Raw genomic sequence first — 144,179 nt, 5'->3', positions numbered from 1 at the left:
GCCCTCATCTGGGCTCCTGCCCAGAAGAGCAGGTGATGAATTCCCGAGCACACTTAAAGTGCCGGCAGAGAGAAAGAGAGCGGATGGATAGATGGATGGATAGAAGGATGGATGGATGGTGTGTTTAGCAGCCAAATCTATTGCATAGTGTCCACCATAGTCTCACCAAGGCAGGTTGAAAAAGTAGCGCTGTTATGTGCCGGGCTTCTTTTCCCCCCTTTTCATCTGTTGTACCGTTTACATAAATGATTATTGGATATCTTATTATAATAAACTTTATTTAACAATAGTTTAGCCTGTAAAGCATTGTTAAACCAAACTCTAGGGCAAAGGGGTGGATCTTGTCGCAAAATGAACAGATTTAATCGGTTCTTCTATTTCACTCTTGCTTTATCACTTTTCATCTCCTTCCCATACCCCCCCCTTCTCTCTTTCACTCTCTCGCTCTCTCTCTGACCTCCATGTTGAGAACTGAGGATTAGAAAACAGGAACAGTGACAATTAAATAACAGTAACAATCGTAAAGAAGTAAAATAACACCAGTGAGATAACAAACAGCATTGTGTGTGCATGATTTTAGGTGAGTGTTGTACACTTCTCCTAATTTTGTGGCGGAGTTTGCATGTTTTCAAATGTTCTCCGTGCTTGGTGGGTTTCCTCCAGGTACTCCGGTTTCCTCCCACAGTCCAAAGACATGCAGATTAGGCTAATGGGTGTTCCCAAATTGCCTCGTGTGTAAATGAGTGTATGTACTGTATGTGTGCCGGTCTCCTGGGTGCAGCTCCAGGCCCTCCGCGACCCTGTATACAGGATTAAGCGATATAGAGCCATGAATGAGTGTAATATTGTGGCATGCTGTCCTTCAACATGCTGTATAGTACTGTGCAAAAGGTTTTAAGTCACCTTTGATTTCTTCATACTGTAGACAGAGTTCAAAGAGCCAGATTTTCTTGAATTTCTTTTTTTTTATGTAACCCTGACTTATAGTTCTCCAGGCTTTCTGAAGGACTTTTTTGATTTTAAGTCCAGTCCCTGACCACTTTCTTAAGATTTTTTTTTTTTTTGCTTTTTAAGCCATACAGTGAATTATGAATCAATCGAGCATAAAGCCATCTAACTTAAGGCATAAATTGCAAGGATGGAAATCACCAGTCACCTTTTGATTCTATACTATCACAATATTTACAGTAGGTGCCGATTCGATTAAAATTGTGATTATACAAGTATCACATTTTTTAAACTATATTTTTCCCTGATTTTGTTATAATTTTAAAGCTATAAAAATTTAAATGATTAATTAAATGTAGCCCATTACTTACAGCATTAGGTTTCTCATTTAAAAAAAAAAACCATGTATTTAAACAATACAAATTTCAAATACAAGAGGTTAACATTAAGCTTTACATTAAACAAAAATGTTCAATTTTTACTGAGTATCTCTGACCCCCACCACAATTATTATTTCTAAACAAACTTTGCCAATAATTCACCCCATCACACTGGATAAAAATGTGTACATAGTTCAGAGTGTTACTCCTGTGGGATTATAAAGAAATGGTGACATTTTACTGCCTCACATGCCTCTAAAGTCTCAAAGCTTAACTTAATAGTAAGCATGCGGGTCAAGAGGCTTCTAATGTGGGGCTTTTAACGCAAGCGATTTTCAACTAATTTGCACTTGTGTAAGTGAGTGTAATGAGTGACTAATTCGCTCACAGAGAAAAATGCAGATTGGAGGCTTTTAATGGACAGCATTTTTGATAATATAACGTGTTTCTGTTGCGCCACTTAGAAGCTTCTGCGCCCTGTACAAAATCGTTTATGCCTGAGGCTGATCATCCGATTACCGGTCATGGCCTGATAAGAAGACCGTTCTGGCTACTGGCCTATCAGCGGTTTATCTCTATTATAAATGTAAAAATAGTTTTTAAAAAATATTTTAAAATCAGAAAGAATCGCGATACATAACTGAATCTGATTAGTATACTGGTGATGCTGAGTGGATGGAACAGACGAGAGGGGAAATGAGGCTGCTGTAAGGTTGTTTGTTACATAAACCACCAGTTTTTAAGTTGTATCTTTAGGCACTTTGTAGTCCGATGCAGGAAAATATTAGTTCTGAAGCACAGTACTGTATATGTCATGCAAGCTTTGGAATCTGGTATACTCTGCCCTCTCTATCTCTCTCTAACTGGATTTCCACTGTGCTTACAATAAAGAGGCGCACTGGGATTTCCGTCTCTGATTTGGCATTGACAGCTTTGTCATTAAACATTATGTGGTTCATATCTAATTAGGATGGGACAGGGAAAAATGTTGAGTGCTGCCACAATGGCTTCAGCTTTTTTATTATTATTTAGCAGAATTTTTTTTACGTTAAACTGAATCCAAACCGGGTTTTTTTTCTCCTTTTATATATAAATTGTTCTTTTTTAAGGCAAGTGATCACTTTATAGTAATGTAGTACATGCTCCCTGAATAAAATGATTGAATCGAGAGTGTGTCCTTGTCCCTTTTTTTTAACAGAGCGATTAGCTTCCATAGATGGATGTAGAACACTCTTTAGAAGCTAAGAACACTTTATCCAAAAAAAAAAAAAACTCCAAATAACCATTTTCCTCTAAAAGTGCAGTGTTTTAAATTATGTAAATGAATTTTTAGTGTTGCCAAAAGTACTACAGCGCACCATAGTGGATTCATTGGTTTTTAAGAAAAGGATTTCTTATCTGTGTGCGTGTGTTTTATTTTGCTTAGATATCTTGGTTTTCTTATTACCCTTGGTTAAAGCATATCCACTTGAGCACACAAACAGGTCAGCAATAAATTGCTGTCCCTATACAGTAAGTACTTGCAAGTTTGAACAAACACACAGCAATTTAACATAGTGATTATTCTATTCGAGGTCAGACACTCCTGAGTTTTTGTGTCTGATTTGTTTATTTATTTTTTATTTTTTTGCCGTGCAGGAGTTACAGTTTGAGAGACTGACCAGAGAGCTGGAAGCCGAGCGGCAGATTGTGGCAACCCAGTTGGAGCGATGCAAACTGGGATCTGAGACTGGGAGCGTCAGCAGCATCAGGTGGGTGAACTGGAGCATGCTAAATTTATTTGCTGCTACAACTCTAACCTCGGCGCATAACCTCCTGAACCATGTCTCAAAGCCTGACTCACACACTTTTTGTCTTACAACAAATAGTCCTATCTAAACACTATGACGCTGTTAAATATAATACCATTCAAAAATTTTGGACACATCTATTAATTCAGTGTTTCTTGCTTTGTGGTTTATTTTTTTTACATTTAAAAGCAATACTGGAAATAAACTATAACTACTGTATAAAACAACACATGTGGCATTGGGTAATTCAATCAGTTGTTGTTGTTTTAAGACATGAAGGTCAGCTGTTCTGGGCATGTGCGAGTGTCATTACAGAGATTCCTTTTTAAAAAAGTTTCCAGACAGGATAGTGTTTGCATTAGTGCGTGTGTGTGAAATTAGTCCTATACAGTAGCCCCCTCCCTCCTCCTCTCCATACACATACTAATGGAAACACTCCTCTGTCGGAATTCTTTTCAAAGGTAAACTGCAGGTTATTTCTCTTTATTTTTACTTTATATTCTGTATTTATTCTTTTTATATGACTATTTCTAGGTTGTGGAACGAATCATCCGAGTTTCCAATATTTTTTATAGGGAAAAATTTGCTTTAATATTTGTTATACAAGCACGCTTCCGGAACAAATTATGCTCGCAATCCAAGGTTTAAATGTACCTGACACATCTCAATATCAAAAAGGAAATGATTGCATATTTTGGACGCCTTCAGCGATGTTTAACGATGAAGAAAGAGATAAAAATCAGGACCGACTGTGGAATTAGAAGGTGTGTCCAAACGTTTGCCTGGTGTTGTGACTTGTTTTTTGCGTTTATAGTTTAAAACAATGTTTCAGTGACACTGAAAACACTTTTACAAAAGAAGGGCTTCTATTCAAAAAACTAATTAGTAAGTGTTTCCTAGTAATCTCTGCTTCTTCCGCATTGTAGGCATCCAGTTATAATGTTCAACATCTTCCAAAAAAAGATGCTGACAAGATCTGATTCAGCACGTGAATGAGATTTAGTTCGGAGGAAATGTTAATCTGGCGCTCGCCATGCAAGTCATTAATTGTATTTTAGCCCAAGTCACAAGTAATCATCGTGATAAAGCGAAAAAGAATGACTCAGTCTTTTGGCCTATTTATAAAAGGCAGATTTGCTTTGTGTGTGTGTGTGTGTGTGTGTGTGTGTGTGTGTGTGTGTGTGTGTGTGTGCGCGCCAAGTTTCATAATATAACACTTCATTTCTGTAGGAGAAGGAATCTAAGTCAAATCTGGCCTGTTATTTGGAGTTCAGTTGCACTTCTTCTTTAAATGACAGCTTTGATAAAGCCGACTCATCATTCCAGTTACTGTATGAACCCCACGGTTTTTACATTGACACTGAACCGCCTTCTGGCTTAGCGGGTCATGCAAGATTACTTGACGAACAGCTCAGAACCACAAGCAAGCTGGCTTTATGCAAATATATTCACTCCACATTTACAAGATCCAGTGGTTTCAAATTCCCATTAGCTTTTACTAGTGACACTGTATTACACTTGTGTTACACTTTCATATCCTTTGCTTTCAGGGTCAGCAACATATCTGAAGTGATGAAATGACATCTAATGGTCTTATTAGACAGCATATAGTGGCCTGCATAAAAATCGAGAAAGGTTGACTTTAATTTTTTAAGCTTAAAAGGCTTTTTAGAATAAATATTTTTAAAAATCTGGGTTGGTAAACATCTTTTAAAAAATGATAAAATATTATGCTGGGAAAATATTTATGATGCCTTTGCCTCACTTTACCTCTCGTTCTATTAGGAAGAATGTCGTTTATGGAAGCATCTGTTGTAGTACTATTTCTTTTTAGCTTGAGGGCAAACTACCTGGCATCAGATCATAAATTCCACAAGGGGTTTAAGCTGAGAAATGGAGAAACTGGCACCGTAAAGAAGTCACATAGCTGCTTTTTGCGCTATATTGCTCGGATTGATTTTTTGAAATAGTTAACCACTTGAGAGCCGGACTCTACTGTATTTTGGCTGTACTGTTTGTCTTCATCAGCACCTGACAACTGTGGACTCATTCAATGTCCTTTGGCCAAAGTATTACACCTAGCAGTCTTCATATAAGGATCATGCACAGGATATACTGTATACAGTAGACAGGGGAAGATTTCATGTCCTTTATATGAGAATGTGTAAGTTGCAAGAGGTTGGTCCAATACAGAAGTGGTCAAAAAATCTATACACACTTTAAAATGCCCTTTTTTAAAAACTCGACCTGAATTATGGCAGCAGTGTGTAGTATCATGTACTGTAGTCAGCAGTACAGCAGTCGCACCATGGTAGATGCTGTCATGTGACCATTAGAAGACTTTCATGTTGATGTGTACAAGTTCCGTATAGTTTTTGTTTAGTAATTTCTGAATTTCGGACTCCGCGACTCCCAGAGCCAACGCCCCAAACATCCGCTCGTACGAGTTTTCTGTTGAGCTTCATCCTACTGTGTGGAGCTGTCTCACCTAAACAGTGTCTGCCCAGCCCAGCTCAGTTCAGCTCAGAGAGGGTGTATTAAGCCAAAGCTGTTAGACTGCTTTGCTGCCAGATAAAGTCCAACAGACTCCCGCACTGTATACCGACTCTCAGCACTCAGACAGCATTGCGGATGCTGTGGTTGACAGGAACAAGATGATTACGGTATACAGTTTCTAATGAGGTATCTGCACCTTCAGGACTTTCAAAGAATGAAGATTTAACTTCATATGTGTTTTGGCTTGCTTCCTATTACTAAAAGTTGAAATTAGAGAGACTAGATAGGTGGCGTTTGGAAAGTTCTCAGAGTGATGGCTGATGTAATTAACATTTTCCACTCTGAGCAAGCTGATGTGCTTAAGTTCATTTGTGCATACAGTAAGCTGGGCTATTTGTTTAGGGCTCTGCAAAGGGTAAGTTTGCAATGGCTCAAGGTTGATGTCCAGTACATGTACTGAAATGTAAAACTTCAAATTCGAATGCAGATTGTTAAAATAGTTCTTAGTCTACAGTGCTAGCCAAAAGTTTGGAGTCGCTCATCGTCTATACCACTTCATCCTGTATACAGGGTCATGGGGGCCTGGAGTCTATCCCAGGAGACTCAGGGCATGAGGCGGGGTAAATTCTGGATGGGGTGCCAATCCATCGCAGAGCACACACATGCACACACTCACATGCTTATTTACACAGTAGGGAACGTGGTAATGCCAATTAGCCGAGTCTGCATGTCTTTGGACTGTGGGAGGAAACCTGGAGCACCCAGAGGAAACCCAAGCACAGGGAAAACATGCAAACTCCATGCATAGAGGGGCGGGAATCGAACCTGGATCCTGGAGGTGCAAGACGAAAGTGCTAACCACTATTTTCTACTGTACATTCAAGAAGAATACTAGAGATTTTAAAACTATTAAATAACACATATTATTAGGGCTGAAACGATTCCTCGAGTAAATCGAGTAATTCGATTACAAAAAATTATTGAGGCAAAGTCTTCTGGTCCGAAGCTTCGTTAAATTAATTTTAGAAGCTTGCAGTATGTTTTTGCGCAATTATTTGTCGACAGCGCGTTTTTGACAAAGTGCGCTCCCGGATGCAAGCCGCCAGTAAACACCAACGAAGAAGAAGCGCTTACGTCACCCAAAAGGCGGAAGAAGACTCAAACAGTTACCTGTGAATTGATTTAATAAAGCACTCTGTTACGGGCTGCAAAATGAATGGGAGCGATACAAATATCAGCGAGCCAAGAGATGAAAAAAACAGCAAGAGAAAATGACAGAAATTGTCAGTAAAGGCTTATGTTATGTCTGAGCTGTAGATTTTGAAGCTTTAAGTTCTAAAGGTTTAGTTGCATACCTCAGTGTTTTTCTATAATAATTTATTTAAATGTGTGCCTTAGTTTTTTTTATCCTTAAAGTTATATGAAATACCTTTTTTTTTTTTTTTTAGTTTTTGCATCCGAAAAAGGCTTTAAAATAGGAATGTATGGCCCTGTAATGCACTTAATTTATCACAGTCAACTTTAATACCCCTATCTCACCTACGCGGCCCGGATGTAGGGCTGGATGTAGGGCTCATCATGATTCAACTTGAGTTTTGGCGCTGCGATTACGTTTCCATCTTACCTCGCAAAAAATTAAACATGTTTAAGCTGCCTTAAAAACATGTTTAAACCTTCCGGACCTTGCAGAACTTCGCGGAACGTCTGCGGGCAATCGGTGGCAACGGTGCCTAACACTGCATCTCACTGCGAGTCAAACCGCATAGGTGAGATGGGGGTATAAGCTATTCCTTGTATCGTGAATAATGACAATGTTTATTTTTGATAAAAGTAGATTTTTCTTAAAATAAAACTAATTAATAACTAATTAATTAATCTTTGCTTCTCTTATATATTTAACATTGCTGTTTAATTAAGCAAAATGACATTTTACCCGATTGCTCGATTAATCGATGAAATTTTTGGTAGAATACTCGATTAGATTAGATTAGATTAGATTAGATTACTAAACTATTCGATAGCTACAGCCCTACATATGATATTAAATAATTAACTCAGATAAATAACAGCCAGATGTTTTTTTAAGACATTTTTTTTATTCCAGAACAGTCAGTTGACTGTTCTGGAATAGTTCTTGCAAGAACGGTATTGTGAAGTGTATTTCCAAAACCCATCAAGCACCATGATGAAACGTACCTCTGCTGCAGAGGAGAGGTTAATTTAGAGTTACCAGCCTGAAAAATCACCAATTTACAGCAACGTTATGAAAGCTTTACAGAGGAGAAGTAGCAGACACATCTCAGTATCAACCGTTCAAAGGAGATTATTGAATATTTTTGGACGCATTACAACGTAGAAAGAAGTAAACATCAGGAACGACCATGAGATTAGAAGGTGTGTCCAAACCTTTGACTGTTAGCGTATATTAATAATGTATGGCCTTGTTAGTCTCCTAAGCTGCTAAAATGTAAAAAGCTAAAATATACCACTGACATCTTTATGCATGTCCTGGATGATGCATTTATCTGCCAAGTTGATGTATAGATAGCATCAGATCCCAACGATGTTTGACAGTAGAGGTCAGCTCTATATCACACCGCAGGATATAAATCCTTATAATTTTGTATGCAGTCTATATAAAATAAATGTCTATCGAGCAGACACATGGCCACAAACATAAACTAGCACACTGTAGTTTTTATCCTCCTTGTCACTCAGATGCCACAGTCCAGGCTTTTTGCTATTGATCCGAGGACGTGACAGGTTTGAAGGGTGCTGCGTTTGAAGTCCAAAAGTACTGTAGGTGCTGAGAGCAATAAAAGCTCCGCGAAATCCTCCCCTGTCTGCTCGCGTACCCCGGGGTGTCTGCATTCTGGATATTAGTCTTATTAAGACTGTCTGCCACTCTGCCTGACTCATACTAAGTGCCAGGCGTACAGTAAGAGGGGAGACAGAGCATATTGATTTGGCAGCCATTCGGTGTTGTTTAAGAGGAGATGAAAGCCTGGCTCTGCCCAGGCTGAGTGACTTCAGCTTAACATGGCTGATTTAAGCCCAGTCTGTCTGCAAGGCAGTGTAAGAGACAAGAGTTCTCCAGCGTCCCTGCTACAGGGGGCAGCCAGAATAGTGAAAAGGGTTGAACAGCAGGGTTTCACAGACAGAAAGGTGCGAGACGCATTCATTAAAATATTGTTAGTAGGCTACAATATTAAACTTGGTGACAAGGAATAAAAGCAGAACAGATAGCATAATTTGGATTATAATAAAATAAAAACTGTCAGTAAATAGGAACAGCGTCTTCTTAAATATTTGATTCTCAAACTGATTAAAAAAATAAAACTTAATAATGGAATATGTCTGCAAGTTCTAGATCTAGGTTTTTATGACTGTGCACAAATTGCATGATGCTCAAATGTTATACCAGAAAAAAAAAAACAAGCCTTCTAACATTAGGCTGCTTTAACAGCTCATTATCACATCTGAAGCTGAGCCTTCAGTGGCATGTGAGATTTGCAGAGCGTGAGTCGGCAGCACACACAGGGAGGAGTGGGTTGTGTGGTTGTTTGATAGCTTTACATAGCGAGAGCGTGCCAGCTGGAACATCACTGCAGGGTGATGGCATGTGCCCTGCTTACCATGTGACAGCCAGCGAGAAGGATTTTTGCGGCGTGAGACAGAGCTGCGGTAGAGTGCCACGGTTTCGAACGATGCCCGGAGAAGCCGTGAGACAAACCCGCATGGACCAACTGTTCGAACCAACTGTTCCTGTCCTGCATATAGGACGGTATGACATGAAACTGTTTCGCACCAGTAAATGGTACGTCCTTCAGATCGCACAATCGGAAAAACTGTTTTGCTTTCATCGAACCATAATTTGTTCATACAGTGCCTTGAACATGTACTGTATTCGTACCTCTTGGAATTTTTTCAGGTTGCAACCACAAACTTTAATGTATTTTATTGGGCACATAATTGTGAAGTGGGGGGAAAATGATAAACAGTTTACAAATAAAAATCATTGTGTGCATTTGTGTTCAGCCCCCTTTACTCTCAAACCCCAGTGGAACCCATTGCCTTCAGAAGTCACCTCTCCAAATCCCAATAAAATACATTGACGTTTGTGGTTGTAACAAACGTGACAAAATGTGAAAAAGTTCAAGGGGTGTGAATACTTTTTCAATGCACTGTATATTCATTTATTTCCAGTAGCCATTTTAGACTGGTCAGGGTCGCAGTGGATCTGGATACATGGGGCGCTGGCAGTAAAAGTACATATTATCTTTATAAAGATAATTATTAACAAGTCCTTAAAAGAAGTTTAATTAATTACAGATATTATCCTTGAAAAAGTTGTTTTGCTCTCAGTTTTCATGATCGTTTACTGTTTCCTTTCGCATGAGCTCTAATTCCAAGATTTCACGCATCATATAAAATCTAGTTTATACAGTGGAGAAAAAGAGCATCCCACACAAAAGACACAGATAGTTGTTGAGCTGCAAAGGCCATGCAACAGTTAAAAAGATGAACTACATAAGCAGTTAAAAATACCATTAAGCACAATCAAGGCCATGATAAAAGGTTTCAAAAGTAGGATGGTGAGTTAAAGTAAACCTTTTTTTAACACGTTTGAAAATGCACAGTTCATTCGTTCATCTATCTAATAGATGCCAGCCCTCCATAAAAAAAATGTTTGGTTGAAGGCTGCAAACCCCAGTGTAAAAAAAAAAATGGAGGTGATTCTTTGATGCTGTGGTCCAGTAACTCTTGTGAAGATTGTTGGTATCATGAATCTTTCCAACAATCAATGAAATCAATTAGTGCTGTTTTTCACCTAATGTTCATGGTCAGGTTGCATGAAATTTGCAGACTGTTGTACTTTTGTAGTACCATGAACCGGTGGGTTGGAACTAATATTGGGTTGTTTTCAGTTATTGGGCTCGGCCCTTTATTTCCAGTGCAAGGAACTCTTAATGCTTCAGCATAACAAGGCATTTTGGACAGTTTCATGCCCCCAACTTAGTGGGAACAGTTTGGGGACGGCCCTTTCCTGGTCCAACATGATTGTGCACAAAGCAAGGTCCATAAAGACACGGTTGAGTGAGTTTGGTGTGGAATAACTTGACTGGCCTGACCTCAACCCCATAGAACACCTTTGGGATGAATTAGAGTGGAGACTGCGAGCCAGACCTTCTCGTCCAACATCAGTGTCTGACCTCACAGATGCGCTTCTGGTAAAATGGTCCAAAATTCCCATCAACACCCCCCTAAGCCTTGTGGAAAGGCTTCACAGAAGAGCTGAAGCTGTAATAGCTGCAAAGAAAAATATGTTTTACAGGCGAAAGCACCCTGTTAATGAGAAGAATAATGAGAATCTTTACTAACATGGTGAGCAGAAAGGCATCAGGACACACAACATGTTGAGCCTTGAGGTAGATCGGCTACCACAACAGAAGATCACACAGGGTTCCACTCAACTGATGGAATATTTTGTGAGATGGAGTGTCCATGGCAAAAGACTTCTACTGTTTCTACATCTAGTTATGACCCCCTCTGCCCTCTGGCCCTGTCTAACCCATCCTGGTGTCCCGCTTCTGGCTGGAGATCTCGTCGCATGAACGCCCCGTGTGGTCTGCTTGGGATGTGTGTGGTGACTGGGGACGGTTCCAGTTTTCCACAAAGACAGTCCTGGACTCGGCCGATGCTGACAGCTGTTCTCTAAGGACTTGTGACTTTAGTCGCTTGATAGTTCAGGACGGGAATTTCTCACAGTCTACCTGAGCCGCCAATAATGAACTGGACTCCATATTCTTAAAGACTTAGACTGAACTTCCAGCCTCTCATCACCCAAATGAGGATGGGTATTGAGTCTGGTTCTTCTCAAGGTATCTTCCTACTGCCATCTCAGGGAGTTTTTTCTTGCCACTGTCACCTTTATCCCCAGCTTGCTCATCAGGGTCAATCTTATCAATTTGATTCATACACATTCACATTTTATACAAACTTTAATAATTCTTTTGATTGTGTAAAGCTGCTTTGCGACAATGTCAATTATTAAAAGCGCTATACAAATAAAATTGAATTGAATTGAATTATGACAGTCAGGTAGAAATCTTTTGCAGAACACAACAGACATGTCTTTTTTGGAAGTGTGGTCAGTACAGCCTGTTGCTCGAGCTAGCTCTGATTCCCTTTTACTGCCAAAAGGAAGCAGTGATGAAGTTATAACGTGATGTGGTGCTTTCTCCGACTATGAGCCAGACAGCATGACTCAGGAATCTCTGCTTTATTCACGCTTTTATCACTCGCGCTCTCTTTTTTTCTTTTTTTTTTTTCTTTTTTTTGTTGACCTCTGTCAGCATCTTTCTTTTTCCATATTTTTCCTCTTATCTTTTTGTTGTATCTTAATCATTAAACAAGACAGAATTTACTACACACACACACCACTGCGCTCTCAAATGTCTCGACTTCTTGCTCTCTGTTGTCTTAGTTCTTAAGAAGAAAATGTTCACACTGCTGACCCTGCGACTCCCTTGTCCAGGAAACTCGAGCCTTATTCTCAGAATGCAAATTATTAAATGGATTAAATATCCGGATTTATCCGCAACGCCGGCACGCTTTCTTGTAAGCCAGTGTCTGAATTTAGGTCTCTGTTTCATACAGCAGCAAAAGCTGGAACTTGTGTGTCCGTTTGCTCCAGTGCTGGCTGATGGGTGGCCTGGCTTTGTTTTTCATGGATGAGTGCTTCTGATCGGCACTCATTACTGCCATTATAGGAATCCCTTTCACATGCTGTATTAGGCACCAGCTTCTGCTGTGTCTGGAGCTTCAGGGTGGTTCAGTCAGAAGAGACATGACAAGAAGACTTTACCTCCCGTGGTATATTTTTTAAAGATCGTTTTCTACATGCCGATTATATGGCTGGGACATGAGTGGGCCATTCTCAAGGTTTTTTTTTTGTTTTGCATTAGCACTCAGAAACCCTCTCTGCAGCTGGCCAACTATTAGATTCCACCTCCCTCCATTCTTGTTCCTCTCTTTCTCCTTTTGTGTTAAAAGACCTAGTGACCCTCACCAGTGCTGGGCCTGACTCTCTCAATCTCCCTTTCCCTCACCCTCCCTCTCTCTTCCTTTTCAAATGCAATAAGAGCTTTGCTGTGACCTGTCATAGCATACTCTTCTCTCTTTTAGTCTTCATTCTTGTCTTTCTGTCCTTTCACTCTCTAGGGCACTCATGCACAGTCTTTGATTCAGCTTTAACTATATAATCGATAGCAACAAAAAAAATAAACAATTAACCTTTAAGATTTATTAATTGAAACAGAATGTATCATTATATGGAATTATTTTAAATTAGAGAAGGGTTTTTGGTTATACTGGTTTGGACATGAACACCACCAGCAAATAGCACTCTCTCACTCATTCATCGTTTTATATCGCTTTATATACAGTAGCTTTATTATAATCCTGTATACATAGTTGCTGGGGGCCTGGAACCTATCCCAGGAGACTTACTGTAGGGCATGAGATGGGATACACCCCGGACAGTGCCAATCCATCGCAGGGCACACACACATACACAGCAATTTGAGAACATTAGTTAGACTAATCTGCATGTCTCTGGACTGTGGGAAGAAACCCGAAAGGAAACCCACCAAGCACGGGGAGAATATGCAAACTCCATGCACACAGACCTAAGGATCCTGGAGGTGCAAGGCGACAGTGCTAAAGACTGTGCCACCAAGTATCCTAGTAAGCCCTTTAGTTTTTAATCAGTGTTAAATAATATATTTTTAAAAGCATGCATGTGATTGGGGCAAGGGTTGCTCTATTGTTAATGTGTTGGATTAATGACCGGAAGGTCATCGGTTCAACCTCCACCACCACCATGTTGCCACTATTAGGCACTATGGATAAGGGCGTCTGCTAAATGTTGTAATTGATTGAAAGTTTAGTATTAACTATCAAAAGAGTCGACAGAATCTTTTACAATTGAAGTGTTCTCGTCTAAATCACAGTTGTGTAACTGAGTGACTTTTGTCTTTATGGAAATGGGATCAGTAAATAAGACTGATTAACTGCTGACCACATGCTGACCCTCAACATTCCGGTGCTCTTAGCTTAACAATAGTGACATTATTGATAATGATGATAATTATCCATTCCTCTATCCAGTCTTACCAAACGTGATTCCCGCGCACGCAGCTGTATTTAGAACCGCTGACCTGCTGTCCCAGATGCGATATTGATTGCTAGCGTAAATTATTACGGTTCATCTATTTGTGTTCCGAACCATTCCGAACAGTCAATTCCGAGCAATTGTTTAACATCTTTTATTGGCCACCAAAAAGCGACTTTCTCATTAAGCCCAGCGCTTAAGCGTTTAGTGAAATTGCTTGTAGCTCATCTCTTTTCATGCAGGCAGTCTGTGTGGGAATTGTTCACGGCGTAATTGCTGATAAATGGCTGAACTTTGGTGAGGAACACGCCACAGACTTATTAACATGTTTTGTTTTCTCCTGTGAATCAGAACCGTTGCACAATTCTGGTCGCGCTTGCGTTGTAAATTTGCACACACACACACACACACGCACACAGGAGGAGAAAATCAATACAATGATTTAGCATCCGCAGCGTGGCTGAGGGACAATGAGCAAGTATTTAACCTCTCAATGGCTCCAGGGCCCAAGCAGAGTCCTGTTTACTGTACACCCTTATTCCAGATCATTGATCAGCGGAATGCTGGTCCTCAACCCCACTTTTTTTTTTCCTTCTCTTTCTAATCTATATTCATGATTAACTCTCTTTGAGCTTTTAGCATCCTTCATTGATTGTCACATGGTTTCTGTTTCAAAAAGTGTTACGCACTAAAACAGCCCTATTTTCAGAGTCACAAATATATACATACTTAATCAATTTAGTCAAGCATTTATTTTTTTTCTGCCGTATTTAAATTGAATTTGTGCAGCGTCCTTAATGATCCATATATTATTACAAACCTAATTTGATTTGTTCGTTCTCTTTCTGCAGTTCTGCTGATGAGAAGTTTCGCTGGAACAATCAAGGTAAACTAGACATGTTCTTTGCTTCCTTTAAATAACATCCAACTTTTTGTATCCTGATATGCCGTAATGGAATTCTGTACCCTTTTAGTAGTCGAACATTGTGTCTTACTAATGATTTGAGACGTATTGAATGGCGTTGTGTTAGACGAGGAAGTGGTTAGCATACTGCTTGGAGCTGAGAGCTGACAGCTGTCACCATCTGTCAGGGTCACGTTTCAAGCCGAACCGCACACATCAAACCAAAATACAGTCCTTTCAGAATGAATTGATTGGATTATGACAGAAACCTTAGCCAAAGACATGGCCTCCACCTTAGAGCCAAACAAGCACACGGTTGATGTATGGACTATGCCAAGTGTGTGCATTATTTATGAGAGCAAGTGGGTGGTCAACTCCACAGTTTTGAACTCTGAGCCAGGTACAGTGAAAGGGGCCGCATTAATCAGTGCAGTTAATCAAGAAAAATAACATGACGGATGGGAGCTAGTGTAGAGAATGTAATTAGTGGAACAGGATCCTGTAATGTCTCTTCCTAGCAGGTAGGTAATTGTACATAGGAAAGTCAAAGGAGCGAAAGATTCGAGTAACAAATGACATCAGTGTTCTCCTAAAAAAAAATGCTTTTTCGATTGAATTTTCTCAACTTGATAGTTGTAAGAACAATCTAAATATCTAAACAATTCTAAATAAACTCAATCTAAGGGACATAATTGAAGTTTCATTTAAGGTTAAAGTGATAGTTATAAACAGTGAGTCCCCTACATACGAACATTCGAGTTACGAACATGTGGCACAGCGGTAAACAACCTCGCCTATCATCCGGAGATCTCAAGTTCGAATCCCGGGTGATGCAGCCAGGTTCTCGAGAGATCTGTTTGGTCGAGCTCTCTGAGAGGGGAGGGATGGGAGGCACTTACTGTAGCTTTCACATTAATCACGACTCTACAGCCAATCATGGGCATCTATGAACAAGCGCAAAGAATGGATAGCCACATGTCATTTAAAAAACACTGTACTGTAATATACTGTACACTCTAGCTAATAGTGTTAGTTAGTATCCTACTACCTAGGCAATGCTAATTGGAATTAGTAAAAAAGCTCTCGGAACGGATCTCGTTCTTATGTTGGGGACTTATTGTCATCATCACATTCATGATTCATGAGGCCAGTGTGTAAAAATAAAATATTGGCCGATTTGATCACGCAGTATATCGTATGCAGCAAAGTCTGAAATCAGGGGGAAAAAAGTTTGACTTTGCTGGCATATATTCCTCTGTGACAGTCTTGGCTGTTTTTTTTCCTCCCTCTCTTGCAGTTCTGTAGATGAGAAATTAAATTGCATGAGATCGAGTGCTGGCTTTTTCGGCCGCTTTTGCATTTTGTTGTTGTTCAGTCCTAAAACCAGAACCAATGTAATTCCTTTCTCATGACCTCTGCCTTTGTGTGTAGACGGACAAAAGGACATAGAAGAAGAGCTCACCACTGGGCTGGAGCTGGTGGACTCCTGCATCAGATCTCTGCAAGAATCTGGCATTCTGGATTCCCAGGAGTTTGCAGCAGGTGAAAGTAAGAACTGTAGTGATGGTTGAAATAAGGAATGGCAATAGTAGTAAGTATACTTGCACAGGGATCCTATGGGACCCAATAAAAAGCAGCAGGAGAAGGTGTTTTTTATTTTCGTTGTGGACTGGGACAGACAGTCACATATGAAGTTTGTGCGAGAAAGAAAATCCATGTTTATTAACGGGAGAGTGTATTTGGTGCTCTTGCAGGCCTGTGTAATACGTTTTATTGCTTTCTTTCACACATCATTAGTAACTGCTTTATCCTGGCCAAGGTCATGGTGGTTTAAATGACTAAATTTTATATATTTGGAAAAATACCGAGATCAGGTGCAAACAATAATAATGGTAGGAGCAAGCAGTGTTGTTCAAGACTCTTGGGGAATTGCGCAGTATTGGCAAAAGTCCTTCAGAAGTGGCTGTAGGTTGATAGGGGTTGAGCCACATAGAAATAATGAGGTAAAGGATGAGTAGCAGTAGTTAGGTAGTGGTTAAGTGGCGAAGGTGTAGTATCACATAGTAATGAGGTAGACGTTGATAAGCATTAGTTCGGAAGGTTTTAAGTGGTTTAGCAGTAATGCAGTCATGTTTGAATGGCAGGGGTTATCTATCTATGCATAACAGAAATGAGGTAGAAGTTAGATATCACTATTACGTATTACTATTAAGGTAGAGAGGGAATAGCAGCGGTGACATAAGTAAAGTGGCTGTAGTGGAGTAAAGGATAGAAGCAGTAGTAAGGTAGATCTGTGGCAGTAATGACATAGAGCTAGAATGGCCGTGTTAAGGTAACTATTAAGTGACAGTGGTAAGGAAAGGGTAGTAATGCAGCAGTGAGGTCAAATAGCAGTAAAGAGATAGGAATACCATGACAGTAGTGAAGTAGACGTAGTATGGCAGTAGTGAGGTAGAGGTGTAGAGTGAAAGTAGTGAAGGTTGTGGTAGAGTGAGTTACTCAAGAGTTGAGTAAAAGTAGCAAAGAGGTAGAGTGGCAGTAGTTGAGGTAAAGTGGGGGCGGAAGTTGTGGTAGCAGTTGAATAAAATTACCAAGGTAGAAGTAAAGTGGCTGTAGTTGAGGTCGAGTGGCTGTAGTTGAGGTCGAGTGGCTGTAGTTGAGGTCGAGTGGCTGTAGTTGAGGTCGAGTGGCTGTAGTTGAGGCTGAGTGGCTGTAGTTGAGGCTGAGTGGCTGTAGTTGAGGCTGAGTGGCTGTAGTTGAGGCTGAGTGGCTGTAGTTGAGGTCGAGTGGCTGTAGTTGAGGTCGAGTGGCTGTAGTTGAGGTCGAGTGGCTGTAGTTGAGGTCGAGTGGCTGTAGTTGAGGTCGAGTGGCTGTAGTTGAGGTCGAGTGGCTGTAGTTGAGGCTGAGTGGCTGTAGTTGCGGCTGAGTGGCTGTAGTTGAGGCTGAGTGGCTGTAGCTGAGGCTGAGTGGCTGTAGCTGAGGTTGAGTGGCTGTAGCTGAGGTTGAGTGGCTGTAGCTAAGGTTGAGTGGCTGTAGCTGAGGTTGAGTGGTTGTAGCTGAGGTTGAGATTGAGTGGCTGTAGCTGAGGTAGAAGTTAAAGTAAAAGTACAAGGTAGGGGTAGAGATAGCTCAGTAGTTGAGCTAGCAGTTGTGTAAAATTAGCGATGTTAAGGTAGAGTGGCAGTTCAGGTAGCGGTTAAGTCAACGTCATAAGATAGAGGTAGAGTCTCAGTAGTGAGATAAAGGTAGAGCAGCAGGAGTTAAGGTAGCACTTGAGATACAGTTGTAGTTGAGTGAAGGTATCAAAGTAAAACGTCAGAAGGGTAGTAATTGAGTTGCCTAGGAAAGGCAGCATGCAGGATCAGTATCCATGTGCACTTACCTGAAGAGCTCTGTTCTAAATGATATAACATATATGAGATGTGTACTTACAGATAGATGTGCTGACAGAATACTATTCGGAGTAGGAACTGAATCTGAGTGATGGGTATGAGGATTGAATCTGCCAGATGCAGGCACAGATAATGGAGGCTTGCAGGTGTTTGCCGCTCAGGGCCTGCTCTCTCTGTGGTTGCTATTCAACTCCTTTCACTAAGAGAATCCTCTGCCCTCTGCTGTATTCAGAGCATGTGGCACAGAGCGCTACCTGTTATGCCACATTATGAATGTCAATAGCTGCATGTGTGAATTGCAGCTCTTGACCATAAGTGGGCTATGACATTGCTCTCGGTTTGTGGCTTTTTCTTCACGCCTACAAATTGGGGCACAAATAATATCATTCCGAAGTAATCACATGTGTATTCACTGCACTGAAAAGATCAGGCTGATCTCATGTAAAACAGGCAGATGCATACAGCATTAGGGATAGACAAATTCGGGAAGGTTCAGAAAAGCTTTCAAATGGTATTTGCTCGATAAATAAAAAAATGGTTGAGGAATATATTTATGTATATATTTTTGGATAACTTTTATACCTAAATTACCTTTAACATCTTGTAGTTTAAGTTGTTTTGCATGAGAATAAAAAAAAATTGTCCAGATGGTCATAATAGAATCTTGATGTTTGTAAATGTGAAATTAGGTCAAGCAGAAAATAAATAACTTGGAGTGACTCTTGCAAGACGGACAACTCTATCCCAACCTCTATGTCTTGATGGAGTCATTTTGTATCTCTACATCCCTGTAAAACAGATAGCCCTTCGTGGCACTGACTGGCACCTATCGTTTGTGAAGCATGTATTTCGTTAGAGCAGAAGCTTTTGTGTCAGAGCTTGTGCCTCCGGATCAGCATGAGCTCTCAGAACCAGCCGAGCAGCTCAGCCTCCTTCTGTGTCTAAGAGGAAGAGGCGGATTGGCAAACGTGATTTCTGCTCCTGCTGGCCCCATTCTTCATGACATGAGCTCACTGACTTCTCCAGTCCTGATTAATTATACATGCCCACTACATCCATCTCCATTCTCAAACCTGGGAGGGAGACAGCCAAAAGAGGGAAAGAGAGAATACATAAAGAGGAGCAGCGTGGATAATAGCGATGGAGGGCGAGAAGGGAAAGACATGCAAGAAAAACGTTGTGTTAGTTGAGAGACGGATGGTGAGAAAACAGGGCAATATGTGATGAGGGAGCCTGAAAATCTGTTGGGGGAAAACAAGCAAGGAAGGAAAGAAATTTGAGGTGGTGTAGGTGGAGTATTGCATTATACTTTACACTTTTTTTTTTTGTCGAGGAAAAAAAAAAAAAAAGAATAAAGGAACAGTAAAGGATCCTTATTTCAAACATGTTTTGTCTTCCCCCGCCCAGGAGCCGGCATCCTGTCCCAAAGTGCTTTACAGCTCAATAACCAGGAGGGTACCTTCCCCTATGCTGCTGGTTACCATAGCAGCCAGACCCTGGCCCTGGGAGACCCGGCGACCTCCCAACCCCTAGCACGCGGTGCTCAGGTGGGAGGAGCCGTGCACAGCTACAATCAGGTAGGACTCGGTTACTATTCCCTTTGGAAATCCAATACTACAATGCTAGATTACACTCCTAGTCACGGGACTCAGCTCTCAGTGGGGTTGCCTCTTTAGGGTTCCTTTGAAAAGTTCATTCAAATTGTAATGTTTCAGCAAATTCATTTGAATATTAATGGACCCAATGTTTAATGTCATTTTATTTGAATTGCCCATGGGATTATTAATTGTAATTGTATGGATAGTCCAGGTTATGGTTGTTTATGTTTAGTCAACAATTTATAGACCCTAAACTTCTTTCTTTTTGCTTGAACCTTATTCTTATGTTTGTTAAAGTAAGTGGTACCTGTACTTTTATGCTGTTAAAATAAAACAAGCATTTGCAGTAGTGTTACACTGTGCATTTGAATTGCATAGATCAGTGATTCTCAGCATGGGATCTGGTCATCCCCAGGGGTCTGTTAAGCATAGCTAGTGGGTCCCTGGTTTATTCATGGAAAGCACAACTCACCATTATTAAGGTTTTACATTCATTTTTGACTGTATATAATGATAAGATTATTGGATTGGTCACTTGGTTTTAAATGCGCTTAATCCAAAGCAATGTAGCAAAAAAGGGGCAAAAATAACTTCAAATCAGATCTAGAGAGTTTTGGTTGTTTTGGAATAAAAAAGGGATAGATACAGTATATAAATACATACATGCATAGATTCATGACACCATTTGCACATTACAGGAACTCCGCTGGGAGTTATTGCTACGTCCCCTGTAATGTGAACAGTTACTGGTCAGTTATAGTCCTGACTTCACTGCGAGCCATTGCCACATGCTTGGGGCTTTAAAGGAGTTCCTGGGAGGCCAGCGTTTCAGATGTTAAGCAGGAGCCGATCATGGCTCCGGCATACTAAGAAAACTTTTTACCTTGATGGTATCCAAGCAGTTGTAAAACGCTGGGATAAGTGCATTAGTGTAGCAGGGGATTATATGGAGAAATAAAGGGAGTTTTTATTCTCAAATTCGAATTTTATTCGTCACATACACAGTCATACACAGTACGATATGCAGTAAAATGCTTGGAGAAATGCTCTCATAACTGTGTTCTGTTATTCTGCACAATCAAAAGTCCTGATTTGACTCGAACACATCTTGTATACTTAATGTATCATGAGATTTTATATTTTATATTTTTTGCAGTAATGTTTTTGATGGTTTTATGTCTGTGGCATCTGCTACTACTGAATTTACAAATAAAATAAAAAAAGCTCCTTAAAAACACATGATTGATCACAAGAGTGACAAGCAACACATCTGCTCACAGTAACTGGGTCTAAAGTCAGACACAACTTCTTTAACACAACTTATTCCTCACCTCATCGTTCTTGCTCCCTTTTGCTGTCATGTCATTGATGCTATTAAACTTTGTATTCTTATGTCTTGCCATTTCTTTGCTGATTTCTGCGTATTCTAGTTATTTACATTTGTAGATTGCCTGCTTTATTGTTTCGATTAGTTATTGCCTAATTAGCTAAATTGTCAAATTGCCTGCATGCAGGGATTATTTGTATTCATGCTCAATTAACACAGGCTGAATGCCATATTCCTGTTTATTATATATGCTTATTTTATGCTGTAGAAAGTATAGCTTTATAGCATTAGTAAACTGGCATGTTACAGTATAGTGGCATACGAATTTAATCCGTTCCGGAGGTGAGTTCTTAAGTTAAAATTTCTTATTGTGAAACACATTTTCCCATAGGAAATAATGTAAATCCAGATAATCCGTTCCAACCATTTAAAAATATTACCAACATTACAACATTATAATCATACTTTTGCGCATAAAAACAATTAAAACATTGAGAAAAGACATGTAAATGAAGGAAAATATAAAACAAATAGACATTAAACTTCACTTAACCTTAATGTATGATTTCTCTTGGCACCAGCTGTTTTAAAAACCAAACTGAAAGTGGCTCCATTTTTTTGCAACCATCCCTGATAACATTCTTGGAACCCATAGTGCTATGTCTTTACCTAATCTTGCACAAAAGCCAAAAAAACGCTATTTGCTTTCCACCGAGATTTAAACAGCTAACAGACATGCACGCAACTTGCGTATGCACAGCTAAGACGCAAATCGGACGCATGCAACATGGAGGGGCAAGTCAGGCAGTTCTGTTTGGCTCAGTTTGGTCGCTTGCATCCTGAAAAAGCTTTGCATGCCGAGGTAAATTTCTTGCAGAATTTCAGTTTTTTAGAGCAAAAATGTGTGTGTATGCGGGAAAACACTGTATATGCTCAAGTAGAGGCTGTACTTTTCTCAGTCAAGTGACACTAATCATTTATGTAAAAAATTTATTATGGTCCTAGAGACTTAGTTTTTCATCCTACTGTGTACATCTTAAACTTTATTAAACTTTGATACTTTATTGTCTAAAAATGACCTCGATGAGTGCAAACTTTATTTCCTAAACAACAATGTTCCTGCATTTTTATCGAATCATTATATTTCTTAAAAAATAGAAATGCTGCTTCAGTGTGTTAAAGGCCTATTCCTTAAGCAATGCTAATGAAGCTCATTAAATAACTGATTTAGATAGGCTGGTTAGCTTATAGTGTGGCTTGGTGTTATATAATGCAAGAAAAAAAAAACAATGCGGTGCTTGTTTGGCACTCTTAGCTCCTTCAGCTTGGCCGACTGTGCTGGGCATTAACTTGAAATGGACAACCACAGAGCTCTTAACAGTTTCATACCTTGGACTTCACTCATTTTGGCTTCAGGCGCAAGAGCAGCTAAGTGCTAGAAAAGCTGGTAAAGCAAAGGCTTGTATGAACATAGTACTGTACATATGCATTGTGCAGCTTTATTTAACTCCTGTGTGTACAACATGTAAAAATGTCCTTTTTTTTTTTCTTTTTTCGCTTAAGTTTTTTTTTTTATTTAATGAAACATGAATCATCGCCATGCATAATTCAATGTAACCCTTTTGTTACTGTTCACTCTGCTAGGTGACATCTAACCGTACAGCCCAGCTGGTGGGCAATGACCCGGGTGCACATGCCCAGTCCCGAGACTCATTGGCACAGAGCCATGGCAGCGCTTTCCACTTGCCTGACACTCAGCCCTCGGTCTATTACTCATGTGCCACCCTGCCAGCCCAACGTGTGAGCTCTCCGCTTACCATGCAGGCCCTGGGATCACCCTCCAAACTCCAAAGGCTTGGCTCAGCCTCGGATATGCCCAGCTACGCCACCCTGCAGCGGGTATCCTCACCCAAGCAGTCACCCAGTCGCCTGGCCAAATCCTACAGCACCAGCTCGCCTATTAACATGGCGGCCGGAGGGGCAGCATCCGCGTCACCTGGGCAGGCCATTACCACCGGCTCCTCCCCCTTGCACCAGCTCAGCTCAGCTGTGGGCAGCTACGCCACACTTTCACCTGCCAAACGGTTGCTGCATTCCTCCGACCAATACAAGATCTCCCACGAGCTCTATGCCAACGCCACCCTGCAGAGGCCGGGCAGTCTTGCAGGTGCGCATTATAGTACAACTTTGCACACAAATATACACTTCTACAAATTCTATATTGATTTTCCGTGTGCATTGTGACATCCAGTGTAAATATAATTAACTTCTTTACCTACAGCCTGTGTTGTGAACAGATCAGATGATGGTGTTAATATTTAATTTAAAAATGATACCTGCTGACTCCTTATTATATTTATGCAGCACTGAAAAAACACAGTGCCTATGGTTAGCTTTCAATTTCTATGCATATCATCGTGTTGTTCTTCTTGCCTGTGATTTTACGGCGCGCGCTGATTTACACGTACTGTATGTTGCGTCCAGGCTCCCGGGGCTCCTACAGCAGTCAGCACAGCCACATGGGCACCGAGCTGCGCCCCCTGCAGTCTCCCGAGCACCACATCGATCCCATCTACGAGGACAGGGTCTATCAGAAAGCACCACTGCGGAACTTCACCCAGGGTCAGGGTAAGACAGTTCACGACCGTCTTCGACTTTTCAGTTTCGCTTCCTTTTATGCAAATGCGGTAGTTTTGAGGCTGTCAAATGAATTCCATGCTGGGTTTTAGATTCTTTTATTTTTTTTTTTTAAATAGAAATCCTTTTCACACCACAGGTAGTGACAGTAGTGTTTGAAGCTGCCTGAGCAACAACTACAAACAAACTGACTTTATTACTTGAGCATCAACATATTGTGCAAGATGTTTTCACTCACACTTTAGATTGAGCTGTTGCATATAAATTTATCACCTGTAACGATTCAGCATAATCTTCATTTAGGTTTTTTTTTTTTCAGTCCAATTTTGACATACTGTCAAGCGGAACCTTCACGGTATCACTTTGATTGTTTTTTTTCCGCTCAGGATAATTTTAACACTAGCAGCTGTCAGCTGAGGATTTTTTTTGCGTTTTATTTTTTTTTTTCTTGTGAATTTAATAAACGGTGGCTTAGTGGTTAGCACTATCTACTTTCACGTCCAAGGTCCGGGTTCGTTCCCCTCCTCAGGGTCTGTTCCCCTCCTCAGGGTCTGTGTGCATGGAGTTTGCATCTTCTTATTGTGCTTGGTGGGTTTCCTCCACGTATTCCAGTTTCCACCCACAGTCCAGAGACATGCAGATTAGGCTAACAGGCTATAATCCCATAATGTTTAAATGAGCGTGTGAGTGTATGTGTGTGTGTGCCATTAGCAACTCATCCAGGGTCGCGGAGGGCATGGAACCTATCCCAGGACACTTAGTCCCCCCGCCTCGTCTCCTAAGTCTCCTGGGACAGGCTCGAGGCCCTCCGCGACCCTGTATACATGATTAAGCAGTACAGGAAATGAGTGCATTTAAAAAGCAACATCAATTTTAAAACAGCAATTTAATGTTTACGCGCATTTTTTATTTACTTGCTCACAGTAATATGAGTATCCCAAAAAAAAGAAAACAAAGTATTCACTGTTTGGCTTGATTTTTCATTTCCTGTCTGTCATCCAAGTTAAACAGCCTGCTGTTCACTATTTGACGCCCTACATAAGTTATAACATAATGGAGTTGACGGGAAGTCCATAGCTGCAAATAAGAGACTGCTCCTTAATGGAGAACACAATTTGAGCTCTTACAAGCCTGTGTGAAATTCCAGCAGGCTGACAGCAGAATAGGACGAGTCAGTGCTCCAGACACGCCCCAGATGTGTTCCGCTTGTTTTTTTTAGGTTGTGATGAGACCTGCCATGCCTACACACCAGCACACACTCACTACTATACCCAGAGGGCATTGCTTAATTAGCCAAATAATATTTCTTTTTGTTGCACTACAATGAACTACAAAAATGTTGTTGTTGTCGTTTTTTTTTTTTCCATTTTGTTATATGCTGCTTTGAGTCTTAATGGATCTTCATGCAAACAGCAGCCGATAACGAAATAAAAAGCCGTGCAGCCTCTACACAGCAAACACTGTCATTAGCCAATATCAATTATTGTACTTTGTTTTAATCAATTAAAAAATGGATACCTTAGGCGCATTTTCAGGCAGTGTATTATTTTTCCGTATTGGAAATGTTTATTGTATTGTATTGAAGTCGAATTTTGTGCATCGTTACGCCCTTGTACAGTTTTTAACGGAAATTGGAGATTCAGCGACAGACGCAGAGCATCTTGTGTATTTGGCTTTTTCTTTTCTTTTTTTTTTTAAGCTTCCAAACTTTGTATTTTCACTAAGCTAAATGTGCCACTCTGTTTTTTGCACCTATTCTTCTGCTCTAGCTCCGTCCTCCCCTGGCGTCGAGCCCATCCCCCTGCAGCGCACAGGCAGCCAGAACGCCACAGGCACCTTTCCCCGCTCCAATTATGCCGCCGCACCCGACTACGCCAACCCATATCGCACGCTGCAGTTCTGCCCCTCAACCGACTCACCCTACAGCAAATCAGGCCCTGCACTGCCACCAGAGGCCACGCTGGTCAGGTCACCTTCTGTGGACAGCATCCAAAAGGACCCCAGGTGAGCAGAAGCCTCTACTCCGACAACAAAAAATTCATGAACAGCACAAGTTAGAGAGAGCACTTCTCACTTGTTAATTCACTTTCTCCCTGCCTTGAGGTCACCCTGTCAGCAAATGTCATAACCGCACTATGCATCATACATGCTCTCTTTGGTGGTACAGTACGCATGATTTGAGATGAAACCCAGTCAGTTAGCAAACATGATTGTTTTTGTCCGCCTAATTCGCTCGGACGTTTGTTAACGGATTGTAAGAGCTACTGCGGAACACTTCATGAAGTGCAAGCTATACAGGGTTTCTTTCACTTGTTTCGCCTTGACCTTATTGTTTCTGTTGATTTCTTGTCATCTCTTTGGTTTATTCTTCATGTTTTCAAGTTTCTCTTAAGTTTTTCGTGTGCACACTGCCAGGGAAGCCGAATGGCGTGTGATGGATGCATTGCATTTATTGACTGCAGCCAGAGCCGCAACATGCACATTTAATTTGATACTTTTGGAAACTTTCATCAAGACTTTCAGGGAACAATGTTTGGAATGCTCTGTACATAGCAAGGTTTGCACATACCGCACGTCTGTGTCGATATAGGAAAGGTAGATGCCGCATTATCACCTAACACTTCTGCTTTCTAAGCAAGCGTGACAAACAATCATGCATCATGTCAAATCTACGGAGAGCCTACAACTGTAACTGAAACGCTTAACTTTCAGTTTAAGTCTAAAAAAAATCTTATATTCCGCATGATGCATGTAGCGTCAATGTAACCCAGTAGCAGCCCTAACATTGGATGAGCATCATAATCTAGCGGTAATGACGTTGTGATAACATTCACCTTTGAGATAACGTTGCTTTCAGAGGTTTTCAATTTTGATTTTAAGAATGATTTTGATAAAAAGATCAAACAAATACAATATTGTATTTGATTAACATCTATTTGCGCAACATGCTCTCTTAAGTTTCTAACAGGGTTTAGAATTCTAAGCAGAGGTTGGGACGAACCCAACAGCTTCCCACACACAGCGTGTTATCGTGTTCTGTACTGTAATATGATGTTTGTTAAGTCTTTTATTATTATTATTGTTTTTATTATGGCAGCACTGTGGCTTATTGGTTACCACTGCCACCTTGCATCTCCAGGGTCCGGGTTCATTTCCCGTCTCTGTGCTTGGTTTTCTCCTTGGTTTCTGGCTGGGTTTCCTCCGGGTACTCCGGTTTCCTCCCATAGTCCATAGACATGCAGATTAGGTTAATTGTTGTTCCAAATTGCCCGTAGTGTGTGAATAAGTTGTGAGTGTGTATATAGTACAGTATGTGTGTGTCCTGCGATGGTTTAGTTTCCTTCCTTGTGCCATAAGCCTCCTAGGATAGGCTGTATAGACGATGAGTGAGTGAGTGTTTATTATTATGATTGTTTTAACCCTTGTCATGTTCCCTAGTGGACTAGAGGTAAACACGCATTGCCCCAACCGCAGTTACTAAAGTTCAAGTACCGGTCAAGCATTGGTTTGGTATTCCAGCGGTTAGACTCCTATTACTGGGAGTGCAGATATACTGTATGTCCCAGGAGGATTTTTAGTTGTTAATATGTTGTCTTGATGTTACTTTGGCAACTTTACGCTGTGACAATATTGGTATCAGGTCATTTTCTTTAAAGAAATGATGTCAGAACAATGTTGACTACACGAAGATGGGATAACGTTGACCGAATGACCCTAACGCAATCTTGAAGAAATGACATCAAAACAGTATCTAACCCGACCCGATGGCCTGAGTGAGACCCGAACTCCATTTGCTGTAGTAAGACAGCGATCCAATATTAAATTGGAAAGCGGCATAAACCATAAAAACGCTTAGCGTGTGAGATCTGCCCTGTGAAATGAGACATGACACAGTTGGAAGGCCGTCCAAAAACCATATTACAGTGCAGTAATTTGGAAGGTGGGGTGCACCTCCTGGTAAATGAAACAGAGCATTAACATTAAACACTTATAGGGTTGGATTTATGACATTTATACAGAGATACACACTCTGTGTGCCGGAAGCGGTGTCCTAATCAGAATTCTAAACCCTGTTAGAAACATAAGGAACCACAAATGTGGTGGGATATTTCGTGCAGGTGGATGTTAATCGGCTTTAAGGCTACAGATAAAGGTTCAAATTTAGTTGTTTTGGGCTTTGGCTCATTCATTTATTCAGGGGTGTTTGAACATCTTTTTATCAAAGTCATTCTAACTTCATTGTTCCAATGGACGTCATCGTAATGTCGTTACAGCTGTTGTACAGCAGCCATTCAGCGTTAAGGTTCCTACTGGGTACGGTATGTTTTTTTTTTTTTTTTTTTTTTACAAGAACACTAGAAAGCAATGAGTGACACTGCAGTGATTGTGGACTGGATTGCTCAATATCTCACCAAAACTTTGGAACATTACTACTTACATGTTATTAGCAAGGAAGTATGGAAAAGGTCTATGGTACACCAAATATTCTTTTTTTTAATTATGAATAAAATGAAAATATCTTCTTCGTGTTACCATTTATGTTCCAGCTGCATACTGTAATAATTACCTTTTTGTTGTTGTTGTTGTTTTTTCCTGACTTACCTTGAGGCCCCCATACTGAGTGCCTCTTCACTACACCACTGGAAAAAACAAATTGCTTTGAGGTGTTAGTGATTAAAAAACTGTGAATAAAATTCAGCTTGATGGAGTTGCGGCATCTAGGTTTCCTGTATCTTAAAAAGTTTAGGGGTCTTCCAGGATGGCCCGAAAGTCGGGATCCATCGACAAACAAACAAATGCTGTCAAATTTCAGCAACACCTTTCCTGTTTGAAGAATCCTGTCTTGTGTATATGAAAACAAGTTATTTGATTGTTCTAAGGGTTAGCTTCAAAGCCAAGTTTGACCTGAAATATATCCAATTTTATGTTGAAATTGTTCATGGATCCAGACATTTTACAGTTACCCCGTGGATTCAGTTGAGCACATACTGTACACCAATCAGCCATGATGTTAAAACCACCTGCATAATATTGTGTAGTTTCCAATCTTACCACCAAAACAGCTCTGACTTATCGAGGCATGGACTCCACAAGACTTCTGAAGGTGTGCTGTGGTATCTGCCACCCAAGCCATTACAGTAGCAGCAAGTCCTGCAGGTTTGCACGGTGCAGCTTTGTTAGTCCAGCACATCCCCAAAGATCAGATTAAGATCTGGGGAATTTGGGAGTCAAGCCACCACCTTGAACTCTCTTCTCTTCAGGTAGGTCAAAGTGACACTCATAAGTGCCAGAACCCAAATTTTCCCAAAGCTTCACAATACCTTTGTCTTCTCTTCCCCCAGCAACACATTCCCAGCCGTCCACTTGATTTAATATAAAACGTGATTCCTCAGACAAGGCCACCTTCTTCCATTTCTCCATGGTCCAGCTCTGATGCTTAAATGCCCATTGTTCGCCTCAATGAGTCTTGATCGCCCATTACCTTGTCCCAGGTTCACCATTTGTCCTTTCTCGGACTGCTTTAGGAACACAATCCACAAGGCCTGCTGTTTTGGAGTTGGTCTAACCCAGTGGTGGTCAAGCCAGCATGATTTGTCCCTTGTCAAAGTCACTCAGATTCTCACGCTTGCTTATTTTTCCTGCTTTCAACACATCAACCTTGAGAATCGATTGGTCACTTGCTTACCCAAGGTGCTTCTCTAACGAGATAATCAATGTTATTCACTTCAGTGGTTTTAATGTTATGGCTGATCAAATGTACATTTAATTAGAACACATCTCTGTAGGTCTATTTGGTGTAGGTACTGCCCGTAGTCCGTCTCTTGCTATACTACATATTGCAGAAGTTCTTAGAAAGGAACCACCATAGGAGCCTTAGGTCTTACGGGGGTATTGGATTGTTCCCAGCAGTGATATGACGCTGATGTATCATGTATAGCGGAACCATAGCGGATATCTGTACCCCCGTCATCTTTACCTCAATCAAGCATGCTGTAAGGGTTCCCATGTAGCATCACCCAGAACTACAAATCACCGTCCACTGTACTAATGAGATCTTCAATGTACTGTTTGAGAGCGCTTTTTAAACACGATACCTGATGCATGTCCAAAACCAAATGTAACAAAAATCATTTTTATTAAAAAGTGTGTAATGTGTTTCCGCTACGGGGGAAAAGTAAGAAAGTTAAAATCAATACTTTTTCTTTCTTTCTTTTTTTTTTTTTTTTTTTTTTCTAAATGTCAAACCCCTTTGTGCTAGCCACCTACCCTTTCTCTTTTTTTTCTCTCTCTTTGCCTGTCTCCTGATAGGTACGACCCTGAATTCCTTGTCTGGAATCAAAATCAAGCCGAACAAAGAATGACAAAGTAATGCAGCTTTTATTTTACATTCTCCTTTTCATCTCTTTTCTCTTCTCTACTCTAACCTGTTATGCAACCGACACACTGTTAGTTCGCACCACTGCATGTGAAGAAAAAGACGAAGCAGGATTTTAGGCTAAAACCTTTAGATTTTTTTTTTTTTTTGAGAAGTATTAAACACGCGAGATAGATAAGAATTCCTCCAGTTTGTTTGTAACAATTTTTAATGAGGTTTAATAGATTGTTTCTATTGCATCTAATCTTTTTGTTAATAATTAAGATCAGACTCAGTAGAATGAAGTAAGGAGGGTTTTTGGATTGTCTTGGATCATGTGAGGAGTTTGCCTTTTTTTTCTTTTACCACAGAACATCACATTGCAATCGTGTCATCCTGTTCTCCATTGTTTCTTACCATTTCATATTTTAGCATTTTTTTTATTATTAATTATTTTAATTAAACTATAATTAAGGACCCGGTTCTAATGTTGGAATTTTAATTGTTCTATTCAATCATGAAGAGCAGAAGGAATATAAGTAGTCACTTGGTTGAGGGTTGGATTTTACATTGTATATTGGAGGTTGTTCAGGTCTCTTTACGATTTTTAAATGTAAAGTATATATAACATTTAAACCGACCTTTATTGTTTGTGAGTAAGGCTTGTAAATGAAGCGCAGTTGTACACTGTAATTCCAAGTTCTATTAGTACGTCTCTAAACATATTGCTGCATCATGTCTGAACATTAGTTTTAAAGGTCAAATGACAGATAATGCATGAACGTTTAATAGAAAAAAAAACATGTTCCATGGAAGAAATGACGCTCTACTCATCCATCATTGCATGTACTGTATGTTGTGGGTTCAGAGCAACGTGCCATTGAAAGCCATGCACTCAGAGCTGGGGCCGGATGGGAGCAATGCCTGATCACTGCCCTGTGGCGCTCTTCACACAAGTGTACTAAATTGCCCATGGTGTGAATGTCTCCATCTCCTAAAGAGGGTTCAGGAGTGGGTCAGACCTTCAGAAACCATCAGAAACACTTCCTCTTCTGCCAGCTGTCGCAGTCACAGTCATTCAGCCTAATATAGCTTTACCTCTGGGGGAATTACAGTACTATAAAAAAAAGAAAAAGCCATGCAATTTGTGGTACGGTATGGAGACATGGTATGGTGCACATTAATTTACTGACTGTTTATTGCAATTATGGCATGCAGCTGTCAGTACTGAACTGACAGTTAGGAAGTGAGTTTGTGGAACCCCGTAATATCTAAATTTACTGTACATAAAATCAAAAAAAATCTTCGGCACTAAATAGTGTAGGAAGGTTGTGCAGTTAACTGGCAGAGTCACCAGAGAAGAGCAGCCACACGCTCATTAGCGTGCTTATTTCAACACTGTGCTCACTTCAGCGGGTAAACCACTAGGCACAGCTTCAGCAATTACATAGCCTGATAAGCTCTCTCCTGTTTACCATGTTAAGTGTATTCGGCGTGTCGCTCAGCGTGACAGATCACCCCGAGCTAGTTGTACATTTGTACAACATACAAATATTTTGTTTCCGTCAATCCGCCGTCAAGTGCGTAGTAAATTTCCAGTACATGTACTCATGGCTCGGAGTGAAATGACAAACCAGATGTCAGCACTATTTACCGAGAGAGAGAAAAGAGGGGGGAAAAAAAATCCACAAATCATTGCCTCAGTGATTCAGCTGTCTATATGCCTTTTATATCCCAAAAAAAAGGCATGTCTGAGTGGGACGGTGATTCATCGAAACATTATTTATTTATTTATTTTTTTTTTTAGTCTTTTCTTTACCCATCTCGGTGTCATTTTCAGCTTTTTTTCCATCATCGCAGCTTTTGCACCCCCCCCCCCCCCATGAGTCCTCCCATCCAGGCTGCCTCTGATATACATAGACGGTGTCCTTTGCAAAATATCGCTCCATTAGCTCCATTTCTAATCATCATATTCAGTCAGGCATCTTCCAGGCATGCATAATTTATGATGCTTTTATTTGTCTGTTTTTTTTTTTTCTTTTCTTTTCTTTTTTGCGTTCCCTCATGCAACACAACAGTCAGTGGTCCATAAGAAGCTCAGCCGCACCCTTTTGGAGCCCCGCGGGGCTGTTTAGGATGACAGGATGCAGTTTGGCAGTGGGTATTGTGGTGTTAATGGTTTGGCCATGGGGCTTAAAACTAGGCTCACCTGACTGAACCAGAACAAAGGACTGAAACAAAGGGCCGCCACAAGCAGGAGAGTTAGCCTCAGCCCAGTGGCTATCCAAATGTTTCATTAGTTTATGCTGTGGGATTTCAGCCTTCGGGCCTGCCTGGTCTACTGTTACACAGGTCCTCCCCCTCTCGCTCTCTCTCTTTCTCTCTCTCTCTGTATCTAATCAGCTGCTTCAATAAGAAGCTGTGCTTAATTCAAAATATGCTGATAAGAAGACTTCTTTGTAATTTGGTCATAATTCAGCCGAGGCCAGGATAATTGTAGTCTCAGTCTGGGAGGCTCAAAGGATGTGACGCACGTCTTCTGCTACCTTATCTTTTGGGAGGTGAGGTAATGGGAGTAGCTTCTAGCCTCACACTGAGCACTTACAAATCTGACCGCAAGAGAATGAAATCAGCCAGCCTGTAATGAAAAAGTGCTGCGTCCTCTGTAGCGTGAAGACGCCATTTCTCAGCCAAAGTGGTCCCTGGCCTCCGAAGGGGAATGCCATGATGGTGGCGGGGCCCGCGTTCCCGTATGACACTGGATGATTCATGCATGGTTCATCTTTCCTTCCTGGCAGAGCCAGGATTGGTGCTGCTGTGAATCGAGGAGTAGCTTGATTTCGGGCATTAAATGGTTAAAGAAGTTATTTCAGGAATTTATGGTTGAGAGGGAGATTAAGAGTGTACAACAGTGAGTAGTCTTGCATCACCCTTCTGGTCATGTTATGCGTGTCTCTCTATTTGGCTCCTCTGCTTGAGAATGACTCAGCAGTCTGCTGTATAATATCAGTCAGTGAATACAGCTGGGGAGGCACAATGGCTCAGTTGTTAGCACTAGCACCTCCAGGTTCCGGGTTCTATTCCCGGTTGGGGATGAGTGCATGGAGTTTGTATGTTCTTCCTGTTCTTGGTGAGTTTTCTCCCACAGTCCATGCAAGACATGCATATTAGACTAGTTGGCGTTCCTAAATCGCACGTAGTGTCGATATATTATATGGACGATAAATTAAAAGCAAGGTGTATTGAGTAATGGATAGCACTGTCGCCTTGCACCTCCAGGGTCCGGGTTCGATTCCCGTCTCTGTGTGCATGGAGTTTGCATGTTCTCCCTGTGCTTGGTACTCCGGTTTCCTGCCACAGTCTAAAGATATGCAGGTTAGGCTAACTGGCGTTCCCAAATTGCCCATAGTGTGTGAATGGGTGTGTGAGTGTGTGGATTGGCACCCTGTCCAGGGTGTACCCTGCCTTGTGCCCTAAGCCTGCTGGGATAGGCTCCAGGTCCCCGCGACCCTGAATACAGGATAAAGTGGTATAGAAGATAAGTGAGTGAGTGATAAGTGTATTGATTTACACTGTGGCCTCGCACCTCCAAGGTCAAGGGTTGGATTTCTGGCTCAGGTCTGTGTGTTTGGAGTTTGCATGTTCTCCTCGTGCTTGGTGGGTTTCCTTCAGGTACCCCGGTTTCCTCCCATAGACATGCAGATTAGACTAATTGGCATTACCAAGTTGCCCGTAGTGTGTGTGTGTGTGTGTGCGCCCTGCAACGGATTGACACCCTGTCCCCCGCTTCATGCCTGAAGTCTCCCGGGATTAAAAAAATGATGAATGATAAGGATTAAAAACATGTGCTCAAATTGGCGACTAGGTCTAGTTCTATGTTGGTAGTTTTGAGTGTGAGATTTGGGAAGACACTGTATGTTTGAACTAGTTACAATCATGTCAATGGGTAGGAATTGATCAATTAGGATGATGATGATGGTGGAGATTTTTGGCCTCCTATCATTTCTATTATACAATCAGACGTCAAAGTGAGGGTGTGTAGATTCACATCGCTGCTTTTCAGAGCATTTGATGAGGCCGTAATTAATAACAAAATCATATTGCAAGGACACGGTTTGATTGGATATTTTATCATCTGGTCAATTGCTAATACAGCATAAGCAAAAAAGTATTTATTTAATTTAACATTTCCTTTTTTTCTTTTTTCTTTTTTTTGAACTATTGACCCCATTTTAAGGGTTCAAAATTTCGGTAGTCCCCTCCAGCTGTCAAATAATACCAGGCGGCAATTAGAGGAATTGTAAGCCGACTACTTTACACCGATTTTATACATTAAAAGTAGTACATAAACTTTTATTTACACATATAACAATGACTTTATGAGCCACGGTAAGAGCTCACAACTCAGACACTTAGTGCATTTACAGTACAGAGAGGACTGGGCTTCTGGGCCAGGTTGCAGCATAAAAATGTTAGAAGATTTATTTAAACCCATGCATTGCATCTCAGCAGTTACATCCAACCTGTGATTTGATGCACACAGGTGCACTGAAACCCTGCATCCCATAAATACGTACAGTATCATTTGCACGCTCTGTTGCTGTTGAACTTTTAAACGGTTTGAAATTTACCTGGCGCCAGAACGCTAAAGGCTGATATATTGCCCATGCGCTGATTCGATTATGGATATACACAACAAAATATAGCATAAATCTTGTGGTTTGTAGCTGGAAACTATTACCATACAGTATTATTGCCAGTGTCTAGTGTAAAAAGACTGCAAGTGTCTGGTGTTAAATGAGCTTAAAATAAACTCCTAGCTAAATGAAGCTTAATGAAATGATAATAATATTCTGACAGGTTTTTTAATTATTCATTTCAAATATTCTATATGACAGAACAGTGGCTTAATGGTTAGCACAGTCACCTCATACCCTCCAGGGTTAGGGGTTTGAATCTCGTCTCCGGTCCTTGTGCTTGGAGTCTGCGAGTGTGTATCGGGTTTCTTCAGGGTGCTTCCAGTTTCCTCCCCGAAGACATATTTTGTTATTCTGTGATCAAGGCCCCCTCGTGACACTTTGACGGGAAAGCTGTATAGACAATGATTAAATTAATATTCTGGACTTTTGATTTGGTGCAGAATAACAGAACACAGTTATGAGAGTAAAAACTACACTAATGCACTTATCCCAGTGTTTCACTAGTGCCTGGATCCCATTAGGGTAGAAAGTTTTCTCAGTATGCTGAAGCCATAATCGGACCCGAGGCGTCAGTAAAGTTTTATGCCTTCGTCCATACATTCCGTGCAACCATTTAAACAACCTTTAAATTAAGGTGTCACCTACTCTACTACCCCAATCAGGTTGCGTGCAATGCCTTTTACCTATAACTAATGAGAACATGCAGTACTCCTCTCACTCAGTTCAGACTACGAGCTGTGTGATTCCGTGTGCATGACTCAGACCCAACACCGCAGGGTCACGGCCCTGATTTACATCACTCTTCATAACCCAAGGGTAAAGTATATACAGAGTACAGAAGGAAAGAGAAGTTAATCTTACATGGATTTTATTTTTTTTTTCGCTCGTTCCCAGTGGTTCATTTGTCCTTTATGGCTGCAGTGGAGCACTCCGAGGTATTTCATCAGATGGCAATGAAGTGGGATGTACTCCACCAGTGCTCTCCCGGGGGCTCCTGTTAGCTGTTGGTCCATCTTAGGGCTTTCCTGCAACCTTGCCTGGTTTAAATCAAACCTGGCGCCATTCTTTATTTCCCTGTGATCTGTCCACCAGTTTCTGCTCCCCGGTGTTTCATTTTAGTGGACAATTCTCATGCTCTCGTCCTACCGGTACTGTTCATACAGTATTTCTGCATTTTCCTTCCTATTATTTAAACCTAACACCTTTAGTGTTGGGGAAAAAAAGACTTTTTTTTATTTTGTTTATGACCAGGGCAGTAGGAAAGGGCCAGAGAGGGGATGAACAAACAGGAAAGGAAAGACGCCTTGGCCTGTTGGTGTACAGCATGTGTGTTTCTCTCAGCAGATGTCAGAATAGCATGCTGCCTTTGTCTTTGCAGCTTGCATGTGTTCCCGTTAGAGACGGTACAGCATAAGCAGCATTCTGTGCTGCATCGTTAGTGCCCTGTGCATGAAGCACCAGGCAGAGGCTGAGCCACCTCCAGGTTGCTGCGGGATATTAATAAGACGAGCAATGGCATGGAGCAATCATACAGGCTGGAGCAATCACCGATGATGGAGGCTGTCAGCGTTGGCAGGATGTTATACCGTGAATTTTTTATTTCTTTTTTTTTTTTTTCTCAAAAGAGAATAAAAAAAAATGTGATTGATCCATTACTGATGTCTGGCATATTTCAGTTGCTCATGTCTTATTTCCGTCTTTGATTGTGTTACCCAAAACCATTCTACTTCATACTGTATTTCACAGCTTAATTGGTTTTGTTGCTTAAAAACCATTCCCTTATCAGTTTGTTTGGCATTTCATAAAAAAAAAAAAAAAAAGCTGTCCAATTCACAAAGAAAAGCTAGATTCTGATGCAGACGTCTAGTTAGCGGCGAAAGCTACCGTCAGACGGGGAAGATTATTCTTGCCGTACGTTCTTTAAAACACAACTGTCGCAGTAAAGTTTTGGTACAAAGCTTTTGATATTAGTGCTTTAATGATGTGGGATTCCTCGGCATGGTGTAGACTGTGTGTTTGTCTCTGTCTGTGTGTGTGTGTGTGTGTGTGTGTGTGTGTGTGTGTGTGTGTGTTCCTGTCCAGAGAGTTTGGTTGGAGGGATCCTGAGTTGCCTGAAGTGATCCAAATGCTACAGCACCAGTTCCCATCTGTGCAGTCTAACGCTGCAGCCTACCTGCAGCATCTGTGCTTCGGAGACAACAAGATCAAATCAGAGGTAAAGCACACGCCCACATATGCCCAGACAGCACGCTATGATTTCATTTTAGTTTCAGAAATTTTACCGTATTATATAGTCGATTTGAGTTTTATTTGATAAGGAAGCTGCTGCAGCCAGAAGAGGCTCGGAAACGCACACATTACATGGACTGGTGTGTCTGCTTCTGGTTAGCAATGCCCTTTGCCTCTCATTTGGGCTTTATTTAAATTGCTAATTACCAGTTAATTAGCTATGTAGCAGTTACATTCACGGGCCATTTTATCAGCGCGAGCTACCCTACAGTAGGCCATTCCGTGCGTAGACAGTCACTGATTGGTGCCCATCTGTTTCTATGCGGTTCCGTTTCTCGCCCATTTATCACTGGAAAGGACCACCAAGGGAGATTTAATTTGGGTGGTGCATCATTCTCACAACAGCAGCAACACTGATATGGTAGTGTCAGTACACGTATATCACTCACAGCAGTCGGTAAAAAAAAAAAAATACACATGTAGCGGAATGCTCGGAGGATATAAAACACTCCCGCAGATAAACAGACCCAGATTGAATTAGATATCGAAACGGGCAGGTAGGAGTAGTATAGTAGTTTATTTTGTCGCGCTGTTCGCTCCAGATACGTCGACAGGGCGGCATCCAGCTACTGGTAGACCTGTTGGATCACCGGATGAGTGACGTGCACCGCAGCGCTTGTGGCGCCCTGAGGAACCTGGTCTACGGCAAAGCCAACGACGATAACAAGATCGCACTGAAGAACTGCGGGGGCATCTCGGCCCTGGTGCGCCTCCTCCGCAAAACCACAGATGTGGAGATCAGAGAGCTGCTCACAGGTATGTCTTAGTGTCCTCCGATCTCTAGATCACCTTGTATAGTATTTCTCTCACTATCCTTTATTGTATTGCATTTTAAAGGCAATGCCTGATTCGTTCATTAGCTCTTATTGAATTGAATTATTTTCTGCCTGCAGCTGAGCACAGCAACTTTTAGATGCATAGTTAATGATCTGCTAATTGGTGACGATTATAGTAATTACTGACAGACAATGCAGGTACTTAACATCACACTGTGTAAAACTTTTTTTTTTTTTCCTAAGGTTTGTGAGATATAGAGACTTTCTTTAACGCTTTGTTCAAGGTTTTGAGTAAAAGGTCAGTCCTCATTAGCCCTTCTTTAGACACGAGAGAAAGCGGGGCTTTATTTTTTCCAGCACAGACATTTCATAAATGTCAAACAGAAAATTTAGGAAATGCTTTCATAAGAGGACATCATTCACCAGGGTTTAACACGGGCATTAATCAACACATCCATCAACATAATAATCAAGTTCAGAGCAACAGTCTAGGCACTTAAAATTTATAGAAGCAAAATGCATTCGAGCCAAAGGGCGTGTTTCATTAAAAATCCCTGCACGGTGTAACCGCTGCCTTAGACACGGCACAGGAAAGTCTTTTTATATAGAATTTCAGCTGATTGAGGTCTTGGGCTTTTCACGCAATCAGTGCTTTGAACAGCAAACATAGTTTTAGGTAAAGAGTTGTACTGCCATTTTCAGTTCCCTCCCAAAAGTACCGGAATGGCGCGTTCTTTTTGTTTTTGCTCCACTATGAAGATATTTGGGTTCATGATCGGAAGATGAATATGAGAGATTCAGGTATATAGTGGTACATCGGGATATCAATTTTATCTATTCCGGAGGTGAGTTCTTAAGGCGAAAGTTCCATTCCAGCCACCTAAAGATATTACCAATATTATAATCATATTTTTGCATATAAGAACTATTAAAACATAAAAAAAGACATGTAGATCAAGTAAAATATGGAATAAATAGACAATAAACCTTACTTAACTTTAATTTATGATTTCTCTATGATCTGAAACGAAATTGGAAGTTGCTCTATTTTACTCTTGCTGTGGTGCTTGCTAACATTCTTGTTTGTTGAAAATGCTGCGAGGCCGAGGCAAATTTCCTCCGAGTTCTTAATGCGAAAATTCTTATGGCGGGTTGTTCATACAGTATGTCGAGGTACCACTACTGTATAGTTACATCTTGATGCGTTAAACAACCTAGAACGTTGCACCTTTGTTGAGAGACCACCCAATTTTTTTGTTGTGCAAAAGTATCGGAACAAATAGTCTGAAAGTAAATTAAAGTAAATAATGGTTCATGTTTAGTTGCGTATCGCTTGCTTGGATCAAGCATCAACCAAGACATCATTCATCTTGTTGTTGTTCTTTTGTGATGCCTTTTCAGTCTTCTTTCAGTTGTTGTTTGTTTTATGGGTTTCTCTCCTCAATCCCCGCTTCAAAAAATTTAATTGCATGCTCAGTTGAGTTAAGCTCTGGTGATTGACTTGGCAACTCCAAAATCTTCCACCTTCCCCCCCGATGAAGTGCTTTGTTGTGTTGGCACTGTGTTTTGGGTCATTGTCTCGGTGTGAAATGAAGTTCTTGTTAATTAAATTAGATTTTTCTACATGTTGTTGATGTCCCTGGCTGTTGCTTTTGAAGGTTTCCTTCACATATCCCACAATGCATCTGCTACTGTTGTTTTCCCTGGCCAACCTTCTGGTTGTTTGTACATCTGTGGTTCGTTTTGTTTTTCCTATAGATGGCTTCTCTGGTCTTTATAGTGGTTTATTCTTTTCAGGTGGAGCCCAGAGCTTAGACCCGGAACAAACATTCAGAGCTATTAATTGTGTAAACAGTCTAACAGGAGACACGTAGGCAACAAGAAACACCTGTCAGATACGTGTTCCAGTTTTTTTGATCATAGGTGGTTTCAAACAAAAGATGCCATGTTTGCAGTTGTTTAGCACATACAGATATAAATATTCAAGAAAAATCAGACCTGACATTTAGATGAATCGTCCCTTCTTCTGATCTCCAACCAGAATGTCTTTAATAACTATCAAAAACAAACTAATTGTTCTTGCCGTTCCAATACTTTAGGAGGGAATTGTCTGTTGCTATGCTAAAGCAGTAAGTTTGTGACATTTCTCTGCTGAAGACATGCTTGATTGATGGGTATTTTGGGGCGTGGCTATGCATGTGCAGGGGTGCTATGGAACTTGTCCTCATGCGACGGGTTGAAGATGCCTATAATCCAGGATGCTCTGGCTGTGCTCACCAACACCGTGATCATTCCGCACTCTGGCTGGGATTCCTCACCTCTCCAGGACGAGCGCAAACTGCACCTCCATTCATCTCAAGTGCTCCGTAATGCCACCGGATGCCTCAGGTAGCGTGTCGAATATACACACACACACACACATACATGCACTAACACATACAAACACAGACACGCACAACAAAAATTGAGGTTTTAATTTTAATATCCATACACTTGCGAAACCAACTAGTACTTGGTATGAAATCGTATTGCTAATTAAGCAATATCACATTAGAGGGAGTGCTGTTGTGCTGGAATATCATCACGGCTTTGACAGCACAACCTTGAGTCTGATATTGCATTAATACAACATTGTTTATTATCAACAGATTATGATTAATTTCTTTATTTAACCAGTTATTTTGCTTGGACAACACGTATCCTGACAGTTAGTGTAATATTAGGGGTAAAAGTTGTTTCCACTTCTTACCGTTATTACGTAGCCAAAAAGTGAGAAGAATAAAACATGGAGGTGGTGGACAGTCCTGAGTACAATCTTCTACTGTAAGTTTGTTTGTGTTCCTATTTATTTCCCTTTAGAATATCAATGGAACACTAGTGCGCTAGGGTTCACCACCCAATGTCACACACACACACACACACACACACACACACACACCAAGTAGTGCCCTTGATCAGGGGTTGAAGAGCAATTTGAAATTCAGCCTCGTGTTAGAATCTAGTTGTAGCTGTAAAATAAAAGAACGCAGTTGGTATAGAGGCATTACGGAATGACGTGGAAGCAATTATTAATTATTAATTATTATTACAGACCTACTTTCACCCATGCTGCAACCAACATTTAGTGTAATTGAGAGTTCTTAGAACAGTTATTAGGGATGGGAAGTGATCCATACAGTTTGGTTAAACGTCCCAGTCACAGATCAGAATAGAGGATTTTTGTTCTATCACTTGTTCAGGTGGGTCTTTTATTCTTATGCTTTATTTATATTTATATTACCCTGTGTGTATACGTAAGAAATTCAGTGCAATCACATCTTTTTTTTACTGTCTCTATTCCTGCTGGATATCTGGAATTAAAATAATCTATCTATCTACAGTATCTACAGTATCTGTCTCTCTGTCTGTCTGTCTGTCTGTCAGTATGTGAATTTTGATTTCCCCTAAGAATTAAACAGCCACACGAACAGGACATTATACACATAGTGTGATACAGGCAAGCAAAAGATTTTTTTTAAATCTGTAGCTTCTCGACAAAAGACTAATATATGCTGAGCACTAACACGAGATTTATGAAGGTAGCGTGTAATTAGAAATCTCCTTATGTAGCTTTGTATTACTGCTTAGCCATTGGCTTATAGGCTTAGCCATTGTTGTTCTATTAGGTGCGTGTATTTGTGTGTGTGTGTGTGTGTGTGTGTGTGTGTGTGTTTGGGCACTGTGTACAAGAAGCCCCTTTTGAAAAGTTAGTGGCTAAACAATATTATGCCTGATTGAAATGAATTTTCACATCCTGGAAATGTCACCGCGTATTGAGTTCTCATTGTACATATTACAGTCGCTCGATAGTTCCTCTAATTTGCTAATGAGCTTGGTGGCCTTTAGGAAACACCACTGCTAAATGTAATTGGTTTGGGTAAGTAGGTTTCAGACCTGTTTTGATAAATTGTCTCAGCTTCGATTACTGTGACAAACCATTTTAGTTTTTTGGTTTACAACATGTTCAGGTATGACTAGAAGTGATTAGCGCTTTGGTGGATTAGGTTAGATTAGATTAGATTAGATTAGATTAGATTAGATTAGATTAGTAGTGTATCAACCATATTCTTTTTGATCCGTGTCACCAGTTGTATTTCTTTGTTTTGTCCATCCGTAGGGAGGAAACAAGTATTTAACACTTAAAAAAGCAATGCAACTTAAAAAAAAAGGACAGTGTGGTTTTCAATTGGTTGAAAGCCATTATTAGTGCGATGTCACTCAGCATCTGAAAATAGCTCACTGCGTCTTTGTTTCAACCACTTTGCACTTATCAGTTCTTAACATCAAGGCACCGTAATAAACGAATGAATAATTAGAGTCATATAGAGATAGTCAAAATGATATTTATGATAGGCTGCACGGTGGTGTAGTGGTTAGCACTGTTGCCTTGCACCTCCAGGGTGCGGGTTCGATTCCCAGCTAGACTCGATTCCCGTCTCTGTGTGTATGGAGTTTGCATGTTCTCCCCGTGCTTGGTGGGTTTACTCCGGTACTCCGGTTTCCTCTCACAGTCCAAAGATATGCAGGTTAGGCTAATTGGCATTCCCAAATTGCCCATAGTGTGTGAATGTGTGAGTGTGTATATGTGTGTGTTCCCTGCGATAGATTGGCACCCTGTCCAGGGCGTACCCTGCCTCGTGCCTCCTGGGATAGGCTCCAGGTCCCCGTGACCCTGAATACAGAATAAAGCAGTATAGACAATGAGTGGGTGAGATATTTATAATGATTAAAAAAGCTGTGTAGTAGCAATGGCAGTAAGATCACTAGAGTAAATAAACGCGCTTTGACAGTTATCAAAGGAAGTGATGTTTAAATCCACATAATAATAGGTATACCTCTGCTATTCACAGCTGACACCTGGGTCACATCAGACAGCATGAAGACCATTTACTTCAAACAGCAGTGTGAATAAGTCTGTATGTCTGCTAATGGACTGGGTGCTTAGTTATGCTAGAAGGAGTGAGGTTTTAGGTTTGACTACACTGCCTGGCAAAAAGAAATCAGTATCAGAAAGGTCAAATTGTTGGCCTGCATCAATCATAGTAAACCCTGACGAAAATGACTGGGATTGGATTCCATTTATTACTGGAACCCAGAGGAATAGTGCTGAACTGAAAAAATCATGAATGATTGAAATTATTAAAAATCACTTAAACACTTGGTGAAGTTTCATCATTAAAAAACATCTGTGGTAGAAATCACCTGCGATGGATTGGTACCCTGTTCAGTGTGTACCCCGCCTCATGCCCTGTATACAGGATGAAGCGGTTATAGACAACGAGTGAGAGGGTAGAAATTACAGCTATGTTTATTAGTGAAAGAGGCTTGGGACTGAACAGCTGTGTGGCCCTAAAAAGAACAATTATTATTGAAGCCAGACGTACAAAAGACAATTTGCAAGAAAACATTTGCTCCCACATCAATCACGGCTCTACAGCCAATCAGGGGCGTCTGTGAGCTCAAACAAGCGGAAGGAGCGGGTAGCGCTGTCCTCCGAGTGTGTTACGCCGCCCCCGATGGTTCGTGATAGAGCAGTTCGAAAAGATGCGGTCAGCTGGAATCACATGATTTGGTGGAAACACGGGATAGTCTTCAACCCTCCCGCCTTAATGTGGGAGCCCCCTAGTGACGGGGAGGAATTGAACGCGACTAAATAACTGGACTTTGGAGCAATGGAGAAGGGTCATGTGGTATGATAAGTCCAGATTAATGTTATGCCAGAGTGACAGGGACATGAGAGTAAGAAGGAGAAGAAGATAACCCCTTATGCAAAGTGCCCCCAATGTCTTATGATCTGGAGTTGCTCCAGTTGCTCAGCTCCAGACTCGGCAACGTTATTTGGCAATAATTGAATGACCTGAATATACTGAAGGACGAGGTTATCAAATCTGTGGAGTTTTCCTTCCCTGGGAGCACAAGGACTCACACATGAGTTAGCCACCACATTGTGCACCATAATGAAAGCTAAAGGTGGTCGAAAGAAATATTACTGAGTGTGACTGTTTTTCTCAGTCCAGACATTGTATATGATATCATTTAATTCATGTGGAGAGGGGACGTGTGGGATGTGCTTATAGGCATCGAAGGTCGCCAGACACCAGTGCAGTGTTTATATTTCCAGGCTGATAGAATAAAAGGAAGGCAGACAGACAGCGTGCCTCACGTCGTTCATATTCCAATGTTTTTGGCTTTAAAATCTGCTTTTATAAACATGACATTGTAAAAATGTATGTTTATTCAAGTTATTTGAAATTTATTTGACGAGGCGCTTTAAATAAATCAATCGAAATGATTTATTCAAAATAGTAAAACGGATTATTCTGTTTGCTTAAATACAGCTGACAGACAAGGTTTTTGTGTGTGTGTGTGTGTGTGTGTGTGTTCTGCCTGATGGTGGCCATTAATAGTTTTTTATATAAAATAGCACACTTCAAAACCTGTTTCTTTATTTTTTCCCTGCAGAAACCTCAAGCAAAAAGACCTTTAACTTCACTTTAATAAATTTTTCTTTTTTGCCTTCTCAGTGTTTCTTTTTCCCAGACCTTCGATGGCGCCGTCTCTCCTTAGAGATCTTCTTCAGATATTGGAGAGCTTGCTGAATGCTTATCTTTAATTTGCTCATTATTGCAGCGCCTGTGTAAATTAGGATGTGTTTTATGTATATTGGTGTACAATATGGAGGCACAGTTGCTTAGTGGTTAGCACTGTGGTCTTGCACCTCCAGGGTCCGGGTTCGATGGTCGATTCTGCAGTGTGTGAATGTTAACCGGACTGGTCCTACCACGGTTGTAAAAATGGGAATAAATACACGGGTCGCCATTGGCCTGCACGGTCCCTAGTTGGACTACAGATTTGAGGTTTCCATATGCATGCATATAAACATATATATAGGTGACTAGTGAGCCTGGGCCCCTTCATTATTTGCACTCAAATCACAGTTTTGTCACAATTTCACGAACCAGACACGGGTTCCTTTGATCGTCGTTCAACGTGGGCAAATCTGCACTTGTTTCTATGCTTCGGCTTTGATGAATAAAGGCCAACGTGATTATGGAGCTGGCGTTGGGAATCATTTGGCACTTAGTCAGACATTTTGCTTCTGATATATGTGGGCCGTTCTTGTATATGTGGCCAGAATATCCCGTCTACAAAGAATAATGAGATCACAGGTAGTGCATTTGCCTGCTTCGGCATTTTTGGGGAGGGTTTTTATTAGTTTAAGCCATATGGGCCATGTCTGCATTTCGATGCATCATCATTATCATCTATAATCTAGTAGGCGTGCATAGTTTTTACATTCTGGAGTGTGTGTGTGTGTGTGTTACTTCCACTTATATTGATATTTCTTCCCACTGCTCAGGTTACAGATCAGATACTTTTACACATACTTTTACCTTGTGCTTTCCTTAGCCTTATTAACTATTCAAACCCATCAATAACTCTAGCACAGACAGCTCCCACTCAAGTTCAAGGCAGCTGGACAGCGGCGGAGGAAATGCAGAGTCACGCTGGAAGCGAGCTGGCTGGCCCGAGCTCTCCCCAAAGCCTCGTGTGCTAATTAATCTGTTTCACGGTTGACCGAGGCTCTGGGAAACCAATTGAATATTTAACGGTCGAGTGCCGCTGCCACAGCACCTGCAGGAATGGGGGGACTTTTCTAGCGCCAGAGGAATGATGATGTAGCCTTTGATTTGGCACGTGGTAGGCCGCGCTCTAATGAGCCCTCCACGACCATGCATGCTTGCGGGTAATAAAATATTCCAATAGCAGTAGATACCTCGCGTCATATCGATGACAGATTCCATAGAAGGATTTTTTTTTTATGTGCATTCATCATTTCTGTTTTGTTGTTGAACACTTGTCAGAATAAAGTACAAAAAGATTTCACAAAGATGCACAAAACCTCAGGTTACCTGTGCTCGACAGGAATGTGAGCTCGGCGGGAGAGGAAGCACGACGCAGGATGAGAGAGTGCGAGGGGCTGACGGACGCGCTGCTCTACGTCATTCAGACCGCACTGGGGAGCAGTGAGATTGACAGCAAGGTCTGAATCTTGGTGCTTTTTTTTTTGTTTTAACATGCACAACATTCTGAGCAATCTGGTACTCTTGGTGTGCTCTGCAGCCGAAGCACTTAACATTAGTCTTTCCTTTAATGCAATTGTAAAGTACAGTCAGATCAAAAGAAAGTAAGGGTGAAGCACAGATATAATTACGCGTGTAAGGGAAAACAGTGGATTCGGGCTCGACTTGAGGCATACAGCAGCAGTTAGCACTGAGAGTGATTGTGCATTCCATTCTCACCATTGTATTAGCAGTAACAGTATTAAGAGCAGAGGCTTGTAATTGCACAGATTAACTTCGACACGTCTTATAATTCAGTCTCCACTTTTCTCGCATCTTAAGAGCTCTTTCATCCCCGTCAAGGTTTCTGAAATACATGAGAACCAGTCAAAGAATTAGAAAAAACAAACTTAAATCCCCTGAAACAAAGCAAGGACTCCGCCTTACTGCTCAGCGGAATAGGATTAGAGCCCTACACTGGACTCCATCCAGAGCACCAGTCTAGTACCTATTAACGACATCATTGCAGTAATGCTAAGGTTTTTTACATTTCAAAAGTTTATTATTATTATTATTCTTATCATGCATTAAAAAAATTTAAGATTAACAATCATCAATGTACAGTATATAGAAGTAGCTTGATTGCAAGCTGTTAATTAAAGCTCCAGCCTGGCACGTCATCTTTCTCTTGGATTTCTTTTTCCCTTGTGCGTTCTTTATTTTTATTAAAGACCGTAGAGAACTGCGTGTGCATCTTGAGGAACCTGTCGTACCGGCTAGCGGCAGAGACGTCTCAGGGGCAGCAGCTGGGCACAGACGAGCTGGATGGGGTGCTGTGCACTGACGCCAGCGGGAAAGACGCCGAGAGCTCCGGCTGCTGGGGCAAGAAGAAGAAGAAAAAGAAGAGCCACGATCAGGTGGGCCACAGGCACGAGTACCGCAGCTGCTAGCAATTAGCACCACTTAGCAGCGCTGCCATTCAGGCAGCCTGCGTCGCCAATCAGCCCTCTTCCAGCAGATAATTACTTACTTTAGAGAGCTGATTTCATTTAGGCTCTGAAAACAGTAGGAATAGAAAGGCCATTGGCCACATTCTCCCCGCAGCCACATGGGTTCAACAGGAAGCTCCAGGGCTGTCTTATCTCCCACCCACGTGACTTTTAAATTAAATTCCCAGAAAATGCATTTCAGGTGACAGGTCATTGCATATCTGACAGGGTGACGACGGAGCAGCTGCTTCATCAGCACACCTGGATTTCTCAGCTTGTCGCACAACAGATTAGCACCTCGCTTAAAACATTTGCATGTATTTTGTCAGCCTCCAGATTACGACTTTCCCTTTAACAAGACGCCGAAGTCAATGGACTTCTCTAACGCAGCCCTATAAACCGAGTGTGTTAATGAGGTTCGCTCTTCCTGTGCTCTCAGTGGGACGGCGTCGGTCCTTTTCCAGACTCCGGCGATCCTCCGAAGGGGCTGCAGATGCTCTGGCACCCGTCCATCGTGAAGCCGTACCTCACGCTGCTGTCAGAATGCTCCAACCCGGACACGCTCGAGGGCGCTGCAGGGGCTTTACAGAATCTGGCGGCAGGCAGCTGGAAGGTAGGCCCCACCCCGAAGCCAGTGAGTAACTCCACCCTCTCAAAACCACAGCCCAACTGGGTCAACCTGCACTCCTAGTGACACAGACATCGAACATTCGCACAGCATGAGCCATGCCTTCATGATGCTCCAACACAAATCCTAACCAGGCGGAGTTCTAGCTCTTCATTCATCACACAGCTGTCTCTGGCATACATTTAGTACTAGCTTCTTAATATATATGTACTTATATATACTCAAGTCCAAATTTCTGTCTCTCACCTATATTTGCTGGCCACTTTATTAGGAATGGCTGGGCAGGTCCTCATTCAAGCGAAGATCCGATCAGCCAATCATGTCGCAGTAGCATGGTGTGTAAATTAAACAGGTGCAGGACAACAGGGATTTTCACAATGCACAACGATTTCTCGAGGTTAACACAGAATTTCCGTGCTGCAGCTGTAAACGCTTTGTTTGTGAAAGAGGTCGAAGGAAAATGAGGCATAGTGCTGATGTCTTAGTGCTTGGGCCCAGAAAGTCCCTGGGAAGAAATGCGTTTCAGAAAACACAGCACATCAAACCCAGAGGAAGCTGTGCAGCAACAGGAGAATACAATTCAATAAAATTTTTATTTATATGGCGCTTTTATCAAAAATAGTCATTGTCGCACGGCAGCTTTATAGAATCAAAAGAAAACTAGGGCAAAGAGTATAAAGACCGCATTCGGCCAAAAGGAATCTGAGGCTACAGTCGCCTCTATCCTGGTCAAGAGTGGAACCTGATGCTGTCTTCTGCGGTTGTAGCCCATCCACCTGTGGGTTTGATGTGTTTCTGCGATCATGTTTGCGTTACTGTAGCCGTTCTGTCAGCTCGAAGCAGCCTGGCCTCTCTCTCATGAGCAAGCTGTTTCCGCCTGCATAACCGCCGCTCACTGTATGTTTTGGGCTTTTTTTTTCACAACATTCTGTGTGAACTCTAGAGACTTCGTTGAGCGTGAAAATCCCAGGAGATCATCAGTTTCTGAAATAATCAGACGAGCCCATGTGGCACCAAAGAAACGTGTCACCGAGATCACCTTTTTTTCTATTTTCTGATGTTTGATTTAGACTAGTGCTGTCAGTCTATTAAGTCATAGTCTGCGATTAATCACGATTAATTGCAGTTTTAAAAAACTCAGATGTACTTGTATTGTAAATTTGCAATGCTGGAATAAAGTAATGCCAGATAGACTCGTTAGAGGAAACAGATTATGTAGTTTTATAATATCTTAAACATTAAAAGGAAAGTCCCTCGAATGAGATCGGCACTGCATGCAGTGGCCGGGTAGTATGGGGTGTGGCAATCCATCGTCAGCGGGGCTTGAACACGGATACTTAGATCCTCAAAAATAAATAAATCAATGAAACAACGAAAAGCCTCGAACCCGGATCCTCAGATCCCCCGCCCCCCAAAAAAAACCAACCAAGAGCCTTAGCCACCTGAGCCACCACTCCCATATCTTGCTTTTAAAGTGTTCCTTATAAAAAATAGTTCCTTTTGAAGATAGTTCAAGTGCACAACTTTGGTTTTATCCAAACTTTCATCTCAAAGCTTTTTATAATAAAACTTGCCAATATCACACATAGCCGGGGACCCGTGCTGCAATTATGGGAAGCCATTAGGGTCAAACTTGGACATATGATTAACTTTCTAAATTAACCACATGCAGCCCTAATTTAAACACTAGCTCGAGCTCTTGCACCTGTCCCTGCATGATTTTATGTAACACAATCCTGATAAATGATTGGCTGACTGGTTAAATAAATGCACACGTATAGGTGTTCCTATATATAATAGACAATAACAAGTTCTCTAATCAAAAAATATTTCTGATCGAAACTGTTTGACTAAATAACTGTTTGCACGTTTGTCTGGAAGCTCAAGAAGAATGTAGCCATGACATAATGGAGCCCTGTATGTCCGAGTTTGGGATCATCTTTAAACTATCACACACACACAAACCATGTAGAGTTTAAGAATCTGAACCTGACTTGCTTTATGTGACTTGCGAGCTTGTCTAAAGCTTTTATCCACTGTGTGTTTTGCAGTGGTCAGTGTATATCCGGGCAGCTGTGAGAAAAGAGAAGGGCCTCCCTATCCTGGTTGAGCTGCTGAGAATCGATAACGACCGTGTGGTGTGTGCCGTGGCCACGGCACTCAGGAACATGGCTTTGGACGTGAGGAACAAAGAGCTCATCGGTACGTTCGGGGAAAGGAGGGCTGCATGCTTTAGAGCAAACGTTTTGTATTGTTACCCCAGTGAATGGTACAACATGCAATAACAGTTCTTTGTAAAACATTCATTGTATTCTCTAATTGCTTTTGCTCTGGGGATTGTAATATCTGTTCGTGTGTGTGTGAGAGAGAGAGAGAGAGACTGTGTGTGCCTGCATAGTAAGTAATCTCGGTTATTTAATAAATGCAGCAAGCAATTCTGGTTATTAAATAAATGTACGCTAGCATGAGAGGTGTCACATTTATTGTTAGAAATGTTGCAGCAACAGACAATTATCGATCTTTGCAACCGCTTGCGTGCCGAGGTGCGCCTTGGAGTCTCCATGGTAACCAGTCAGTCTGGTCTCAGTCTAAGGCAGAGGCATGTGAGAAATAAAGAGCACGGATTCTGAGAAACATTCTGAAAGCATGCAGAAGTGAAGAAATCGCGCCTGAAATATTATCCACTTAGAAGTCCTTATAATATGAAATCTGATGAAAAACGTAACATTTAAAATGATATGTGTTATTTGAAAGTCTGAAACGACCTCCACTATAAACGCTGTACTGAGAGTGTTAACCTATTCGGGCCTGAATAGCAGCAGTGTGTCGGAATACAACACAGCTTGTACACGCCCACCTGCTCGAACCGTCCATGTTCCATCTGCCTGTAAACCAAAGCTCTCCTCTGTCTCTCTCTCTGTGGTTCCTGTGCTCCCCTAAAGGCAAGTACGCCATGAGAGACCTGGTCCACCGCCTGCCAGGAGGCAACAATAACAGCAGTGGCGGCGGCGTGGGAAAGAGCATGTCCGACGACACCATCACAGCCATCTGCTGCGCTCTTCACGAGGTCATTACCAAGAACATGGAAAACGCGAAGGCCTTACGTGACGCCGGAGGCATCGAGAAGCTTATAGGCATTGCACGCAGCAAAGGAGATAAGTATGTAATAGCAAAGCTTTCCAATTAAAAACATATAAATATACAACTCGGACGTGAAACAAAAGGATTATAGAGACACTTACAGGCTTACAGCAAAGCAGTTATTCTAGATATTATCGTACACATCCGTATAGAATGCTCGAGATGGTTATTTGTTTTGAGAGTGTTTCGAAAGGGGTTTTTAAATAAAATATTACTTTAATGCTAGCTATGGAATGAATGTCTTCTCTATTCCGTAACTTGCCCATGGAGCTTCTCTCATTGCAAGGTGCTGTCTTATCTCCCACTCAAATCATAATGGAGAAGTGCATCTGCACGGTAATTCCTTCCCCTCTGGCAGCGATGTTAACATGCAAGACCAGTGAGAGTCTGCTGTTCCATCACCTGCTTTAAGAATTCCTACAGATTTTTTTTTTTTAATGGGAACGAAAATTACTTTTACTGGCCATGGGCACAAGTGCAACTAAATACAGGATTGAAGTCATTTTTCATTCATCTTTGTCAATTTCGCAGTGAACTGTGGGTGTTTCGTTCAATGTATTCTCAACGATCTATACGGGTCTTTCTTGCAGGCTTTTAAATCATTTCCATTAAGTAATTAAGGCTGACATGATCTCAAGTTTTCTGAAGCTAATCAGGTTTTCTGTTTTACAATCCTGAACTCAATCCTGGCTCACCTCCACACATACAGTACAGACGTGACCATGCATTTTTACTCATTAACTGTTATTCATGTGGGATTGATAGATTTTTTTTGCATTGTATGAATGATCTTTTTGCTTATATTTAGATTTGCAGAGTATGCAGTTTCTAACCATTTTCACCTCGATGTTCCCCTGTAGACACTCCCCTAAAGTGGTGAAAGCCGCATCTCAAGTCCTAAATAGCATGTGGCAGTACCGGGATCTGCGCAGCCTGTACAAAAAGGTAGTGCATTCAAACAATTATATATATATATATATATATATATATATATATATATATATATATATATATATCCGATGAAACATTATCCTGCCTTTACTGTACATCTTTACCGCATTTGGCAGATGCTTTTATGCTAGAGCGGTTTGAAGTGCTTTGTAGTTTCAATCTAAAATGTTTCCTAATACAGTACTTGTATTAAAATAAGTCATGGTCTGTAAATGCTATAAAGTTCGAACCTGTAAGAAAGGTGTCAGTATAGCAGTAAAACAGTTTAAGTCCTGTGCTTTTTTTTTTTGTCTTAATCATTGTTTCAGTGTGATTGATTGTGGTGCAGAGACATACTGTAGATTTGCTCTACATTTTTATCCATGAAGGGCGAGGCAGGGCTGTAACATTAAACATTTGCTTATAGAGCAGCTAAGGACATATTTATTGATTGGTTCGTTCTGTCTGAGACTCTGATTGTGAGTACAAATATAGACATACAATGCACAGGAGAGTTTGCTATCAAAGAAACCGTGGACAATATGTTTAAAGTCTGTAAAAGATATACAGTGGGGGCCAAAAGTATTGAGACAAATGTGACCTTCAGTGCTGCAGCACTTAAGACCCAGAGATGGTTAGTCTTTTTTTTCTGTGTATATATATCCACTGTATATTTTTACATAAAATAAAATTTTATATATGAAATAAAATTCAGTTCTTCATATTGCCTAGGTCGTGCTGAAAAAAATATATATATGTCACTCTATAATGCACAATCCTGGGCCCTACTGTATATACAGAGTCAGCCAAAAAATTTATACACACTTCAGGAAAATAAAATCTTGTATAAATATTTGAATACTAACTGTATTGCTATACCTTATATATATATCTATATATATATATATAATAAATTGATAATAATACAATATATTAATATTATTCATACAATATACATAATATTTTTTCTTTGACTGAAGTGTGTATACTTTTTTTCTGACTCTGTATATACAGTAGGGCTCAGGATTGTGCATTATAGAGTGACATATCATTTTTTTGTTGGTTTGTTTGTTTCAGCACGGCTTATGCAGTATAATGAACTTATTTTATTTCATTTTAACCAACTCTGGTTGTTAACAAACTATGGTTGTTTTTAATTGTGTGACCAAGCAGTTGTTTTTTTTAAATATAATTAAATTGATTTGATTGATTGATTGATTGATTGATTGATTGATTGATTGATTGATTGATTGATTGATTGATTGATAAGTCATTGACGAATGCTGTGTTGCCAGCATGCATCTGTGCCACTTGAGTTTTAAGGGTTAGTAACATTTGTCCATATTTAAAAATTAGAGAATCATGATAACAACTTAAGTAACTTGTTATTTTATGCATTGAAATTGCTATACAACAATCGATATTTAGTATGAAGATCTTTATTCTTGTTGGATCCGGCTGGTCACAGAGTCAAAAAGACGCCTGCAGTACTCTGGTGTCACTCTCTCAAACCTTGCCTGCCTGATTGCTTTCTGAACATCATGCACATAAATTTCCTACTGAAGTTTGCAATTCACTTGAGAATTCTGTAGTTTTAGCAATTTTTATGCAAAGCTGGAAATAAAAGTCCTGCCACATATTTGGATATATTTCCATTCATAAACAAAACCAGATGATACTAATTAGCACAAATTTCATAATGGACAGATGGGTGAGAACCTAACTAGCAACACACCTGTTTTGTGCACAGGGACAACTAGAATATATGGGTTTGTGTTGTGCTAATACTTTCAGCCACCGCTGTAGTTGTAGGTGCAGTATATAAAGCTTGTCCTGATCTGATGACTCTAGTGACGGCTTTACAGGATGCCAAAGAGACCTGCTACTAAATCTTACCAGGGCTACAGCAGAATTGGGAGATAATTGGTTTACAAAGTATTTCCGAGCCATTCCAGTGTTTATTTCAAGGTAGTTAATACTGTAGAAAGCTACCTAGCTGCCCCAGTGACAGATTTGCATTATTTCCAGGATGGGTACTCTCAATACCACTTTGTGGGTTCATCCTCTACAATAGAGAGAGACAGACAGAGACCTTATTCTTCCTCTCGCACTCCGTCCATCTCTCCAGTGCGGAACTCGCACAATAACCGCTCAGGTAAGTGGAATTCTTTGAAACTTGATTCAAATTACTACCATAAACACCTTCTTCTGTAAAAAAAAAAAAAAAAAAAAAAACAGTCTCATCTTCTGCAGTATGAAAAAAGAGCTTGTTATGTAAGAGAGGGAATGAATACAGAATAAAATCCATGCATAGCAGTGAATGTATCTTGAAAGCATATAGTCATTTACATGTTTTTTTGTTTGTTTTGTTTTGTTTTTTTTGTTTTTTACGTTTGGTAGACGATGCCTCGCAGGAGGAATTACTAATGCAAGTGTGTAAGCAGACAAGTTTTGCCCAAGCTGCCGTAGACATTGGATTTTTTTATTTTATTCTTTTTTTCCACTGCAGACCAAAACTAAAGCAAGCTCTGAAGGCAACTTTGATTTATGCATCCTAGGCAAATTTTTGAATGGTCATTATTCACCTAGACATTGATTTTGACTTCCATATTTTTCACACTAGGCCCATTTTATTGGTGTACATAAATGGAAGAAATGGAGCTGGGTAACGCTGGACGAGTTACAGATAAACGAAACATTCTTATACATTTAGGACACACTCTGATAAATCCAGTTTTAAATGCTGTGTGTATTAACTGCATTTTCCCCCTTTAAAGTAATTTCTGAACATATTTTTATATTGCCTTTTGTAGCAACTAAATTACCGTATGAACAAAACATTCCGGCTCAGTCAGAGTGTATATATAGCGAGCCTATAGACCACCTTTCCCTAATGTAATTATGCTATATTTTTTTTTGCCAGCATGATTCAGTGCTAGATACTGCAATCATTAAAAATAATAACATGTTCACCCATGATGAATAGCTGACTGAATAGAGTTATATTTATTCCCGGCAATCTTGGGACAGCGTATAAGCAGTCGCTTTTTGTATCTCTTACATCTTTCAGTGTTGCTTAAGCTGCAGTTCTGATGGAGATGATGCGATGATTAATGCTTTTACATGTACAGTACTGTAAGCACTGTAGTAAAATCTCCTGATAGTTATTAAACAGGTAAAGACATTCTGGTAAGAGTTAATCGCACATGTGCACCGATCAGCCAAAACATTATTATTAATTATTTTCTTACAATGGCACCTGGAAGTGGGTGGGATATACTGGCTAAAAAATTGACCGCCTGGATTTAACTAAGCAAGTAGGTAAAAAACTACTGAAACCTGTAAGTATAGTGTTGACCCATCATGATCAAGGAAGAAATGTTGTCAGAAAAAAACAATTAAGTGATCCTGAATCAAAATATAAAAAACAACAATAAAACTCACAGCCATGTTTAATAATAAAAGTAATAGAATTTTCACATGGACAGTAAAAAGAGAACTCAAGGGATTGGGACTACAACAGCTGTGTAGCCCTAAGAAAACTGGAGAAATCATCATGGAGGTTGATGTGTTGGTTAGAGCAACTCCAAAACCTGAGCTCTTTGGGGATGTTTCCAGTCTGCATTGGTCAGGACCTAGCCAAAGTGGTCCAAGGAAGGAAATCTGGTGAACCAATGACAGGGTCCTGGGTGTCCAAGGCTTGTTAATGCATGTGGGGAGCAAAGACTGACCTTTGTAGTCCGATCCAATAGATGAGCTTCTGTAGCTCAGATTGATAAAACGGTTAATGCTTGCTCCGACAGAAACATGTTAGAACACAGTGCATCGCAGTTTAAGGTGTATGGGGATGTATATGGGGTGGACCCGTGTCCACCACCAAAAGCTCCTACAATAGGCATGTGATTGTCAGAACTTGACCAGAGAGCAATGGAAGAAGGTGGCATAGGCTGATGTAAAAGAAAATTAGATTCATCATGTAGATGGCCAGGTGTGAGTTTGCTTACCTGGGTAAGAAATGGCACCAGGATGCACTCTGGGATGAAGACAAGCCAGCGGAAGAAGTGTGATGCTTTGGGCAGTGTTCCTCTGGAAATCCTTTAATTCTATCATTTTAGATATAATTTACTTTAACATGTACCACCTCCCCAAACATTGGCCAAGTGTTTTCTGATGTCAGTGGCCTTTTTCAGCAGGATAATGCGCTCTGATACACTGTTAAAATGGTTCACAACAAAACAGTGAGTATGAAGTTGTTGACTTGGCCTCTAAATTCTCCACATCTCGTCTCTGGGATGTGCTGGATAACCCAGTCAGATCCATGGAGGCCCCACCTCGTCAATTACAGGACTTAAAGGATCTGCTAATGACGACTTGGTGCCAGGTATACGGCAACTTCAGAGGTCTTATATAGTCCATTTGTTGGTGGATCAGAGCTGTTTTGGCTGTAAAAGAGGGGCCTACTCAGTATAAGGCTGGTGGTCATAATGTTACAATTCATTGTTGTAGATATATAAATTTTTTCCCTAAGCAAGTCAACCGTGACAGTGGCTAAGGGGATAGCGTATAAACAAAAAAAAGCACATTTGCTTCTAATATAGGTTGCTGTCACTTCATAAAAAAATCAAGCAACTGCATATTATTAAGCGATATTGGACTTTTTTTATCTATTATTTTTTTATCCATCAGCCTACGCTAGAGTTTTTGTGGTAAAGTTATATCTTTTTCTCTGCCAGCAAGGATTTTCAGCAGTGACTTAACATTAGAGAAGGTGTCAGGGCAGGACAGATGTCAGGGAAGAAATGTAACTGTGTGCACACACTGCACAGCTTCACTTCGTTCTATTACGTATTTCATAGTCCTAGGATCTGTGCAAGGGGCTTGCACTTATGTCCTTCACACAACTGCCGCAAAGATTTCCTTCTGTGAATTAAACCTTATTTAATTATCTGCCAATGCAGCTTTACATCAACACACGGTGGCTGATCACCACCTCTCCTTAAACTGCCTTACACAATACGATCGGGAGTTATATGCCTATGGCAAGCTACCAGAGTATCCTGGGAGTACTACCTTTTTTATTAAAACAAAGTGTGAACGTGGCTTGGGTGTGGAATATTCACACATTTCTTTTAATAGCTTTTCCTTTTAGCAGTTACAATAAGCGAATCGTCAAACCAGGTCCGCGTCATTCCTAAAAAGGAGAATAATAGCTTTTGAAAAGAAGGGGGATCACAGTGTGTTCTGTTACTCATGCTTTAGTCATGGAGAGGTCACTAGAGGTTACTGATACCCTGTATACCACTACACCTTTTGAACCAAGAGCGACTATGACAGACAATACATCAGCATAATGAGGACACAAAGGGATACAGCTTCCTGCCAAATTGTCTTACTGCTTTTTTAGGAACTCCTCCTGAGAAAATACAGTTGGAAAAAGTGCAGTGGATTTAAATCGTACTTGAAGTCCACCAAAATCTTGACCTTAATTAGCATCTGTATTGCATCATATGGATTATATTACTCACTGGCCTCCTTCATGCTTCCGTGGCCCAAAAGAGCAAATCACCACGGCCATGCTCCATGATCTAGTTGAATGATTTAGCAGAAGAATGGAGATTATTATAACAGCAAAGAGGAGGCTAAATCTGGAAAACGCATACTATATGGGTATGAAGGTCATACATCCCAAAATATAAACTGTGGGTATTTGTAGGTATGTCATCCAGATCTCTTAATTACTCTTAATTAGGGTTTAAAAAAGATAAAATATACATATATATGTGTGGATCAGTATTTTTATCAAGCATTGATATTTTGCTGGTTGCAACACATAGAGATGGGGGTGTGTTGTTGTCACTTATTCTTTGTTTTACCTTTGAGTAATTCGATTTTTTAGCAGACCTTGTCAGTTCTAGTTACCTTCAATGGTTATTGACACAAATATGGCAAAAGAAGTGAAACAGATGCTCGGTATCCAGGACTCCGGGAAAATACTGGGGAAAAAACAAGCAGCTGTTAAGTGGTTGATAGTATTTAGAAACTGCTGAGTGTAGATACTGGTATCTGCTCATTCTTTAAATATTATCAGTATGTTATTTAGAGAGAACAAGGTCAATGGTTTACAGAAGCAGCGGCAACGGGAGCCGCACTGTTTACACACTCACCTTCACCACACTCTTATATCTTAGGTACATCCGGAGGATTAGTAATCGCATTCACATCTCTGACCATCTGGATTCCAATTCGTCTGGTAGAAAGTTTAGAGACGTCCTTGACACTGATCTGTCTTTTATTGTTTTTATGGTTGTTCTCATAAGCTCTCTCTCAAATTAAAAACTCTGACACGATCTTTAAAATAATTTTAACTTAAGAATTTACTTACGGGATGTCACTGCCAAAACCCATATTCAAACCCAGTCATGGAGGCACTTTTAGGAAGAAAACACATCTAATAACATTATGTCCTCTTAAACAACACTTTGTCTCCTTGGTTATCTCTTCAAAGTCGTTCCAAATTGTCTCTTAACCTTCCATGTTGTGTTTTCAGCTACAATGCTAAGTAGCTAAATGCTAAATAGAAACAAGGGTTTATACAGCCTGTATAGCGCACAAGCTTTACATTTTACACTTTTTGGGATTCAAACATTAAACAGTAATTAAGCAATTAATGAGAAGGCTTGAAATGTCAGTATTAATTAACATTACCTGCTCATCGAAACATAAAGCACAGCATATTACATAGCATTGTGTCATTAGCAACAGAAGCACTGAATGAACTAGCGCTAGCTAAATCCTTATTACCTTCTTCATCCATTCTCACAGACTTGTTTCATTATTATTTAATATGCAGTATGTTTTGATGGACTTGGTAACTCATTCATTCAAAACAGAACTTATCAGTAGCTAGGTTACACTTTTATCTTTTATTTAATTATTATTATTTTTTTTAATAATCTTTTTTTTTTTTTTTTTTTGCTTTGCCCGGAAACATTTGCACACTTCACACTTGCATACTGCTACACAGATGTGCTGATAAATATGTTTTTGGTTTGTCTGCCTGTTCGAAGCGAGTGCTCCAACCTCCCCTCGAGAGATGATGAGTCTGAAGGAGAGGAAGACGGATTACGAGTTGACTGGGACTAATCCCGGTTACCATAGCAACAAGGGTGAGCACACCTCCAGGAAGGACGCCATGGCAGGTAAGGCATGAGCAATACAGACTTTTTTTCTTCTTCTCTCTGCTCACAGGAGCACTAAACTTCCATCATAACTCGAAAACATTACCCAGCAGCAGAGACTGTAATCAGATAGCGAATGGGTTCGTATCCATTTGCACAGCTTTGTTGCCGTACCCGTTCCTTGCAGTGTGTTCATTACCTGACCCCATGCAGGTGCTTATTTGTTTAGACAGTTTGCCTGATTATAGACACAATGAATCCTGCCTCCTCCACACACACCCACACACACACACACACACACAGTATTGCCAGTCTGTGTGGAAACATTCATGAACCTGTTCTCACATGTGTGCAGCACAAATCTCCAGTGGGACTGCCACACTGTTCCGGGGTGCTTACGTTTCTCCCAGTGACGATCTCAAACATAACCAGGTAAGCAGTTTTTACCAGCTGCAAATACACCTGCAAACTAAACACCTTATTATTGCAGGCTTGAAGATGCAAAATGTTATGAAGCGAACTGCTTAAAAATAGCCTGGGACAGGCAAAATATTATATACAGTGTGTGCATGTATGTATAATACATGTTTCTTAAAGAGGGTTTTGATATACAGTAAGTCCCCAACATACAAACAAGTTTAGTTCCAAGAGCTCGTTCATAAGTCGAATTTGTTTGTATGTCCAACAACTATTGTCTATAGTGGGATATAACACAATTACCTATACACAGTATAAAACTAACATGTTCAATGATCTTGTCCTTTTTCTTTAGTCATGCCATCGGTTGAACAAATCATGTTATAAGAACTACCAATTTTTCACTTCGCTCCATACTCTCAATTATTTTAGTTAGTATTTTTGTTTAATTATTGCTTGCCACTTCTTAGCAGTACCAGCTTCATCGCCGAAGCTTTTACCCTTGCTACCGGACATCCTAGGATGTGGACAGGCAAACATGTGATCTAACTTCTGCGGGTAAACATGTGCGAACACGTGTTCATATCTTCGAGAGTTCGTAACTTGAATGTTCGTATGTAGGGGACCTACTGTATAACACAAAACATGCTAAATGTTGGTGTATCGAAATATCAAACATATTGCAGCCGTAAATGATTAAACAATTAAAAAATGACCATAAATGTTTTGAGATTGAGCACTTTCACACTGCAGGCCGAAGCACACATCCTGGTACATTTGCCCTAAAAATTTGGTACATGAAAAATTTGTATCATGCCTGGGGCATGGATCAGCATGCAGTGCTAAACTTCACTTAAGGTGCTTTCACACTGTGATTCAGCCCTGGGCTGGAGCACATATGCACATTTGCCTTAATATTAACGCTCTGTATCCGGATCAGCAAGCATACCTCTAGAAGAGGTGGCTTCGTACAGCATACTTGGGCACGGGCAAAAATTCAAACATGAGTGAGCGCGATGCCCAACCCCTCCAACATCTCATCCTCTGACTTACACAGCCATAACTGATAAAGTAGGAAGACACACGAAAGGGTCGTTGTTAAGATTTTTTTTTTTTCAGGTTGAGTATCATGTACTCTTCTTCCCCTTATGTTTATTGCTGTCACCTTCTGTATCAGAGAGCAAAAATATGCAAGTCTATTTGAGAATGGATCAATAAAACTGCTTTGCTGGGCAGTCGTACCTGGGCATGGTACAAATCAATCACGCATAGTGTGAAAGCAGCCTAAAAGAGACATCATATAATTATTCAAATCAAAGCCTCCAGTGTGCAGGTAAAGTGTCACACCATCTCAGCATGTATACGCCTGTCCTTGGGTCGGTCAAAAGGGATCTATAAAAATAAGAATATTTATCACTTAAGGTTTTCTTATGAAAAAAGAAAGAAAGACTAACAACATATTGAAGCATGGTGGAGGTAGCATCATGTTATAAAAATGCTTTTCATCAGCAGAGACTGCCAAGCTGTAGTATTTTCCAAAGGTATTTTAAATCCTGCACAGTCCTGAGACTAGGAGACCAAATTAAATGCTGATGTTATTCATCTTTGTCTTGTTCCTACCAGGTGTCTGCTCAAGGTAATCCATCAGAGGCCTACCCTCCCTTCCAGACTCCTCCAGGAGCTAATTTTGAGGAGAATTATTATGAGGACCAAGCGCATCAACGCCCCCCGGCAACCGTGGACGGCACCCTGCACCTCGGCCTCAAGTCCACCGGCAACTACGTGGATTTCTACTCAGCCTCTCGGCCCTACAGCGAACTCAACTATGAGACGAGTCACTATCCCGCCTCGCCCGACTCCTGGGTGTAGAGGCAGCGAGCAGGGCTGAGGATCAGGGCGAAGACACGCAGACCAGGAAACCAGCCCGCATGTGCATGAACACAACCGGACACACACACACACACACACACAAAACCAACACACCAACACACACCTTCAGTTCGAACGGAAGGCACCAATTCCAACTGAGCTCTAGATTCACCGTGGACATTGAGGACACTTTAACAGAGAGAAACGTTCTGGAGAAAGAAGGCAAAAGGAAGACGTTTTACTGAAGAGAACACGGAAGGTTCATAGAAGGTTTCGCGGAGCAGAGAGGATGAGGGGAAAGAAAATGTAAGCGTGATAGAAAGGAGATGGGGACATGAAGCACAAGAACGTCACACGTCAACACAAGCTGAGGAAATAGATCTGACACATTTTTAGGACATCTGTTTGAGTTTGACCTGCTTTTTATGGAGTGCTCTCTCTCTCTCTCTCTCTGTCTCTCTCTCTCTCTTCACAAGGAGATTTTTATCTTTTGGGTTCATTATTTTTATTTTGTATCTCCTCTTTTTAACTTCTTAATTCTAGTGTAAAGTATTTGTTGTATATTGCAGATGTAGATACAAGTTACGTTGTGTATATTACAGAAAACGAAAAAGAAAACTGGTGTGTCCTCCCATGTGGCTCATATTATTATCATTTTATTTGGTATATCTGGAAAACAGAGGAAAGGGATACTCCTGCAGTGTCTTCTTTAGGTAAGGTTGGTTTTTTGGCACCACAGAAATTAGGCTTTGATTTTAACATCTTTTTTATTACATTTTTTCGAGTACAGTGACATCACCATTCCATGCACAGGATGCTACACTGCCTGGCAAGAGTTTACCGAAATAACATTTTGCCTCTTTTTTTATTTTGTTGTTGTTGATGTTGTTCTGTTAGGGTTTATTGACAGGTGGCAACGAATCTCTGTTCTGTTCCACTATGCTTCCAGTGATCTGTGCTCTGTTTTTGTAAAAATGTGCCAAATGTGGTCATCCCCCGAACCAGCGGATCGCTACTGTGCTGACATTGAAGTTTACGTTCTACACCATCATCACTGGTTCCAACAATACTCATTTTTAAATGCCTTTTTTTTTTACATTCTTACAGCATATCCACGCACTGCGACAAGACTTGGATAACAATTGGAGAGACTCGGTGTCTTAGCACTGATGTCCCTTCCAAGATGTATAATTCATTTATGCTGTGTTGTAATATAGATGACTGAGCAAAGCAGTTTTTATTATTGTTATTATTATTATTATTATTATTATTATTTCCAGAAACCAGTAGTTTTTAAGCTCATCGTAGACTAATCTGTCAATAGATTATGAATATATATTATATAAATACAAATATAAATATATATAAATATATACTTTTTATGTGCCGATGTGGATGTCACCTAATGCAGCGACTTTGCAAAAGGAAAAGAAAATACTTGTAGGATTGCGTTCACGTTATTCTGGTCCTAAATTTCCTCCAAGCTGTTTCCCTCCTGTTGTTATGTTGTTGCCGTGTGGAGCAGGTGAGACCAGGGCTCCAGACACCCAGAGCAATGATGAGGCCAGGTTTCTAACATAGAAACGGTGCTAAAACACACACATGCGCGCATCATTTTTTTTTTTTTTTCTCCCTGGGTAACGTGTTTACTTTCACAATATTAAAGCTGTCTTGAACGGGGTTTCATCCCCAGAGTGAACGCGAGGGCCCCTAACAATGCCGTCTTCATGTTTCTATTAAAAAATACATAAATAAATAAAAAAAAACAATTTGCAACACTGCAAAAATTTGCTGCTAGTCTAGACTTGCTCCTAGAAAGAGTTATTTTCACTCACAGCTGCCCCCTCTCCTTTTTATCTCAGGATATCTTCTGTTGGTTCTGTAAGCGGCTAGGGGAAACGATTCTTCCCTCAGAGAGCAGGCCAGACTGAAAGACACTGCGAGTAGCAGTCATGGCCTCGCGTCAAGCTCTTATTTAACCTGAAGCAGTTCTGAAGTGTGGCGGCAAGCCCTGGTCTTCCCTCCGTATCATTTTGAGCTTAGAGATAACTGTCAGAGGCAAGGAACCAAATGATCAATCTCCTGAATTTGTCTCACATATCTTTCAGCACTATCAGTAGTAAACAAAAAAAAACACACACACACACACACACAAACACGAAACATAAAAAAAAATGCACAGTAATTGTGGAAAAAAGTAGACATGTCTGAAGACTTGTATTGGAAATGTAAGTACATTTTTATGTTGCTAGACAAAGTGTTTGAGAGAATTGTGAACCTTTTTATTGCCAGATTGCAACTGCTATAAGATATAAACTGACTATCAAATCATATTGTGTGAATCCTTATTACTAATAGAGTTGTACTTGAAAATTGTTATTCGATAATTGCACACTGCCCGGCCAAAAAGAAGTCGCCATTTCAGAAGGGTCAAATGATTGGGCTGCATCATGCAAAGAAAACAGCGATGGAGATGTGAAATTACTGGAGCTGGGGAAAGAAACCTTCAATACGGGATCAAAATCTGGACGGGTAGTGCTGAAATGTCACCTTTGTAATGGTTGGAAAAAAAATAATGAATGGCGATCACTTGCATGGTAGAAAGAAAGATCAACAGTAAAAGCCATAGCTATGTTTAATAGTAAAAGCAGTTCTAGTAGTGAATAGTGAATAGTAAACCTATTCAAAAGTGAGGGGCACATCAGGGTAAGATGGGAAATGATGCACCCATCATGCATAGTGCTCACTGTACAAGCCTCTGGAGGCAGTGTTATGATCTGGGGTTTACTTCTAAACTTGCTCAGGTCCAAACTGAGTAATGTTAGCTGGCAGTAAAATGAAGTCAGCTGATGAACTGAATGACCAGCGTGTCACATCAATGGAGTTTTTCTTCCCCGATGGCACGGGAATGTTCCAGGACTTAAATTGTGAAGTGGTTCTGGGAGCATGAGGAATCTAAAGGTGATTTTAGAGAGTTTTACTTTATTTTATTTCTTTTTTTGGCCAGGCAGTGTATTTATTAGTCATGGTATATTACGAAGCTGAGCATTTTATTCCAATAGTTATCACTGTCACCTTGCATCTCCACGGTTTGGAGTTTGATGCTTTCATCCAGTTTGTGTGTGTGTGTGTGTGTAAAATTTGTAGGTTCTCCCTGTGCTTTACTGGTTTCCTTCACATTTTCCCCCACAAACCAATTACATAGACTGTAGGTTGATTGATGTTTTCAGATTGCCCGTAGTGTATAAATAGATTTGTGTGTGTATGTGTGTGTGCCTGTAGCTTGTAAGGTCTGGCATGAAGTCACAGCTCATTGCAACCAACCATCATTCACAGTGACTGCATGGATGGATGGATGGATGGATGGATGGATGGATGTTTAGTTATGGTTGCACTGTCTGTTTTAGCTAGAGTACTTGCCTTATAATTAGAGGCCAGTGGAGCGAGCATTAGGGTTTTAATAAGGCTTATATCTTATTGTACATACACTATCAATAAACATACACATACACTTTGTCACAAATTCGGAAGTACACAATTGTCTTTGTATGTCTTTGTATGCTGTAGGATTGCCTTCACTGGAACTACATGGTCCAGGTTCCAGCATGACAGTGTGCACAAGGCAAGCTCCATGATTGCTGTTTGCAGACAACTTGAAACAAACTCCTAATTAATATTTATTTGTTATTGTTTGTTAATCTTTTAACAATCATATTCATAGCATATAAACATGTCCAATGAGTCCCCAGCACTCACCAGTCCTAATCTGCACACTGTACTCTGTATGCTGTGATGTACTCGAACCGAATAAGGGATCAGGACAATAAGCTGATGAGGTAAATTAGAAATTATGCATGATTATTGGCCTTTCTAATTACCTAGATATTCATCTTTGTCAGTAATTTCAGTGTGATAAGAACATATCAGAGAGTAAGAATTAAGATATAATTACAGGGCCACCCACAGGGAGAATAAAGAGGAGAATATTTCTGGGTTAAATGCTCCCTGGCTGTGCCATGTATGTAGTGATGTCTAGGTGCACTACCGCCCCCTGCTGGACCCACTACACACAGCAAACTGTTATGCTTTGCTGAAAATGGATGTGCAAGGTTTAAGAAACAATTTTTTTTTTTTACATAAGATTTTACTCCAAACTTCATGTACCTGCGCATTTTGAATACTTATAACTGTATGTTTGCATTTGCAGCAGTCAGGACTATTTGAAAAACACCATCTGCTGTTTATTTGCAAGAAGTAAACACGACTTATGCCAAAAATAAAAATTATATATATATATATATATATATATATATATATATATATATATATATATATATATATTTCTAATATTTTTATATATGACTTAAACAATATACATCTAGTTGTCATGTGTCATGTCTATTACAATATGCACCGTATATATATATATATATATATATATATATATATAGTGCAAACTGTAACCTCTGTTATAAATCCTAATGGTTTCATCAGCTTATTGTTGTGTACAGACAACCAAGGAAGACTTAGGTAATCACATGCAATGTTTAAGTAGGCCTCATCTCTTCATCTTTTCCAGCTCCCTCTCCTCCTTCAGTGCCTTGTACCTCCACTTGGGCACCTGCAGATACCTCGAATCCTTGTTCCAGCACTGGTTCCCCTCGGGCGTGTAGGTTGGTGGCGGAGCCTTGCATAGGCGTACTTTGGGCACCACCAGGCCCGGGCACACACTTCTCCTGCGTATCATGTGCAGAGGCAGCAGGCTGTTCCTACGCAGTGCCATGCTGGATGCCAGCACCACATCTGGCAGTGCAGGAAATTGCAGGCTGGTACACCTGGTCTCCTGTTCTTTGAGGGCCATATGACCATCTTGGAAGAGCCGCTTATGGTTTTCCAGGCTCTTAGGATCCTCTGCCCGCTTGTCATTGTCCCGCAGGATATCCGAGACAGCTGGCCGATGTTTGCCTACGCATGGTGGGCTGCCTGGGCATACTGTGCTGCAGGCGGTGGCCACAAGCGGACTTGCCAGCGCTGTGGTCAGACGCACCATATAGTGCAGCACACCCTCTTCCAGTGGATCCATCCTCATTCCGAGGTTGAATGTGCCACGTATGGACTCCGTCAGGCGCCTCCAGCATGGTTGCGGCTCTTGGGCCTGGCGGACCAGTTGCGACAACTTGGGCCACTCCATGCGGAATGAGTCACAGAACTGCTCGGCACATGGACGAGCCATAAGCCTCTGTATCATCCGTGCTGTCTCATAGTGGCCTGTGAAACGTGCCCACTCGAGCGGTGTCATCTTACGCCCGTAGTCCCTCACCTCAACGTCTGCACCTGCCAAAGAGAGCCAGGGAGTCAGAGAGAGCAGGACAACAATCACAGATTAGGATGATGCAGGTGGAAAAGATACAAAAAAAACTAAAAGTAGGTTTTGATGTACAGGTTAACCTTTCTGTTTTTCAGAATGGTTCTCCCAAAAATGGCAAAAGCATTTCCAAAACAAAGTGTGATAAGCTATGCTTTAACAACATCTGGATTGGACTCAAAACTAATGCCAATGCAACATATTAAATTAAAAAAATAACTGATCAGGTGAGGATACTGAGGTCAATACCTGACATCATAAGGGCTTGGACGCAGTTGGTGCGGCCCTGCACGGCCGCTTTCGTAACAGCCGTGAAGCCGTGACAGTTCCTGAGTTCGATATCCACCCCAGAAAAGTAGTTCAGTAAAAAGTTGGTGATCTTGACGTGACCTGAATTGACAAAAATGTAAACAGATCTTGCAATAACAGTTGATTAGATTAGTGTCAGGGCCTGGTCATAGGGCAAATGCGTATATTTTTAGGGAACAGCTAAATATTTGTATGCAATGCATGTTTTTGGAAGTCTGTTCTACAGTACCTGCTTGCGCGGCTGTCATGAGAGCCGTGTTGCCCTCGCTGTCTTGCCAGTTCACATCCACGTATGGACAGTGTGAGAGGGCGATGACGACATCCACAAAGCCCTGATAACACGCCACAATCAGACCAGTCTGGGAAGGACAAACACAGCACTGTGAGGGCTGTAAGGGAAGGGTTGCGAAACCATGTAGCTGGATTTAGGCGTGTTCAGGATTGTATAAAGCAAAATCCAACAGAGGGGATTTTACATATATTTTCATAACAGCTTCAGGCAAGCATTACTCAGGACTAGAATGACAAAAGACAGTGAGATAAAGGCAGATATTAAAAATGATATTATTATTAATGAAATACAGCTACAGTTCATCAGACAGCAAAAGAGCTAAAGGGGAAACATTTAGGATTCAAAATGATCGCTCATTTTAATGTAACAGAAACCTAGAGCACCGTTCTAGTGCTTTAAAGCTCTGTGTCAGATCCATTGGGGGTAAAAAATCTATTACTGACTCAAATTTATCATCATAGAAAACTTTTAAGAAGGTCTTTGTGAGAATAAGAACAATGTGACATTTAACTATGGAGTGAGAGTGCTGTTCAGGCTGAGGATAGGAGGGGAATCTACAGGCTTCCTTAAGATGATTAAAGGAAATGTAAAGTAACCTTCACACGTACATACAGTACACACACACACACACACACACACACACACTTACACCTCCATACAGACACATATACACACACTCTCACACACATACACACCTATACACACACATGTACACACACACACATACACATACTGTACTTACACACACACACACACACACACACATACATACATACATACATATATATAGTCGACCACACACAATACATACACATGCAAATACATACACACACATTCACACACATGTACACACACACACACACACATACACACACATACACACACACACACACACACACACACACACACACACACACACAGGAAACCCCCACACAAAAATATTCACGTACACACACACACAAGCACACTCACAAACATACACTTACATACACACACCGACACATACACGCACACACAGACCCACACAAAAACATACATGTACGCACATGTACACATACACACACATGCACACACAACTACAACTACACACATACACACACACACATACACATACATACACACACATACACATACATACACACACATACACACACATACACACACACACACACATACATACACACACACACACACACACACACACACATACACATACATGCACACACATACACATACATACACACACACATACACATACAGTACATACACACACACATACACTGGCATACACATACATACATACATACACACACATACACATACACATACATACATACACATACATACATATATAGTCGACCACACACAATACAGACACACACACAATACATACACACACATTCACACACACACACACACACATACACATACATACACACATACACATTCATACACACACACACATACATACATACACACACACACACACACACACACACACACACACACACACAAACACACAAACATACATACACACACACACACACACACACACACACACACACACACACACACACACACACACACACACACATACATACATACATACATACATACATACATACATACATACATAGTTGACATGCACACACACACACAAAATACATACACAATCCATACACATAATACATACACACACACACACACACACACACAAACACATAAGCATACACACACACACACACACACACACACACACACACACACACACACACATACATACATACATACATACATACATACATACATACATATATACATAGTTGACATGCACACACACACACAAAATACATACACATGAATACACAATACATACACGGACATACATAAATACATACACAAAAACACACTTACATACACACATCCAAACACACAAACACATACACAATCCATACACATAATACATACACACACACACACACACACACACACACACACGGTCAGACCCAAGACACCATATAGCTGTAAATGTCAGTATTACTGAAGCTGCAGACGAACAATATGAATAATTTCTGTGCTGTTTAATGACCGACATTATTTGACATTAGTGACAGAAAAGGAATTGTAAATCAAATTGCTCTAACCAGGAGTCTGTGCTGATGAGCGAATAATAATATGAGGTTAAGTGTGCTGCTATCTCTGTTTAGTGACTCATACACAGCTCAGAGAATTTGAATTGCAATCACAACATAATGCAGCGTGTAACTGCGTGAGCTTTTAGTGCAGAACAACAGATTCCATGCTCGTATGAGGCAGTAAACTGTGAGAGCGGTTCTTTTGCTAACAGCCCTGCTTCTTTCTGCCGGTCTGGCGAGACACAAAGCGCTGGGTTGCTGAGTGAAGCTCCATTCTGTGCAGCATAATAAGCTTCTGTCTTACATCCAGACAAAAAGGAAAAAAAATCTATAAAATTTGTGTTTTTTTTTTCTTTTTCCTCAGAGAAAAAGTGAAAAGTCCTCCCGTACTGCATGTATATCTAAACTGACATTTTTCTTGCCTTGGTGCTGCGTAGTGTTTGGGGAAATATGCACACAGTAAAGGTCACTCTGTTCGAACAGAAAGGTTAGCATATCATGTGATAAATGTTGTACGATGGCAAGCAGGCGCATGAGCTGTAAGGAACTTCGGTATGATTACAGTGTGCATGTGCTCGAACACAAACGAATTCCAGTCTCTCTGAAGGTGTTGATGAATTCAGAACAGAAAAAACACTGGGTTTCCTCCACTCCGGTACTCCGGTTTCCTCCAGGCAGTTGGTGGTAGGTTTTTCGTCTACCATGCACCCAATGCACAAACCCCAGAAACTGATCCGGTCCCAAGCCTGGACAAAACGGGACGGTTGCATCAGGTAGGCAGTGACGAGTTGTTGTGCAAATCGGATGGTCCACTGTAGTGACCCTTGATAGGAGCAGATGAAAGACCAACAACAACTCATCACACTCCAAGGACATGCAGAGAATTGTGGTCAGGGGTAGCTCAGTGGTTAAGGCATTGGATTCAATCCAATGATTCTCAAACTCAAGGTTTAAATCCCCCAACCACCACATTGTCCTTGAGCAAGGCCCTTAACCCTGAACTGCTCAGATGTACTGTAATGTGCCAAATGTCTAAATGTAAATTTTGCAAATTCCCCATAGTTAGTGTGTGTCCTGCAATGGACTGACACCCTTTTACTGTAGTTAAAGCTAAGGGTTTAGGTAGGAGGATTAAGGTCACCTGATGCTATTATTAAACACACATACTGTATTCCTGGCTGGAAAGTTGTCTCCGCATTAAGTAATACAGCACGACTGTTTGTATTTGTGTGTGTATGTGTATAAAAGTCCAAATTTCTAAATCGGTGTGATGTAAACCAGAAATGCTGTAAAAACCATTCAGAAAAAATAAACCCAGAGGTAGAAATCCCTGTCTGATCATTCCTCAAGCTGTAAAAGAAAAAAAAAATAATAAAAAAACTCAGTTACGTAACTTGTAAACGTTTTGTTTATCCGTGCTCCAATTTAAAAACTATCCACTTTGAAATTCTCCCCTTTCAAATTTCGCACTGATACAATAAAATCTCCTTCATGCTGTCTTCACATCCTTTCAGGTAGTAGAATTCTTTCATCCGGGTTTGCTTTAAATATCATTGCTGCAATTGGCAGAACAATATCACACAAACACCTGGGCTAAATGACTTCATGTTAGTGCAAGTCACTCTGCAGAGCAGCTGGAAATTTCCAAAGGAGAGAAGCAGCTTGGGCATGAGTTTAAACCCCATTCCCAAAAGCACATTCCCAGCATGATGGATGTGTCGAACTCTTTGATATGATAATAACCTTTGCATAAACATGATGCTGTTATCCGCACCCATCGTCTCTAACGTCATAATCATAAGATCCTCGGTGCTTTGGTGGAACAGCAGGTCTATTCCCAGCTCAAAACACCATTCTTCAGCCTCTGTCGACTCCCACTGTGTTGTAAACAGCTCCTGGAATATTATACAGTTAATTATTGTGAAATTGTCTTTTTTTTTTCTTCTTCTTCTTTTTTTAATAAGCAGCCATGTAGTCTAGAGTGTATAATTACACATTACTTGGGAGGAATTTATCTTAATGAGTATTCGATGGCCATGCATGGTCAAAATTGCAATTATTATTTTTTTAAATGCACATTAGGAATGGAAATTTAAAAATCCAGACATGTAGACAGTTTAAAAACACACTTTACAATGTGGTGTCGTGACTGTACCTTTAAATGTGATGTGTTAGGTTGTTTAAATTAAGCAGGATAATCTGTGTTGTGCCCCAGAAATGACTTTTGTAACATAATGACTTAATGTACTTTGGCCTTGTAGCCTTTTTGAGATTTTGGGTTTTAGGATTAAGAAGGTCAATATGTGCAGTTTTCCTTAAGAATATTTTAATTATTATTATTATTATTATTCAGGCATGAAGAGCCAAATGCAAAAATTCTGTTCAAAGGATGCCAGACAAAGAATAAAAAACATGCATTGTGGGTGTGCAAAACATCCTCTCCCAAAGACCTAGAGGTCGTTGGTAATGGCAGAGTAGGCAGGCTGACTCACACTCCCATCAAAACTTACCCTGTTGTTTTTATCCACTTCTCGAACTTGCTCTGCACTCACTCCTTGCCTGATCATGATTTTGACTATGATGGCATTGTTACTGCAGCAAGCCATGAAAAGAGTCAACGGCTCCGGACCTTCAGCGCTTTGGGATCTCTGAGAGGTCACTGAGCTGTCAGGTGGATAAAAGGAATCATCTGACACAACGCTTTTGGTGTCTGGTAACTGGAAAAAGTTCAGTTCATCAAATTCCTGATAGATAATATCATCATCGTCATCATCATCATCAGTGACAAGGTATACATCATCATCATCATCATCATCTGAAAAACAAGAGTCCTCTTTCTCCTCTGCATCGCTCGTCCTGTGTATAGAGGTTTCCATGGTGATGCTGCAGGTTCCTGCTGCCATTTTGATCTTGTCCCAAAATTAGACTTCATCAGCACCATTTAACCAGTGACTCAGGATCCAAAAGGAGCAAGAAAAACCTTCCATATCTGAGTCTGTCCATGCATGTAGCCATATAATGGACAGTAAATAGCAGCATCGACTTCAGCAACAGTCATGTTCTAGCATAAGGAAAGTCACCCTGCACTACAGTTAACCTCTAACACACAGCACTTGTCCAGCTTTTATACCACCAACTTGTCTTTGCTGATTTTTTTTACATCTTCAGTCCTGATTCATTAAATATCCTAAGAAGAAATATCCAAATGAATTCCATGTGGGGGGAAAAAATAAACAACAGGAGATATCACAGTCCAGGGAGAAGTGTCTTAATCTGTTTAGCTCCTCTCTGTCTCCAGTGGAGACAATAAGACGGTAATCCAGTAATCCAGACTGCTAGCAGCACTTTGTGTCTAGTTGCTCACATAACAAATAACTATACACAGTAATGTGAGTAACACAATAGCGCTTATAACAGCCTGTCCATGAAAGAGCTGTACAATGACACAATGACACAATGGTTCTAAACACAGTGTTGACTGGAACAATTCGGATTATAAGGCGTGAGGCTAATGCATTAGGTGAAGTGCACATGAACATGTAATAGCGCGACCTCACTGCAAATTTGCATTTGACCCTAAATTAAATGGAGGAATAATTTGTTAATGAAACTGGGTTCGGCATGTTTATTTCAAAATGATTCAGTAGTTTAAAAGGCACCGATCTGATTCCCAGAAAATAATGGCATCATTGATATCATTGAAAACAAATTCAACTGGAAATGTTGACATTAAAAGACATGACTGTGTTATTTTGGGTGGCTTAATGGTTCGCCTTGCACCTCCAGGGTCCGGGTTCGATTCCCGCCTCGGGTCTGTGTGCATGGAGTTTGCATGTTCTCCCCGTGCTTGGTGGGTTTCCTCTGGGTATTCTGGTTTCCTCCCACAGTCCAAAAACATGCAGATTAGGTTAATTGGTGTTCTCAAATTGTCCATAGTGTGTGTGTGAGCTTAAGAGTGTGTGTGTCTGCCCATCCAGGTGCCAATCCAGGTGTAGGGTGGATTTTAGAGTGTAGTTAAGAAAGAAAAAGGGTCAGATGAGCATCAGTATTGTTATTGGAAAGGAAAAAAAGTATTGTGCCATCTCCATCCTGTACCCTGGTATTTTATTAACAGTGTCATGACAGTGCTGCCTTTTTATTCCCAGCCTCTTCAGTGTAATTACAAAGTAATCGTTTTTAGCATTTGTACAGTAACTGGCAGTAATTGGTCATGTGTTATGGGTTTGTTAAAGTGAGAAATTAGTTTCATATCAAACATATTCGTATTAACAAATTCTTGCAACCCAGGCAACTAAGCACAAGCGATTGTGAGCTTATTGTCCGGAAGTCAATAACCAAGCAAAGGTCACAACATTGACAACATTTTAAGGCGATAATAATTGCAGCTGTTGTGTTTGTTAACAGTTATGGAATGGTTATATAATGGTAAAGCATATGCTCATTTTTTTTTATTATGGTAAAGCTTATGGTTACAGTAATGTTATGGGAACAATTATGGTTATGGTAACATTATGGGAATCGGCATGGTTATGATAATGGTTATGGTAATGATGATCGTGATCAGTGATTGTAAATCTGCAGTACAAAAATTTTTTTAAACTTGCTGTGTAAATTGCTAATAACTTGAGGTGACTCACATTAGCTACAGTATTGCAAATATTATTAGCGTACATTAGGTTTTTTGTTTCCATCTAAAATCTTGTTTGTCTTGTACTATATTTTTTTTCTTTACAGCCATGCATATATTCTTCTGTAATGTTATTTATTCATTTTTAAGGTATATATGGAAAAACTGAATGATTTTGTACATAATTATGCAGACATGGTAAACATATAACAAAACAGATACAGCATATAATATGGTGCCTAAGACTTTTGCACAGTACTGTATATAAATTATTAATTAACAAAATAACTAAATTTGATAAAACAACCTTTAATATAACTTTTTACAACAGAGTCTTTCTGCAAAGAATATATGTTTTTTAACTAAACAAAAAAAAACATCGTCAAGGTTTATAAGCCACACCTGAGGGATGTTCAAGTCAAACCGGGACCTTTGATAAAATGCTGTCGTGAGAGTAATAAACTACTTTCCTTTCTCTATATCATCCCTGCTCTAATAATGCACTTATCCCAGCGTTTCTCTATATAATCCCTGCTCCAATAATGCACTTATCCCAGCGTTTCACTAGTGCTTGGATACCTGTCCTGTTGGATACCAATCTGGATGATTGATTAAACTGCCTGCTTCCCATCTAAAACACTGGCCTCACAGGAACTCCGTAAATGACTTGCAGAAATGGCTCAGGACTGTATGGGAGCCAGTTCCTGTAATGTGCAAGTGGTGATGGTGAATGTGTGTGTGTGTGTGTGTGTGTCTGCGCCGAGCCACCTCAGCTGGGATCCCCATTCATGGATGTTCTCCCTTCTTTAGAACATTTGCACCATTCAAATGCCTGAGAAATGTCATTGGAAATCCCGGATTGACTTGAACACCCCTCATCATTTGACTACAACCTAATATTTAATATCACCTCAACATGATTTAAAGTTCATAGCGTTGGAACATGCACAAAGTGCATTCATGCAATAAATGCACTATCAGACATCATGACATAAGTCCAACCCCTAATGTCTCCTTACTGTCTATTTCAGTGCACTACACAGGACAGCAAACAATAGGCCGCTCACCACAGGTAGTGTGCTACATTTATACAACAGAGACGGTTGGGATCCAGCCATTCTCTCGACTCTCCGCAGTGCCATCTACTGTCCTGACAGGTCGGTGAGAAGATCCTGCTTTACACCCACAGTGGGATGACAAGCTGCTCTGACAAAATACTGCTACTTCTGAGAAAGAGTTCTCACACGATTGCTGTGTTTTTAATGCACTTACAGTAGCTTAGAATGCATCGCTCTGATCCACGGAAAATAATGGTGGAATAGATATTGTTGAAATAATGCAGTCTAAATGATATCTGTTTCTGTAATATTTATATTTTTCGAACTGGAAATGGGGCTTGAAACAGCCTTTGCAGTTACACTCAGAAGATTTCAGAATAATCTGACACGGGAGCGAGGATTTTGCTAGGAAATAATAGAGGATATAAAATAATTGTTGTATAATTATTATGTTATATGTTATGTAGACAACTTCCTCTTGCATCCCCAGTTACTCCTGTTGGACGTGGTTCGTCCTTCTTGGTGGTATGCTGACCCTGGATACACTGTACGGTGGCCGTAAAGTGCAAAACAAATCAACAAAACTGAAAACAAAATAACAAAACCCAAAACAAAATAACAAAACAGAAAACAAAATAACAAAACCCAAAACTAATTAACAAAACTAAAAACAAAATAACAAAACCCAAAACTAATTAACAAAACTGAAAACAAAATAACAAAACGGAAAACAAAATAACAAAACGGAAAACAAAATAACAAAACCCAAAACTAATTAACAAAACTGAAAACAAAATAACAAAACGGAAAACAAAATAACAAAACCCAAAACTAATTAACAAAACTCAAAACAAAATAACAAAACCCAAAACAAAATAACAAAACCCAAAACAAAATAACAAAACCCAAAACAAAATAACAAATTCAAAACCAAATTAACAAATTTAAAAAACAAAATAACAAAACCAAAAACAAAACAACAAAACCCCCCTCCCCCACAAAAAATAGTTTTGGGTTTTGTTATTTGGTTTTGAATTTGTTACTTTGTTTTCCGTTTTGTTAATTTGTATTGCACTTCTCGGCCAGTCAGATATTAGTTATTTTGTCTCCGTTTTGTTAATTTGGTTTTGAATTTGTTATTTTGTTTTGGGTTTTGTTATTTTGTTTTCAGCTTTGTTAATCTGTATTGCACTTCATATTGATACTAGGTGCAAATTCATATTAGTTTGGATATAAAGGTTCGCCTGTGGCAAAAGATGTAGACCTTGGATGCTTGTCTCATGGCTCCTTATGGGATGTAGGCTTCTCTCCTAAGAGGTAATGTCAGAGTAATGGAAGCTATACTGCAGAGTGCCGGGCGTATCACCAGAGGCAGAGGAAATACGGTTGAGGTCTTACTGGATACTCATGGTGGAACTTCATTTGGTGGAATTTTATTTTGAATGGGTAATTTTTATTTTTTTATTTCTTTATGTCCAAAATGAGGATTAGAAATGCAAGTTAAACAGTACCATATTCTGAAAATATTTCTGGAACAGAGAACAACCAACACTACAAAGTGTTCTTCGACAAATACTGCAGCTTGCAATAACTTTTTTTTTTTTTTTTTACAGAGAAAGTAAAATTCATAATATTACACAGATTTATACAAATACCTTTTAATAAACCCTTAATAATAAGCCATCTCAATTTCAATCATTCTGCTGTATACAGGGTGGGAGAAAATTAATTAGGCAATATTGAATGGCTATATCACTGGAGCACCGCCCCATTTTACTCCACGCAGAAGCAAACTGACCATTTTGATTCATACAAATTCACATTTCATACAAACTTAAATAATTCTTTTGACTATGTAAAGCTGCTTTGCGGCAATGAAAATTGCTAAAAGCGCTATACAAATAAAATTGAATTGAATTGAATATGTGCATAAGTGCATTCCATCCCCGGAGGTTTAGAAAACTGGTTGACGCCTACGTTGAAATTTAAAGTTTTGCTTTAATTTTTCTGTGATTAAGAACATGTACAATTTGACTCAATAAACTTGTATTAGAAATATGGACTTTATCATCAGTTTTTAATGCCTAGTCACGCTTCATCCACCCTGTATATGATTGCAGCATAGCTGTGTCACTTATTCACACCGATGCACCGCACCATTTTAAGTTGGTGATGTGATGATACCTGTATTTTGCCAACTATCACAGAAGGACTGCGTTATTGTCTGTTCATCGTCAATCAACAATGGCTGATACCATCAGGGAAGCACCTGTGGTGTCTCTTGATGGCTAACAATGATGGCATTTAAAAGCTCCCTGTCCAACCTGAAGTTAAACTAATCTTGATTTAACAGAGCCACAGCGTCAGTGTTAACTTTAATCAGTTATCATAAGCCTGTTCAGATATTTGGCTAATGTGACGTGTCAGCCAGGCTGGCGTGCTATCTAATGATAAACCTACTTGCAAATATTTAACAGCACTGATTGTTTTTTTTCAGGCATCAATTTAAAATTTAATATACAAGATGTATATATATATATATATATATATATATAGAAACCCTGACATATTAATGCTTTACTGTAAGACAGTAAGTTTTTCTCTTTAAGTGCATTTAATATCAGACAATTCAAGAGTTTTACTCAGGTATTGTAAAAGAACCCGTTACCAAAGTAATATTTAGGTGAGATACTTTTCCTTCTACCAAGGTATCCTTTTAAGAACTTACACAAATATACAAAACTGTGACAAACAAACAAGAAGTGAATGATGTTCTGAATAAAATATTCTGACAACAGTGGTATCACACTTTTGATTTAATATTTGTAATAAAATTTTCTAACAAACACCAAAAAAAAAAAGGAAAAAGAAAGAAATTTGTACTTGTCTGCCTGCATAAGGATGTAATTACAGTCACAGCCTCCTAGCAGGAGGTTTAAAACATTCAGAATACTGAATATGTCTCACACGAACATGCTATGGATAGGACAAGGTTGCGGTGACCTGACGTGTGAGATTCTTTAGTACTGTACCAGCATGCCATCTGTATCCTAACACAGCGTCACAGCTCCACGTCGACACCTTGCTTCTGAAAAAAACTTGGGAAGCAGCCGAGAGACGAACGTATCGAGAACCTGCCAGTCAGTACACGCACATATAAAAATAGAAACATTTTGCTTTGAAAAGGAGCCCAAACGATATTAAGAAGCCTACAGTATACAGGGTCGGGTCATTCTGAGAGCAGATTTGTGGCAGACATAAAGAAATGACTTGGCTACAAAACGCGATCTGTCAGTATTATCAATTTTACATTATGTACAAAGTGTTAAGTGAGTCTTCTGGAACCTGAACACAAAATGACTTTGTTCTACCAAACTGCACCAGTCTTTCCACATCATAAAGCATTCCCTGATATTGAGGAAAAACTTCATAACGATTTAACGGATAGAGGTGGAATCATACAAACACTGATTCATCTTTCTGACCAGATCTTCAACCTATTGCTGTTAAGACGTTTCAAAGTTTTCTGAAGCACGTCCTGCATCCTCAGTGAGGTGGTGAAGTACGAGACCCACAACAGTCAACACTTTTGACAGGAAACTCATGCTAGGAACTGAGGCAATCTGCACACGAGAGAGATTAACAGGAGAGATGGAGCGCTGCAGAACTGGACAGAAAACCAAGGCCCAAAGTAAGCTTCATAGGTCACAGTGAGCCGTAAACACTGCTGTCCGACTTTAGCTTGGACTCCACGGTGCAGTTTCCGTGCTCATATACGACATGCTTCAATAAAATTAACTCTCATTCTCTCCAATGTTCTGCATTAATTAAAAAGAAAAAAAAGCAACAGTCCCACGAGGACCTGGATTGTTTTGTCTTCTGTGGCTTGAGCATCAAATCCACAATCCGCCCACTTCCTCTACGCTGTTAGAGTTTAAAACGATCAGCAACAGACGGCTGTAATTAACAAATTCTATAACAGAATCTATGTGTAGAAATCAAATAAATAAAAAAAGGCTTCTAATATTACAGCTGAGTGCTAAGAAGCGTACGTCTGTCCGACTGTGTTCTCAGCCCCGGACTCCAGGACACCATCCTCAGGACTGGAGAGCACTACACTGGCATGGGTACTGTCCAAGCAACAGGATTCCACAAAGTAAAGTGACGACTAGATTTAATAAATTAATATACATACTCATTTTTTAAAGATGTACAGTGACAGTTTTAAATCCAAGTTGGTTGGAAGGATTTCTAGCCTTTTTTTTTTTGTAGGTTTATAAACATTTCAGTTCTCAAGTTGCAGGCAAAATCAGAGACACCAGGAGTCACTGAGAGTTCTTGAATCTTGGACAGGACGTGAGAAATGAAGGACACACATACACACGCACAACACGGGTGGGGGGAGAAGAGCCAGATCAGAACACACACACACTCTTCATCGAAGACGAGCATGTTTCCTGAAGCTTTTATTCTTGCACTGAGCTGCTGTGTGAAGTTGCGCTGGCTTTACCGACTTTGCGTTCATAGTTCACGAGTCTCTGTCCAACGAGATACCTGCATAAACAACGCAGATACACATAGAAGGGTTAATAAAACATTTCCACAACTAACCTTCTAAGCGAAGACTTATATCATGACTCACTTGTCGTTCTTTATGTGCTCGTAAAGGCGCTTGAACTGTCGGATTTGAAAAGACAGGATTCCCATCAGGACCACGACCATCAGCAGGAAGGGGTAGATTCTCCTCTGAACCAGGTTCTGCATCTCCATGGTAACCCCTACACACAGACCACAAGCACTTCATAAAGACAAGGTGATCCAAACACAGAAGTGCACAAACAAGGTGGCAAAATCTATGTGTAGCATGATGTTCTTTTATTAATTTTGCTGAAAAAAATGTGGAAATTTTTTAATAAATTTTTGCTGCAAAAAGCATACATTACAACGACCGTTTGTGAAAATTATCACTATGTATACGTCTATGTGCATCACACCCATATGTATCTGTTAAACATACCAATTTAATTAAACTAATATGAAGTCACAGCTATAACACCATTCTGGAAAAGCTTTTGGAGCATGTCTGAGGGGATTTGTGCTTTAGCGAGATCAAGCACTGATAATGGTGAGGGGCATCTCATGTGCAGTCAGCATTCCAGTTCATGCTCAAGGTGTTGAAGTATGGTTAAGGTAAGAGCTATTGAGTTCTTTCACTCCATCTGTGGCAAACCTTGTCTTCATAAAGCTTGTTGTTTTTGTTTGTTTGTTTTTCGCAGAGGGCCTCTGTCTTTCAATGAACATATCTGAGCTTTTAGCTCCACTGAAGGTGAATTGCACTGCTACAGCATACTGATATTGTATACAAACACTCACCATGCAGTCCCATAACAAGGTCGCAAAAGTACTCGTACTCGGTCTGACACAAAGTGGTATGGATGTAGCCTTGTTCTATACAATTGTGTGCTTACAACTGTGGCACAAAAGTTTATAGAACAACAACATATGGGTGTGATGTTAAGGTGTCCACATACTCATGGCCATATAGTCTTCAACAAACAGCAGTACATAATGAGCTTTAATTTTCAGTCTAGTTGATTTTGGTTTTATTCACTCTGGCGATTGTTACTAAAAAGTTAAAAAAAAGTCTTTATTAGAATCCTTCATAATTTTTTTTTTATCTCATCTTTTCACTTTTACATGCCACCTGGTATCCCTTTATGAATGTCTATGATGGAGTGCTGCTAGGACATACCTATTATAGGGACGATGCCTACGGCGATCACGTAGGGCACACAGAGGGACAGCAGCAGCACAGCAATGACGGGAGCAGCCAGCTTTCGGATGATGAAATGTAGGTCAATGTTGCGGATTCCATTGGCGTACACCTAGAGCGCGGCAAAATAACAACCAAACAAACGTTTAATAAAAATAAAATGCATGCGATAAACTATTACTGCTATAATCTTAAATTACTGGCTAGTAGGGTTGGTTAATATAATGTTATAATATAGAGATTGTGATGTGGTTTGTCATACTGTTCAGTCCTACATGGTAGTAAACTGAACAGATATTTTATGATCACCTGTTCAATAACAGTCTTCAGCCACCATTGAGGGCCCATCAGGGTGATTGCGGCGATTATTTTGGCATGTAACACTCCCAACGCCCAGTCCTGCAACACAGAAAGGGAAGGAAAATCGAACCGGACCCGCTTTGCTAATCACCTCATAGCTAGTGACTATGCAAAGCATGTTGTCTCACTTTAGCAAGAACTGCAATTGATTTGCAGAAGTGACATGTGAAAAGTGACAAGTGGAAAGTGTTGGGACTGAGACTGATAGTTATCCCTATGTGTTGATTTTTTTTTTTATTAAATTTTGTTGATTTCATTTACTTCAAGGGCACAGAAAAAACACCACACAATAAGATCAAATGAACTCTTATGAATCCCAGCACACTAGGAGGGGATATCTAAAAGTTCCGAAATTCACGAGCCACAGATGATCTGGTGGCTTTCGCCGTACGTCTTCCTTCAGACGCCTTAAAACCTGGCAGTAGAACTCACTACAACAATGAGGACTGTTGCTGTGACTCAGGGTTGTACCAATACACATACAAGTTTCGGTAATGATCCTCGACATCAAAGATGGGTCGTCTACGGCACGCTGTAGGAGCTCTTGGCAGACTTGCAATTCTCCTTCTGCTTCTGGACCAGCACCATATGGACGAACTTGGCAGCAACATGGCACATGTTCGAATCACACGTGAGGATTGCGCCTGGACTATGACACACCTACACCGGCAGCAATGTAGTGCATTGCTCTCTGATAATCATCATGCACAAGTAGCAGAACGGTTACGGACATTTTCAAGGTTTGAGCTCGTTGAAGGTCTTCCTGATCTCTCGTTGTAGGTCTTCCTGATCTCTCGTCGTTTTCCAGTGATGTTCTTCCGCTCTTGAAGTGCGCGTCATTTAAAACACCTCGAAAGACTCATTGTAGAATCCTCATAAACTTGCTGCAGACTTACCCAGTTTCACACAGAATTTTCTCTTCGCTTTTTGACCTCGCTGTCCATGATAAAACATCAGACATGGTCAAAATAGCACCCAGTTGCACAGCTCCCCATGTACACAGGACGATGTCTTTTGGCACACTGACTTAGGACGGTCAGACTTCCTGTGACCCTGCATGCAGCCCCTTGTGCTGCTATCTGTTGCCGTGTTACAGACCTAGTCTCAGAACATTTTGATACCACCTCGTACCAAACTGCAAAAGAGCTCCCTCAATCTTTACTTTTGACAAACCCCCCAGCAACCAACAGTTTCTGAATCTTGATGTTATCTGAATCATTTAGTAAGACTGGTTTCAGAAAAGTTAATACTTTTTTAACCATGTTCTGTTGGGTGAAAAATGAGCCATCGATTTGATAAACGGCAGCAGATTTGTGCTTAGGTTGTGCTTCTGTAGGCCACAGTACCTGCCAAGGATAGAACAGAGGTGTCTGGTCAAGCGGGACGCGGAGAGGAGCCACGATAACCAACTCGAACAGCAAACCCAGAAGGAGCGGTATCACACCGGCTAACAGAACTGCCACAATGAGTGTCTTCATGATCTACACACAAACAGCATGAGAGAAAAGGTCAAAACTAAGTCTGTTCACTTTGCACATAGTAACTAATGTTTTGAAAACACATAAATGGGCAAAATAACAGCACTTTGCTTGTTCCCCTAATAATTAACCAGCAGTCACATTTGATTTTCACCTTGTGGTGTGTCTTTACCATAATGGCGCAAAATCATGGGTATTTTTGTGTGACCTGTTACTAAGGTAATGGTTAGTGATATGAGTTTGTAAATGATAAACTTTTACCCATTCGACTAGTTCAGTCATGAATGCATAGATCAATGTATACCGGAATCTGCATACGATTATTAAAGTCTCATATAACGTCACAACAAATGGTGATTTAGGTGCAAATGGTAAATTAACTTCAGCTAATTGCGCTAAAAATTAACATAAAAATACCCTACTCTATGGAAGTGTTGAGCCTATAAAAGAAAACCTATGAAAAAGATTGGTTGTCCTATATCCGAGAAATAGCAAAAGAGACAAAGGATCGTCCTGGACGCAAGATTTAATAGCACTGAGTTACCGGTGCTTTTGTCTGAGGTTAAAATAGGCCGAATATCATTAATAAAGCTTCAATTGTAAATAAAGGTTGGGAACATTTCAATTGTAAACAAACCAGGTCATATTTCATTTAAAGAAGATGCTGAAATACATTACATAAGCACCAAGAAATAAAAGCAAGTCTAGTCTGCTTTAGTGTTTAGTTTAACATCTACTGTGTGTTTAAGTGCATGCAATGGTATTCAAACTTTTTCCAAACAAAACAGCCTGACTGCCCGCAGTTTTGCATTAAGGTCATTGCTGCATGGTGCCTTGGGTATGTAAATGTGTGTATTACGCAACTGTAGGACTTATGCACTGATAAAAATCCACCTCTGCTTAATTTGATTCACTTTTACAGTGTTCTTGAACATTACTGTCATCTTTACAAAAAAATAAATAAAATAGGCAAAAACTAAATATTTCTAGCAAAAGCCTTCATTTTCTTTTTTACATGGTGAAATCATGGGATTAAAGTTCATTCAGATGAAGCAGGACATGAAAAAATTAAAGAATGTAGATATGAAATCACACACCTTTCCTTTTTCCATGTACCACTTCCATTCAAGCAAACGAGATTTCCATACCCAAAACACACTGGAACTTGAAGGAGTGGTTCGTAGGTTCAATTAACGACGTCAGAACGAAACAGTACATTAACATGTCTACGAGCTGACATATTTCTATCAGGTGTACAAACAAGTGTGTATGTTTGTGATGTGATGTTCTGTACCATGAGTGTCCACTCCTGGACTTTGAGAAGAATGACCCTGCGGCCCTGAGGCATCCAGGCTAGGAGCACGGTGACGGCCCTGATCGACAACCAGCACACATACAGGCCGCACGCAGCTGTGTACAGCTCGTGGATCTTAGCAGTGCCCGTCCAGAACGACATAAGCCAGCGGCCAGCAAACACTGTCCGGAGGAGGAGGAGAGGGGAGTGAGCACATAAGCAAACAATATACCACAATCTTCTAACACATGCAGGAAAAAAAACAACCTGCATCATACCTAACGCTATACAACACATTCATTAAGACCCTACTCTGTGGTCAGAAATATCTCATTTTAAACGATAATCTGTACTTATTAGAACATTAGTAAGAAAGGATGTCTTATTTGCTAACTTTCTGGATCGTCACATTTATAAATCTGAACATAAAAAAATGCACACTTTTTTTTGTCACTTAAAACAAATACATTTAAGCATGCTCTCTCATCTTTTTAACTAAGGGACCCTTATCAATTGATGAATAGAAACTTGACGAATCAGCTCTAAAAACATGTGCACTGAAATAAAATATTCTGCTATGATGAGCTAAACATAGTGGATTTTTCTGCGGCTCCTAGTATAGCACTAGTGTTAATTTTTTCCTATGAGAAGACTTCACGAATATCGATGAATAGTGACAGTGATAAAATCAGCATGCAATATAGACTAGCCTAAAATACGGTGCAATACAGTGTTTATACATTATGGCATGAGCAGCAGTGTTTTCCCGGTCACGGCGTGCAGCATATCAGGAGTAGTTTGCGCGCGCTCAGTTACAAGCTTAGTCATCTTTAACTCTCTGTCACGACAGTAGTATTACTCAGGCAAAAGAGAAGAGACGATATGTGTGATCATTTTCTTTACATTGAACCGGAAGGTAAAAAGCCGATGTGTAGTAATATCCATGGGGGAAACAGTGTGGGCACACAAAATTGAGAGACACATCAAGGCATTTTATAAAAATCACCCAGTTTATCAGCCTCTTTGTGGTAATTACGTTTTGTTATATGTGATGTATTTTATTTCATAGCTAAACCGTTGCCAAACCCATTAAGCTAATAGGCTAGCAAATTACTAAAATTGACACTATATAACAAGATTTTACAAACATGTACCTGCACATGAGCAGCATGAAAATATTGAGTTAAAAAAATTACGCTCGTTATAAAGTTCTACACAAAAATATTGATTTCTTTCCTTGTGATACTCTTTCATTTTTAACTTTCAAGATTTAAAACACATAACCATTCGTTTATGACTATAACCCCTGTTCCCGAAGAGAGAGAGAGACGTAGGTGTAGCCCCACTTATACCTATAAGCCATCATCACCATGGTTGACTCTCAGTTCTTAAACTCTTCACCTTGCAGTGAAAAAGTTCCGTAGAGTTTTCTAGGTACTGCTAGTCAACTCAACATTTTACATTACAAGACGAAGCTTAAAACCAGCTTAAAGGCTCCTGTTGGTGTTAGAGACAACAGCCTCATCTGATGAATCGTCCACCCGCGGAGCGCTGACTAAGTTCACGGTCAGTCAGAGCATTAGCGACATCTCAGTTTGGTTGGCTTCTGTTTAGCCGGGCTAACGGTGCTAGCTAGTATGAGCACGGAAGCTAATGTGGCAAAGAAGTCATCCGCTGTTCGCCCCTGTCCTCAAGAGTGCAGCTTTTCTTTGCATGAGAAGGACCAGCACGAAGCGTGCCTCATCTGTCTGGGAATTCTCCATGCTACGTTATGTGTTGTACGGAGTGAATCAACTCCGTTTAACAAGTAATGTTACAAGTAATGTTCTGTCTGTAGCAGCAGTAAATGACATTTATTTACTCATTATTAGTAAACTGGAACCATGAGGCAGGAATGAGTAACCGTTCAGGTACCCAGAGAAGGGCATCACAGACAAATAGGGGGCAATACACCTACTTAAACCTTTATGGGAAGTAGAAGGAAACCACAGAACCGAGATAGACATGAAGAAATAATGTATAACAGGATGCTTGTGTACTTGCAAATGTCTTCCATGTTGCTAGGTTTACATTAGAAAGCAAAACAGTTTTTTTTTGTTTTTTTGTTTTTTATGCCCACCTGGCAAAGTAAGACACACCAAGCTGGCCAAGAGCAGCGTCACACACATGAAAAGGATCAGCAACACAATCTACGGCAAGAAAAACCAACATACATTAGGTAACTTATAAAACTATTAAATTTAGAAGTTAGATGTATACGGTTAACATTCAGAGAACATTACCCTGAGGGGGAACTTGACAGGGCGGTGGTAGGGCTGGAAGCCCACAGGACCCCCCTGTTGCAAGATGGCCTGGTGTGCAGCATGTAGGCCTTCGCCCACTACAGGAATGGCATTAGCATTGTTTCGTGGTTGTTGATTGTTGTTGTTGTTTGCTGCCTGGTTGGCGTTGTTCTCGTTCTCCTCCTGGTCTCCCAGCAGATACGAGTGCAGGTCCCTAGAAAAGAGAATAACAAAAACATGGTAATGTTTCTTTTTGTACCAGGCGGACATTACATTACATTGTATAAATTTACATTCGAAGGACAAACGTTAAAGGATGTTGTTGTTGGTGGTCTTTCGGCTGCCCCCAGCAAGGGGTCGCCCACAGCGGAATATCCAGTCCGCACTACAACTTGGCAAAGGTTTTACGCAGGATGCCCTTCCTGACGCAACCCTCCCATTTTATCCAGGATATATACCAAAAATATGATATAGTAAGATATAATTAATGATAAATTTATAATAAATAATAAATGTATTTTTCCTATGTATGGAAACTTGTGGTCGACCCTGTAGAATTTACTGGAGTCTTACAAAAACTACTAACAATGTTTGCATTAACAGTCATGCTTGGGCCTTTAAAGATCGCAAGTTCGATTTCCGGGTGATGCTGTAACCTCTCGCAGCCAGAGGTCTAGAGAGAGCTGATTGGCCGAGCTCTCTCAGCAGGGAGGGATGAGAGGTACTTAGTGTACCCATATTAATCACGGCTCTACAGCCAATTAAGGGAGTCTGTGAGCTTGCGCAAGCGAAAGGATGTCCTCCGAGTGCATTCTGTTGCCCCCAACGGTGCATGAGCGAGCAGTTAAAAAAGATGCAGTTGGCTGCCGTCACGTGGTAGGGAGGTAACACATGATAATCTTCATCCCTCTTAACTGAATGGTAGTAGTAGCCTTAATGTGGGAGCCCCCCAGTGACGGGGAGAAATTGAACACGACTAAATTAGGGAGAAAAATCTGGGAAAAATCCAAATAAATAAATAAATATAAATAAACAGTCGCCGTTGGCTTTGTCACTGAAGGCCAACAATATGGTGAGTCTTAAGCTTAAGAGAGTTGCTATGAGGTACACGGATGAAAGTAGACAGTTCCAACTGTCCAATCTAACAGAACAAAAAGAGCAGTTGGTCTGAGGGTTTTTATTTCACTGGAGACCAAAGAAACACAATAAGAATAATGAAGATCTGCCAGGTGGTTACATAATTAGTTTTTTAGTCAGCTCCCCTTACCCGGGATTTAAAATGTGTTTGAATGTGCTAATGAGACTCACAGTAAATAGCCAGCGGTGACTGTCCATGCTCTCACCAATCCCTTTAGCCACTGCCGTGTGTGTCCCTGCTCCAGCAGAGCAGGCAAAACCACCTGCAACAAAAGGAGCTCTAGGGACAGCTCACTCACTGGAGCATCACTGAAACAAACACACACACAAAGTAGAAGGACAAGTGAGAATCTCAAACCTCTCTCTTGTGTAATTAAGCAGCAGAGTACTCCAGCTGCTGCTTATTGCGTTAGCGGTACTCATGAGGGAATACACACATAATGTGTAACATGTGCTCCATATGATGAAACACATCCAGGTAAGGATATGACTCATTACACTCATCCACTATTAAATCTAAACAAAAACTTTCCATTAAATGTTTAAACCCTAACTTTAATCTGGTGCTGGAACAGCTAACATGCTTATTAGCTAGTAAGTATGAAAATATCATCCTCAATCAAATGAATATGTGCGACAGGTTCAAGTGAGGCAGAACAAATTGGTTTGAAACAGTTGCACATGATGTAACCATCTCGGGAATTTCTAGCGTCTCTTGTCAGGTGTGAACCATGTTTACCTGTAGAGCATCACATTGTAGGGAAGGAAGGCTGGCAAGATGTGTTTGATTATCCGAATGGGCAACCAGAGCATCAACAGGACTATCGACCCAAACACGACCTAAAAGATGAGACGTGGAAATGGGATGGATAAAAGAACAGGGATGAAAATTTAAACTTAAGTAAAGCAGCCCTGAACACGGCATGTTAAAAATTTTACAAATAGTTCATTCAAGTTTAACAATTTTAGTAAATCTAACGTTAGTATAAAGTTACTCAAGTTTACTACAAACACTGCTCAAGGCTTAAATACATTTGGTATCATTAGAAAATTAGCCAGATTAGTTACCCAGTAAACTGACTCACATGTGCCACACAGTCACAACCGTGATTAGGTATACAAGTCATATTCATGTTCTTAGCAATAAACTTAGTCACATTCAGGCTAAGCTGCACCTGTAGTTTTAGTAATGCCTTCAAACATACATACATTTAACTTAGTAAACAAATAAATATTTCCCAGCAAAGCCTAGATGCTCTCACCACTGATAGTATGAATCTTCTCAGATGTCTGTATATCGGAAGATGGATCATTTCTTGGACCGGGTTAAAATCTGGATCGTTAAGGTTTCTGAGAAACCACAAGACTCCAGGCCTGAGAACCTGTTATCAATGGACGTGAGCGGAATCTCTCAGATATTAAACAGAATGAGAACAATCCTGCAAGTTTATTCTAAAAACAACACTGTAAAAAATAAGGTACCTCACGAAGCAGCAGGATAAAGGATGCGAAGTAAAAGACGTAGACCATGCCTACAAGCCAGTGCAGAAACATGGTGGTGCCAGGAGCTGACTCAAAACTTAGCTCTCTGTCCTTTAAGGATGCGTCAAACATTTCCTGTCAAATAAAAAGGGTCAGAAATGAAAAATTCTGACTTAAAATTTTTATTAAGAATAATGAACATAATAATGAGAACAAATTCACAAACCAGGGAGCAGATATCCAGCCACCAGCCACAGATGAGAGGGAATACACCGATCTCTACGACGACTAACAACGACACCTGCAGAAAATCAGATGCATTTTAGAACAAATATTGTAAAATTTATTTATATATATAAATAAAACTACTAAGTAGTTAATGTACTTGTAGATATTGTTGTTGTAATAGTCCTAAGGTTTTTTTTTTTTTTTTTAATGTTACCAAAATGTTACTTCAGCAATTCAGATAGATCAAACAATAAGCAATGATCTGAAAACACACACTATATACTCACCTTAACCACAATATAACAGACTCCTAACAATCTCCGTGATCTTTGGAATCTCACCAATGCAGCTAAGCCCTTAAAATGTTCATTTAGAAAAAAAAATTCTTCTCACTTTCCGACACTTGACGGCATTTGACAAACAAATAATTTTCCCTCTATGATGCATCTTATATATTGTAAATGTCACAATTGTAAATTATAACTCATCCAAATTTCATGGCTAATACAATAGTCAAAGAATGGTGCGTGAAAGGATACATGGCATACAATGAGCGTTACCGCCAACAGGACATAGCCCACAATGGTGGTGATGAGGCCCTCGAAGTGAGAAGCGCGAACCTGAGACCACAAAATTTCAATGAATACGCAGCCGCCCATTAGGGGAAATATCAGACTTCATGATATTGTGTGCACTTACGTAATCTTCAAAGCCAAGTCCCACGACTGAAAAGTGTCCAATATGGTATGGACAAAAAGCTACACAGGAAAAGGATATTTTTATTTAAAAAAAATAATAATATTTGATGCACTACACAAAGTATATTTGAAGAAAAATCCAATTGACGCATACCAAAAACCAAAATGAAGAGCGTGTTGAGAGACACCACCCAGAATACATGCTCCTGCAACCCAAGAGTGAGTGTCAATATTCAGATTATACCAGCTGCCTTCACAGCTGGGGCTCGAAATCTCTATTGACAGATTCTTAATAGCCTACAAACCATGCCAAATTTCATTCACTCACCAAGAAAACGAGGGATCCATCAAGCCCAAGCATCTATAAAGAAAAAAATAACATCACATACAGAATATTTTTCCAGCAGTGGCAAGTATTAAAGCATGATTTTTATACAGAGGATGAAAAGCAGCCTCACCCGTTCCCATGTGAGCTCCTCAGCAGCACGGTCCCATTCCAAAGCATTCCAGTTCATATCGTCTGCATAACATACAACAGGAGCTCGGTGATGCATTCAATAGAATAAACATACTGATTTACAAATATACAGCATCACACGGATAAAGCAAGGCACCCTGCGTTGGTTGTTTTATGGAACCTATGATTACTTGTTTTAAGCCTTACGATCACTAAGACTGCTTGTGCATCAGGACACTGCAGCTCGTCAATCATACAAAACTCATTCAGACTACCTTAAAATCTCTTCATTTGACATTTAGGGTCAGTGAAATCTAGTTCTAACGGTACCTTAAAACACTGAATTTTAGCTTTTACTGCTTGATAATAAACTGGCCCTTACTATTTAGTAGTATAATTTGTACTAATCATACAAGTAAAAACACTAAAGAATAAAAAGGAGTAAAACAATGCAGCATCCAGCTTACAGGAAAATAACCTAACCTATACCGTGAACACCACATACCGTGAAAAATTATTTTATTGTTGGTTGTTTTTCCAATTAGAATCCTCCATTTTATTTTCTCTCATTACTTTTTTTTAAGCTACTATTTTTTTTCTATTACACTTTACTGTATACTCTAGCCTATTTTGTATTGTAAATTATGTTTTCCCCCCTTTCTACCCTGTCATTCCCGAGAGGAGTAAACAAAGTAAGAATTTTCATTGTACTAGTACGCTCACTCCCAAAAGTATGTACACCTCTCTAATCTCAACAAACATATCTTTTTAAAGGACAATCATATAGAAATGAAACTTGAATATAATTTATTGTAGTAGTATATGTGCAGCTGGTATAACAGTATAGAGTCCCTGTCTTCTGAAAATAACATACAGTCATTATTGTGATAACAGCTGTACATCTTTAACCATGCAAAGTCACTTGTCCTGTTCATCAAATTCATGTGTTTTTCAGTGGCCAACTATATCGGAAGGTGGCGAAGTGCCATGTGTCTAACATTCAGCAGCGCCATGACATCATTTTGGAGGAGTGAAAGAGGATCCCAGCAACAACAATGTGCAGCTCAGGTAAATTTCATGCTCAGGAGGATTAAGGACATGATAGATAACAATGGTGCTCACAAAAAAATATTGACACTTTGTACAGTTATGACATGTTCACTTAGGGTGTACTCATTTCCATTCTCAGTTATTTAAACAATAAAGTCTGCATGTTGAGTTATTGTTAGAAAACAGTAAATCTGTACTGCTATACATGCTGCACATAGACTACTCTAAAGTATATACAATTTTTTACAGTATTGTACTTATTTTTTGTTACTATTTCAGAAATTTGACCTTGCTACGACCCTGTTTGGATCAATTCCAAAACCTAATCAGGTCGCCTGCTGGTGTTTTGAGGGACCCATTACACAGTGTAGCAGGTTGTCATGTTACTGTGATAGCCAAGCCTAGATTGTAAAATGTTAAAGGAAATAAATAAACCTTTTCTTTTAGATATCACTAATCATAGTTTTTTTTTTTTTTTGGTTGAATAATGACATTGTGTATTATTCATCTTTGATTATGTGGTACCCATGTACCTTGTGCACCATTATTTGCATCGGCTGCGTCCTCTGCGCCCGCCTCCTCCTCATCCTCGTTATCCATCTCCATTTCCTCGGCTTGGTCGGGTTGGGGGTCAAGCACCTCGCCTGCTGCTGCTGCGTTATCTGCAGGGGGATCGGCCGGGGCTGGAGCAGGCTGATTCTCCACACCTCCATTACCTGCAGCTGGAGCCTAACCAAAAAGGCAAAGTGTTTATACTAAATGACAAGCTAAAGCACTGATATGTTCATTAAGACTGAAGTGGATTATTAAACAATTCATTTTTATGGAAATGGATCATCTTTAGATTTTAATAAAGGTTGGAAAAAATCTGTGAAAATATCAGACTAGAATCTGTTCTTGGTTTCAAGCAAAGAGTCAAAAACAAGATTTTGAACCCAGGTGGTGTGTTGGCTAAGGTGGAAATTTCAAAAATTTCTAAAAACGAACAAAACAAAACCGAAAAAAACAAAACAAAAAAAAAAACACCTAATGAACACAAATACAATGAGTAATGTTTGTTCCTAGGGGTGATGAGGGTATACAGGCTGAGTCTGAGCACACCATGATACTCAGATCAAAATGATAATTAATGCGGAGAACAGGAACACAATAAACAAAGAAGGTCATGGTGCACACTGTATAATACCTGTGTCAAGGAAATCAACTGTCAAAAAGCTCTACAGACGTAAATTCTGGTCAGAAATTTCCTTTGTGCATGCATGCGTGATGGTGTGCAAACTCAGCCAAAACGGACCTTTTGCGACTGTGTGTGAGAGAGAGAGAGAGAGCGAGCACCTCATTATTCTGCCCCGCTGCATTGGCAGGCTGCTGTTGGTTCTGCTCCAGCCACAGTGGAGCTCCACCGTGAACAATCTGCTCCCGTAACCACACCAAGCTTATAAAGGCGCAGAGTGTGCAGGTCACCACGAAGCAGCCCTGCAGACAGTCCGCCAGTAGGTTCTCCCTACACACACGTTCAGTCAAAACATAAAAATTTAATAAGTGAGAAAATTCAATGTATCAACAGAATTTGGATTATTTTTATCCCCCCTAAGAACACACTCCAGTAGAGCATTTCTTATGGTTTGTTTTGCGAAACCTTTTACATTTGATTATTTAATTTTCTGTAAATCTTGTGAGCTTTTTTACCCGGCACTTACGTGGAAAGCATGTCTAACGGCAGCGTCAGGAGGGAGCTTACAGACCCGGTAAACAGACATTTATAGATTCGACCTGTCAAAGAACAGAAAGAGCTTTTTTTTCATCACATAATAGCGACAGAATAGGCTCCTGAAACTAGACATAGAGAATTGGGTAATTATGTAACAACAACAGTTGTTATTTTAAGACCCAAGGGTCAGCCTTTCTGGAATCGTTCTTGCAAAGAACAGTCAAGTGCATTTGCAAAACCCATCAAGCACCATGATGAAACTGGCTCTCAATCACGTGAAGATCATTTCAGTAAGGCAAAACCAAAACATACCTCTGCTGCAGAGGAGAAGTTCATTTAGAGTTACCAGCCTCAAAAATCACCAATTAACAAACAGCACCTGAGATCGGAGCCGTTATGAAGGCTTTACAGATCATAAGAGCAGACACATCTCAATATCAAAGTCTTCAAAGGAGATTATTGCATATTTTGAACACCCTCGGCATTGTTTTACAATGTAGAAAAAAAATTTAAATAAAAAACGACCATGGAGTTAGAAAGTGATCCCAAACTTCTGAGCAGTGGTGTGTAGTGTGCGTAGACCCTTTGTTACGACACTTGCAATTGATCTTTGGTGCATCCTACTAATATCAATGGTCCTTGAGATGCTTTTAAAACCTGACTGGAGTCCACCTGTTCCTAATTAAAATCACTGGACATAATAAGCATATATGCGGTGTCACAATAGATGGTGTATGTCACAAGAAAAAATTTTTTTTTTTTAAAGAAGTCAAATCCTTTAAATCAGACACTGTGCATCACCTTATTAAAACCATCCCTACAGTAGTGGCAGCTTCATAAAGGGAAAATTAATGCAGATAAAATAAAGACCTATCCTGAGTGAAAACTTTCTACCAAGCCAATGGTAGTTCAATCTTTGCAACATAGTACGCTGTTCTAAACAGCTTTTTTAGATTTTGAGCTTGATTTATTTTTAGTATGTTTTTTGCAACTGGTTTGTTCTGGGAAAGATGTTGCAGACTGAGCACCAATGCATGTCTTGTGATGCAGAGATTTCTCATGGGTTCTGATGGGGTCTTTCCTAAAATTACTGTTCCCAGTAACAAAGGTGCTTGGTGAGTCAGAAATCGAGGGAAACTCACGACACACCCAACAGACCATTATGTTATTTAGCTTGTCATATTCCAACCACAGAAATTCTTTTGTCCATGAAACCAAAAAGGCTGCGCTTTATAGTCTGATTTGTAATAACTTTTCCGCTTTGTGATAGGCTTTTGTTTGGCTGTCTCTTATTCACCCTGACCTGTCTTATTTGGCTCAGCAGAACTAAAATACCTGCGTAAATTTTCACACATGCACACACATAACGGTCAGTGATTTTTTTAAGTTCTCTGCACAATCAACCACTATCACATGTTTAAGCTTGCGGTGGGAGATTTCACTTGTCACGTTTGAATAGTAAGCTATTGAGTGATAAGACGATGTTACAGGAATTGGTGCGCAATTAATCCGTCACTGACCAATCAGTACTGCCCCTCTCTATACATAGTTCGTGCGATCGCAAAGTGAAAGAAAAAAACAAGCATGAATTCCTTGCAATTTCAATATTTCACATATTGACAGTGGCTTATCAATGCCCGAAAATGACAATTACCCAGCTACATTTGCGAAAGAATGCAAAAGCATTGACATATTTATCTTTCCCATGATAGCCCGACGGGCAGGGCTGAGATAGATTTTGGTAGCCCGACTGGAAGACACAATAGTCCCGGGACGTCAGGCTAGCAATTTTGCGAGCCCTGTGAAGCTTGTAGCATCCTTCATTGTCACCGCTGCCATAGTGATGGGTGTGAATACTTGTCTAAATTAAATATTTCAGTTTTAACTTATTAATTATTTTTATTAACAAAAACACTCCAAACACCTATGTCATTGTAGAGTATTGTGTGTAAAAAAAAAAATTTGCAATAATGCATTCTAAGATAAAAATGGGGAAAACGTGAAAGCGCCAAAAAACTTTCCTTTAGTACTGTACATGTAGTACTGTGAGGTGTGAAACACTTACATGCTGTCAAAGGTACAACTCCCAGCCAGGCAAAGGCCACCAGCGTATAATGGAACCAGTATCGGATGGCCGTGCCAATACTGGTCACAAGACCTGCAAAAATGTCCTGTACTGGAAGCCGAGAAGGCATGTCTGGAGAATAAACTGTCACATGAGAGAGAAAGAAAGAGAGTTTTTTTTTACAACATATAAATTTAACAAGCAGCAAGTGTGTCATAAAATCCATCTAAATAAAAAAATCCCCTGTGTACAGATGTGGAATGACGATGTTTTGAAGAAATTTGCATTTATACAGCCAAAAAAATGTATGCACACTTCAGAAGAAGAAACACTTGAATAAATGTTTTAATAGTAAATTTATTGGAATATCATGAGATTTATACAAGTTTCCTTTGGCCTGTACAATTACAACAAAAAAAAAAAGAAAAAAAAAATTGTATTCAAATTTTGTCTTTGTCTGACAGTAATTTGTACTGAAGATAAACTACTTTTAAAAGTCGCTCTTTTTTGACCATTTTAATTAGTCTTTTATTTATGGCCAGGTAAACAAAAACAAAAAAAAATAATAATAATAATCACACCGATCATGACATCAGTAGTGTCTTTCACTACTTACTAGTTTATTGTGTGTGCCCGGGCTTTGTAATCGGGATTTGGGTGCACTCTTTGGTCTGCTTTCTAGACGTTTAAAGTCTGTTTCCTCAAACATGCAAACTAACCAGTATTTGTGGCACGTTTGTTGTGGAACATCCAGCAGCATATTATAATCATGATTGGGTTTGTTGGTGTGTGTGTGTCAGGAAAAAAGAGAGCCTAGGGAATAGATTACAGTCTGGTGTGTAAATCAACTGGGATTGTGGATTATAAGTGCAAATGTGTTTAGGATCATGATATACATTGACTCTCTGGAAACACGGCGTGTGAACATTACAAATGAACAAAGCCTTCAGTTATAACTTAAAACCAACGTCTACCACAGTAGGTGCAACCTTTGCGGGAGATGATACGGTGATGCTCTGTAATGCATCAGAGTAAAAAGTGCATTACCATCAGAGTAAAAGTCTATGTTTACTGACTATAAACATTTTTGTTTTCATTTAGTCATTAGCATTGTAACTAAAAGGACAGATAGATTTTTAAACCTTAAGTGACAGAAAAAAACATGAGCATTAAACTGAGATTATCTGCAAGGAACATCAAAGGAGAGAAAATATTTACCGTTATGGTAATTTTAGAATTTTAGAATAAGTTCTGTTATTTGAAATACTTAAATCCGAATTACGTTTGCAGCAGATTCATTATTTCTTTGCTATAATTCATTATTAAAATGCCGTTGTTGCATCATAACCTGAGCATTACGGTTTTAAAAGCTCATGACTGTACCTTACATTCAGCTGATGCCACTGGCTTCAACCTGTCAAAAATTTATTCTTGATCCCCAGTCATGTGCTACTTGGCATCACTATATAAACAATGTGTTGTATGTAATGTAAAATCCCACATGAGCACACATCGAAGTGTGCTGTGCTGTACTCCCCCTGCCCCCCCCGGCAGTTCATCAAACTGAACCGCCAAGGGGTCATTAGCCCGAGAGTACCATGTGACCTCGAAAGTCATTACCGCCCCCTGTACCTCTCTGAAAAAAACAACTTCTAGTGTGGTTCATCCTGTCACATGCTTCTTTCTAACATTCAAGTAGACAATACAGTAGTGCCGAAAAGGACCACATAAAGGTTCTTTAACTCTACCGAGCGCTTTTAAAGTGCCTCCTTCCCCGAAACAGGAAAAAACATGAGTGATTTACTTACTTGGCGTGAAAGCGAATCTGTGCTTGCATAATTCGCAATACTCTTTTCTGCTGTGTTTCAGCCACTGCACCAAGCTGGGAAAAAGAGACGGGACTCAGTAAGAGAGCACAACTTGTATACATACAATAAAACTGTTAAGTTGGCGTGTTTTTACATTGAAGTTATTTGCAAAAAACTTATTTTGGGGGGACGTGAGATGAGTAATAAAACACATCAAGAGGGTTTTTAGAATTTTTGTCTGTTTGTGCACGTGTCACGTAAAACTACTGAAAGAATTTTAATCGGGTTTTTTACAGGTGCATTTGTTTGAGCTTGAGGTAACATAGGCTTTGTTTCATCGCAATCGGTGCACAGGAAAAGAAAATATGCTACTTTGAACTTCAAATGGAAAGAAACATATAAAATGAAAAGCAATCATTAGTTCTTCTTAAAATTCAACATGTGGTGCTGTACATTTTTAAATACATGCTTATGAGTGTGCAATCGAAATCTACTTAATAAACATTTTCCCATTCTGATCGTTCTGATACACATTTCCATAATTTTCTTTTGATTGTTTAAAGCTGCTTTGCGACAGTTACAATTGTTAAAAGCGCTATACAAATAAAACTGAATTGAATTTAATCTCACACCTTCATTCCCCGCACTTCACGGCAACACGTAAAGTTTTTATTTCATTTTTTTTTTTTTTTTACTCGCTTATGAGTGTGCAATTAAATTCCACGCAAACGAGGAAGTCACAGAAACATCTAGTATGAAATAAAGGAAAAGCTTCCTGACTTTCCCCCCCCCCCCAAATACACAACAGGAGCATACACCCAGCATTCCAGGCTCATTCTGTATTATTGCACCACAGGAATATTTTATGGACTACTTCAGTTGAGTCGTTAAAAAGTGATCATACATCACACTAATGTGCCTGGCTGAGCACTTCTGTCTAGTAAGATAAAAGCACACAAAAAAGTATACGGTACACAATAAACAACTAAAAAGGTTATTAAAGGAGATCTCATCTAATGAAGAAATAAATGTAAACAGTTAATTAATAGAGATTAAAAGCTAAAGCTGGGAAAGAGGACATTCCATGTGCAAGCTGTTGGTTATTCAGATCTTTGCCAGTGAGTGTTGAAAAGGATCATGTTGTTTCTTTCCAGCAATCATAACACCCTGAGTGTAATTAAAACCTAGTTACTATTTCATCCTGCCCCCATTACCAAGAAAATACCAAGAAATACTGATCATATCGTTATACAAAAAAAAAAAAAATTATGGATGTTATTAAATCGATTAGTATAAAACATGCCAAAATGTTTGTGTGTGATTGTGGTTTAACAATCACATTTTTTTTTCAAGATTTAATGTAATGCCAATTTCTGTGCTTTGCATCCAAGATTTTACGGTAAAGATAAAGATCTGCTTTCCCGCTACTACGTCACGGTATTGTTACGTGCTGAAGAAGCAGAACCCAGTGACACTCGTGCTACTATCACTTGGTAAATAATCAAACAATATAACACTGGAAGTCTTTGTACTATGGCCACCTTTATTTACAGCAGCAATAAAAATCAGTCACTGAACCTGCTCCAAAAACACTAAACGACTACCAAGGCCATCACACCAATTTACAATGCTCCATATGGTCTGGCTTGTGTGCGTGTGAATGTGTGTGTGTATACATATAAATATACAAAACAACATATACAGTACTGTGTAAAAGTCTCAGGTACCATATTAGTAGAATTGTTGCTGTACCTATTCATTATGTCTGCATTATCATGTACAAAACCATTCACCCTTCAAAAACATACACTAAAAATAACTTTGTTTTCGAGTTAAATTAGTAAATGTAAAAGTAGACAATTGAAGCTTTCTATAGATATGTATTTTGTGTCTCTTTTGTGTATTTGCTGAGTTTCAGTTCATTTTAATGACGTGTTTCTCCCTGCAGTTCACGCAGACCAAAGCGACAGACAGCGCACCCTGTTTGTTTTCTTTATTTTATTAATGCTCAAAGTTTTATTTTTAACATGTGTGCATACAAAAAAAGTAGACACTTTACAGATTTGATTAATATATAGATCTTGTCTGTACGATCAAAACTGAAAGTTTAATTTAAGTTATTAGTGGCGTCATCAGGGGAAGACGCCTCAAAACGCATATATGCGTGCGCAGACCTCAGAGGGTTAATGTGTGTTTATGTGAAATTCAAATAAGAAAGATTTACTGTGTAATAAAGTCTCATTAGAAGTTTAAAAATCTATTTTCTCCCTTAGCCTCTCTTATGTGCGCGCGTGCGTAAGTTGACACCGAGCCGGTTCATTCACTCTCTCGCAGGACGGGAGGGGCTTTTTTTTTTTTAAAGGTAAAATGCAAGTTAATTTGTTTTATTTTTTGTTTTATATTTTGTGTTAATTATTATTATGTATTTATTTGTTTGGGCTGTGGAATGAATAATTTGAGTTTCCATTATTTCTTATAGGAAAATTTAATTTGGTTTACGAGTGTTTTGGAATACGAGCCCGCTTCTGGAACGAAATTGATTTCTTTTGAAATAAATTTTTTATTTAAAGTACAAATGACCAGACTGGTCGAGACAGCTGACTGATACTAATACAACATGAGCAAAAACAAACAACAAAAGTCAACAAAGTAAAAGAACAGGAGAGCTTTCTACCCATCTAGTGCATTTTAATAAGTATTAAATTCACATAAACTTGTCAAAGACCCGTATAACACCTCAGACAAGCATACACATGTGTGTGTATGAAACACCACAGCTCTAAAAACCTGGTCCACAGGTACCCTAAAACTTATAGGCACTTAGACGTAAATTATCCTAGAATTTGTGTGCAGAAATATATCAGGCGATCACGTTCACAAAGATATTTTCTCATTTGTGGACAGACAACCAGATTATCAGGTGTCCGGGAAAGTCAAGGAAGACGTGAACTTACAGTAAAAAGCACTGCAATGAGTTTGCAAATTCTTAATCCTTAATGCCTAAACACTCTGTACTTACCATTCTTGGTGAATGAATTTAATACTTCCAGTGCAGACACAAGGATGGTAGAGGGGTTTGTCTTGAGTGCCCTCAGAGCGACACACTCGACATATATCAGCTGCGGACCACACAGAAGACGAGTCGATTAAACAGCAGCAAAAACAAATTAATACATCATTAACACATTGTTCTTTTGCTAGTTTTTCCTCCCGAATAATATACATTTAAATTAACTCATGTGTCTCAAGAATCTTTGTAGGGTTGTATTGGATGCACAATTCTGATATGCTGTTAACAGATCTGATGTTTTCAATATCTGATATTATATATATATATATGATTTTTCCTTTACAACCTCGGATGCTCGATGCTGAAAACAACAACTTGTTACCAGCTGCGACCCTTTATCGACCCTTTATCGTGTTATTTAAGTGCCAAATGAATTTTGGTCTAACAAAACAAATAATGACAAATTCAGAGTTAATAGATAAAACCGGATCGTTTATGACAAACAAACCAGTTACTGGTTACGTTTCAGACATATCACCTTAAAAAAAAAAAAAAAACTGACCTGATCTGTTTACACACACACACATACATACATACATACACACACACACACACAAACGAGATGCCTGATTTGGCTGTGTGAATGCACTTATAGACATGAAGAACAACAATGATAAAACATTTTTATTCTTGATCTATTTGTTTCTAATACTGCGACTACTATTTGTTTTTCTTTTTTTTTATTTGGATTGGAATAGACCAGCTGGAAATGTCTGATTTTCAATTTATATTTACATTTGACAGAAGCACTTATCCAAAGCGACTAACATATTTATCTTTTACTTGCATTATACACCTGACGAATTAATGGTTAAGGGCCCAGCAGGGGCAAATTGGTGGTGGTGGGAGAAGGAGGGGAGGGGCGGTATCAGGGGTTGAGAGGTTTGAACCTGGGACCTTTGGGACCATAGTCCAATGTCTCGACCACTGAGCTACCCCTGCCCATACTAATAAGATCATGATTTTCGTTTGAAGGTCTGTTCAGAACAACACTCATTTAGACAAGCTTTTCTTTAAGGTGTTTAAGGAAAGTCAGCAAATTATTAAAGCTAATCTTTTATTCGATTAAAAAAAAGCACTCACTTTTTTTTTCAAACACTTTGTAAAATATCAGCATCTATTTACTAGAGAAATAAATAAATAATTTGGTGTTGTACCGCAATTCTTTTGTGTCGTAATTCATGTTTCACCACCAGAATTTCTCACACAAGAATATAGACGGCCACCCAATTATATTAGCCAACCCTTTTTTTAAAAAAATCTGTCTAGGAGAACGACACCATCTATTTCGGCTAAGGAGAACGACACCCTTAGCAAACGATTAACAGCTAGCGCCCAGTTTTCTCTTGGGCTACCGCTAGTGTACGTGTTTACTCTACTCTGCTACTGCAAGAGCGGTGTAATGAGGCAATAAATGCAGCAGACGTCAGTTGCAATAAAAATAAGAAGAAGGCCTTAATGACTGCACACGTTCTGTAAAGAAAAAAAGTATGGAACAGTGAAAAGGTTCTTCTTCAAAAAGAAAAAACTGAGAATGAACTCCTAAACCTTAAGCGGCGCGGATCCGTACGAGCAACACAGCATGGGTCGATGACCGATTTAAAGGAACAATTGTTTACAAGGAAATCCTGCTGGTGTGTATCGTTAAACATGTGAACAAATGTAAACTGTGGTAGCCCTGTATTTGTATGGAATACAAACAATCTTTGGTGAATCTTTATTTGCACGCTGCTAACGAAAGTGAAAGGATTGCTCGGTCATACTATACTGCTCTCTGTACGGGTATTTAACATGCCCTCACTTCAGACTGCTGACGACACGTTTGCTCTAATGACCCGTGTTTTATCTCATTGTGGCGCTTCACGTTACAGCATTTTATCATCACCACAGTTATTGCTCATGAGATGAACTGGTTTTAAACCTCCCAGAGGAAGAATAAACATATACTAATCTGCCCATTCATCTTAAAAGGTTCAGTTTTCATAGTATACTTTTCTTTTTTTGAGTAAGCCATGCTTACTTTCCGTTTTCTCTGCACGCTCTGTCTATACATGGTAAACTATTATGTTGATTGGTTCTGCTGAGTGATGCGTATAGCCTTAAGGAAAAAAAGGTCTAGATTGATAGTATACTAATTATTCTCATTTATTTGAAAAACATAACGGTCCGGACAGAACTGTCACTCGGCTCAGGTGCGGACCGTGGTCCGACATTTATTGATGCCTAATCTAAACTATTTGCAATTCAACTCAGCAATTCATTCTGTTCCACCACACAAGACATCTCACATGTTCTAAAACCATAGCAATCCTCTAAAATCGTGATAACAGAATGGCAATACAAATCGAATCAGCACCCAGGTATCGTGATAATATAGTATCACATCATCCCTTGTGATTCCATTGCCTAGTATTCACTTCTTGCATGCCTGTCTACCCGAGCCTATGAAGGGTTATAACGCCATGCTGTTTCCTACACAAGAATTCTCAAAGCTGATTGGTCAGAAGGTGCTAATTACTTTCCCTAATCTAGTCGTGCAGGCTGCCATTCAAACATAATACTGTTCTATTTAATACGATAACGTTGCCATGGTAACAACTAGCCGTTCACTACGCAAACCCAACTTTAACGACAATAACTTAAAGTGAGAGAAGCTTCCAGAAGGCTGAGCTGAGTTATTGTTGTTTTTTCCCCACACGAGCTGTCGCTAACCAGAACCTACAATCTGTTAGCTAACAAAAATCGTAGTCCTTCTTCAGAAAAATTATTATTAATTTAAGTAAAACCGTTTGCTAACTAGTTAGCTAGCTAGGAAGCTAAAAAGTAAACAGGTCAAACCCTGCAGCCGCACAGAGCAGTCTACCGTGCGTGCTAGCTAGCCTAGCTAAGCTAACAGTGCACACAGGCCACACACGGACGTTATGCTTATTAGCTGACGTCCATGAAAACGTGGCAAACTGGATGCGTGTAAATTGACCACAGGGAACCCGGGAGTTTCTCTGTTGTTTTGTTTTTATACCCGAGATATAAACCTGTTAGAAATGACTTTACCTTCTTCTCCAGTGTCCATCTTGAAGCTAGCCGTGACGCACTGTTCTGCTCCAGTCAACACATAACCCCGTGTAACAGCTGCGGCCCGCAGTCAGACCACAAACCCGCTAACGTCTAAGCACGAACACGTCATGGACTTAACTCCTCATAACACCGGAGACAAACTGTTTTCGTCCCGCAGCTTTCAGACACCGGTTAAACTATGCTCACTAAGACGTCAAGCTTCCCCTATCACAAGCCGACAACACACTACTGCCTCCATCTCCGAGCCACAGACAGACTCGAGTGGAGCAGCGCCCTCTATGGGCGTATACACGTAACAATACACGTTCCCCCTGTAACACACCTCAGACATACAGCGGACACTGACGCACGAGAGAGAGAGAGAGAGCGGTTGGCACTGGGTTGCCAGGTCTGTGAGGTTTACACAAAAGTTGCTCATTGTCATACAGCTTTAACCTGTCGCAGGGTGGGGCTGGAGCCTACCTAACCTAGGAGACGTAGGGCACGAGGTTTGGGTACACATACACACAGACACTCATTCGCACACTACAGGCTAATTTGGGAATGCCAATCTGCATGTCTTGAGACTGTGGGAGGAAACCCACCAAGCATGAGAAACTCCATGCACACAGACTCTAAGGCAGGAATCGAACCCAAACCCTGGAGGTGCAAGGCAACAGTTCCAACCATTATGCCACCATGCCTCCCCAACAAGGCATTTCAACCATATGCAGTTTGTACACAGTGAAACCAAACAATGTTCCTCCAGGATTAAGGTGATACGTACAACATAAATAAACAACATAAATTAACAAAACTAACTAAGAAACCTAATTAGCTGACTAGCTGAGACAAGACAGACTGACATTTTTAACTGAACAGAATATATGCCCTATACAAAAATAGACAACATAAAGTGCACATTCATTGTGCAAACAAGAGTGACAACGCGACAACATGACGCATTTCAATACTTTGTGGTGATAGGATAATGAGTTGAGGTAGTGGGAGAAGTAACGGTAAACAGTGAACATTTCTTGTAAGTAGCAGCAAAAACAGAAAAGAGTTTTGTGCAAATAACAAGTAATAAATATTGTGCAAAAGAGCAATTACAGGTTGGTATGAACAATTATTCGATGGTTGTTGATCAGATCGCTTGTTGCAGTGGTAGCTCAAAGGGCTAAGACACTGAGTTACTGATGGGCGGTTCGATCCCCAGCTCCACCAGGTTGCCACTGTTGGGCCCTTGAGCAAGGCCCTTAACCCTCTCTGCTCACTGTATCATGGCTGACCCTGCGCTCTGACTCCAGTTACACTGGGATATGTGAAGAAGGAATTTCACAAATTCTGTGCTGTAATGTATATGTGACAAATAAAAGCTTAAACTTAAACTTAAACTTGTTTATCAGTTCAGTCATAATGTTTAAGGTAGTTGAGTTCATCTAAGTGATTGATGTGTGTTTTTATAAAACCCGAATTGAATTATAGCAGCAGTGTGTAGTATTGTGTTTTTTTATACCGCTAATCCTGTACAGGGTTGCTGGGGGGTCTGGAGCCTATCCCAGTAGATTTTGGCCATGAGGCAGGGGTTAAATCCATCACACACACACACACACACTATGGATAATTTTGGAATGCCACTTAACTGAACTGTAAGAGGAAACCAGGAGGAAACCTAGAGGAAACCCACCAAGCACAGGAAAACAGACATACACACAAGCTGCTAACCACAACACCATTGTGCTGCCCCAGGCCTGAACTGTTTCTTCTTCTTCTTCATGTTATGTAACAGCAGTTGGAATCCAGTAGGTTACATTACCGCCAAATGTGGGTTTTATTTTCCCTCATCTTCCCGACCTCTTAAAGCCAATTTCCAATTTCCATTCCAGCCTGAAAATGAATTCTTCATCTGCTTTTAGCCGGCACATCCACACACTATATCTTTTGTGATGCAACGTACAGGACTTCTGTATAAAGTCCTGTTAGTTGCATCACCACCACTTATAGATCTTACTCTCCCTCAACTCCTTCCAGTTCCGTCCTTCTTAAAAAAAATATGAAATGCTTTTTTTTCCTGATCAGTGACTCCATTCTAAAAGATTTTTAACACTGCCTTTAGTTTAAATTTTATAAATACACAATTTTATGTTATAACCTCAAAGAATATTTGACAAGGAAACATGGCTAGCACAGAGTCAAAAAGGAGAAAAGATTTACAGAGATTTTTCTTTACAAAGAAGTGGAGACATGAAAAGTGGCACCAAATTATTTTAGCCAAATTAATTAAGCCAAATCACATAAGAGGGAGTGTTGTTGTGCTGAACATCATCAAAAAATCAGTAAGGTATCAGAGAATCACAGCTGAATGTGATATTGCTTACTGCTTAGTGGTTATGCTTTGGACTACTGATCAGGGGGTCCATGGTTCGAGCCCTGACACCACCGGGCTACCACTGTTCGACCCTTGAGAAAGGTCCTTTGTTCCCCCACAAGTGCTTAGATACAACTGCGCGTCAAGCTGGCAACGCAACCTGTAAGTAACTGGCATACTGTAGAAACGACAGATACACCTCCGTCTCAGTGGTATATCCGTCGCCCGGCATGCCAGATGACATGTAGATGGACCCTTTCACCCATCACTATATACAGTGCTGTGAATTGCTGATTTTTTATTTATTTCTATTGCATATGTGTCACATTTTTTGGATCAAACTAAATAACTCAACTGAAAATGCAGTTTTTAAATAACGATTTCATTTATTAAGGGGAAAAAAAGCTATCCAAACCCTCTGGCCCAGTGAAAAAGAAAATTACCCACTAAACCTAATAACTGGCTGTGTCCCCCTTGGCAGCAACAACTGCAATCAAGCGTTTGCGGTAACTGGCAATAAGGCTTTCACATTGCTGTGGAGGAATTTTAGCCCACTCTTCTTTGCCAAATTGTTTAAATTCAGCAACACTGAAGGGTTTTTAAGCATGAACGGCCTGTTTAAAGATCTCAATCAGATTCAAGCTCTGACTTTGACTAGGCCACTCCAAAACCTTAATATTGTTCTTTTTGAGCTATTCACAGGTGGACTTGACGGTGTGTTTGGAATCATTATCCTGCTGTATAGCCATCTATTTTAATAGTTGCAACTTCCACAAGACCCAGTTTTTCCATTAACAATAGTGTTTCACATACTGTGTGTGCAGTAACATGAACTTTGTGGCCAACACTGCAGTTTTAGAACATTACTCACCGTCTTATGACCAATTAGGACAGAAAATTCAGCAGCACTGTGCTACTTAAATGACAACACTGTATAAACCATAAAGATACTATTTTATTACAATTCTTTACTGTAGTATGCTTGAATTTAAACAAACAAAATGAACAAAGCATCTCTGTAAACATTTCTAGCAGAGAAATGTTTCAAGTCTTTATACTTTAATGCATGATTGTCTTCATCATAACCAACTCTTGTCTTCACTGTTGTTCAGCAGCTTTGCAGTTGTTGTGCGAGATCTGAAAGTTTTGGCGTCGTATACCCAGACGGTGTCGATTCCCTCTCCGGTCATGTGATCAGGAATCCATGTGGGGAAGGGAAAACGGCAGGCCACCACTCGGGCTGAAGGCTGAAGCTCTGCCTCAAGCTTGGCCTCAAGCTGCTCCATCTGTGGGACCACAATTACAATCAGATTGTGATTATAATTACACTCAATCAGACTCTTAGGCTTAGTCTTGGTCCTTAGTGATCCAATTTTACAGTCGAAAGAAGTGATCTGATCAGCTCCATATAACAAAGGAAAAAACAATACATTCCTACTTGTCTAATATCTGATCATTTATTATAGACTGTAGTATTTAAGATGCAAATTGCTGTGCAGTGTGGTCACCTGTATGAACAAAAGTTATCTAAATAAAAAATATTTTAATTGGACTATTCATTATTATTTATGTAATTTTTATTTTAATTTGAGCTTAATTACTGCTGGAACAGCATAATGTTTTTATAACAGATAAAATCACTATTAGTACTGAAGCATTAGTTTCTCATTATCCTCCGACAGTCCAATGACATCCAAATGCTGATCAACATTTCCAAATTCTCCTGCCCTAACCTGGGAGAGACTCCAGGCCCCCTGCGACCTTACATAAAATATGTTTATCCTTACCATCTGTGGAACTCCAAATATGACGACATTAGTGTACTGTGAAAAGCTGACCTATAAAAGACAGACATAACAGATCAATGAAAATGGTGTACAGTATTTAATGACTAAAACAAATCTCTCAAGGCTCAACATTATGACATTCTTTATCCTAATCATAACAGGTGATCTGCGGTATTTAAACAGGTATGTAGTGCTTTTGAGCTCACTGCATAAGGATCTCTGAATAAGTAATTAAACAACGGGGTCTGTGTGCATGGAGTTTGCAAGTCCTTTTAGTGCTTTGGTGGATTTCCTCTGGGTGCTCTGGTTTCCTCCCCGAGTCCAAAGACATGCAGAATAGGCTATTTTGCATTCCCAAACTGCCCGTAGTGTGTAGATGCATGTGTGAATACTGATGGTGGCAGACCATCCGGGATCTACCCCACCCAGTGGACCAGGGCCATCCACAACCATGTACAGGATAAGCTGAACAGATAATTAGCTTATATGTGACAGGTGTGCATATTGTCTAGTCTAACAGAGTCAACCCTAATTATAAAAGGCACATAGCCAAAAAGAATGTTGTGTTTGGTCAGGATCCTTTGATTTACCTTCCACAGGTCAGAGATATAAAAAGAGGTGTAGCGATGAACCCCTTGCCTCCATGCTTTGTAACGCGAGTACCACACCAACCACGGATTCAGCTCAAAGCCGACGGACTTGAAACCCTCTCTCGCTGCAGCTATAACCTGTGGCAAACAGCAAGAAAGCAAGTAAGAACACAGGAAAGCAGTTTACTGCTTCTAAAAAGCGCAATAAACTGGCATTATTGGCACATTAGGCAGCAGTTTCAGTAATTAAATGTGTTCTTAGAGGTTACAAAAAAAACAGCTGTGAATTATGTGTGGTTGTTACAGTCTTTATTGCATGAGGGTTGGTTAATGACTCAGTCTTCTCCCACTTTTGCCACCAAAACAGTGATGTTCTGACAACTTTCTATCAGATCCAGCATTACCTTTTTCAGGGAATCGAGCTTCAGTAGTGTGTGTGTTTGTGTGTGTGCGTGCGTGCACCCAGTAATGGATTGGCATCCTGTCCAGGGTGTACCATGCCTCATGGGATAGACTCCAGTGACTCAAATTTGATTGTACATAGGATAAGCGGGATAGAAGATGAATGAACAAATTATTGTTTCACGAACATTACTGTAGAGCGTAACCAGCCAGGTGACTGGGGATTATTATAATATTTGAGAAAGAAAAATAGCTGTCCGCACTTAAAAAGAAAGAAAAATCACTTGAAGATTCGTTGAGAACCGTTTAATTCTGTTTCAAAACTGCATTGCATAGCGTCTATGGGAGTCACGTGACAAAGGAACGAACGACTCAGGACCGAAAAGACTCGAAGAAGAACGACTCATTTCTGTTTCCTGTATATAACGTACGGAGGGTTTGCGATGCTTTGCGCATGCGCGCCAAACTGAAAAAAAATGACGAGTCACTCTCCGAGGCGACTCGTTCATCTGAGTCATGTTAAAGATTCGTTCAAAAAGAACGAATCGTTTATGGACGACCTATCACTAAAGAGTCATTGAGAAAGAATCGCTCAATTCTGTTTCCTGAATGTGCACAATTTTTAATGAAAGTGTAACGTTTGTGAGTGTGCATCGTATTTATTTACTACATTAACAATTCCCCAATAAGCATCGAGTTATTTCATGCGTATGTGAATAACAAATGTTATAAAAGTTGTTATAAAATGTTATTTTTTTTATTATTTAAAAGAAAAATTAAAATGACTCACTATGCGTCCATCACCACTTCCGATGTCCACAAGGGTCCCTGGTCTTGACCTCAGAGCGCTGAGGACATTCTGGACCTGAGTGTGAGTAGCAGGGACGAACGGGAGACAAACCCTCCTGAGCGCCGGAGCAACGAACGGTCCCGCTACAGCGTACAGAGCGACCAGGGAGCCGCCGAGGACACACGTGACGACGAGTCCTGCTCGCCTCCCGATACTGCTGGCTGCACCCTGAGCCCCTGTCCCCTCTTCACTCTCTATCCCCGAATCAGACATTACAGTACAGACGGATGACCTCTGCTCACTCACGAACAGCTTATTAAAATGCACTGAGCGGGCTGTTTTTATTATACGTGCTGTTATTTTGTACTTGACATGTAAAACTAATTTAAAACCATTTTAAACAGCTGTTTTTTTTTTCAGGAATACAGTATATAAACACAAACACGCGTTTACAGTGAATGTGGGCGTCTGAATGTCTTCCGACATGCTACAGCAAAGCCTACAATTAGTTCCGCGTAGTTCAACTGATAAAACGACCAAAGTTAATACAAAGAAACAGATTAACATTGTTAAAGTGGATGTTGCGTAACAGTATTTTTTTCTAAAGCGATATAAATATATATATGTTTACTTTTGTGGGGGAAAAAATCGCAATCGTTAATTAATAAAGTCTTTCTCCTGTCGGCCACATGGTGGCACCAAATCCCACCTAATTTCCTTTCAGTCTACCACCTTGATGTGATTGGTATTTTCAGCTCAGATTTAAAAAAAAAAAAAAGAAAATTTGTTTACCACAATTTTATCTAGTTCAAAATGCACATTAAAACATTTGCATACTAGAAAAAAAATCAAGCTGTTTAAATATATTGCTTACAGGACTGGCATAGAGGGTTTCGATTCCCGCCTCTGGGTCTGTCTGCATGGAGTTTGCCTGTTCTCCCTGTGCTTGCTGGGTTTTGGCATTCCCAAATTGCCTGTTGTGTGTGTGTGTGTGTGTGCGCGCCCTGCAATGTATGAGGCGCCGTATAGGGCTTAAATCAAACTTTACTCACGCACACACATATGAAACACTTGCATACACATATATGAAACACTCACACATACATATATACTACTAACTGCTCAAACAACTACATATGAAACACTTGCATACACATATATGAAACACTCACACATACATATATACTACTAACTGCTCAAACAACTACATATGAAATGCGCGCGCACATACATACATACATACTTTCCGCGCATATACATACATACTTTCCGCGCACATACATACATACATACTTTTCACGCACATACATACATACTTTCCGCGCACATACATACATACTTTTCACGCACATACATACATACTTTCCGCGCACATACATACATACTTTCCGCGCACATACATACATACTTTTCACGCACATACATACATACTTTCCGCGCACATACATACATACTTTCCGCGCACATACATACATACTTTCCGCGCACAAACATACATACATACTTTCCGCGCATATACATACACACTTTCCGCGCACACGCACGCACACACACACATACATACTTTCTGTGCACGCGCACAAAGCCAACTGTAGCGGTGTAGGGAACGAGTGAACAACGGATCTTTAGTTTAGCGAAAAAGGGAATGGATAATTTCCTATAAGTCATTACATATCGCTGGAGTGTGAAAAAATTTTACTCGAAAAAGAATTTATATTTTTATTATAATTATTATCGAGGCGAGGACATCATATAAATAGGACACAATAATTTACATTTTGATTTAATAAAGAAACCATTCGTATTATATAGGCTAGTAATCTGTAAAAATAAATAAATAAATAATACGTTTTATATTTTTTTATGGTATCAGTTTTTGTTTCAATAAATAATCTATATTTAATGTCCGTAGCGTGAAATTTCCACAGCAGCAGGTATCCGAGGTGCTTGTGTTACCATGGTAACGCAAGGAGGAAGTGACGTTGCATGGTGTTCTGAATGGTGGAATTTTGTAGAGTGAAGTTCCCTTTTCAGACATTTCCTGCGCAGGGAGTAGGGTGTAGGGTGTAGTCATTTCAATGTATATGAACTTCATTCTCCCTGATTAGTAGTAGCGTTTCTTAAATAGACCGTTAATGGACAGTTTAGAAGACAACGAGTGATTTATTTATCACCACAAAAGTGGGTGATATGGGGGGTCGGAACAATGTTTGTCCCGTGGGATTCCGATGAGTTGTTTATTCATATAAGCGAAGGCGAGGAAACACATTTCAAAAAACAGTATTTCTTTCTGTTGTAGGATCCGACATATTAGCCACAGATTCCGTGCTTTAATTTTTTTTTTTGCAAATCATCACCTGCGTTTTCTGCCGCTGAAATATTCAGACATTATGTGGATAGTTCTGAATATGCCATGTGATTGAGCAGTGATGATACAAACCAGTACTACCATTCAGGGAGAATGAAGCGACAAGTCCGTCTACACTGAAATGCCTTCCGGTTACACTGAAATGCCTTCCTTTTACACTGAAATGCCTTCCGGTTACACTGAAATGCCTTCCGGTTACACTGAGAATCTCATAGGTGAATGTGCGAGAAGAGTTTGTATGTGTGTGCGCGGAAAGTATGTATGTGTGTGCGCGGAAAGTATGTATGTATGTGCGTGAAAAGTATGTATGTGTGTGCGCGGAAAGTATGTATGTATGTGCGTGAAAAGTATGTATGTGTGTGCGCGGAAAGTATGTATGTATGTGCGCGCGCATTTCATATGTAGTTGTTTGAGCAGTTAGTAGTATATATGTATGTGTGAGTGTTTCATATATGTGTATGCAAGTGTTTCATATGTGTGTGCGTGAGTAAAGTTTGATTTAAGCCCTATACGGCGCCTCATAGCAATGGATTGTACTCTGCCTCATGCCCTAAGTCTTCAGGACACCCTATACACAGGATAAATGATATAGAAGAGGAATAAACAGTAATGACGATAACAGGGGTGTACCTAGAGGATACACACATAGCACTTAATTACATAATTTCCAGTTTAACCAAGAACACTTTTGTGTGACACCTACGTAGAATAATCGAAGGTTGTAGGGACAGCACTTTGATAGTTTTGATAAAGTTTATAATAGTTTAGTAGTATGATAAAAAGGTTATGACATGTACAGTAATTACGTTAAATTTTAATACTCACAGATTACATTACATTAGAAGATTTTTTAAAATTGAAATAGTGAAAATGATGTGAAAAGATGTGAAACGAAATAGATTTAAATGTATTCGTATATTGCACTCAAAGTAGAGCCTATGTTTTTTCTGTATTCAAAATGTTAAACATTAATCACCTGATATAATCTAATTATAGAGATTTTAGGTATAGTAGGTAGTTTCGTTGGTTAGAATTTTTCTGCATTGTATAGTACTGCTTAAAGCAACAGTGTATAGGATTAATTTGACAATTGTTGCATATTTGCAAGTTAATGCAAGATTGTGTCAGCATGCAGGGTTATTTGATCACACTGATGATCAAATGCAGAACATAATAAACATGAGCTCTAAAACAACTATTAGACAGTATCACTGTTTCAATTAACTACCACAAGTGAAGAACCAAAAGACACATAACGGGACATGCAAACATACAATTAAAATATATAATGTATAGTGAAGATTGACAATTGGTTTAAACACAGAAGTTTGGTATGCCACACTGCAAAAAATGACATCTTAGCAAGTGCAATATTCTTGAATTTAACCAAACTATTCAAACAGTCTTAAAATACATTTATAACAAACCAAATACAAGATTATTAAGCTTATTTCTAGTCAAATGTTTTTGTATTATTATTTTTTTTGATCAATCAGCAGAGATTTTTTTTCCTCCAAAAAAAATCCTAAAAATTTAGCTCACATTTTAAAATAAAATTTGATTAGAAATAAGCTTAATAAAGGTGTTAATACAGTTAACTATATTCAAGATATTTTCACTTGATAAGATATTTTAATTCCTTTATGATTATAAAGCTGACATTAAATCAATAAATAATAATAATAATAATAATAATTAAATTTTCAATATTAATTTGAAGGAAGCTCCTACAATATTTTTATCAGATTTAGTAAAAAGCTCTTCATTCTGTCATGGTGGACACAATCTGTGAACATCTCCAGCCAGATATCATTGCAAACGAATTGCTCATGTCCATTGACACTCCTCGATGTTTTCTTCCTCCAGCTCGTCGTCTAGCTCGCACACCTCAGTGTCCTCTAGTGAATGGTTGTGTTTCATCACCACGATGCTCCTGCACGGGTTGCTGTTACTGGCCGTCTCGGCGAGGACACTCAGGCTCAGGTCTGTGCGGCTGGAGGCCTGAGAGCCACAATGGTGGCCGTTAATGCACTTGGAGGAGGAGCGACGCAGACCAGGAAAGTCCTCAGTAGACGCCATGCTCCTCAGAGCACACAGCTCATAATGTGGTGGCTCGAGGGGCTCAGGCAACAGCGCAGGGTCAAATTCGTCCAATCTCACGAGGTACTTCCTGCGCGGTTGCTTGACCTGGATGATGATCGACACTGTGAGCAGAAGAAGCACCACACCACAGGTAACCCCAATTAAGGTCATGTTGGTGTGGTCCAGGCTGTCCAAGATAGTGGCTTTTCTTTTCTCTGGACAGGAGGGAAAAAAAGGTTATAAATTGATGTAAAAAAATCATCAAAGGTGTCCACGACCACTAATCTAATCTAAACCAGTGTTTGATTCCATCTGGTGTATTTATAATAGTAACGATGCATTTCAATTGTTTAATGTAAAGTTGCGCAGAGGCCTGGGTACTGCAAGTAACTGTTAGACGAAAGGGCTAAAAAAAATTTATAAGAGGGCCCTTTACACACTATGATGTCATAGTGGTAGGTATATGACTTCTAGAGTACCAATGTACAGTAGGTTCTGTGGCACTCCAGTGGGTACCATGTGTACTATGGTGTGTACCACAATATTTCGGTGAATACCATGGTACCTATTGGGTACCACAGTGACTACCTAAGTTTAGAAGGTAACTAATATGGTGTGTTTGTACATAATGTACCATTTTTGAGAACCATGTACCATGCTTTAGTACATATATTGTGGTAGAACCATGTACGATACTGTGGTGCATATCCTATATCAGGATCCTGTTGTAAATAAGTGCACTCATGAGTAGTAGTTTCTTAAATACTTTAAATATTATTGGTGGCAGTTTGCAATATCCTTTTTGTAACATTTTATGGTGTGTTTTTAATGAATAAATTAAGGAATAAACCATATTACTACTATTTTGTCTACTGTGATTATTTTAAAACCTAAGGAGGTACAGTACCTTTGCAGCCGTTCTCATCCCAGGGATAGACACAATTTTGGATACCATTGCAGACCAGAGTGTGGTTAATGCACATGTTGCTGTGGCAGAAGAAAGTGTCTTCCTCACATGGAGCTGTGGAACATAAAGGAGACGACTAATATCAATGCACCAAGTCTTTGAGTGTTGTAGTAATATATACTGTATGTTCTTATACTGTCAAGTTAAAAGTGTTATGATTAAGGCCAGGCTCACGTTCTCGGAAGGTGGTGAAGAGGATGCGGAAGCGACTTTTGCGGCTGCCCTCGTCGGCCCACAGGCGGATGACGCCTACTGACGTGAGCAGCATGACATCATTGGCTACCGTGCTACAAAACTTATTCCTCAGGTGTTCGACTGAGCTGCCGCCGTCGTACACCGCTACAAAATTGCGCTTGCACTCGTTCGAGTTCTGCATCTCGTACTCCAGGAAGCGCAGGTAGATCTTTGAGATATACAGTAGTTATGTGTAAAAGTTAGTAGCCCCCCTTTAAATTCTATGTGTATATGTGTAAAAACATAATTAAAAACATCTGATTGTAATATAACGGTTTTCAAAATGACGCTAAAAGGAAAAATCATGCAGGCAATACTGGGTACTTAATGATTTAACAGCTTGTAGATCCACCTTAGGCAGCAATAACTTGAAGTGACCCTTTGCTGTATGACTTTATCTAAATCGCAAGTTCGATTCCCGGGTGATGCTGTAACCTCTCGCAGCCAGAGGTCTAGAGAGAGCTGATTGGCCGAGCTCTCTCAGAGGGGAGAGATGAGAGGTACTTAGTGCTCCCACATTAATCACGGCTCTACAGCCAATCAGGGACGTCTGTGAGCTTACGCAAGCGGAAGGAGCGGATAGCGCTGTCCTCCTAGTGTGTTACGCCGCCCCCAACAGTGCGTTCGAAACACAGAGCGGTTTTCGGGCATTCGCATATGCACAGCTCTCTTAAGGTCCCGCCACAGCATTTCAATTGGGTTGAGGTCTGGACTTGACTTTAATTATTTTATTTTTCAGGGATTCTGATGTAAATTTACTCGTGTTTTTGTCCTGTTTTATAACCGAATATCAACCAAGCTTTAGCTATCGGACAGATGGGCTTACCTTTATGTCTAGAATGGACTGGTATACAGAGGAGGTCATGATCGACTGTATGACTGCATGGTGTCCAGGTATTAATGCTTTTAACCAGTTATGTGTACAGTTATGTAATCATTAATTCGCCGTGTTCTACATGGTACGACTCTGATACTCGTACCACGGACACTCCCTACATGTGACTTATTGCGCACTCAGCAAACATATCTAAGATCATAAGTAAGTATTTATATTTGAGAAAACATTACCTTTGAGCCAGGCAGTGCTTGAATGAACCACTTACAGTCCACAGCCTCTGTTTGCAGAGCCTGTGTCTCCTTTTCCACCATAGCAGACTCGATGATGCCCTCAGTCCCACTCATCTCAAACTCACATGCTGTAATATATTTAAAAATCACGAATCCTTTTCCTGCTTTGCTGCATACAGTATGTAGTGTAGTTGACTGAATAACTTACATGAAAGTGACAGAGGTGTTCCAAATTCTTTAAACTCGGGATCTGAAAAGACAGAGTAAGACACTACATCTGAAATTTGCAAACAATTCTGTAAAAAAAAAAAAATGCAAGGAAAAAATGAATAAAGAAGCGTCATATGCTATTATACACATGCTAAGCTGACACTGACTTCATGCTAGCAGTCACTGCTATCAGGGATATCACGCTGCTGAGGACCACCACCACTGGCAAGCTACTGGTAGATGCAGACCCATAAACCAAGGGCAATTTGTAAATGCCAATCAGCGTACATTAAATGACTTTGTATGTTGGAAGGAGAAACTATAGGAAACCCACAAAACACAGGGAAAGCATGCAAACTTGCAAGGGTCATATACTGTATCTTATTCATTTATATTATATCAAGTGTCAAAAGCATGTAGTCAAAATCTATGTTCAAATCATGTATATTTTTCATTAATTTCTCCTTCTGGATGAGAATCAATATACTGATTTACTATGGTGATGTCTTGAACCCATGAGCTGAATCAGTTGTAATTTACTTTAATGTTCTTCTCAAGGAAACAGACAGCATCTATTAACTTTCAGGAAATATAGCTTTGGGATCACTTTTTGAAAATGCACAAATTAGCGCCTAAACCATACTGTAGTTTTGCATATTAAGAACAACTCGAGCATTTATGTGCCTCTTTAAAGCAGGAACAAACATTTTTTTTTTTTACTTATCTTATCACTTACTTCATATAGAGAGCTGTGTATTGTCCTAAATTACAAACCAGCACAATAAATAGTACAGAATGTGAAAAAAGGGTGTCATGAGGCATTTAATTATATGGAGTAGTAGCGTGTGTATCAATGTCAGTAAAAAGAAAACTAATTTTCAGTTATTCCTACATATCTTCTCTATTACAGGACAGCTATCAGTTGTAACACAGCTCAGTTGGAGGAATGTGCTATCTACCCTCTTCCACATAGATAAACTCACAGGCACCCATGATTGGCTAAGGCAGCTGTGATTGATTAAGGTTAAGATATCCCTTATATCTAAAGGACTGCACATGACCAGATTTGCTTTCTAGATTCACTGCCACAGATAGCTGTGGCACGAGCAAATGTTAAATTAAATTACGTGAATAAGTATGTTTGATTTGTTTACATATGGCGGTTGTAGAGGATGTATTTGATTAAAACGACTGGCAATGATGAACAAGTATAAATCTTGGGGAAATGTTAGATGGCAAAAGATCAAGTGAAGTATAAACTAAAGTAGTATTCGTGAAACAGATGTAGATCAGGTGAGAACACATACTTAATTTAGTTAAGTGCTAATTCCAGCATTACCATGACAAAACCTTAGTTCGTTATTTCATCTTCTAAACTGTTTATCCTGTAAAGGGTCACAGGAAGCCTGTAGCTTGTCTTAGGAGACTTCAGGGCACCCTGGGCAGGATGCCATTCCACCACAGAGCACATACACTCATTCACAATCTATGGGCAATTTGGGAACATCGTTTAGCCTAACTTGCATACTTTGGGAGGACACTGGAGTCCCCGGAAAACCCTTAAGACACCAGAGATCTCAATGCATACAGACCCAAGGCAGGAATCAAACCCTCGACCCTAGAGGTGCACGAGTCCACAATGCTAACCACTACACTTCCATACTGCCCCATGACAGCCAAAAATGTGTGAAAATCTAAAGCTCTAAATACGATTTAGCATGAAGTCATACATTTATACTGTCACACAGTCTCCTGTTCATGTCTCGGTTTAATCCTCTACTTTTATTTTCATGCTGGCTGTTACATGTAGGATTAAAGAAGAAGAAATTAGGACCTGCTGCCTCACAGTCAAGTTTAATAATCCTCGTATTTATACAGATTATGTTTCCCTGTGCAAAAATACGAACAAATCCAAAAAAATAAAAGTCTTTTCTCAGTGTGTAGTTTTGTGTATTTCTGTGTAGTAGTGTAGTATCTTGTATTTCTTTTTAAGATTAAGATAAAAAATGATGGTCATGTATGTTAACAAATACTGTATACCTTTCTAATTTATTAATTCTATATGATGAATTTCCAGATGGCACGTGGTGTAGTGGTTAGCACCGTGGCACTTTCAGAGTTGAGGGTTATTCCGCCTTCAGGTCTGTGTCTGTGGAGTTGGCTTGTTCTCCCTGTGATTGGTGGGTTTCCTCCAGGTACTTTGGTCCCCCCCCCACAGTCCAAAGACATGCAAGGAAGACAAATTGACATTTCCAAATTGCGTAGTGTGTCAGTTAGTGTGCGAGTTTGAGAATATAGAGAATAAGTGAGTGAGTGAGTGATTAATTCTTACACAGAATGAGTGTAACTAAGGAGATTAGTTAAAAAAAATATATCCTCCAAGGGTTCTCACTAATCCTCTAATAGTTTCTGATCTTTACCACAGCTTGACTCGGATTATTCAGCATGCAGCTGTAACAGTGAGCATGCATGCAGGGCTGAGATGAAGATTACATTTACTAAATAAAAATAATAATTATTATAATAATATATGTGTACTAGGTGTGTTTTTAAAGCATTCTAAATGAGTTCCTATAAATAATTCAAATTGCAAGTAAATTACTTACTATGAGCTAAACATAATTTTGGAAAGAAATCTTTCAGTTAATTTCAAGTGCCATTCCTGTGGATACCCAAACTGCATATTCAGCATATCTTACCTAAATATTTTAAGTGAATGGAAGTAAGAAAAGGCTGTTTATTACTTTCTATTTATTGCAAGTTAGGCATGCCATTGCTTTAAAATGGAAGAACATTCAAGGACCTACTTCAGGTCAATGGATCAGGGAGATGTCTTGTGACCTGGCTTTGGAAAGGCGAGATCTGGATACTCTTCAAAATAAGCTAAAAATATATAGATTTGTTACTAATTTAGACTGTTTCTGAATTTCTAGTTTTTGCTTAAAGTACAGACATTAATAAATAATCCCAAGAATGATATCAGGATTTATAGGATGAGTGGATTGATGAGGTTTATTAAGTAAGCTCAAATCTGAATCATCTCATCTCATCTCATCTTTTATACCGCTTAATCCTGTATGTACAGAAGGGTGCGGAGGACCTGGAGCCTATCCCAGGAGACTTACGGCACAAGGCATGGTACACCCTGGACGGGGTGCCAATCCATTACACACACTCACACACACATTCACACACTATGGGCAATTTCAGAATGTCAATTAGTCTAATATGCATGTCTTTGAGGCGGGAGTTGAATCTGGCCAGGACCCTGGAGGTGCAAGGCGACAGTGCTAACTACTAAGCCGCTGTGCCGTCCTTTCGAATAATTATAATAATAATAATAATAATAATAATAATAATAATAATAAAAATAAAAAGACAAAAAAGTAGATATTAAGCTGAGACATTATTCTATTATTTGTTTTTTATACTGAATAGATGGTGGTTTGACTTCTTGTTGGATTGACAATTGATGACATTTTTATCTAACTGTAATCTTTGTAGTACCTTGATCTTGTTTAAAGCCATTGGAAAGCTGTGTGAATTTAAATGTTACACACACATGCGAGACACGTGTTATTGTGTTCGCTTTATTGTTGGAAGTTGATGTCGGTGTTTAGGTAATACAGCACACAGTGGATCTCACGCCCCTCGTAAAATCTAAAGCGGATAAAATCACACAGCTGTAGCAGAGAGAGGGGGCAGAGTGTACTTTCCTAAAGACAAGCTTTCATTACCAGGGATAGACGACAAAACAGTGCCCTCCACCCCCACACGCACAAATAGCGGGACTGGATACAGGATTAACCCAGCCAAACGCACAGCATCCAGAAGACTGTTGATAAAATTTTCTTTCGTTTTGGTTACATTAAAATAAAATGTGATAAAAACGATTCTGCCATTTATTTACAGAGGCACGGTGGCTTCAGGATCCAGGTTCGATTCCTGCCTCTGGGTCTGTGTGCTATGTTCTCCCTGTGTGTGGTGGATTTCCTCCGGGTATTCTGGTTTCCTTCCGCAGTCCAAAGACATATTAAACTAATTGGAGTTCCTAGATTGCCCATAGTGTGTGAGGGTTGACCAGAGGTCCTACCACAGTTGTTAAAATGGGAATAAAAACACTTTTTAATCACTATTGCCCTCCACAGTACCTAGATGGACTATAAATCTTCCTAAATGGATAAATGGATGGTTTATAAATTCATTTATTTAATTATTATTATTATTATTATTATTTGATGTAAACCATTGTACAGTAAGTATAGGGTTATATAGTAATTGTTTAGAGTGGTTTATGATTTTCGACAAATATGAACTAATTTTACATTGATTTGCTCACCTGTCTGAAGGTGTAAAATTGTGGCTCAGCAAACTTAGAGTGTTTTCACACTAGGCACAACTGTGATGTGATCAGGCTGCTTTCACACTAATAATATTGTTCTGTACTCGAGTGCATGCGTTCACACTCTCCTATACAGTAGGTGGCAGTATGCACCTAGTTAGTTTGCGATCCACCGTTAAACACTTATTCCTTTATAAATTTTCAGCTCTGGTGTGAAGGTTAGAGGATAAGTGTAGAACGCATACAAAGATTTTTGAAGAACATAGGTGGCGTTGATGATGAGGTTCATTCTAAACAGCACTTCCACTTCCATGTTTTTTGATTAGCTTTTCTAGCAAGCATGGGCACTGCTAGAGATTCCAGGCGCCTTGAAAGGCTTCCTGCATATATATGGCCCCCAACCTTGACCATCAATTGACATAACAGTTTTAAGGGGCCTCTGTCACTCAAGTGCCCTTGGAAACACCCTTACTCAACCACCTCTCCATTATGAAACAGCTGTTAGCAAGTGCCCAGTGTGAAAGCACCCGTACTTTCCCACTCATCAAATTCAAATTCAAAATTCAAATTTTATTTGTCACATACACCGTACGTTAAAATTAGAATTGTGAATTGGGTTTGACACCAATATCTTATTTTTTAGTCAACAAGAAGAAATTATATCGGATAATTTTGCACAAACAGAACAGAGATAAAGTATGCAGTGTGTATATGTTACAATGAACTTCCTTTTATTGAAGGCCAGTGGTGGCTCAATCGGTTGATTGGAAGGTCGAGGGTTCAAGCCCCAGCACTGCCAAGTTACCACTATTGAGTCATAGAGCAAGGCCCTTAAAAAACCTATCTACTCCTGGGGTGCTTTAATCTGGCTGACCCTGTGCTCTGACCCCAGATTCCTAACTGGGATATGTGAAAAAAAAATCATTTCACTGCACTCGCACATGTATTGCAAAGATTAGGAGAGGGAAAGAGGGATTGTAAAATGGGTAGGGGTCCATAAATCAAAATTGCCTCGGCATAGTGGTTACCTTGAAATGTGAAAGGCTAATGAGAAATGTGCATGTTTCTTTTCTAATGCCTGAAAACAAGCTCTATGGCATATCTGTCTATGACAGAATTGTGGCCGACTTAATTTAGTTTGAGGCTATGTCCTCATTAATATCTCCTGTGGGGACACGAGCTGGCCTGCGCACATGAGGGACGTCTACACGGCTCTGGCTAACTCTTCTCTTACCTTGAGTAAAATTGTATTTTGCAGAAAACCCAGTGGCCTCAAGTTCACTGTCTGCAACAAATTTAATCCAAAGGTATCTCCCACTGGACCTCACATACATGGGGCTTTGCTGGCCGCAGTATCGGCCAATAACGGGTGAAGAGCTGAATGGTCCATCTCGAACTTCAATGTGATCAAACTTGCAGTCCCAAGATGGCTCTATGGCGTACTGTTCATCGAAGTATAAGTCGATGCATTGTCTTGGAGACGCTACAAAACACAAGGAATGGACAACGATGTGTAAAACTATATGAGAGGCAGACTGAGTTGGCTAGTCACATTTGCTGATATCACCAGCTGACCTTCTATTATGTATGTGCATTCTCTATCAGGAGGATACTTCTCAGGATAATTAGGAGAAGTAAAGGAACCTCCATCGGGTTCTTTAACCCAGGCACCACACAGACCTTCTGGCGTCACCCCTGAGTTGTTTTCAACTGAAATACAGGTTTCCCAGGTATTAAGATAAAAAAAAATAACAGTAAGTAAAATAATAATGAAAATGAATGGCAATCGGTACTTTGTACCTGTAATCCTTTTGGAGCTTGTTGGTGTTCCAGAAAATCCAAATTTAAGAAAAGCTATAAAAACTAAGCAAAGTATTATTAAGCATAGTTTGATTTCTTCATTTTATCTGCAACAATGGTGATCTGCAACATCTGTATGTCATTGCAATAAACCATAAAGTGAAACATACATTTTTTTTGTCCAAATTACTTTTTTAAACATTAGAACAGTTTATTTACCTGTGTATTAAAAATGACATCATTTCAGCACATCACTGTCAAAATTCAGCTTTTCCTGTATATACTTTTCCCCAAAAAACTTAATCCTGGCATATTTGTGTCCGTTCTATAATAAACACTCACCGAGCAGCAGAGTTCTCTGAACCATTCTTCACCACCATGTATACAAACTTAGAGTTCCTTTCATTCATACACTCACTGGTTGACTGGAATCCTAAATCAAAGTGCAGACTGTCTGTATCTCTCTTCTTTCTTTTATTTTTTCTCTCATACTCTATCCGCAGGTTGGTGATGTTGCTTCCCTAATCCTCATATACATCAGAGTGGATTAAGAGCTTCAGGTCAGATTTGACACCATTTAGAAAGAAAAAAAGACTAGAGTAATTTTACAGTATTAATATAACCAAGGATAAAGACTTACTTCTGAATGATAATTTATTCATGCCTTTAAAAAATGATAATAATAAGTACAACTTTACAATACAAATGATATTTGTGAGTACTGTACAACATTATAAAATAAAAATAATTTATGACTTTAACAAAAAGTCAAAATATTATTGCAACATTTAAGTAATGCTTCTAATATTTGAGTATTTTTGTAAGTAAATCTGTACTGAGTTTATTTAAAGTTAAGAAAAGACCCTACAGCCATGACAATTCATCTATCTATCTATCTATCTATCTATCTATCTATCTATCTATCTATCTATCTATCTCAAATTTAAATTGTATTTGTCACATACACAGTCATACACAGTATGTTATGAAGTGAAATGCTTATACGACTGCTGATGACCTTATGATTTCAAAAGAAAGTTTCTATCTATCTATCTTTCTATCTATTCAGATTTCTGGAATAATTCAGTCTATGTACTGTATATTTGGACTAAAGGAACAAAGGATCAAAACAAAAGTCAACTGAAAACTGTTTATTTCACTGTGTTCATACACTCATGTCATTGCCCAAACTCCAGACACTGAGCCCAGGGGGTTGCGTCAGGAAGGCCATCCGTGTGCCAGGTTGTGTGCAGATCGGTCGATCCGCTGTGCCAACCCAACTGTGGCAAAGTAGGCTTTTATGGTCATTTCAACCAAATACTGTAGAATTCAGTACGCAGTAACAACAATGTAAATATAATGTAAGTAAACTTAATTTGAGATGTTTAATCAAATCCCTAATTATAAGGATGTTCCAGAGCAATCTTCAGTTTTCTTTGGCTTAGATGTGTTTATTGGCTGTTCCATGTATTTCACAGACTGCTGATGTACTGAGAAATTTTTTATTCTTGAGAGGCTCTAGAGCAGTGCTTGCTAAAGTTCGGACTCCAATTCGAATCCAGACCGCACGGCAAGTCAATCCGAACCCATCCCACACCTCACATTAGGAATGCGCAATAATACAGTGTAATAAAGTTTATATTTTCTATTAAAAACTTACTATACTCATCAAATAAGTGTTTATTTTTCAGTCTGTTTGGTGATTGTTGCAGCTATTCCTGTTTGACAGCCAGCAGTTCAGTTGTTGGTTAACAGGAAGCTGGTCAAAATTATCGAGTTATTTAACATCTTACAGACTTTCACGTTCCATTCTATGGGCACGGAAATGTTAGACTTGGGCATCTTCTGTCACTGTACATCATGTTCCCTGAGCGGTGAGGATGTCACAGACAGATTTCAGTGTCTCCATCTAGCGACCACAACATTTTTGTGCCATGGTTTAGGATTAAAGTCAGACTGTGCCATTTCTCAGACTGGGCTGCTGTGCATTTTGGCTGTCTTTAAGGACGCTCACACGTCGTGTCTTTTGTGTATTCAATTTTGTTTTTAAGTTGCAATTGCGATTTCAGTCCTTCTTGATCAGCTGGTGAAATTCTCTGGGTTTTTTTTTCGTATTAAAGGATGGGGTGCATCTAAACATTTTGATTATTACAGTGTCTTGATGTGTTGTCTTTTAAGGTCTGTTTGTTTAATTGGTTTATGCAGGCATTGAAACAGATGCACTTTGCTTATTTAGGTTTTTTAGACATGAAAATCAGTAAAAAAAAAATTCTAAAACATCTGTAAAGGGAAACATAGTGGCACAGTAGTTAGCATTGTGTTTAATCAAGTTCAAGTTTATTTGTCATTGGCATGTCAACACAGGGCAACAATACAATGAAATGCTTAGGACGAGAAAAGCCAGTCAACTTTTATATGTGTATATGTGAGTAAGTGTGTCTGTGTGTGTGTGTGTGTGTATATATATATATGTATATATATGCATAACTGAGTGCATGTGTGTGTATTATTGCACATGGTCACATACTGTACATTAAAATACACAGGATTTGTATTAAGATTGTATTGTGCAATGTCGATAAATAATTTAAAATAAGGACTTTAGTGTTTGTCGCTTTCTTAGAGCTATATTTTAAATCGAGGTCGATGGTTTGATTCCTGCCTCGGGGTCTGTGTGCATGGAGTTGTGCATGTTCTCCCTGTGCTTGGACGGTTTCCTCCAGGTAATCTGGTTTCCTCCCACAGTCCAGAAAACAAGCAGATGGTGTTCCCAAATTGCCCATAGTGTGTGTGTGTGTGTGTGTGTGTGTGTGTGTGTGTTCCCTGTGATGGATTGGCATCCTCTCCATGGTGTACTTTGTCTTGTGCCCTAATCTCCTGGCATAGCCTCCAGGCCCCTGTGACTTTGTACAAGGATAAGCAGTATAGAAGGTAAATAAATGAATGAATGAATGAATTTCCAACTTCGGCCTCCATTCCCCCCTTTCTTATCTCGCCAGGGAATAGAGTGGACGCTAGGTGGCGCACTTTCTTTCCTCGCAAGATAGGGGCAAATCCGAGAAGAACTCAGGACACTGCGGCTTATCACACTACATGGCGGCAACGCAGCACATTGCGGTATTATTATTATTATTCCTAAACTGGTATCTACGCTTTTTACACTGTTTTGTAAATTGTGTTTGTTGTTCGCATTGCACGTTAAAACGGCGCTGTATTCACGTGTGCGCGTGATAATTCTCAGGTAGCGTTAGCTCTGAGTGAACACAGCCGAGGCCTTGAACAAAAAAACAGCGCGTTTCAGGACTAGCATTAGCGGCTAACGGGCTCGTGCGTTAGCAGCGTTTCGATATAACTTAACTTCAGCATGGACAACGTTTATATCGTGTACGTTAACGTTACATTTAACAATGAAATTACAGTTTTCACCTGTGTGTGTGTGTGTGTGTGTGTGTGAGAGAGAGAGAGAAACGAGGGCGCTAGCATGGAGAACACCTACGCGACCGCGCGCATTTAAACACCGTTAGCATTAGCGTGAATTCTGCAATTTTCATTAGCGTGAAAAACATGAATTCTGGTTAAAGTGCATACAGTTTGGTTATGCTTAAGCTATGTAGATGTGTATATGAGAGAACTGGACAGCAGAACTTCGTTAGCCGACGTCTGTATAGCTTGAATTGCTACAGCGATGCTAACGCTAGCCGACTAGTTAATGCTAATTGCTTTTAGGTGGATTTTTTTTTTTTTTTAATGACTGGTTAAACAGCGTGGAACACATCTTATTTAAAAAAAATATGTTATTAGTTGAGCAAATGAACAAGTGGAAATGATTGGACCTCTATTTTTAGACATAGCCGTGTGGCAGCGTTATGCTAGCAAACAGGTCGCTAAGTCAGGGCTGAGCGATATATATCGGTTGTTATAACAACCGGTTCTACAATACCGGTATTCCAGGACGCGATAAGATCAAGAGGTCAGGCTTGAGATGTGTATAGCAATGTCGTCACAAATAGTTTTTTTTATTTTATTTTTTGCAAGATTAAGCTAGAATTACTTTAGGAAGGTCCTAGGTTCAAACCCCACCAACATTGACTGCTACACTTGCTTCCCTTGGGCCCTTGAACAAGGCCCCTAATCCTCAACTTCTCAGATTTTTAATGAGATCAGTCGCTTTGGAAAGAGGCGCCTGCCAAATGCTGCTGCTATTAGTCTTTTTGGTGATCTTGTCAGGGGTTCCGATCTAGTCCACACACACAGCCTGGTTTGAGTGTTGGGTGGGAATTTAACTTAGGCCTTTCTGCATGGCTCTCAAATGCTTTGAATGTAAATCTGTGGTCAGGGCAGATGATTTGGCGCCATAGCAACCAAAGGCAGCCAGTAACAAAGTATACGAACACAATATGCAGCAGGATTACATAAAACTTGAGGCGGGTCCATTATTAATGGTGAAGCTGTGCTAATTAACAGAAATGTTCTCCTCATTACCTTGAATTCCCTTTGATAAATGTTTTAATCACAACATAGAGATCTTGTTTAAAAGTAGTTCTATTGGTAGAGTATTCAGCTTTAGATTTCTTCAAAGATTTTGTTATGATTGGCTGTTTTTCTAGTTATTGGTGTTTACTGCTGGTTGGCATCCTCCAGGATGACCATTGCCATCTTCTGGTCTTGATCGCCTTTATCTTTCTTATCTTCTTTCCGTTTTGTAAAAGACTTGTGTGTATTTTTTATGCTCAACCTAAAGGGTTAGGATCTGTGTGACCTGTAATAAGCTAAAAACTACTGATATTGAAGGGTGTAAACCCAGCTTTAGCAGATAAAATGTCTAAATGGGTATCAGTCAGGCTATAGGTTAATTTACAGGACCTACTGTTTACAAATCTTGCTGCTGTGATGTTCCTTTTATGGCGTACACAGAAACCCAGTAGCCGTTTTGTGATTGTTGGGTGGCACTAAAAATGCTCTTATGCGTCATGTTGTAAATCGTGCATTTATTTTTTTGTGTCTTGATGTTTCATCAGTTTTAGATTGCTGAGAATTTGTGAGTAAGCCTTGTGCCGAAAATCTTCTCCATCGCCATATCAAACCTGGTCCCCTCAGTCAATCGGAGCCTCGTAGGTAAGCATGTACACTTGAATGCCTTCCACCCCAAGCCTAATTATTATTTTATACAATCTGTCTCATTAGCATTGCCAGCATCTCGATAGTCTATAACGGTATAACACCTGGTTTAACAGAGAAAGCTTTAAAAATATGTATTATGTCTCCCCCCCCTCTTTGTTGGTTGTTTCAGAGAGGCAAGTCTTTGATGATGGAGAATGGTCAAGGCACAGGCTCCAAGCTGGGTCTGCCACCCCTCACTCCAGAGCAGCAGGAGGCACTGCAAAGGGTAATGTAGTGTTTGATTATGCACATTTTAAAATTGTTTGATTTGGTTAAATGTATAATTTACATTTTCATTTAGCTGGCTGCATATTTAGGTTTAGTCTTGCTTTAGGTCAGAGGTCATTTGAACCTTTGTCTGCAACAGACTCCCTTCCAAATAAATGACTAGTCTTCACCGTTAATTCATCAAATCCTCACTGATAAAGCTTACCCATTACTGTTTTTTTATCCCCCCCTTTACTTTACAGGCGAAGAAATATGCTATGGAGCAGAGCATTAAGAGCGTCCTGGTGAAGCAAACCATAGCTCACCAACAGCAGCAGCTTACCAACCTGCAGGTGAGCAAAGGGAAAAATCCACTCTGGCAAAGCCTGTGTTCCATAGTACTGTGTTTCTTGAACACATCTATCTGTTACACGAGTGTTCCAGAGTGGTTTCTGAGTGGCTGACTTAGAGAAACTAAAGTTCATTTAATACTCAGTCCTTTATTTATTTATTTATTTTTTTTACTGCTTGTACACATTCGGGTCAGAGAGAGAGTTGGAGTAGATAGTTGTTTAGGTGAATCCCAGAGAACCACTGACATGTGACCTGTTTGGGTTTTTTTGTTTGGATTTTTTTTAACTGTCAAATATCGGTTGATCCTTGAAATAATTGGAAAGTAATGGTAACACATATGGTGACAAGCTTAATTTAGTTTTTATAACGAAATCTGGGCTCTCATGTGGCGCAACGGTAAAGTGCTCGCCACACTATCATCCGGAGATCACACGTTTAAAACACGGGTGATCCTACAGGCATCTGTAGCCGGGAGGCTAAAGAGAGCGAATATTGGCTTTTGGGTGGAACACACTTACTCCCACATCAGTAGCGAGACTAGCCAATCCGGGTGTCTGTGTCCCCATGCGAATCGGATAACACCTTTCCTGGTTGGTAGCTGTCGTTGATGTGGGAGTGCCCTAACAAGACGGGTGGGAATTAGACACAACTAAATTTTGTTTCATATGCACTCTATATAGGAACACCTGCTCATTTATGTAATTATCCAGCCAGACAAACATGGCGGCAGCAGCACAATCCATGTCAGTTTATGTTAATAATATAAACATGGAGTTTTCAGCTGATCAGATTTTGATGAGCCTGTCCCCCCACTGTAGGCTCAGGCTTTTGTATCTCGGCTGACAGTACTGTATCCTAATGTGGTCTTCTGCTGTGCTAGCTTAGCTTATAAATCACAGCTTGATTTATAGTTGTCTTATACACTCAAACTACGTTTCGTTCGCACTGCTGCACCTCACTGTGCGCTTTTTGTTTTTCACACTGCTGTGTAAAAACTCCAGAGGCTATTGTGTATAAAAATCCCTGGAGATTAGCAGTTTCTAAAGTACTCTTAACCATCCCATCTGTTGTCAACAACCATGCCACTGGCGAAGTCAAAGATATCACGTAATTTACCTTTGTTCTAAAATTTGATGCGAAGCTGTTGATCTGTATATGCACGGATTTATGTGTTGTGCTGCTACCACGTGATAAGCTGATTGCATAATATCCTTAAATGAGCAGGGATATGAAAGTGACCAGGAAATGTGTTTATTGTTTTTACTTTAATAAATGTATTAAGCAGTACACAATTTTAGACTGTTTTGCTGTTTTAGATTTTTTTTATTGTTTTTTTTTTTTAACATGAATTCAGAAAGCTGTGGTTTCTCGTTGTCCTTGCAGCCAGAGTTAAGTGTCGTTCAGCGATTATGTTTAATAACACAATGTCAAGAGATGGGTGAAGCTTTAAACTGAGCAGGAACAGAGAAGTTAAAAATTAGGCTGCAACACTTTGCTTCTGTCTGGAATCTGATATCTGTCTTGCAAAAGAAATAAAAACATATCTAACCTACTTTTCAGCACTTTTCCATTTTACTGTGTTTCAGATGGCAGCAGTGACTATGGGCTTTGGAGATCCTCTCTCACCCTTTCAATCGGTCAATAGATTATTAAACTATTTCTTTCTCTGTGCGCATTTTTGATACTATGACTAAGTGACATAACAGGCCAGATATACAAAGCTGATGACCAGACATTTGTCTCAGCATATTTCAAAAGTAGACATGGCATTTTATTTTTTATTTTTTTTTTGGTGCAGCGAATGGTGTGTATGTGGTTGCTCACTCATTTCATCACAAGTTCTATACATTTGCACTCCTGCAGAAACTGTGTTTAGGTCCCAGGTGTGTAGGTGTTAAAAGGACTAGAAAGAAGGATATTCCATTAGCCTGGGTTTTTTTCCTTATAATCATCCTTTAAAATATTTGATCACTTTCCGGTGATTCTTAACACGTATAGGTTCCATGTTCAACAAACATATATGTGTGTGTCTGAGTGTGTGTGTGTGTTTGTTGGGGGTGTTGGCAATCCATGTCTCCTTTGTAAATATGCTGTGAACTATCAGAGCCAGCTTGGTGGGATGTATAAGAAGCTAGCCAAGAAAAGGCACCCAACAGCAATAAAAAAAAAAAGTCACGTAGGCTTATTTAGGTAGGGAAAACTTTCCTAACGTTTGTAATTAAAGGAAAAAATAATTAAAAAAACAACAACCCTGTTAACATTAATTATTAGGTTATGTGGTTTGTGCAGATTCGCCCTTCCTGGAGAATTCCAGCGTAAGTCCAAAAGCCACCAAAGGAGGCACCTCAGGTTTCAGCTCATAATTGTGGTTTTGATGGTATGGTTTTGTTGAAATTGTCTTGTTGGAATCTTTGCACTCCAGGTTAGTCATAACTGTACATGTTTTGAAATGTGTGCTGTGCAGGCTCAAAGTAAACCCCCCCCCCCCCCCTCCCGAGCTCACTGTTAAACAGAAGGGCTTCTGTGCATCTACTCTAACTCCCCTGGCAATTATGCTTAAGTTGTAAGTTCATACACATAAGCATATGAAACCCAAAGAGGACTAGAAATAGGCATTTGTTTTGAAATTGTATTAAAATTAAGTTTTTTTTTCTTTTTTTTCTGTGTGTTGTGCTGCCCTCGTTTCGGTTGACATTTTTTCAACAGCCCGTGTTCTCTCTCTGTCTGTCTCTCCCCTACATGACACCAGGTGGCAGCACAGAGGCAGCGAGCTCTCGCCATCATGTGTCGTGTCTACGTGGGTTCTATCTATTACGAGCTCGGCGAAGACACCATCCGGCAGGCTTTCGCACCATTCGGCCCGATCAAGAGTATTGATATGTCCTGGGATTCGGTCACCATGAAACACAAGGTATAGCCACGCCTCTTCTATCCTGTGATGCACCGGTTTCTATAAAGCTGTGTTGTAGACCCACGGACACTGCATCTAAATTGTGTAGAAGTGGGGAGTAAAGATGAACCCCAGCATTAAGCAGAAAATCCTCCAGATGTCATTTTTATTAATTACGTCGAGTGTGTCTTTTTTTTTTTTTTATTTATTTTTTTTTATTAGGGCTTCGCTTTTGTGGAGTATGAGGTGCCTGAGGCTGCTCAGCTGGCTCTGGAGCAGATGAACTCTGTCATGCTGGGTGGAAGAAATATAAAGGTTTGTCACGGATTAGTTGTCGAAATAATAAAACTTTGAGTAAAAAAAAAAAATTAAGTTGTATACATTATACATGTAAGTGGTAAACCTTTTTGTTTGTGCACCTTTCTTCACATTGCTTTCTGTATGTTATATTTTTAAAGAAAGAACAATGTTTTTTTTATATATCCTTTTTACACAACTCACCCCTCAGAACACACACACAAAGCTAAAATGACAATAGCAAAGCTGAAATATTACTCTCTAATATTAATATTAAATATAACAGTAAGGAAATAATTCATATTTACAATACACACCAGGCTTTTAAGTTATACCATTAGATTTTTAGTTTTGGGTGATAATAACAGTGTTTCTGATTCCATGTTTTATATATGTCACAAAAGATAATTCTGCATTTAAAACACTATTATACTGCACCTTTAAAATGATGCAGCATGACTCAGCATATTCATTAGTAATGAGGTGTTCCAGTTTCTGAAAACTCTGGAGTAACTCTATTAAACTAAATTCTCTGATTCTCTAAAGTGATCTGATTCAGATTTTATTTCAGTATCAAATATGTACACCAATAATCCCCAAACCCTCAGTAAGTCATTTTACAGTGCAGTGGCTGCCCCTATTTTCTGAGTAAATGCCCTGTTTTTGTTTTTATTTTTCCATGTGAGTGTATGTGAGAGAGCGAGAGATAAAAGCCTGTTCACACTGGACACATTTCTGTAGCGTTTACCATGAGAGGCAACATTTTAATTTTGACAAGGGTATAATTCCACACCACCTTCTTTAAAGGCAGGCTAGAGGCATGTAAAACCTAAACCCATGCATTGTCCTATTCTGGCCATACAAATTCAAAGTGAACTCCATGAAGAATTTTTTTTGCCTCAATCATATTTGCTACTACATGTGCCAGCGGCTTTGTTTACATGGAATTTAATCGCACACTTATAAGCATGTTTAAAAAATAATAATAAATACAGCGCCGTCTGTTGAATTTTGAAATTAACTAAAATTTTATCGTGAAGTTTTCGTAGAATGAAGGTGTGAGATCTTATTTATCAAATAGATTTCAATTGCTCACTCATAAGCGCATATTTAATAAAAATATACAGCGCCATCTGTTGAATTTTGAGATGAACTAATGATTTTTTTCAAGGTCGATTTTGTGTAGGGTGTTTTCAATTTCAAAGCAGCATATCTTCTGCACAAAGGATATGTTACCTCAAGCATGGAAAAAATAAACATATAGATATGTATATAAAAGCATGCTTTTGGCTCAGTAGTGTACATGTACTGTAACACACGTGTCTGGTGTGTAATGTAAGTACAGTTGCAGCGCTCTTGAGATGTGTCCTGTGTGAATTTGTGGTGAGTCAACTTGTTAACTGTGTGTGTGTGCGCGTGAGAGAGAGAGAGCGTAAATGAGTGTGTCCTTGCTGACAGTGTGGATTTATGTGCACTTTTGGCCGCACTGCTGTCCTGTTTGTTTTTCGAGTTCTGTTTCTTATAGGTACAGTTTTGGTGCGTGATGTATTCGCGTGCTGCTCTCAGGCTAGCGTGTCCTGATGATGGACTGTGCCTGGCTGCTGTCGCTTGGTCGCCCCACCTGCAGCACAGACAACACACAGGCCGCAACTGACCATTACACACTTACAGAAGGGCATATTTAGGAACACTAACGCACCACTGCCGTCATGTAGCACTGTGTATTTTAGTAGCAAGAAACGTTTGGAATAGATATCTTTTGTCCTTATCATGGGAACAGTGGCAAACGCTCAGGAATAGAGTGTAAAGGGTGTTTTTAAAATCGGACATTTACCAATGATTTAAGATATTTTTATTTATTTGCACCACAGACCAGTTGTTTTTCTTTCTGTAAGGTGGCCATCATGTGCGCACAACCAGTCATATAATAAATGACACCATAAAACAGAATTAGTGTGAGCCAGGAGCTTGTTTCACCGTCACAAGACGTTCCCATCTAGGAGTGATGAGGGTCAGTGACACCTGAAGTGTGTTCATGTCCAGTCTGCATGTTAATTTCATTTTCATTGCTCTCACTGCAGACAACCCCGTCTTACAAAGATATGTTTGTTAAATAATGGAAGCAGGGTTTTAAGTGCTTTTGTGGTGATTTCAGGATATTCCGCCTTGATTTTAATCCAGAGAGTTGAAGTTGCTTTAAACACCCTTTTAAGGTTGTTACCCATATTTTAAGGCTACATCTGTTGTACAGAGCGAGCTTGGAGCATGTGCAGTGAGCAGACTGAATAAGATCAATGATCTCATTCTGCAGACTCTGATAGTCAGTACAATGGAAATAAAATCAAATATACATTTTAATTCTGTGTGTGTGGGGCCCAGTGGCTTGGGGACCACTGATGTAAGAGATATTTTCAGATATCACTCACGCACACAGATGACACCTCGACACCTACATAAGTCCCTACACCGATGCTCAGTAGCCCCTGTGCTGGTATATATGCTGTAGGTAGGACGGCCAGGTAACATCGGACAGGCGCAGCCCATCATCGACCAGCTAGCAGAAGAGGCGCGCGCATACAATCGCATCTATGTAGCCTCGGTGCATCCGGACCTGTCCGACGACGACATCAAGAGTGTCTTCGAGGCCTTCGGCAAGATTAAAGCCTGCATGCTGGCCCGAGAGCACACCACAGGGAAGCACAAAGGCTACTGCTTCATCGGTGAGCAGAAGTAGAGAAGCTGTTAAAGCCTCGATCTGATTTTGGGAGTTCAGAGACGTGTGTCTGTCTTTTAAGGAAATCTATTCTCATTTCTTGGTGTAAATCATTTACATGATCAGCACATGGTTTACATATTTATACAAATTATTTGATGCAGTCACTAGTACTGTGTTTGGTAAAATGTTCATCTCTGGTGGTAATCTTGGTCTATTGTAATGTGATAAATTTTATTACATCTTGGTCATCAGAATTAATTAACTTTCCATGTTGTGTTGTGACTTCACTTCCTTTCATTTTTATGCTGTAAGAATATGAAAAGGCGCAGTCATCAATAGACGCAGTGTCCTCCATGAACCTGTTTGATCTGGGAGGTCAGTACCTAAGGGTGGGCAAAGCCGTGACTCCTCCCATGCCGCTGCTGACCCCGACGACCCCGGGAGGTTTGCCGCCTGCTGCGGCTGTAGCCGCTGCTGCCGCCACTGCTAAAATCACGGCCCAGGTGAGAGATCTCAGCTCTGTTGGAGAGAGACGGCTCGGCGCTCGGTTTTGGGGCAGGACCGCTAGCCTTTGCGTACTTTGTGTGGGAGCCTTGCATTGTAACATCACAGTATGCTGGTACGAGTTATCACAGAGAATATCCCGAAAGGGCACTTTTTTCCCTACGTCAATAGTAAAGGATGGGCTAATGGAATTTTAAATGATTGAGAGTAGTGTGTTTGTGTTTTTGACTCCTTTTAAATCTTACTCCCTTTCTTGTAACCTACTGCCAGACACTATTGCCTTGACGAAATGTTTCTGCTTCCCCGATGAAGTGGTGCTCTTGCTGGTGCACTATGCCAGTTGGCACAGATTGACTGTATAGATCTTAGAAACACAAAAACGTCTGCCTTGTTGAGGCATTGTAGCTTCTGCAAAAGTTTAGGTAAACAATTTGTTAAAAAAAAAAAAAGAATTGTGACTGGTCATTAATCTTGGTGTTAATTTCTCCAGATTTAAATTACACATTCTCTGGTTATTACATTTTAATATGTGGTTTTGGCGTCTTTTAATCAGATTTCATGACACTTTTCAACAGTTCTCTTGTCTTGTGTGTTCTCCGTGTGTGTGTGACGTGTTGTTTAGGAGGCTGTTGCAGGGGCGTCTGTGCTGGGTTCATTGACGTCTCCTGCTCAGCTCCTCAGCCAGCAGATAGGACTCCCTCAGGCAGTGCTGGCAGCCCAGGCCCCGGGCTTAATAACAGGTCTGACACTAGATTTATCAAGAGAAAATAATGACTAAATGAATGTCAAATTCTTCCCCTCACGTTGTTGTTTTTGTTCTTTCTTCTTTGTAAGGTGTCACACCTGTTCGTCCGACTCTGCCCGTCGTGCCTCAGGTGGGCCTTGTAAACCCTGTGCTGGCATCGCCGCCCATCACGTCCATTGCCACATCGACAGGAACACCGACAAGCACGACTCAGCAGCAGGCCGAGGTTAAGAGGGAGGTGCAGGACAAGCAGCAGGAAAAAGGCGATGCTCGACCTGACGCTGCAGAGCAGAGGAGTGTGAGCGAGGAGGAGAAGAGCAGAAGCAGTGAGGACAGCCCTGCAGCCACACACTCAGGGGTGAGTGAAAAGTAGCTGCATCCATGACGACAAACTAGGGCATGGGTAATAAACAAAATAGATACAGCCAGGCAGGAATGGTTTATATATAATTTAGCTGTGTTCCAGTTAAAGATTGTTTTGTAAAAACGTTTCCGTGACCTAATGTGTAATAACGGCAAATATTTTGACACAACCTGTCTTGCTGTTTCTTGCCTGCAAAATCCTCTGGGTGCATATCCACATTTAGCATTGAGGTGGGGGGGATAAGCTGTTTGTGTTTGCACCACAGCTGCACTGATGGCAGTTGGATGGCTTGTCCCTCATGTCAGTGTTTCTCAACTCCGGTCCCTTGGGAACCCCTGCCCTGCCAGTTTTAGTGTTGTTCCCGATCTATCACACCTGCTTCAATTAAGATAAGGCTGTTAATTAGCTAATTTGTTAAATCAGGTGTACTGGGAGCTGAGAAAACACTGTAAAGTGTGTGGTAGGTGATGAGAAACATCAGTTGACAAACTCTGACGTATGGGATTGTTGCTGTTAAGATTATTTAAGTCTTTGTTTTGGTGAATAAACCCTGGTTTCATGTCACAACTACTCGGTTTAGGTTTTTTCCTATTATTGCGGTTGTGTGTTGAAAAGCAAAAGGATAATGGACTTGTCATGGATTTGTGCCATGATGCAAAAACTGTGACAAACACAAGTAATACTTGTACACTGGATGTTCAGTATTCAGCCTATGACATTTTCTCCTCATGTCAGTGTCTCAGTACTGTATCTTTTGATTAACTTCGATGTGATATAATAGTGTTATAACAATACATTGACATCGTTGATAAAATTTATAAAGCTAAAAGCAATGTTTTAATTTAAACCTTACTTAACCTAAATCTTACTTTTTCTTTCCCATTTTTTTTGGATGTGTAGTCTACAGTAATGGTGTTGCGCAATATGGTGGGCCCTGAAGACATAGACGATGACCTGGAGGGAGAGGTGACGGAGGAGTGCGGGAAGTTTGGTGCTGTGAACCGGGTCATCATCTACCAGGAACGCCAAGGCGAGGAAGATGATGCCGAGATCATCGTTAAGATCTTCGTCGAGTTCTCTGACAGCGGCGAAATGAATAAGGCCATCCAGGCCCTGAACAACCGGTGGTTTGCGGGTCGCAAGGTTGTGGCAGAAGTCTACGATCAGGAGCGTTTCAATAAAAGCGACCTTTCGGCATAAGACTGACCAACTCTGTCCACCTGCTCAAACTCATTCAGCCGTCATCTCTGCTGCTCGAGTTTTGGGATTCTTTTAAACTTGTAATTAATTTTTTTTTTTTTATTGTGGTCAATAATATTGGGGACAATCCCATTTGTGGGGTTTGACTTAGAAAATACTCGTGCTTAATGATTTTTTTTTTTTTTCATCACCTACTGTGAAAGATTTTCTTTTTTTCTTTTCTTTTTTTTTTCCCATGTTCATTTGAAATCTTTTCTAATTCGTCAGTTTGGTTCCAGTGTCCTCTTATGCGCTGACCCTCCACACACATTTTGTTTTAAACAAAAAAAAAAAACAAAAAAAAAAAGTTTTTTTTTCATCATCACTAATGTTCTGTTAAGATTCTAAACATTGTATTAGAGTCATTGGTTCTGGATTTATCAAACAATAAATTCTTCAAATATGCCATCCCTCTTGTTTGTGCATCACATGCTTGAGAGTTCTGCTAGTTGACTTTGTAAATGTTATAAACAATTGTGTTCTGTTAACAAGCCTAAATATCATTGTTTAAAACGTCAGAACCAAGTTTTTAAAACAAGAGAAGAGTTCACCAGACTGTTAGCAGTACCACTAAAGAAACTGAGATTGGGTTAGGATTCACTGAGTGAATCTGCTTTTAAGATTATAATTTAGGACGGTTGAGCTAAATGCCAAATTTTAACACTTCTGTAAAATTAATACATCAAAATAATCCAGGTGCATCTCCTTATTGCTTAAAAAGGATAAGGACCCTTTGGATTGTGCTTCATATAGGCCTATTTCCTTGCTTAATTGTGACGTAAAAATTTTAGCTAAGGTGCTTGCCTCAAGACTTGAAGGTGTTCTCCCCACCATCATTTCACCTGATCAAACAGGATTTATAAAAAACCATCAGTCTTTTTTTAACATTCGCCGTTTACTTAATGTGGTATATATTTTCAGCATCACTCTGTCCCAGAATGTGTTGTCTCTTTGGATGCTGAGAAGGCGTTTGATAGGGTAGGGTGGGAATACCTTTTTTTAGTTTTGGGAAAATTTGGGTTCGGTCCGGCCTATCTTTCTTGGATCAAATTACTTTATAGTGCTCCCACCGCTGTCATTTTGACCAATGGCCTGTCTTCTCAACCGTTTAAATTACATCGTGGAACTCGTCAATGTTGCCCGTTAAGCCCACTATTATTTGCCCTTGCTATTGAGCCTTTAGCAATTGCTTTACGTGAATGTCAACAGATTACTGGTATTTCACGTGGTGAGGCTGTGCATAAAGTTACTCTATATGCAGATGATTTACTGCTTTTTATTTCTAATCCACAGACTTCTTTACCGGCAGCTCTTTCCTTACTTGAGAATTTTGGTCAGCTCTCTGGATATAAACTCAATCTGCATAAAAGTGAATGTTTTCCAATTAGTAAAGTAGACATGCAGTTACAGTACTCCAACATACCACTAAAGATAGTCAAAAATAAATTCACTTATCTTGGTATCTGTATTACTCGCCAACATAATCATCTTTTCAAACATAATTTTGGTATTCTTCTTAAACAAATCAAGAAGGATCTTTCCAAATGTTCCCCCTTAAAGATTTCTCTCATTGGGCGCATTAACTCCATTAAGATGATGGTGCTTCCTAAGTTTCTCTATCTCTTTCAGTGTTTACCTCTGTTTATTCCTTTATCATTTTTTAAATCTTTGGACTCTGTCCTCTCTTCTTTTATTTGGAATGGTAAACATCCTCGTCTGCGTAAAGTATACCTTCAGAGGTCTAAACGGGATGGTGGTATGTCTCTGCCTAATTTTAAGTTTTATTAATGGGCAGCTAACATACGAAATATACTGTATTGGTGGCATTATCACCTTCTACCTAATAAACCATCCTGGGTGGACATGGAGATGCATGCTCATAAGCAAATTTCCCTTCCTGCACTTCTTGCAACCAAATTACAGCTAGGTTCTTATACTTTTGCTGACTGCCCAGTGGTAAAACACTCGCTGAGGATTTGGACTCAATTTAGGAAGTCATTTGGTCTTAAAGATCCTTCTCTTCTTAGCCCTGTTGCACGTAATCACTTTTTCTTGCCTTCAATGCAAGATGGGTCATTTAGGAGCTGGTCTGACAAAGGAATAAAATGCTTCAAAGATTTATTTATTGACCGTGTATTTGCATCCTTTGAACAGTTAGTGTCGCAATTTGGTCTTACTAAATCTGATTTCTTTAGAGTGTTGCAAGTTAGAGACTATGTTAGGTCATTCTTAGCAGATTTTCCAGCGTTGCCTACTGAAAACCCTTTGGATAGCTACCTTTCGTGCAACACTTTAGCGAAGGGCTCAATTTCTACTATTTATAATCTAATGATAAATCAGTCAGTTTCCTCTTTAGACAACATTAAGAGAGCTTGGGAGGAAGACCTTGGTGGACCACTCTCAGATGACACATGGAAGTGTGTTCTTAAGCAGGTCCACTCATCATCTATGTGTGCTCGCCATTCTCTCATTCAGTTTAAAGTAGTACATAGAGCTCATATATCCAAAGTGAAGTTAGCCCAGATGTTTCCTGGTACTAGCTCCTTGTGCAACAGATGTCGCTGTGCTGAGGGTGCTTTAATTCACATGCTCTGGACATGTCCTGAATTAGAGCTTTTCTGGCGATCAGTATTTGACACCTTATCTGTGGTTCTTAAGTACAGATTAGAGCCAGAACCCCTCGTAGCACTGTTTGGAGTTGCTCCTGAGGAGTTACGGCTGTCAGCATCAAGGTGTAAAATTCTGGCCTTCTCCTCTTTGTTAGCACGTAGAGCCATTCTACTTAAGTGGAAGGATCCTCTCCCACCTACACACACTCATTGGGTTAAAGAAGTTATGTCTTGTCTCTACCTCGAAAAGATTAGGTTTTCATTAAGAGGATCGGGAAAACAGTTCTTTAAAGTGTGGCGCCCTTTCTTTGAATATGTTGATGCCTTTAAATAAGGCCCTATCATTGATTTGAATGCCCTTTTTAATTTCTGTAAATTGTATTTTTTTATTTTTATTTTTTTATATATATATATGTGTGTGTATGTATGTGTGTGTGTATGTATGTGTGTATATATATATATATATGTGTGTGTATGTGTGCACATATGTATGTATGTGTGTGTGTATGTATGTATGTGTATGTGTGTATGTATGTGTGTGTATGTATGTATGTGTATGTGTGTATGTATGTATGTGTATGTGTGTATGTATATATATGTATATATATATATATATATATATATATATTATTTTTTTATTTTATTTTTTGCTGTGGATTTGTATTCGCTTATATATCTGTACCCTGTATTTTTTATTATTATCATTTGATTGATATATTTATTATTCCTTTTTGAATTAATAGACAGCATGAATGCTGCCCTAGGGATTTGTTGGTAAGGGTTGGGGGATTGTGAAATGCGATATACTGTGAAAAATCAATAAAAATATTAAAACAAAAAAATAATCCAGGTGACTTTGCTGACCTCAGAAAAGCATGGCGATGCTTCATTGCCACGATATTTCTAATTAGTAAGGCTCTGTTTACATTATTTAGTGTTACGTTGGGGAAAAAACATCTTAATATATGATGCAATTAAGAGAATTCTTATGTCATCGATGTACAGGTTTTTGTATACACTGATACAATCTGTATACGAGTGGTATCTACAAATTCATTTGTGGAAATTATTTATGATTTCAGAACCACTTTTACAATCGAAATCCTGAAATAGGCCTGTGCTGACATAAGAAAATCTCCAAAGATGTGATAACTTGGTCATTTAGTACATTCAGGTCGCCAGCTGCCTTTATTTTATTTTACAAATAACATAGCTGCCACATAACACTGGCTCCAGAGGTTTGTACAGTGCATGATGGGTGCATCGCTTTATGCTCTTTCCTTCTTACCCTGACACACCCATCGCTCTTGTAGCGAATCAGTCAGAACTCATTAGACAAGATTTTTCCATTGCTCCAAAGTCCAATATTTATGGTCTCTTTTTCTTTTGTGATTAGTTTTAAGTGGATTTCTATTAAATATGGGATTCATATACAGTGGTGTGAAAAACTATTTGCCCCCTTCCTGATTTCTTATTCTTTTGCATGTTTGTCACACAAAATGTTTCTGATCATCAAACACATTTAACTATTAGTCAAAGATAATATAATTGAACAAAAAATGCAGTTTTTAAATGATGGTTTTTATTATTTAGGGAGAAAAAAAATCCAAACCTACATGGCCCTGCGTGAAAAAGTGATTGCCCCCCTTGTTAAAAAATAACTTAACTGTAGTTTATCATACCTGAGTTCAATTTCTGTAGTCACCCCCAGGCCTGATTACTGCCACACGTGTTTCAATCAAGAAATCACTTAAATAGAAGCTACCTGACACAGAGAAGTAGACCAAAAGCACCTCAAAAGCTAGACATCATGCCAAGATCCAAAGAAATTCAGGAACAAATGAGATCAAAAGTAATTGAGATCTATCAGGCTGGTAAAGGTTATAAAGCCATTTCTAAAGCTTTGGGACTCCAGCGAACCACAGTGAGAGCCATTATCCACAAATGGCAAAAACATGGAACAGTGGTGAACCTTCCCAGGAGTGGGCGGCCGACCAAAATTACCCCAAGAGCGCAGAGACAACTCATCCGAGAGGCCACAAAAGACCCCAGGACAACATCTAAAGAACTGCAGGCCTCACTTGCCTCAATTAAGGTCAGTGTTCATGACTCCACCATAAGAAAGAGACTGGGCAAAAACGGCCTGCATGGCAGATTTCCAAGGCGCAAACCACTTTTAAGCAAAAAGAACATTAAGGCTCGTCTCTATTTTGCTAAAAAACATCTCAATGATTGCCAAGACTTTTGGGAAAATACCTTGTGGACAGACGAGACAAAAGTTGAACTTTTTGGAAGGTGCGTGTCCCGTTACATCTGGCGTAAAAGTAACACAGCATTTCAGAAAAAGAACACCATACCAACAGTAAAATATGGTGGTGGTAGTGTGATGGTCTGGGGTTGTTTTGCTGCTTCAGGACCTGGAAGGCTTGCTGTGATAGATGGAACCATGAATTCTACTGTCTACCAAAAAATCCTGAAGGAGAATGTCCGGCCATCTGTTTGTCAACTCAAGCTGAAGCGATCTTGGGTGCTGCAGCAGGACAATGACCCAAAAACACACCAGCAAATCCACCTCTGAATGGCTGAAGAAAAACAAAATGAAGACTTTGGAGTGGCCTAGTCAAAGTCCTGACCTGAATCCTATTGAGATGTTGTGGCATGACCTTAAAAAGGCGGTTCATGCTAGAAAACTCTCAAATAAAGCTGAATTACAACAATTCTGCAAAGATGAGTGGGCCAAAATTCCTCCAGAGCGCTGTAAAAGACTCATTGCAAGTTATCGCAAACGCTTGATTGCAGTTATTGCTGCTAAGGGTGGCCCAATCAGTTATTAGGTTCAGGGGGCAATTACTTTTTCACACAGGGCCATGTAGGTTTGGATTTTTTTTCTCACTAAATAATAAAACCCATCATTTAAAAACTGCATTTTGTGTTTACTTGTGTCATCTTTGACTAATAGTTAAATGTGTTTAATGATCAGAAACATTTTGTGTGACAAACATGCAAAAGAATAAGAAATCAGGAAGGGGGCAAATAGTTTTTCACACCACTGTATATTTTTTTTTTCAATACATATTTGTTTAATGTTTAAGTCATCTTCATTTATGAGTTGGTGTTTTTTTGCTGATCATGTTTTTTTCCACAAAGTTGAAGATTCAGCACAGTCGTTACATGTTTTAATGTTTTGGACAGTTTCAGTCATTAATCTTAATTGCCTTCAGTATTCGATACAGATGAATAATTTGAATTGGAATATTTTGCAATGGAGATTTATTTTTTTTTGGCCCAGGCAGTGTATGATGAACTGAAAGATTGTATATTACTAGTTACACAAAAAAATGTGTGGGAGAAGAATTATGATCAGCTAGACATAATTCTGGTGGCATACAGACAGTGGGAGGCACACTTGTGTAACTAAAGTGATACTGTAAGTGTAGTACCCTTACTTTAGTAGATCGCAAAATTATAAAGAAACTGAGTAAAATGCAAAGTCCCTGTGAATTACGCTTTTCAAGTACCTTATAGATAGAAATGACGGTTTGGGGTATTTTTGGACTAATTGCAATTATACCCTGTTTACTCTCCAAAATGTACTAATACATAAAAACTCAGCAGGATGGTTTGGCCTTACAATTTCAAAAAATGGCATACTGTAAAACACATTAACCAGACATTACACTTACACAATATGTGATTTCTATGCAGACTGTCTGCATTGTATGCTGTGGGATTTTTTTTTCTCTGGACCTAATGGGCTTAGACCTGTTCTGCCAAGGCAATGCCCCTGTGTACAAACTGAGGACCATGTAGTCATGTATTTCCAAAGCTGAAATGCAAGAGCCCTGGCCTTAACCCCAGTGAACATGTTTGGGATAAAATAGAACAACAACTGCAATCCATCTAATATTGTCCCCCTTCTGCAGCCAAACCAGATCTAGGCATGGACTTCAAAAGATCTTTGAAGGTGTGTTGTGGTATCTGGCACCAAACCATTAGCAGCAGATATGTCCTTTAGCAAGGTGGTGCCTTCATAAATCAGATTTGTTGCATCACGGATACCTAATTGGGACTAAGATCTGAAGAATTTGGAGGACAAGGCAACACCTTCCCCTCTTTATTTTCCTCACACCATCCCCGAATCATTTTTTTTTGCAGTGGGTGTGTGTAGGGTGTGTTATCCTGCTGAAAGATGCCACTTTCATTAGGAAATACCGTTGGAATAAAGGCAGGTACTTTGTCAGCAACAATGATAAGGTACAGTAGCTGCCATGTGTCTAAGTAACATCAATGTAGGTGGCAGGACCTGAGGTTTCCCAGGAGAACATTACATAGAGCATCACCCTCACTACCTAGGGCTTAACTCCTTCCCATCGTGCATTCTGGAGCTATCTCATCGACAAGTAAGTCACACATATGCACCACATGATGTTAAAAAATGTTGATTCATCAGATCAGACCAGACCATTTCTGGTGCATTGTAGGTGCTTTCAGCAGTAGACGGGGGTCAGCACTGGCACTGTGGTTAAAAACATTGTGTCTACCTCCTTTTTTTATCATGACAAGCATGAACTTTTTCAATTTGCAATTTGTGTTACAGTAGGTCTTTTTATTTTATTTGATTGTTATCAGACGGGCTAGTCTTCTCTCTCCACACCTGCTTCAATGAGCCTTAAACGCCCATGGCCTTGTCACTGGTACACCAGTTGTCAACCTTGAACCACTTTTGGTAGATACGAACTGCAGCATGGAGATGCCCTGACCCAGTAGTCTTGCATCACAATTTAGTTTTTTTTAAAGTCACTTAGACCAATTACACTTTACCTTTTTTCACCCATCAGTGGGTTAATATTATGGCTAATTGGTACATTAGTAATTTTACATATTCTCATACAAAACGTTTTAATTAGCCTTACACACTGATGCATATTTACTTAGATACTGGCCAAGATTAATTCACCTGCAGGGTCTTGCCTTTAACAGCTCATTCTTCAGTGCATTTAAACGTCCCTTTATGTCATTTCACATTACAGCAACATAATGGAGTTGGAATGGTATATACTGTATTATTTCCTAGCCAACACTTTATTCTCTGGTATCAGCGAGAATGAAAGGAAAGGTGTACAGGACAGTGGTGAGACCAGCGATGCTCTACGGCTTAGAGACAGTGGCGCTGAAGAAAAGACAGGAGGCAGAGTTGGAGGTAGCAGAGCTGAAGATGTTGAGGTTTTCTTTGGGAGTGACAAGGATGGATAGGATCAAGAATGAGTTTATCAAAGGGACAACCCACGTTAGATGTTTTGGAGATAAAGTCAGAGAGGCCAGATTGAG

The 144,179-nt window shown here is 39.8% G+C and overlaps 6 protein-coding genes across 11 annotated transcripts in view; 2 read left to right on the top strand and 4 right to left on the bottom strand.

Annotated features, from left to right (window-relative positions):
- ctnnd2b (catenin (cadherin-associated protein), delta 2b) overlaps positions 1-63,344 on the top strand; it is a 77,880-nt gene extending 14,536 nt beyond the window's left edge. The window contains exons 2-22 of one of the 5 annotated variants that reach the window (XM_053493877.1): positions 2,967-3,079; positions 14,642-14,676; positions 16,126-16,236; positions 19,494-19,663; positions 22,656-23,178; positions 23,496-23,639; positions 25,418-25,652; positions 29,958-30,014; positions 36,786-36,918; positions 37,535-37,748; positions 39,973-40,156; positions 45,734-45,851; positions 46,602-46,787; positions 47,299-47,493; positions 49,539-49,689; positions 50,430-50,646; positions 51,489-51,573; positions 53,587-53,713; positions 58,626-58,757; positions 59,092-59,168; positions 60,777-63,344. In XM_053493877.1, the coding sequence (XP_053349852.1) occupies positions 2,967-3,079; positions 14,642-14,676; positions 16,126-16,236; positions 19,494-19,663; positions 22,656-23,178; positions 23,496-23,639; positions 25,418-25,652; positions 29,958-30,014; positions 36,786-36,918; positions 37,535-37,748; positions 39,973-40,156; positions 45,734-45,851; positions 46,602-46,787; positions 47,299-47,493; positions 49,539-49,689; positions 50,430-50,646; positions 51,489-51,573; positions 53,587-53,713; positions 58,626-58,757; positions 59,092-59,168; positions 60,777-61,022 (3,453 nt within the window). In that variant the 3' untranslated portion in view covers positions 61,023-63,344. Of the gene's footprint in view, positions 1-2,966; positions 3,080-14,641; positions 14,677-16,125; positions 16,243-19,493; positions 19,664-22,655; positions 23,179-23,495; positions 23,640-25,417; positions 25,653-29,957; positions 30,015-36,785; positions 36,919-37,534; positions 37,749-39,972; positions 40,157-45,733; positions 45,852-46,601; positions 46,788-47,298; positions 47,494-49,538; positions 49,690-50,429; positions 50,647-51,488; positions 51,574-53,586; positions 53,714-58,625; positions 58,758-59,091; positions 59,169-60,776 lie in introns of all 5 variants that reach the window. The other 4 variants (XM_053493885.1, XM_053493868.1, XM_053493902.1 and 1 more) reach the window with 4 other exon arrangements.
- A 2,132-nt stretch (positions 63,345-65,476) lies between these two features.
- ankrd33bb (ankyrin repeat domain 33Bb) lies at positions 65,477-72,213 on the bottom strand. The gene is made up of 4 exons (XM_053493914.1): positions 71,634-72,213; positions 66,926-67,055; positions 66,637-66,777; positions 65,477-66,356 (listed from the first exon to the last, which is right to left on the bottom strand). The coding sequence occupies exons 1-4, from the start codon at positions 72,024-72,026 to the stop codon at positions 65,581-65,583; spliced, it is 1,440 nt and encodes a 479-aa protein (XP_053349889.1). The 5' UTR covers positions 72,027-72,213; the 3' UTR covers positions 65,477-65,580.
- A 5,396-nt stretch (positions 72,214-77,609) lies between these two features.
- marchf6 (membrane-associated ring finger (C3HC4) 6) lies at positions 77,610-103,037 on the bottom strand. Of its 2 annotated transcripts, none has more exons than XM_053495630.1 (26): positions 102,753-103,037; positions 99,651-99,750; positions 96,632-96,705; positions 94,824-94,967; positions 92,748-92,820; positions 92,383-92,551; positions 91,581-91,776; positions 89,999-90,060; positions 89,869-89,901; positions 89,695-89,746; positions 89,542-89,600; positions 89,382-89,462; positions 89,130-89,198; positions 88,841-88,915; positions 88,615-88,749; positions 88,395-88,514; positions 87,872-87,972; positions 87,304-87,441; positions 85,996-86,209; positions 85,833-85,902; positions 83,714-83,895; positions 82,288-82,422; positions 80,891-80,980; positions 80,561-80,693; positions 79,451-79,586; positions 77,610-79,362 (listed from the first exon to the last, which is right to left on the bottom strand). In XM_053495630.1, the coding sequence occupies exons 1-26, from the start codon at positions 102,769-102,771 to the stop codon at positions 79,275-79,277; spliced, it is 2,748 nt and encodes a 915-aa protein (XP_053351605.1). In that variant the 5' UTR covers positions 102,772-103,037; the 3' UTR covers positions 77,610-79,274. The 2 variants fall into 2 exon arrangements, with proteins under 2 accessions (XP_053351605.1, XP_053351606.1); XM_053495631.1 differs by having other exon boundaries at positions 89,391-89,462.
- Positions 103,038-106,061: 3,024 nt separating this feature from the next.
- On the bottom strand, positions 106,062-108,989 carry atpsckmt (fATP synthase c subunit lysine N-methyltransferase). Its single transcript, XM_053497555.1, has 4 exons — positions 108,696-108,989; positions 107,504-107,641; positions 106,914-106,964; positions 106,062-106,412 (listed from the first exon to the last, which is right to left on the bottom strand). Exons 1-4 carry the CDS (start codon positions 108,966-108,968, stop codon positions 106,206-106,208), a joined length of 669 nt encoding a protein of 222 aa, XP_053353530.1. The 5' UTR covers positions 108,969-108,989; the 3' UTR covers positions 106,062-106,205.
- LOC128525902 (neuropilin and tolloid-like protein 1) lies at positions 106,978-122,133 on the bottom strand. The gene is made up of 10 exons (XM_053497554.1): positions 122,109-122,133; positions 121,767-121,829; positions 121,542-121,676; positions 121,201-121,449; positions 115,623-115,664; positions 115,415-115,542; positions 114,287-114,515; positions 114,053-114,166; positions 112,907-113,360; positions 106,978-107,205 (listed from the first exon to the last, which is right to left on the bottom strand). The coding sequence occupies exons 1-10, from the start codon at positions 122,131-122,133 to the stop codon at positions 107,145-107,147; spliced, it is 1,500 nt and encodes a 499-aa protein (XP_053353529.1). The 3' UTR covers positions 106,978-107,144.
- A 2,653-nt stretch (positions 122,134-124,786) lies between these two features.
- Positions 124,787-136,650, top strand: puf60b (poly-U binding splicing factor b). The gene is made up of 12 exons (XM_053495624.1): positions 124,787-124,883; positions 126,785-126,881; positions 127,057-127,152; positions 127,397-127,486; positions 129,074-129,124; positions 130,237-130,398; positions 130,600-130,692; positions 133,181-133,394; positions 133,703-133,893; positions 134,517-134,634; positions 134,729-134,997; positions 135,904-136,650. The coding sequence occupies exons 3-12, from the start codon at positions 127,072-127,074 to the stop codon at positions 136,201-136,203; spliced, it is 1,569 nt and encodes a 522-aa protein (XP_053351599.1). The 5' UTR covers positions 124,787-124,883; positions 126,785-126,881; positions 127,057-127,071; the 3' UTR covers positions 136,204-136,650.
- Positions 136,651-144,179: the final 7,529 nt, after the last annotated feature.

Source organism: Clarias gariepinus, chromosome 1 (assembly GCF_024256425.1).
Source record: "Clarias gariepinus isolate MV-2021 ecotype Netherlands chromosome 1, CGAR_prim_01v2, whole genome shotgun sequence".
Taxonomy (NCBI): Eukaryota; Metazoa; Chordata; class Actinopteri; order Siluriformes; family Clariidae; genus Clarias; species Clarias gariepinus.
This window is presented reverse-complemented; position numbering and strand designations above follow the sequence as displayed.

Excerpts from the sequence above, each read along its gene's own strand:
- ankrd33bb (XM_053493914.1), bottom strand. The coding sequence starts at position 72,026 with ATGGCAGCAGGAACCTGCAGCATCACCATGGAAACCTCTATACACAGG. Across the intron at positions 66,778-66,925 it reads CATGACAGCCGCGCAAGCAG|GTCACGTCAAGATCACCAAC; the intron begins GTACTGTAGAAC and ends TTGTCAATTCAG. Across the intron at positions 66,357-66,636 it reads CCAAGCCCTTATGATGTCAG|GTGCAGACGTTGAGGTGAGG; the intron begins GTATTGACCTCA and ends TCTCTTTGGCAG.
- marchf6 (XM_053495630.1), bottom strand. Across the intron at positions 79,587-80,560 it reads AGGCATCGTCCCTATAATAG|GGGTTACCATGGAGATGCAG; the intron begins GTATGTCCTAGC and ends GTCTGTGTGTAG. Across the intron at positions 79,363-79,450 it reads GAGCACATAAAGAACGACAA|GTATCTCGTTGGACAGAGAC; the intron begins GTGAGTCATGAT and ends TTGTTTATGCAG.
- atpsckmt (XM_053497555.1), bottom strand. The coding sequence starts at position 108,968 with ATGTCTGATTCGGGGATAGAGAGTGAAGAGGGGACAGGGGCTCAGGGT. Across the intron at positions 106,965-107,503 it reads ATATCTCTGACCTGTGGAAG|GTCAGCTTTTCACAGTACAC; the intron begins GTAAATCAAAGG and ends TGTCTTTTATAG. Across the intron at positions 106,413-106,913 it reads TATTTGGAGTTCCACAGATG|ATGGAGCAGCTTGAGGCCAA; the intron begins GTAAGGATAAAC and ends GTGGTCCCACAG.
- LOC128525902 (XM_053497554.1), bottom strand. The coding sequence starts at position 122,133 with ATGGTTCAGAGAACTCTGCTGCTCG. Across the intron at positions 115,665-121,200 it reads AAAATACAATTTTACTCAAG|ATCCCGAGTTTAAAGAATTT; the intron begins GTAAGAGAAGAG and ends CTGTCTTTTCAG. Across the intron at positions 113,361-114,052 it reads GGATGAGAACGGCTGCAAAG|AGAAAAGAAAAGCCACTATC; the intron begins GTACTGTACCTC and ends CCTCCTGTCCAG.
- puf60b (XM_053495624.1), top strand. The coding sequence starts at position 127,072 with ATGATGGAGAATGGTCAAGGCACAGGCTCCAAGCTGGGTCTGCCACCC. Across the intron at positions 127,487-129,073 it reads AGCAGCTTACCAACCTGCAG|ATGGCAGCAGTGACTATGGG; the intron begins GTGAGCAAAGGG and ends ACTGTGTTTCAG. Across the intron at positions 134,635-134,728 it reads GGCCCCGGGCTTAATAACAG|GTGTCACACCTGTTCGTCCG; the intron begins GTCTGACACTAG and ends CTTCTTTGTAAG.